The 144,179-nt window shown below is 42.7% G+C and overlaps 3 protein-coding genes and 1 long non-coding RNA gene across 7 annotated transcripts in view; 3 read left to right on the top strand and 1 right to left on the bottom strand.

Moving 5' to 3' along the window:
- The window catches only part of grm6a (glutamate receptor, metabotropic 6a), a 56,274-nt gene extending 17,370 nt beyond the window's left edge, over positions 1-38,904 (top strand). Inside the window, exons 2-11 of the mRNA XM_034171446.1 lie at positions 1,170-1,299; positions 1,995-2,134; positions 2,699-2,821; positions 4,415-4,679; positions 25,673-25,908; positions 26,002-26,163; positions 26,332-26,481; positions 30,886-31,026; positions 32,523-32,630; positions 38,833-38,904. Coding sequence (XP_034027337.1) covers positions 1,170-1,299; positions 1,995-2,134; positions 2,699-2,821; positions 4,415-4,679; positions 25,673-25,908; positions 26,002-26,163; positions 26,332-26,481; positions 30,886-31,026; positions 32,523-32,615 — 1,440 coding nt within the window. The 3' untranslated portion in view covers positions 32,616-32,630; positions 38,833-38,904. The remainder of the gene's footprint in view (positions 1-1,169; positions 1,300-1,994; positions 2,135-2,698; positions 2,822-4,414; positions 4,680-25,672; positions 25,909-26,001; positions 26,164-26,331; positions 26,482-30,885; positions 31,027-32,522; positions 32,631-38,832) is intronic.
- LOC117511895 lies at positions 14,323-23,710 on the bottom strand. Its single transcript, XR_004561122.1, has 3 exons — positions 23,568-23,710; positions 17,600-17,601; positions 14,323-14,333 (listed from the first exon to the last, which is right to left on the bottom strand). It is a non-coding gene; the product is annotated as an uncharacterized LOC117511895 (long non-coding RNA).
- Positions 38,905-61,443: 22,539 nt separating the features above from the next.
- abt1 (activator of basal transcription 1) lies at positions 61,444-72,166 on the top strand. Of its 2 annotated transcripts, none has more exons than XM_034171814.1 (5): positions 61,444-61,547; positions 64,355-64,635; positions 65,289-65,464; positions 70,736-70,921; positions 71,176-72,166. In XM_034171814.1, exons 2-5 carry the CDS (start codon positions 64,386-64,388, stop codon positions 71,362-71,364), a joined length of 801 nt encoding a protein of 266 aa, XP_034027705.1. In that variant the 5' UTR covers positions 61,444-61,547; positions 64,355-64,385; the 3' UTR covers positions 71,365-72,166. The 2 variants fall into 2 exon arrangements, with proteins under 2 accessions (XP_034027705.1, XP_034027706.1); XM_034171815.1 differs by lacking the exon at positions 61,444-61,547 and adding an exon at positions 63,603-63,665.
- Positions 72,167-74,531: 2,365 nt separating this feature from the next.
- On the top strand, positions 74,532-123,494 carry cdk16 (cyclin-dependent kinase 16). 3 transcript variants are annotated; one of them, XM_034171812.1, is made up of 17 exons: positions 74,532-74,634; positions 83,780-83,965; positions 84,574-84,783; positions 93,933-94,051; positions 95,469-95,597; positions 96,542-96,598; positions 97,295-97,409; positions 99,232-99,326; positions 99,408-99,470; positions 102,405-102,528; positions 106,238-106,358; positions 106,446-106,543; positions 111,562-111,667; positions 117,731-117,773; positions 118,145-118,235; positions 118,705-118,779; positions 123,167-123,494. In XM_034171812.1, exons 2-17 carry the CDS (start codon positions 83,842-83,844, stop codon positions 123,202-123,204), a joined length of 1,608 nt encoding a protein of 535 aa, XP_034027703.1. In that variant the 5' UTR covers positions 74,532-74,634; positions 83,780-83,841; the 3' UTR covers positions 123,205-123,494. The 3 variants fall into 3 exon arrangements, with proteins under 3 accessions (XP_034027703.1, XP_034027702.1, XP_034027704.1); XM_034171811.1 differs by having other exon boundaries at positions 111,562-111,673; XM_034171813.1 differs by lacking the exon at positions 84,574-84,783 and having other exon boundaries at positions 111,562-111,673.
- The last annotated feature ends 20,685 nt before the right edge of the window (positions 123,495-144,179 follow it).

Genomic DNA, 144,179 nt, shown 5'->3' with positions numbered 1-144,179 from the left:
TCCCCATCACCTCTGTTTGGTCCCCATCACCTCTGTTTGGTCCCCATCACCTTTCTTTGTCTCCCATGGCCTCTGTTTGGTCCCCATGGCCTCTGTTTGTTCCCCATCACCTCTGTTTGGTCCCCATGGCCTCTGTTTGGTCCCCATGGCCTCTGTTTGTTCCCCATCACCACTGTTTGTCTCCCATTGCCTCTGTTTGTTCCCCATCACCTCTGTTTGATCCCCATCACCTCTGTTTGGTCCCCATCACCTTTCTTTGTCTCCCATGGCCTCTGTTTGGTCCCCATGGCCTCTGTTTGTTCCCCATCACCTCTGTTTGTCTCCCATCGCCACTGTTTGTCTCCCATTGCCTCTGTTTGGTCCCCATCACCTTTCTTTGTCTCCCATGGCCTCTGTTTGGTCCCCATGGCCTCTGTTTGTTCCCCATCACCTCTGTTTGGTCCCCATGGCCTCTGTTTGTTCCCCATCACCTCTGTTTGGTCCCCATCACCTTTCTTTGTCTCCCATCACCTCTGTTTGGTCCCCATAGCCTCTGTTTGTCTCCCGTCACCTCTGTTTGTCTCCCATCACCACTGTTTGTCTCCCATCGCCTCTGTTTGTTCCCCATCACCTCTGTTTGGTCCCCATCACCTTTCTTTGTCTCCCATCGCCTCTGTTTGGTCCCCATGGCCTCTGTTTGCGCCCCATGGCCTCTGTTTGTCTCCCATCATCTCTGTTTGGTCCCCATCACCTCTGTTTTTCTCCTGTCACCTCTGTTTGGTCCCCATCGCCTCTGTTTTTCTCCTGTCACCTCTGTTTGGCTCCCATGGCCTCTGTTTGGCCCACATCACCTCTGTTTGTCTCCCATCGCCTCTGTTTGTCTCCCATTGCCTCTGTTTGTTTCCCCATCACCTCTGTTGATCCCCATCACATCTGTTTGGTCCCCATCACCTTTCTTTGTCTCCCATGGCCTCTGTTTGGTCCCCATGGCCTCTGTTTGTTCCCCATCACCTCTGTTTGGTCCCCATCACCTCTGTTTGTTCCCCATCACCTCTGTTTGGTCCCCATCACCTTTCTTTGTCTCCCATCGCCACTGTTTGTCTCCCATCACCTCTGTTTGTTCCCCATCACCTCTGTTTGGTCCCCATCACCTTTCTTTGTCTCCCATCACCTCTGTTTGGTCCCCATAGCCTCTGTTTGTCTCCCGTCACCTCTGTTTGGCTCCCATGGCCTCTGTTTGGTCCTCTTCACCTCTGTTTGTTCCCCATCACCTCTGTTTGGTCCCCATCACCTTTCTTTGTCTCCCATCGCCTCTGCTTGGTACCCATGGCCTCTGTTTGCGCCCCATGGCCTCTGTTTGTCTCCCATCATCTCTGTTTGGTCCCCATGGCCTCTGTTTGGTCCCCATGGCCTCTGTTTGTCTCCCGTCACCTCTGTTTGTCTCCCATGGCCTCTGTTTGTCTCCCATCACCTCTGTTTGTCTTCCATGGCCTCTGTTTGTCTTCCATGGCCTCTGTTTGTCTTCCATGGCCTCTGTTTGCTCCCCATCGCCTGTGTTTGCCCCCCATCGCCTCTATTTGGCTCCTATGGCCTCTGTTTGCTCCCATCATCTCTCTGTTAAACAGATTAATGTGTCGTGTTTTATTATTTTGACATTTTCTGGTTCTAGCGTAGAGCTTTAGCCAGATGTCAGATTGTTTGGCCCCACCTTTATGCTTCTCCACCTATAACTCCCTTGCACCTGTAGTTGGCTCTGCCTCTTCCAAAATGTCACTTTATTCACTTTCATGCCACAACAGTAAAGAATCCAAACAGCAGTATTGTCAACAAGTGAACAGACCACTGATCTGAAAGACTTTTGTTTAATTCCTGAGGAATGTTTCTTCTCTGAGCCTGGAAAAGTTTATGTTTCACGTTTGTCCAAACCAGGAGGGCGGAACCATTTCTGGCATGTGTTCTGGTTGCATGGACGCCATCTTTAAATGGCATCTCTGCTGTGTTTTTGTCTTGCTCAGGAAGTGCTGGCACCAACGTTTTGTTCAATGAGAACGGCGACGCTCCTGGTCGCTACGACATCTTCCAGTTCCAAATGACCAATCACAGCCATCCTGGCTACCACGTCATCGGCCAGTGGACCAATAACCTGCGACTGGATGTAAGGCGATGATTGCCTTCAGGTTTCTGTCTCCATATCCTTGTCTGTCTCACTTGTTTGTCCAATACTCTGTCCATCCCTCATTTGTCTTTCTGTCTGTCTCCACTCGTTTTTATCTTTACCTGTCAGTCTCTCTGACAAACCATCTCTCTTTTTGTCTGTTTGTGTACCTGTCTCTCTTTCTGCATGTCTAATTACTGAAGCTGTGCTGTTTCCAGCCCCCCCCCCCCCCGTTGTCTGTCCCTCATCATCTTCTTTTATGTCCAACAATGCTTTCTGTTTCCCATTCTGTTCTTTGTTCACCGTTTTTGTCCAACTTTTCTTTTGTCTGTCCAACCTTCAGCATGTGAATGTCTTTTGTCCATGCCTGCCTGTCACTTTCTGTCCAGTGATGTGTCTAAGTATCCAACCACATCTCTGTCTTCATACAATGTCTGTCTAACCATATGTCTCTCCTTTCTGTCTCCTTAACAGTATGTCTGTCTGTCTCTCTGTCTCAAAGATGGTCTGCCTCTGTCCATCCACTGATCTGTCTGTCTGTCTGTCTCCTTGCCTGTCTTCCAGCTGGAGGAGATGCAGTGGTCTGGAGGCCAGAAATCCATTCCGGACTCTGTCTGTAGTTTTTCCTGTAAACCAGGAGAGAGGAAGAAGATGGTGAAAGGCGTCCCCTGCTGCTGGCACTGTGAGGTGCGCCACCTACAGTACCACTCGAGTAATAACAATAAATTTTAACAACACGTTGGTCCCACCGCTGTCCATATTGACTTTTTTTTAGCTCAGCTGGACTGAAGGTCCATTGGGCTTATGCTGTCAGTCACTTGTCCATCTTTATCTTTATCTTTGTCATTGTCATCACCATCGTTGGCGTGTGTAAACATCTTCTTCTCCAAAATTACTGGACCAATGAAGCTGGAACTTGGTGTTCGTACTCCTACCCATGAAGACACAAAAGTTTGTTCGAGGCTTTTCCAATTTCAAATGTGGCTGCCATGGCAGCCACCTTGAAATTTGTCAGCCATTTATGCAGCAATTGAGCTAAAATTTGCTACATGAGTAGCAATCAGCGAGCCCAAAGACAAAAGCTGTTGGTTTTTGTGAATTTTTACCTCACCTGGACCAAAAGGTCCATTGAGCTTATGTAGTGGGTCGCCTGTCTGTTGGCATCAGTGTCTGTGGCGGTGGTGATGTGTGTAAACACCTTCTTCTCCAAAACTGCTGAGCCAGTGAAGCTGAAAGTTGACATAAATATTTCATCCTGTAAGGACACCAGAGTTTGTTCAAGGTATTCCAGTCCGATGTCAAACATGGCTGCCGTGGCAACCATATTGAAAATGCCACCCAGAGCCATTGCTCAGCAGTTTTTAAGGATATTCAGCTTAAATTTGGTAGAAAGGTATATAGTAGGTCGCTCCAAAACATATCCGACAAGTTTTTGGGATTTTTTAAAATTTGGCCTCGATATGACCTTTGGAGTTTGGCCGTGCCTACTTTTCTAGCTGAAACTGTGATGTCTTGTATCATCCAGGTGAGCTGTTTTTCTTTTGGGTGGGTGTGTGTGTGTGGGGTGGGGGGTCCTTGATTATTATGCACAGGTCTGCAGTCAACCACTGGAACTTTTGTTGGTGCTGGACATCAATGATATTCTGAATAATCATTCCATCACTCATCAGAGTGAGGCCATTCTCCCGTGACCAGTTCTTGGCCTCGATTTCAAAATTAAGAAAATCCGGCTAATTTAAAAAAAAAATCATAGCCAAAATTCATATGTAATCTCAGTTCTTACTGTTGCTGATGACGTTATACTTCTGATTACATATGATTGTCAGTGTTTATTGCAGATTACATCCTATTACGCACATTTCCAATTTAATATCCAATCCCTTCCTACGTTTTTCCCAACTTCCAAAAAGTTAAGCTTACTTGTTACTATCTTTAAAGATGTATTGTTTAAGGGTGTGACGTGTTTTCCACATTGTGCAAGAGGATCAGAAGGCTCAGTGCAGATTTCTGCAGATTATACCCGCTCGTCCACTTTTACACAAGATGACCCCCAATCTGCACCAATTCAACCCAGTTACTCACTTTTTTTAATCAAAGTTCATCTCGACATCACAAATTTTCAGTACATGTAAAACTTTCCTGATTCCTCACAGTGTTCTACAGCGTTACTTCTACCAAAGATTTCATACACGTCACGGTCTCCCTCTCTCTGTCTGTCTGTCTGTCTGTCTCTCTCTCTCTCTCTCTGTCTGTCTGTCTGTCTGTCTCCTCCCCCTCCAGCTCTGTGATGGTTATCAGTTCCAGTTGGACGAGTTTAACTGTGAGATGTGTCCATCAGACATGCGCCCCACGCTCAACCGAACGGCGTGCCGCCCCACACCCATCATCAAACTGGAGTGGAACTCGCCCTGGGCCTTGGTGCCCACCACCATCGCCATGCTTGGTATCCTAGCAACGAGCGCAGTGGTGATCACCTTCATCCGCTTTAATGACACGCCCATCGTTAGAGCGTCGGGCAGAGAGCTCAGCTACGTACTACTGACAGGTAAATGCTCTGTCCATCAGTAAATACTAGTACACACAAGTAAATACTCTGATCATCAGTAAATACTATTACACAGAGGTAAATACTCTGATCATCAATAAATGCTAGTACACACAGGTAAATATTCTGATCATCAGTAAATGCTAGTACACACAGGTAAATACTCTGATCATCAGTAATTGCTAGTACACACAGGTAAATATTCTGATCATCAGTAAATGCTAATACACACAGGTAAATACTTGTATCATCAGTAAATACCGGTACACACAGGTAAATAAATACTCTGATCATCAGTAAATGCTCATACACACAGGTAAATACTGTGATCATCAGTAAATACTAGCACACACTGGTAAATACTGTTATCATCGGTAAATAATCTTACCACTGGTAAATAATCATATCAGTAAATACTGTCATCATCAGTAAATACTGTTCTCTGTAAGCACTTTAATTATTAGTAAATTCTAGTACACATTGGTAAATAATGTTATCATTGGTAAATAATCTTACCACTGGTAAATAATCATATCATCAGTAAATACTGTCATCATCAGTAAATACTGTTCTTTGTAAGCACTTTAATTATTAGTAAATTCTAGTACACATTGGTAAATACTGTTATCCGTAAATACTGTCATCATTAGTAAACACTAGTAAAAACAGCTGTCATCCATATCTACTGGTACACACAGGGAAATACTATTGTCGTTGGTTAAAATTGGTACAGATTAGTAAATACTGCTGTCCTCTGTAACTACTAGTACTCACTGAGAAACAGCATTGTCATTGGCAAATACTGGTAGACACTGGTAAATGCCGTTGTCATCTTTAAATACTGGTACACACAGTAAAATACCATTGTCACTGGTAAATACTGGTACACATTAGTAAATACAGCTGTCATCCATAACTACTGGTACACACTGGTAAATTGTTATGTGTCGACGCGGGTTGAGGAGCGGACCTGCGTCAGACGGAACCCAGCGCTAAAAATAACCAGAAAGCGGTTCCAATAACAAAAACAATTTATTTCACCCGCTGGTGCATAATAAAGTGTAAAACTGAAAAAGCGTCCTTCTGGTGGAGTGAAGGCTGGCACGCTCTCCAGCGCCCAAAAGGATCGAAGCCCGGCGCTCCTGGACCCACTATTACCGCCAACCACCCCCCAGGTGGACACGACAAACCGACTCTCTGCGAAGGATAGAAGAGGTGAGGTAAGTCAGCAGTTACAACTAATATCCTTCAAAAGACACACACTATCAGCAACACATTCAGGTCTGTATTTTAAGCTTTATGCAAATGAGCAGCTTCTCACAACAGGTGGAGGACAACTTGTCCGCATGCCACAGAAGTGAGAAGCCAGCTGCATAATTCCCATCACAATTCAAATATACTGCGTAACAAAATACCAAGTTACTATCAACAATTAGTCAAACACTTAATCACCTCTGATGTGTGCTGACAGCATGTGTCCCTCACCCTTCCTCCTTCACGGGCTCGATGTGTCAAACCCAGGCGCGGTCCTCAGCGTCTCACAAACGAACATCACAAGGTCGAGTTCCCGGCAGTTCTGCTTGAATCACACATGACTTAAATGCAGAACACCATCCAATTATCTGCTTCAGCTGAAAGTCTTTAAGGCTGCACGTGAGCACCACGTGCTGCACATGATGTTGATGAGGGTGAAGGACTCCTCCTGTTGATGAGGGTGAAGGACTCCTCAGCCAGCACCTTCTCCACAGACAAATCAGTTCTCATGCCACCTGGAGAGCAAAGAAAAGAAAAGAACACCAAAATGTCCAGCCACACCCCCCAACACACAACAGTACCCCCCCTTTAACGGGAAGCCTCCCGGCGACCGAACAAACCAGGCCCGAGAACAGCACCTCCCTCCGGGGTCCTCGTCAGGAAGCAGACAGCACAACGCTCCCAAGGTCCACCACAGACAGCAGGACAGGGCACCGCAGCTGGAAGGCCGACTGGCATCAACAAAAACCCCAAAACAGTCCCTAGTATAATCCAACACACAAGAAAAAACACAAAACCTACCCAAAACCTCCCCAGGGGACCATCCCATCCAACCCCGGGAAGAAAAGAAAAACACCCAAATGCAAAAACCCAACACAGCCCCACAAACACAATACAAACATAAATGCATAAAAGAAAAATAACAAACAACCCCCCCAGAACGACCTGCAGAGCCCAACCCCCCCCCAGAAGGCCTTTACCACCAGTTCCAGGAGGAACAGCCAGAACCAGAATCCCACAAAGGTCCCCAGGTGTACATGGCGCAAACGGCGCCCCCCAGAGGACCGTACCATCAACCCCAGGAGGTACCCTCCCCACAACCCCGGAACCCCAGACCCGGCCACACTTGGCTAGTCGGCCCCAAGCCAATTCCCCCCCCAAGAGGACCGTCCCATCAACCCTGGAGGTGGAACCCGGAAGGAAACAAAACAAAATCAAAATCCAACCCCCGGAGGACTACCAAAAACAACCCCGGGGGGATATAAAACGACCGTAAACCCTGTTACCTTCCCCGGCACCCCGAAAGACCCCAGGTCCCTCCCAGAGCCCCTCGGTGGCTCAATTTTGGCGAACGGCTCAAAACATTAAGCCGGGGAAGGGAACAGGAAAAACTAACCCAGCCCCAACCCCAAGGCGCAGCGGAAAACCGGAAATACGTCCGGTGCCCCAACTCGACCATACCCCAGCCTCTCGGGAGGGGTGGAACTACCGAAATGGCGAACGGCAACAGATCGGCCCACCCCTCCGACTGAGGTATGTTCCCGCTGCACCACACCCCGGCAACACCAATGACGAACGGTACAAAGGCTCACCGAGGCTGGAGTGGAACCGGGCCCTAACCAAACCAAGAAAAACGCCCCTAACACCCCCCCCCCCCCCTAGGTGCAGAGGTCTTCTGAGAACGCTCAGCGTGACCAACCTGCACCACCCCACAACCCACAAGACGAACGGTCTTGGGGCAAGTGAGGTTGGGGTTAGGGATGTAGGGAAATAAAAAACAACAAAATAAAACAACCCAACAACCCAAACAGAAAATACCTAAAAACACATAAAAATTAACAATTAAGTGAGCCCAGACGGGCTTCTAACCGCCTAACATTCACTCCACCAGACACGCCTCTGACTCCCCAAACAAATTATAACCCCTATTTAAAGAAAACAAAACATTAACCCATACAAGATTTTTTTTTTTTTTTTTGTGTGTGTGTGTGTGTTATTTTGCCTGTCCCAGAACACCTGGAGATACGTCACCAGAGAACATTGCATCAAAAATGAAGCACAGGCTTCACCGTCTCCCGCATAAGGCTCCGGACGACAAACAATCAGTTCGGACGCCGAATCTCTGGGAGACGGAGTTATCTGCACCAGTATCGATGGTGCCACAGCTGGAGCAGCAGGAAGCGGAACGGCTTGCGCTACAAGCTCCGCAACACGGGCGTCCGCTGGCCCAATTTGGCTTGTGAGATGCGGCAATTGTTCCCATATTTTCTCCAAGTGTTCTCGAACTTTTTCGGCGAAAGGAACCGCCTCTGTCGCTGGGTCTGTTATGTGTCGACGCGGGTTGAGGAGCGGACCTGCGTCAGATGGAACCCAGCGCTAAAAATAACCAGAAAGCGGTTCCAATAACAAAAACAATTTATTTCACCCGCTGGTGCATAATAAAGTGTAAGACTGAAAAAGCGTCCTTCTGGTGGAGTGAAGGCTGGCACGCTCTCCAGCGCCCAAAAGGATCGAAGCCCGGCGCTCCTGGACCCACTATTACCGCCAACCACCCCCCAGGTGGACACGACAAACCGACTCTCTGCGAAGGATAGAAGAGGTGAGGTAAGTCAGCAGTTACAACTAATATCCTTCAAAAGACACACACTATCAGCAACACATTCAGGTCTGTATTTTAAGCTTTATGCAAATGAGCATAAATACTGTTATCAGTAAATACTGTTATCAGAAAATACTGTCATCAGTAAACACTAGTACACATTAGCAAATACTGTTATCATCCGTAAATGGTGTTATCATCAGTAAATACTGTTAAGATCTGTAAACACTGGTACACACTGGTAACGACTTGTCATTGATAATAGTGGTACACACTGTTAAATACCATTGCCATCAGTAAATAGTGGTACACACTGGTAGATACCAGTTGTCATTGGTATATACTGGTACACACACTCATCTGCAACCGCTTAGTCCAATTAAGGGTCGCTGGGACCTGGAGCCTATCCCAACAGTCTTAGAGAGTGAGGTGGGTTACACCCTGGACAGGACGCCAGCCTGTTGCAGGGCCACATATAGACAAACAAACACATTCACACCCGCGCACACACCTATGGACAATTTAATGATTCCATTTCACCTAACTTGCATGTCTTTGGATGTGGGATCAAACCAGAGCACCCGGAGAGAACCCACGCAAACATGGGGAGAACACGGAAACCACACAAAAAAGCCGCAAGTGGGAAACAAACTCATGACCTTCTAGCTGTGAGGCAACAGTGCTAACCACTAATCAACCGTGCTACCCTATATACTGGTACACACTGGTAAATACAGTTGTCATCGCTAAATACTGGTACACATTCAGGGTTCTAGCTAGGCTAAGACCAAGCTTTACTAAATTATAAATAACTTTTGAATGATATGAGATAGAAACTTTTTTTTTTTTTGCTGAAAAGTTAACTCTGCAGACTTTCGAGCCAGCCATCAGCCATCTTTGTACTCCTCATAGAAGCTGTGTGATGACGTGCGCAATGTGAGTGTCCAGTCGGAATTGTTTCACCATCACATGGTTTTCCAAAATCCAATCGTAGGGCAGATTTACCTCACGTGAAAAGCCAAAGATCGTTTTCAGGAGTGATATGTTACTAGTTGGCCCATTTGAATAGCCCCCTGGGTGCTCCAATGAGTACATACTATTAATACATACTCAGTGTGCCCTGCGCCATTACGCACAGCGATCAGTGAAAGCAGGAGCACACAGAGAGCCTCTGATGACAATCTCACGTGCTCAAACAAAGAGTGTGTAACTATCAGGATTGCTCCACTAGTTTGCATGTGACTGTTACTGGATAACTCTGTTGCTTTCTCTGCGTAAAGCACTGTTGACCATATCAGTGGACAACAAAACGCATAGACCATTTTGTATATATTGTTCAAAATGTCCATTTGTGTTTATTGTTTGAACCTTTTTGTTGTGCAGTCTTTCACACAAGACCTCAAATTACCTTTATAAAGTGTCAAAACAGTTGTTTATTATAGTTTGCTGTGTGTTTTGAATAAATGTGTGTGGAAAATTATTTTTCGCTTTATTTCTAACTTGCCTATTTTTGATTGTAAACCTTTATTACACTCATAAAACACAACAAAAACATATTCTGAAAGCACAGGTTGTCCTGAAAAAAAGAGACATAAAACCTGATTGTGGGATGCAGGGAGAGCTGTTAACAGCAATAATAAACATTTATGCAAGGCGAGTGAACTGTCCAAAAAATGCCCTCTGACCCCAGAGGGTTAAATCAGAGCAGATTGTGATGCACCACGTCTCCGCTCTGATCTGTTTTAAGTGCCGAAAGTAGCTGACTGCAAAGCTCTGCTGTTTGTGGCAGAGATATGAAGAAAATGAGAATTATATTTATTTCTTTAATTATTTGGTTGAAGTTGCAAAGTAAAGCAAAAGTATGACACTATAAGCTTGAAATATGATAGAATTGGTACATTTTTCAGCAACATTTCAGTTCATTTTTTGATAAATCCATGATGGGCAGGAGAGGAAATTTGAACCCGAGAGCCGGGAGGACATTTGCAGTGCTGGGTGGTACCGCCCAGCACCGCTCATTGTAGCTAGAACCCTTCACACATTGGTAAACAGCATTGTCATTGGTAAATACTGGTACAGACTGGTGCATACCGTTGTCATCTGTGACTGCTGGTACCCATTGGTAAATACCTTTGTCATCTATAAGAGTGGTACACATTGGTACACTTTGGTAAATGCCATTGTCATCGTTAAATACTGGTACATATTGATAAATACTGTTGTCATCCATAACTACTGGCACATACATAAAAACAATTCTCATCCATAACTACTGGTACAGACCAGTAAACATTGTTGTCATTGGTAAATACAGTTATCAGTAAATACTGGTACACAATGGAAAATACGATTCAGCACAATGAATAGCGACCATGTGATCGTTGGTCACTATTCACACTCCCGTACAATAGATGGCAGGGTTCTATGCATTTTGACCTAAAATGCATAAAAATGCATAGTTTGGGAACTGAGGACACTTAATTGTTGAAGCTTTCTAGGTGGAATTCTTTCCCATTCTTGCTTGACGTACAACTTCAGTTGTTCAACAGTCCGGGGTCTCCGTTGTCATATTTTGTACTTTATAATGTGCCACACATTTTCAATGGGTGACAGGTCTGGACTGCAGGCAGGCCAGTCTAGTACCCGCACTCTTTTACTACGAAGCCACGCTGTTGTTACACGTGCAGAATGTGGCTTGGCATTGTCTTGCTGAAATAAGCAGGGACGTCCCTGAAAAGACCTTGCTTGGATGGCAGCATGTGTTCCAGAACCTGGATGTACCTTTCAGCATTGATGGTGCCATCACAGATGTGTAAGTTGCCCATGCCATGGGCACTAACACACCCCCATACCATCACAGATGCTGGCTTTTAAATTTTGCACTGGTAACAAGCTGTATGGTCTTTTTCTTCTTTTGTACGGAGGATACGACGTCCATGATTTCCAAAAACAATTTGAAATGTGGACTCATCAGACAATAGCACACTTTTCCACTGTGCGTCTGTCTATTTCAAATGAGCTCGGGCCCAGAGAAGGCGGCGGCGTTTCTGGATGTTGTTGATGTATGGCTTTCACTTTGCATGGTAGAGTTTTAACTTGCACTTGTAGATGTAGCAACGAACTGTGTTAACTGACAATGGTTTTCTGAAGCGTTCTTGAGCCCATACGGCAAGATCCTTTATACAATGATGTCGGTTTTTAATGCAGCGCCACCTGAGGGATCGTCACGGGCATTCACTGTTGGTTTCCGACCTTGCCACTTACTTTCCACAATCTCTGAATCTTCTGATATTATGGACTGTAGATGATGGAATCCCTAAATTTCCTGCAATTGAACATTGAGAAACATTGTTCTTAAACTGTTGGACTATTTTTTCACGCAGCTGTTCACAAAGTGGTGATCCTCACCCCATCTTTGCTTGTGAACGGCTGAGCCTTTTGGGGATGCTCCTTTTATACCCAATCATGACACTCACCCATTTCCAATTTGGTGTTCTTTGAACATTCATCAACTTTCCCCGTCTTTTGTTGCCCCTGTCCCAGCTTTTTTGAAATGTGTTGCAGGCATCCATTTCAAAATGAGCAAATATTTGCACAAGAACAAAAAAAGTCTATCAGTTTGAACATTAAATATCTTGTCTTTGTGGTGAATTCAATTAAATATAGGTTGAAGAGGATTTGCAAATCATTGTATTCTCTTTTAATTTACATTTCACACAATGTTCCAACTTCATTGGAATTGGTGTTGTACAAATACACATTTATTTGTAAAAGCCAACACATGGTGCAGTAACTTGTGTGTTGGCTTTTTACAAATAAATAAACCAACCAACCAGTGATGAGAGGAGGCTCATTTACCCATAATGCCTTTTGGCATATGTGTGTGTTAATGCTCAAACCTTCAGAATTAGAGTATTACTTTAAAACTAAAAGATATGTGCGATATTTTCACTTTGTAAAAATTACAGGATTGACGTTAATGTTGATAAACTGTCAAGGAATTAGTTTGGTTTATAAATCAAACCAGAAGTCAAAACTGCCATGCTTTTGATGTCTTCTGTTACACGTCTGTGCTGTTCCATGTTGAAAGTAAATGACACTTCTTTACTGCAGTGGGCAGGGTGCACAAAGACAGAAGCTCTGACTCGTTTGTGTTGGGATTGTGATCACTGTTGATTTTACTCAGAAGCATCGGTGGTGCTTAAACTCTGTCAATAGCTGACCGTGTACCGAAGTCAATATTAAAAGTTTGTGGTTTGCTGTAGCTTCCGCTAATTTTTTTTACCGGTTTATCGGTTTAGCGTTATAAAAGTTAATTTTTCAGTTAGCAGATTAGCGGTTATTGAAGCTAACTTTTTTGGTTAGCTGTGCCCACCACTGGTTGGAGGCTCAGTAAGTGTCTGACAGAGTGTGAAGTTGAAACTTGAAGGAATGAGGATGAATATCATCAGTGCGTATGGCCCACAGGTAGGTTGTGAGATGAAGGAGAAAGATGATTTCTGGAGTGAGTTACATGAGGTGGTGAAGAGTGAACCCAAGCATCAAAAATTGGTGATAGGAGCGGACTTCAATGGGCATGTTGGTGAAGGGAACTGAGGTGATGAGGAAGTTATGGGTAGATATGGTATCAAGGACAGGAATGTGGAAGGACAGATAGTAGTTGATTTTGCAAAAAGGATGGAAATGGCTGTGGTGAACACCTACTTTAGGAAAAAGGAAGAGCACAGGGTGACCTATAAGTGTCAGGTTTTGCCCCTGCTCAGTCCTCGCCTGTTATGTTTTACTGTCAGTCTCTTTATTGATTTCCTTTTGTCTGCTTTTTTGACCATCTGTTTAATTTACTTTTGTCACAGCTTGCTTTCTGTTCATTACTCTTCAGCCACATTTTGAGTTCCGTTCTGGTTTAGTTTAGTTTTGATGCACTGTTTTTGATTGTTTTTTGATTACTTGTGTCACTAAGTTTATTTGTCAGGTTTACCACATTTGTCTTCAGTTATTATTATTCATCTCAGTTCCATTCTAGTTTTAGCTTTTGATTTTCTAGTTGTCTAACCCGATTCTGTTCATGTTTAGTTTCAATGCAGTGTTGGATATTTTAGTATTGTTTGTCATGTCCATGTTGTCACTGCACTCCTTTGTCTCAGTTCTCATGCTTTCACATCCAGTTTCATTTGGATCACAGTCACGTCCTCATATCTCTCCACTCTCTTGCCCATCACCTTCTCAGCTCTGTTGGCCACGCCCAGTTTTGTTTGTCACCTCCTTGTCCACCTGTCACAGCATTCATTCTCTTGTCTCACATAGCCTGTCCTCTCTGTTAGTCCACACCCTCCTCCTGCCTGCACACCACACCTGCTCCATATCACATCCTAATTAACTCAGTGTATTTAAGTTCTGCAAGTTTTCTTTTCCACTGCTTGCTCGTTGATTTTGTTATCTTCATCCTGGCCCTCTCATCACAGTTTCTTGCTGTCACATTTTGCTCAACCTCGCTTGTGTTCTGGATCTGGATTTTTGTCTTTTCCCATGTTACGTTGTTTTGCTGTGGTATCAAACCCCACCTGTATTTTTTTACAACACCTCTGCTTATCACCTGCCTGTACCTCTACAATGCTGACTGCCTTCTGTGTACCAGACTCTGCCTAAATTTTCGATAAAGCCTTTTTCTTCTTCCACCACCTGCCTGTGTGTCTGCATTTTGCTCCCTACCACCTGCTTTGCCCTGCCTACCTGTGAATTATGACAATAAGAATGGAGGAAGGTGCAAGCAGGTGGACTATATTCTTTGTAAGAGATGCAAGCTGAAAGCAATTAAAGACTGTAAAGTGGTGGCAGGAGAGAGTGTAGCTAGACTTTCACTTTCAAGATGGCGCTGTTGATGCAGCAGCCTGTTACTTCAGCTCTGCCCCCTCTTTTCCTGCTTTCGCTATTTTTAATACTTTTTAATGGTGCTTATTTGTCTTTATTTGCAGTAGGTGGTACCCTGTGCAAGTATGCACATGGGAAACCCACTTTTGTTACTCGTGATTATTTTCATGCTGCTCTCGGCACTTTTCGAGGCAGCGCGGGGAAATCCCTTTGTTTCCAACTCCGGACGTCCCATTGTTTATATCCGGGATCAGCTGCTTGGATTAAGAGACTCAATGCAGAGTGGGCCAGGCCCCCGCTATGCTGAGCACCCGGACATACCTGCAGACATTCGTAAGAAACAGAGGGGTGCAGGGGCGGGCGGACAAAGCGGAGAAAGACTTATATTCCGTCTGTGGTCATGGGGAATGTAAGGTCACTCCGCAACAATACCGAGGAGCTAGCAGCGCTAACCCATTTCCATAGGCTGTATAAGGGCTGCAGTCTCATGTGCTTCATGGAGATGTGGTTGGATGAACATGTACTGGACTCTGTTATCAACATGGGCGGCTTCACACTCATCCGCGCGGACAGGACGTTGGCAGAGAGCGGAAAAAAGAGAGGAGGGGGGCTCGCCGTTTATGTGAATGAGAGATGGTGCAGCGCAGCTCATATTCACGTCAAAGACCAGATCTGCTCCTCGGAAGTGGAGCTACTCGCGGTGAGCATGAGGCCGTACTATCTCCCACGGGAGTTTGGAAGTGTGATTACGCTCTGCGCGTATATTCCTCCCTCTGCAGACGCCGCCGCTGCCTGTGAGCGGATTCACAGCACAGTCACGCGGCTGCAGACAACACCCCCACACGCTCTTCCTCATCACCGGGGACTTTAATCATGCCTCCCTCTCCGCCACCCTCCCCACGTTTATCCAGTACGTGTAAAACCAGGGACAATAGAATACTGGACCTTTTTTACACTAATGTGGAGGACGCTTACACCTCCAACCCCCTCCCCCCGCTGGGACGCTCTGATTACAATCTCGTCTATCTGCTCCCCCAATACACACCCAGGGTGAGAAGAGAGCCAGTGCAGTAAAGGTCAGTGAAACTCTGGACTGAAGTGGCCACTGAGAGGCTGAGGGACTGTTTCAGAACCACAGACTGGAGCATGTTTCAAAACTCTTATGGTGAAGACATCAACAGCCTGACTCAGTGTGTCACTGACTACATGAACTTTTGTGTGGAGAGCACTGTGCCTACCCAGAGGGTACGGTGCTTTCCCAACAACCACCCCTGGGTGACCCCCGAGCTGAAGGTCCTGATGAACCAGAAGAAGAGGGCTTTCAACTCTTGGAGACAGAGAGGAGCAGCGTAGAGTCCAACAGGAGCTCCAGTGGAAGATCTGTGCAGTCAAGAAGGTGTATGGAGGTAAGATGGAGGAGCAGCTGGCCCGGAACCACATCAGAGACGTGTGGAGATGCCTCAAGACCGCCTCCGGAGTTGGGTAGGGTCCCAGCAGGACTGCAGATAGGGATTCTCAGGTCGCAGAGGAGCTAAACAGCTAGTTTAACCGTTTTGGCTCCTCCACGCCTGCCCCCCTGCCTGCTCCCGGCTCTCCACATGTCCAGAGTAGCCAGCCCTCCAGTCCCTCTGACCCCCCACCTTCTACCCCCTGGTCACCTCCACTGCACCCCGGACCTCGTCCCTCCTCCCCCATGACTGTATTCAGCACCAGCCTACCTCAGCTCACACCCCAGCCCCCCCCCATTGTAACTCCACCCGAGGTGAGAAGCCAGCTCTTGCGGCTGAAGCAGAGGAAAGCAGTAGGACCTGATGGGATCACCCCGAGGCTGCAGAGGACCTGTGCAGATGAGCTCTGTGAGGTCCTCAGCCACATCTTCAACATGAACCTCAGCCTGGGGGTGGTCCCCACCCTGTGGAAGACCTCCTGTGTGGTCCTGGTTCCCAAAACACCGCAAGCCAAGGAACCGGCCCACTACAGACCAGTTGCCCTGACCTCCCACCTCATGAAGACCATGGAACGGCTCGTCCTGTCTCACCTCCGCACCATGGTGAGCGACACCCTGGACCCACTGCAGTTCACCTACAGACCCAACATCGGGGTAGATGACGCTGTCATCTACCTACTGCAGCGAGTGCTCACCCACCTGGAGACTGACGGGAGCACTGAGAGTCATGTTCTTTGATTTCTCCAGTGCTTTCAACACCATCAGGCCGGCGCTGCTGCGGGAGAAGCTGGAGGACGCAGGTGTGGATGAACACCTCGCCGCCTGGACCATTGACTACCTCACTGACCGCTCGCAGTACGTGCAAATGCACAGCTGTCAGTCTGAGGTGGTAATGTGCAGCACCGGGGCCCCCCAGGGCACCGTCCTCTCTCCTTTCCTCTTCACCCTCTACACTTCAGACTTCACCTACAACACAGACAGCTGCCACCTCCAGAAGTTCTCTGATGACTCCGCCATTGTGGGTCGCGTGTCTGAGGGGAACTAGCTGGAGTACTGGTCGGTCATCACAGACTTCGTGGACTGGTGTGAGCGCAACCACTTGTGTCTCAACACCAGTAAGACGAAGGAGATGGTGATCAACTTCAGGAGGAAACCACCACCTCACCTACCGGTGAACATCCAGGGGGAGGACATAAAGACTGTGGGCAGTTTCAAATACCTGGGTGTTCACCTCAACAGCAAACTGGACTGGACTCACAACACCGACGCCCTGTACAAAAAAGGTCAGAGTCGCCTCCACGTCCTGAGGAGACTGAGATCCTTTGGAGTGAGCAGCGCTCTAAGACCTTCTACAACTCTGTTGTAGCCTCTGCTCTCTCTATGCTGTCCACTGTTGGGCCCCGGGCATCACAGAGCAGGACAGGAAGAGACTGAACAAGCTGGTCAGGAAGTCCAGCTCTGTCCTGGGCTGTCCTCTGGAGTCTCTGGAGGTTCAAACCAAGTTCAAATCCATCATGAACAACTCTTCTCACCCTCTGCACCGGACTGTAGTGGAGCTGACCAGCTCGTTCAGTGACAGACTGAGGCACCCTCAGTGCAAGAAGGAACGATACCGCAGGTCGTTCCTCCCTGCTGCTGTCAGGCTGTACAATAACACTGTGAAATAACCACATGCAATAATATGTCTACAAATCACGTGCAATATTAATAACAACTCGTTTGCATATCCCTGCACTAATGTCACCTAACCACATCTAAACTCCATTTCACATATTGTAAAGAAGATGCTCCTATCTCCTTTTCAATCTCAATCATGTTTATATATATGCATATGTGTATGTGTATAGGTATGTGTGTGCATATGTGTATGCGTGCATGGGTGTATATGTATGTGTATGTATATGTGTGTGTATATATATATATATATATATATTCTTTTTCTACCTCATATCTTATGTCTTGTACTGTTACAAGTATTATTATTATTGCTTATCCTTGCACACACTGTTTGATGAACATTTTAAAAGCTGACATAACGTGAATTTCTCCTCTGTGAGATCAATAAAGTTTATCTTTAGACAGCATAGGATGGTAGTTTGTAGGATGACTTTAGAGGTAAAGAAGAATACAGTGAGTGCTCAACAAAGGATCAGATGGTGGAAGCTGAAGGAAGAAGACTTTTGTGTGAAATTCAGTGAGCAGGTGAGAGAGCCACTGGATGGAGGGGAAGCAGTTTTGGACAACTGGAAAAGTACTGCAGATGTGGTGAGGGAGACAGCTAGGAAGGTACTGGGTGAGACGTGGACAGTGGAAGGAAGACAAGAAGACTTGCTGGTGGAACAAAGATGTCCCAGAAAGCATAAGGAGAAAGAGGATGGCAAAAAAGAACTGGGATAGTTGTAGAGATGAAGAAAGTAAAAAGGAGTACAAAGAAAAGTAGCAAGCTAAGGAAAAGGCATTTAGCGACCTGTACAAGAAGATGAATAGTAAGTTAGGAGAAAAGGACTTGTACCAATTGGCCAGACAAAGGGACCGAGCTGGGAAGGATCTGCAGCAGGCTAAGGTGGTAAAAGATGCAGATGATGTGCAAGTGGGGAGACTGTGGTGAGAAGATGGAGGGGATAGTTTGAGGAGCAGGTGAATGAAAAAAATGAGAGAGAGAAAAGGCTGGATGATGTGGAGAGACTAAATCAGGAATTACAAGCAATAAATAAGGAAGAAGCGTGGGCAGCTATGAAGAGGATAAAGAGTGGAAAGGCAGATGGTCAAGATGATATTCCGGTGGAGGCGTGAAAATGTCTTGGAGAGATGGCAGTGGAGTTTGTAACCAGATTATTTAATAAAGTTTTAGAAAGTAAGAGGATGCCTGAGGAGTGGAGATGAAGTGTGGTGGTTCCTTGTTATGTGCAGACGCGAGTTGAGGAGCGCGACCAGCGTCTGACTGAACCCAGCGCTAAAATAACCAGAAAGCGGTTCCAAAAACAAAACAAATTTATTTCCCTTTTGTGCAATAATTGTGTACAACATAAATGTGCGTTTGTCTGGCGAGGTGAAGGACGGCGCGCTCTCCAGCGCCCAAATGGATCGAAGCCCGACGCTTCTGGACCCAAACTCACCGTCGAACACCCCCCAGGTGGACACGACAAACTGACTCTGTGAAGGATGGAAAAGGTGAGGTAAGTCAACAGCTACAACAAATATCCTTCAAAGGCACACACTATCAGCAACACATTCAGGTCTGAATTTAAGCCTTATGTAAATGAGCAGCTTCTCACAACAGGTGGAGGATCATCACTGCGTACGCCACGGCAGTGAGAAGCGAGCTGCACAGTTCTCATCAATGTTCAAATATACTGCGTAACAAAATATCAAATTACTGTTAACACTTATTCAGACAATCATCACCTCTGATGTGTGCTGACAGCATGTGTCCCTCACCCGTCCTCCTTCACAGGCACGATGTGTCAAACCCAGGCGCGGTCCTCAGCGTCTCACAAACGAACGTCACAAGGTCGAGTTCCCGGCAATTCTGCTCGAATCACTCATGGCTTAAATGCAGAACGCCATCTCATTATCTGCTTCAGCTGAAAGTCTTTAAGTTTACACGTGAGCATCATCCACAGGTGCAGCTAATAATGCTGATGAGGGTGAAGGACTCTTCTGCCAGCACCTTCTCCACAGACAAAAACCAGTTGGCATACCACCTGGAGAGCAAAGAAAAGAAAACACCAAAATGTCCAGCCAAACCCCCCAACACACAACAGTACCCCCCCATCAACGGGAAGCCTCCCGGCGACCGAACAGACCAGGCCCGAGAACAGCACCTCCCTCCGGGGTCCTCGTCAGGAAGCAGACGGCGTAACGCTCCCAAGGTCCACCGCAGACAGCAGGACAGGGCACCGCGGCTGGAAGGCTGGCTGGCATCAACAAAAAACCCCAAAAAGTCCCATATACAATCCAACATACAAGACAAAAATACAAAACCCACCCAAACCCTCCCCAGGGGACCGTCCCATCCAACCCCGGGAAGAAAAGAAAAACACCCAAATCCAAAAACCCAACATAGCCCCAACAACACAATACCAACATAAATTCACAAAGAAAAATAACAAACAACCCCCCCCCCAGAATGACTTGCAGAGCCCAACACCCTCCAGAAGACCTTTACCACCAGTTCCAGGAGTAACAGCCAAAGCCGGAATCCCACAGAGGTCCCCAGGTATTCATGGAGCAACAGCGCCCCCCAGAGGACCGTGCCATCTAACCCCAGGAGGCACCCTCCCCACAACCCAGGAACCCCAGACCCGGCCACACTTGGCTAGTCGGCCCCACAAGCCAATTCCCTCCCAGAGGACCGTCCCATCAACCCTGGAGGTGGATCCTGGAAGGAAACATAAAAACACAAAAAGCCAACCCCCGGCGGACTTCAGAAAACCACCCCGGGGGCAAATAAAACAACCGGCAAACCCTGTTACCCCCCCAGCACACCGAAAGACCCCAGATCACTCCCAGAGCCTATCGTCAGCTCAATTTTGGCGAACGGCACAAAACTACCAAGCTGAGGAAGGAAACAGGAAAAACTAACCCAGTCCCATCCCCTAAGCGCAGCGGAAAACCGGAAATACGTCCGGTGCCCCAAACCGACCATATCACCAGCCCATCGGGAGGGGTGGAACTACCGAAATGGCGAACGGCACAGATCGGCCCACCACTCCGACTGAGGTACGTTCCTGCTGCACCACACCCCGGTAACACCAATGACGAACGGTCAAAGGCCCACCGGGGCTGGAGTGGAACCGGGCATCAACCAAATCCAAAAAAACGCCCCTGACAACCCCCCCCCCAGGTGCAGAGGTTTTCTGAGATATGCTCAGCGTAACCAACCTGCACCACCCCACAACCCACAAGACAATCGGTCTTAGAGCATGTGAGGTTGGGGTTAGGGAAGCAGGGAAATAAAAAAAACAACAAAACAAAATGACCCAATCCTCAAACAAAAATGACCTAAGTTCAAATAATGATTACCTGAGTCCAGCCGAGCTCCGAACCGCCAGTCGTTCACTCCACCAGAACTGCCTCTAAATCCCCAAACAATTTATAACCCCTTACATGAAAACAAAAACAGCCCAAATAACTAAACAACCAAAGATCTGCTCCTTTTTTTTTTTTTTTGTCCATTATTATGCCTGTCTAAGAACACCTGGAGATACGTCATTGTTCTTTCTTGACGCTTATATGACCGGGGCAATATGGCGGCTTCAGCTCGTCCGAGCTGCATGGGCTCATCCACAAGAGGAGCCAGAGGTCCCGTCGGAGGAGTCTCAGTGGAGCGAAGAAGAGGCAGCCCTGATCTGTGTTGGGGAAAGCCCCGAGACGAAAAGACCCGCTCTGATGTCCGCCCTCTCTCGTGTCCACGCTCCTTTATCCGATCATCTAGATGAATAGCCAAAGATATTAGCTCATCTAAATCTTTTGATTCGTCATGGACTGCTAGCTCGTCTTTTAATGAATCGTTCAAACCATCCACAAACACTCCTCTCAAAGCTGCGGCATTCCAACCGGACTGAGCAGAAAAAATTCAGAAATCCACGGTATAATCCGCCGCACTCCGCCTCCCCTTGGGTGACAGAGTTATCTGCACCGGTATCGATAGTGCCACAGCTGGAGCAGCAGGAAGCAGAACGGCTTGCGCTGCAAGCTCCGTAATGCGAGCATCTGTTTGTTTAATTTGATTTGCGAGAGGCCGTAATTGCTCCCATATCTTCTCCAAGTATTCTTGAACTTTTTCAGCAAAAGGAACCACTTCTGCCGCTGGGTCCATTTTGGAATGGCCGGGAACTACTGTTATGTGCAGACGCGAGTTGAGGAGCGTGACCAGCGTCTGACTGAACCCAGCGCTAAAATAACCAGAAAGCGGTTCCAAAAACAAAACAAATTTATTTCCCTTTTGTGCAATAATTGTGTACAACATAAATGTGCGTTTGTCTGGCGAGATGAAGGACGGCGCGCTCTCCAGCGCCCAAATGGATCGAAGCTCGACGCTTCTGGACCCAGACTCACCGCCGAACACCCCCCAGGTGGACACGACAAACTGACTCTGTGAAGGATGGAAAAGGTGAGGTAAGTCAACAGCTACAACAAATATCCTTCAAAGGCACACACTATCAGCAACACATTCAGGTCTGAATTTAAGCCTTATGTAAATGAGCAGCTTCTCACAACAGGTGGAGGATCATCAGTCCGTACGCCACGGCAGTGAGAAGCGAGCTGCACAATTCTCATCAATGTTCAAATATACTGCGTAACAAAATATCAAATTACTGTTAACACTTTTTCAGACAATCATCACCTCTGATGTGTGCTGACAGCATGTGTCCCTCACCCGTCCTCCTTCACAGGCACGATGTGTCAAACCCAGGCGCGGTCCTCAGCGTCTCACAAACGAACGTCACAAGGTCGAGTTCCTGGCAATTCTGCTCAAATCACTCATGGCTTAAATGCAGAACGCCATCTCATTATCTGCTTCAGCTGAAAGTCTTTAAGTTTACACGTGAGCATCATCCACAGATGCAGCTAATAATGCTGATGAGGGTGAAGGACTCTTCTGCCAGTACCTTCTCCACAGACAAAAACCAGTTTGCATACCACCTGGAGAGCAAAGAAAAGAAAACAACACCAAAATGTCCAGCCAAACCCCCCAACACACAACAGTTCCTGTTTTTAAGAAGAAGGGTGATGTGCAGAGCTGCAGTAGCATTAAGCCAATCAGCCACAGCATGCAGTTATGGAAAAGGGCAGTCAGAGCTAGTCTTTGAAAACAGGTGTGCAGCAGTATGGGTTCATGCCGAGAAAGAACACTACAGATGCAATGTTTGTTCTGAGAATACTGATGGAATAGTATAGAGAAGGCCAGAAGGAATTACATTGTGTGTTTGTGGATTTAGAGAAAACTTATGACAGGGTGCCAAGAGAAGAGTTTTGGTATTGCATGAGGACACCTGGAGTGGCAGAGAAGTATATAACGGTAGTGCAGGACATGTACAAGGATAGTGTGACAGTGGTGAGATGAGCAGTAGGAATGACAGACTAATTCAAGGTAGACATGGGATTACACCAAAGATCAGCTCTAAGTCCTTTCTTGTTTGCAATGGTGATGGACAGGTTGACCAATGAGATTAGACAGGAGGCTCCATGGACTATGATGTTTGCAAATAACACTGTGATCTGTTATGAGAGTAAAGAGCAGGTTGAGTCTAGTCTGGAAAGGTGGAGATATGCTCTGGAGAGAAAGAGAATGAAAGTCAGCAAGACTGAGTACATGTGTGTGAATGAGAGGGAGCCCAGTGGAATAGTGCGGTTACAAGGAGTAGAAGCGGCTAAAGTAGATGAGTTTAAAGACTTGGGGTCAACTGTCGAAAGTAATGGAGAGTGTGGTAGAGAGGTGAAGAAGAGAGTGCAGGCAGGATGGAGTGGGTGGAGAAAGGTGGCAGGAGTAAGACCGAAGAATATCAGCAAGAGGGAAGTGGAAAGTCTACAAGACTATGACCAGCTATGCTGAACAGCTTAGAGATGGTGGCACTAACAAAAACACAAGAGGCAGAGCTGAAGATGTTGCAATTCTCTTTGGGATTGACAAGGATGGACAGGATTAGGAATGAACATGTCAGAGGGACGGCTCAGGTGGGACGGTTTGAAGACAAAGTCAGAGAGGAGGTGGAACTGAGATGTTTGGACATGTGAAGAGGAGGAACCCAGGGTATATAGGGAGAAGGATGCTGAGGATGGAGCCACCAGGCAGGAGGAGAAGAGGGAGGCCAAAAAGGAGGTTTATGGATGTGCTGAGGGAGGACATGCAGGTAGCTGGTGAGACACAGGAAGATACAGAGGACAGAATGAGATGAAAACAATTGATCTGCTGTAGTGCCCCTAACGGGAGCAGCCGAAAAGGGAAAGAGAAAACTAGTAAATATCTTTGTCATCGGTAAATACTGGTACACACTGCAAAATACCTTTATCATCTATAAATACTGGTAGACACTGGAAAATACTGGAATCATCGGAAAATACTGGTACATGCTGGTAAATACTGTTGTCATCGGTAAATACTAGCACACACTGGAAAATACCATCATTGGTAAAAACAACTGTCACCTGTAAATACTGGTACATATGGGTAAATACCATTGTCATCCTTATCTACTGGTACACCCTGGTAAATACAGTTGTCATTGGTACTGGTACACATGGGTAATTACCTTTGTCATCTGTAACTGCTGGTACACTCTTGAAAATATCGTTGTCATCCATACTGGCACCACTGCAAAATACTGTTGTCATCTGCAAATTCTGGTACACACTGATAAATACAGTTGTCATCTTTAAATGCTGATACACACTGGAAAATGCTATTGTTATGCGTAAGTACTGGTACACACTGGTAAATACCATTATTATCTTTAAATAATGGTAAACACTGGTAAATACTGTTGTCATTGGTAAATACTGGTACACACTGGTACCGTTATCATCAGGAAATGCTAGTACACACAGGTAAATACCACTGTCATCTGTAAATCCTGGTACACACTGGTAAGTACTGTTGTCAGTGGTAAATACTGGTACACACTGGTACCGTTATCATCAGGAAATGCTAGTACACACAGGTAAATACCACTGTCATCTGTAAATCCTGGTACACACTGGTAAGTACTGTTGTCAGTGGTAAATCCTGGTACACACTGGTACCGTTATCATCAGGAAATGCTAGTACACACAGGTAAATACCACTGTCATCTGTAAATCCTGGTACACACTGGTAAGTACTGTTGTCAGTGGTAAATACTGGTACACACTGGTACCGTTATCATCAGGAAATGCTAGTACACACAGGTAAATACCACTGTCATCTGTAAATCCTGGTACACACTGGTAAGTACTGTTGTCAGTGGTAAATACTGGTACACACTGGTACCGTTATCATCAGGAAATGCTAGTACACACAGGTAAATACCACTGTCATCTGTAAATCCTGGTACACACTGGTAAGTACTGTTGTCAGTGGTAAATCCTGGTACACACTGGTAAGTACTGTTGTCAGTGGTAAATACTGGTACACACCGCTACCGTTATCATCAGGAAATACTGGTATACACTCGAAAATGCTGTTATCAGTTTCTTGTTATGTATGGACTACCACTTAATGTGACAAGAAGCAAAATCAATTTAATCTGCATGTTAATGAGCAGAAACTAAATGCAAGTACGTAAATGGCTTCTTTTGGCCACTAAACAGATGATCACAGCTGAGGTTAAGGTGCAGTGTAATTCATCTATTTAAAACTCACTGCATTGTTTATTTAAATGTAAAAAAAAAAAAAAAGATAATAGACTTTTCTAATATTTTAGCTTAACTAAGTTGCATTACTGTTATTGTTATCTCTCCCAGTACAAACAAGTGTCGTTTCAAGTAGTGTAAAAGTTATATTCCCTCTTTTTATTCCAGAATGTGATCCTTCATTCTGAGAATGATTTCTTAAATTTAGTCATTCTCCTCGACAGTTTTCTCATTCAGAGCTGATTCTTCTTCTCATCATCCTCCTCTTTCTTTTCATCCTTCAAAGTGTAACTCAGTACCTCATTTAGTATACAGTGCAGGAGCAGCTTGTCACATGTGTTAAGGTCCCATCTTGTGGCCATAGATGATAATGCAGTATTTTTCATATGCTACTACTACTACATAGCTGATTTGAAGACATGCTGATGAATATGCTGATGTACGTGGAGTGGGCTGATGGTCTCAGGTGACCACGTTGTCCGTCTGCATCAGGAATCTTTTTGATCTACCTGATCACCTTCCTGATGATGGCTGAGCCTGGTGTGGTGATCTGTGCATTCCGGCGCCTCCTGCTGGGACTCGGCATGGCCATTACCTACTCCGCCATGCTCACCAAAACCAACCGTATCTACCGCATCTTTGAGCAGGGGAAGAGGTCTGTGACTCCGCCCAAATTCATCAGTCCCACCTCCCAGCTGGCCATCACCTTCATCCTGATCTCTGTCCAGGTGAGGACAGACTGGCAGTCTGGCATTGAGATTTGACAGACTCCTGATTGAGATTTCTGTCTCTGCGTGTGTGTGTCTGTCTGTGTGTGTCAGGTCCTCGGCGTCTTTGTGTGGTTCGCCGTCGTGCCGCCTCACACCATCATTGACTACGATGAGCTCCGCCCTCCAAACCCTGACCTCGCTCGAGGAATCTTGAAATGCGACATGTCTGACCTGTCGCTCATCTGCTGCCTCAGCTACAGCATCGTCCTGATGGTAACCAATTCCTCTGAAAGATCTGATCGGTTATCGATTGTTACCTTATTAATCGCTGAATAAACTGCTTTTGAGTTTGACATACTTCATGTCATGGATTTGTAAAAGTTTGCAGTTTGGATGAATTTCCTCTGGGTAAGATCTCATCTGTGTTGATTGTGTTGCCAGGTAACCTGCACGGTGTACGCAGTGAAGAGTCGTGGTGTCCCAGAGACGTTTAACGAAGCCAAGCCGATTGGGTTCACCATGTACACGACCTGCATCATCTGGCTCGCTTTTGTACCAATCTTCTTTGGTACTGCGCAGTCAACTGAAAAGGTTAGAGTTGGGTCAAACCAAGTGGATATCAGGTCAGATTAATGTTCACACCAAATGAGGGAAGACCCGCAAAATTGGTACAAACCCTGATACAGGTGGACTCAAGGATTTTGGAGCCAGAGGCAAACCCAGTTCCATGGTTTTTCTCACTTGCTTATACTAGATTATGTGACACTGTCTAATGTGTATATGTCACGGCCATGAACAAGCAAAGCTCTTCAGCATCTCACCATGTCATTTAGGTCCTTCAGACTTTTTGAGTAAATGCATGATATGGCTAAAACCTTTCAGCTTCAGACCCCCTATCTTTTTAAGCATTTTCCTTATTTTGCCTTTCAGCTTCTGGAGGCCTCTGCCCCCCATACCCCCTACCTTTTAAACATTTTTTTTTTTCGCCTTTCAGCTGACCCCCCTAATTACAGCCCTCTTAACTCCCTGCCGCTTTAACCATTTTTGTAATGTACATGCAAATTAATATTCAAAGTTTTTAGCTAGTTGACAGTAGGACTGTACAATATGGCCACATTATCATATCTCAATATTGTCATATCAATATGATATATGATATGACTATGATTTCACACAAAGTGCAGTAACAGTGAAAATTAAACATTCTTAAATAAAACAGTAATAATACCACACTCATTTTGCAGTCATCATAAGGTTAGGATACTGTGGCCTCCAAAAGTATTGGAACACTTGAAATTTCACACATTATAATTTGTTTATGCCATTTAAATACAAGAAATACCAAAAAATAAAGAATAAAAATTTCTAAAATTATCTATCCAAACTATACCTTTTTGGAATCTTTATAATCAGACAAGTAACGCAATGTAGTTTTCAGGTTGATTGGTGTATTTTTAAATTTTGACCCCTGTGTAATTCTTCAATTGACCCCTACCTGGTCACGTATTGAAAATTCAAGTGGCCAGTCGTTTTTTTAAGTGTAGTGTAAGAGTATTTGTGCTGATTTTGATGATTGTATCACCATTTGAAGGATTGTTTCAGTTATCTGCTGCACTAATAAGCCAACAGAGCATGAAACAGCTGCTGTTGGTTATCTTAAACATGTGTATATAAGGAAACCCAAATTTAAGGAGAAATGCTGCTTTTAACAACCTGGACCTCATTTCTGGCATAAAATACAGTCGTTTACTCACCAATATAAGTTTGGTGTGATTAGAAGTCCATAGATCAAAGGACGTATTTAGTTCAGATCTGAAGCAAACATTTTTTCTTCTTCTACTAAGGTGGATTAGACCTTTTGTGGTACACAGCACCAACTACTGGACAGGAGGAACCTAGCAGTCAATGTGACTAATTTCAAAATGCAGCTCTTTTCATCCAGATGTGTGGTGCCGTGACATGTCAATCATCTGTGTCAAGTCAGATTTCAGGGGAGTCCAGTGAAACCATGGCCTCCGCTTTAGCCCCACCCATGCCAGGAAGTGTTCAACATTTGACATTTCTTGTTTCACTGTGACTGAAAATTTGGCACTTCCTGTTTGAGTGTGAGCTTGCCACTGAGTTCCCGTGAGATTCCATGGGAACTCGTCTGTCAATGCAGGAAGTGTCAATCCAGGAAGTGTTTGACATTTGACATTTCCTGTTTCACTGTGGATTAAAAATTTGGCACTTCCTGTTTGAGCCACAGTGTACCATGAGCAAGCTTCCTGTCGCTGCGTGTCGCTTCGCTTATATTGTTTCTGTGAAGGCTCTCAGTTTTCTAGGTGGTTTCCATAGTAGAGAAGCTTGAATCTTCGCCTGGACTGGGCTGCTTGACGCGAGGACGTTTTGCTTCTAATCGCAGAAGCTTCCTCAGCTAAAATTCTTGCTCTGGTAGTGTGACTTCTGTCAGTTCAGTCCAGTCGAAGATTCAAGCTTCTCTACTTCGCTCATATTATTTGAATTCCTAACATTACTAAGACAGGGACCTTTGACCCTTAAATGCCTTTACTACCAACAGTGTCTGTCCTCAGTGGAGGTCAGACTGACACTGTTACTGGAAAAAAACAGAAGTACCTTAAAATACACAAAATCTTCACTGAATTAAACAGTCTGTGAGGAAACCTGTTTCTATAACGAAGTACTTTGACCTTTAACCTTGCACTTGATACTTGACCTGTGAGGTTGACTGTCACCTCAGTGATCTACTTTTCCTTCAACATTACCCAAACATAAAAAACCCTGAACATTGCACATGACCTTTGAGTTATGGCCTTGAACTTCTGTCTCAGTGTGCGGTCTTTACTTGGGTGCATATCAAAACTCAAGGTCAGAGGTCAGTTAATTCAAACATTGCAGTCCAGACGCTGCTGTTTGCCTGAACGTTCTGCTAGTGATGTCAATAAACATGTTTTACGCTAATGTTCCCATCATTTACCCAATTGATGAAGAGGTGCTCATGCTAGCTTCAAGTATTCAACACGTCAAGGTTAGAAAACGGATGTTGAAGACATTACAGGCATTGCAAACATTACAGGCGCTTCTGTCTTTGGAGGGGTTTCAGGCATTGCTTTGCAGGTGTTGCAGACAATGAAGATGTTTCAGACATTAGAGGCGCTGCAGATGTTTTGGACATTATAGATGTTTCAGATGTTACACACATCGCTCGTTGCTTTTAGTTGTTTTCCTTGATAAGTTGGAAAGCCTTTCCCACAATCTACTTGGAGGTTTTAAGAAAAATCAAGAGAAAGTTTTATACAACACAACATTTTATGTGTTTTTACGGTCTTTCCTATTAGCAAAAATATTGTTGTGCTTGTATCTGTAGGCTCATTTTGCAGCAGCTGGCTGTGTTTTTGCTGCTCCGACTGACTTCTGCAGCTGTTTGGATGAAGACCTGATAGAGAGCAAGAAAATGGAATTAGAAATTAAGTGGCTTTGTTTCCGGGCAGAGTGCCATGTGCTCATCAACAGATTATAAAAGAACAAAGGACACAATTACAGAATTATTCATTTATTCCTGCAGCTGTTTTCTTTCATCAATAAAGTGAAAATATTGAATAGCAACAAAGTTACACTAAAAAAACACCACCGGGACCTGAGTCTCACTTCTGTCACATGGTCTATGACATTCTACATGTTTCTCAACATTCTGGATCAAGCAGACGCTCTGAAGGTGTTTTTCCGCTGCGGGGAGTCAGTCCAACTTCCTGCTTCTCAGGAGTTAGTCCCACCTCCAGGATTATGTGACCGCAGTTACACAAATGATGTCGTACGAATCCACTGTGATGTCATTTTCATGTCCACCACAGGACTATGTGACGAGTGAACCTTCGACTGCTCTGTTTTCTGACACACTCCTGCCTGAGCCAATCACTGCCATTCATATCTCCAAGCTCCGCCCCTGGAGTCCCTGTTCCTGGTGCTGAAACCAGAAACCCACATAGTCCTTCAAAGGTCATATAGTTCCCGGGAGTTGAACCCATGTTGGAGATGCCCTTAAGGGGTGGAGACAAGATATCAACTGCAAAAAAAAAAAAAAAATCATATCAGTTTGAAGTTATTGATAGAAAAACAAAGAAAAAGATGAAGAAGCACTTTCAGACACGCATACATGAAAAATAGACTCTGAGTGCATGTGTGCGCGCGTGCACGTTAATTTAGGAGACCAAAGGAGAGCTCCCGTGATTCTCACACAACAGGAGGCTCCAGCGTGCGTTAAATCCTCCAGTCACAAGTTCACAAAAACACTCTGAGTCTTAATCCACCAGCAGTGCTGCACTCTGTTCTTTTAAAAAGATGACAAAAAGAAAACAGTATTCCCTCACTCCTTTTATTTTTTCCTCTATCTTTTGCTTTGAGACATCAAAGGAGAGAGGAGGAGGTGCAGTGAATGTTATCAGCACACTACCAGGATGAGGAGGCAGCAGAGGAGACGAGGAAAGAAAAGGAGAGGAGAGGAGTTAGTGTGAAAGGAGAGCATTGTAAGAGGAGGACGAGAGGAGGTGCAGTGAATGTTATCAGTGCACTGTCAGGATGAGGAGGTGAAAGAGGAGAGGAAAGAAGAAGAGGAGCGGTATGACTGGCACAGAAAGAGAGAAGTAAGACAAACGACAAAAGGTAAGAGTAGGAGGAAAAAAGGAGAGGTCGAAAGGAAGATAAAAGTGGAGAAAAAGTAAAGGAGAGGAGGTGCATGGAATAATCAAGGGTGGAGGAGAGGAAACAAGGTGAGAAGATCAGATGAAGCAGAAGAAAGGAGAAAAAGGAGTGGAAGATGACATGGGGTAAAGAGAAGAGGTGTGGATGTTGTTTCTGGGGAAACTGTCGCCGTGGTGACAGGATGCAAGAATGTTTACATCCATCATTGTCATTCTAATACACAAATGACCTGTCTGTCCTCTTCCTGTCTGTCTTTACGTGGCTGTCACTCCTCTGTCCATCCGTCCGTCTGTGCAGATGTTCATCCAGACGACCACACTCACTGTGTCCATGTCTCTGAGCGCGTCCGTCTCTCTCGGGATGCTCTACATGCTGAAGGTCTACGTCATCATCTTCCATCCGGAGCAGAATGTCCAGAAGAGGAAGAGAAGCTTTAAGGTTAGGCCACGCCCACATCACCAGCATCATGGGCCCTATTTTCCACCTGGTGCACAGCGGTGCTCAGTGCCCGCCTCCTCTAGTTCACAGTCCCACTTACATGTGTGGGTGGGTTTGGTCTAAAAACGATGTGTGAACACACTAAGCTGGTGCTGTGACGTCGTCCATCACCAGGAAACATTTGGACATTAGGCCATCAAAAAGCAGGTCTGAAGTGCAGCGTTGTATATTTTTATCAGAGGCCAAAATGATCAGGTTTTGTGAAGGCTTTGCGTATCTGTATCCATCCATCCGTCTGTCTGTGCTCAGCATAAGTCCAGTCCTATTGCTGCCAGTTACTGTCTTCAAATTGACAGGGGACGTTCTTGGGACACAGACTTTGGACAAGATCAAATATGGCTAACCTTGACCTATTTTAAGAGATCAAAAGGTCACACTGTTTCCTATTGTTATGCTCATACGGCTGAGGGTTTAGCATTGCATTATATTATTTTGATTTGCAGAGAGCAAAACTCAGATGTGCCTTACATAAGCGTGTTCACAACAAACGTACACTGTGTTTGCCTGCACATATCACAGCTGTAACGGTGTGTTTGTATGATGCTGGATTATGAGCACTGTAGGAGACAAAATGGATCTTTGTTTCACTGTCTCCGTGTCTTTCTGTCTCACATTGTCAGTGTCTCCGTCTCGCATTCTCTACACTCTTTTTGCATATTCACGAGAATGTACAAAATGAAGAGATAGGCCAGAGTGGTAGGACAAAGTGAGGGTATTGGGATTAAGCCTCTGTCGCTCTGTCTCACTCTCTGTGTTTCACTCCCTCTGTCTCTCTTTGTCTGAGTCCCTCTGTCTCACTCTCTCTGTGTCTGTCCCCCTTTGTCTCTCCATCTCATGCTGTGTATTTGTCGCACTCCCTCTGTCCATCTCTCTCTCACTCACTCATTCACACACACACCTACCTTGTTGCTTCACCTCAGGTTGGCGCTAATCTGTTAACTCACCAGAAAATTTGCACTTGCTTTCTTGATGCCACCGTGCTGTCCACGTAACACACTCTGGTTACAAGAATGCACAGGTGTCACTGTGATTGGTTGGTATTACTGTATGTTTGGACTATAACACACACATGACATGACGGTGGGCCGACATCTTCACGTCAGGCTTTGCCTTTGTATTTTCCACTACCTAAATAACAGTGTGTGCTTGGACACGCCCCAACTGGATTTGTGCACTCTGTGCAACTTGTTTTTGCATCCACTGTAAAGATAGGGCCCCATGTCTGTCAAAGTTAATCATGTTAAACCGGACCTGAGTGGATCCACAGACTGAAATTTCTAATAAATTTGATGTTTGGAAATGCTGAGGTTAAACCGTGACTGCAGCTTCAAACTTGATCTTTCATCTGATTGGCTGCATGGATTGAGGTTCTGGATAAACCAAGAAGGACTTTATGTTCAGGACGTTATTGATGATGGTCTCTGTGTCCTCTGCAGGCTATGGTCCAGGGCACCACCAGAATGTCACAGAAATCCTTCAGTGAGAAGCAGAATGGAGAGATGAAGATCGAACCCGACAGATCGCAGTAATACTGCAAACTGCAGGTAGTGACCCCACAACGATACTACACAGTACAAACAGAGAACTATGGTAGATAGACAAACAGGTTTTGAGAGTGATGAGTCTGATACAGACCAGAAACATTAGTTTTTAAGGTGGATTCACAGAAGAGCTCTTTGTTCTGCCCAGTGATGTGGTCAGTCTGTGCTGGAAGACAGTCAGGTAGAGTCCTGTGAAGGGGCGGAGCCAGGATATTTTTATTTATAGGCCGTTTTTTTCTGCAAGTTTAAAAAAACCCACCACCAACAACAATAAATGACCATAAATAAGAACTCTGGAGTTGCCTGTAGCGGTGGGCGGTACACCGGTGTCATAGTCATCACTGGGGTGATGACAGAGCACCACAATATGGACTATGGGATACTGTCATGGGATGGGATACTTTTTTAACTCCAAGGAAAAATAACAACGGTGAAATTTTGATAAATAATGCCAGATATCTATTTTTAGCACATGCGCGCACCTGAGCACCAGTTATGTGCACAGTGGAAACGGTTAAACTGAGTCAGCAGACTTGTTGTGCTGCCGACTCTAAATCTTAACAGTCTGACTTTTGAAACATAATGTTAAAAATAAATGAATAATAACATTTAAAAAAATAGACACTTTCAGGTTAAAGGCTTGCTCATAAAAGAATAATCATTAAAGGGGTCATACAGTGCAAAACACATAGTACTGTGATGTAATACAGACACCATCTAGAAAAGAGAAAATAGCATGATAATAATTTTAGGTTGCATCACACACCCCTAGTCACCACTGGAACCTGTGCCTTCAGAGTACTGGCCACTAATCTGGATGATGTCGTAACTTTGTGTCAAGAAAGTCACCCGTCCAGCCGGCGGGAATCTGGTGTCAGTTTTGCCAAACTAAACATGCAGATCACAAATTGGATTCCAAAACTGCACAGTCAGACCACAGGTCAGGCTTATGGGTGTGGTGAAGGAGGACGTGCAGGTGGATCACGCACAGAGGACAGAGTGAGCTGGAGACAGGTGATCTGCTGTGGCGCCCCCTAATGGGTGCAGTCAAAAGAAGAAGAAGAAGTAGCAATGATCATAAGCTTAATACTGGGTGTCAAAATCCAACCCCTCCTCAGCTGTGACACCTGGGTAACCGATGAAGTAGGTGATAGCGTGTTTGGGTGAAATACACTGGAGACCTTCTGTAACCATGAAGGCCAAACAGGAACCCTGAAAACGAGACGGCCAAAGGGGTTCTGGTGAAACAAGAAGTCCTCAACGGTGGAACAGGTGGAGGAGGTGATGTCTTGTAACCAAACAGCTGTGAAGGCGGATGAAGGCTGCAGCAGGTCTTCAGATCCCGGCCGTCTGGGATCAGCGTCTGACAAGGACCGTGGTTTTGTTGGAATGCAACAACATTCTGGATCCACCATGGAATTCCATCATCCTGGCCAGGAACTGACCAAGAGACATTCTTCCTCATCACTGAGGCATTGCCACCATGAATACTAAACATCAATCTGCAATCGGTGCCGTTACATTTTGAAGTGACAAGAAATTTCACAAATAGATGCTGAGAAAGAGGAAGTCTGTAGAGCATATTTAGGAGGGTTGTGCATCGCATCGGAAGCCTGCCAGGATAAGCTCAGGATGTGTATGAATGAGCAAGGATCCAGGTCACAACCAGGATCAGAACAGACCAGGTTCCACTTCCTCCTGGAACGAGACCCGTGACCCTCAGCGGGTCTCCCGGCAGGACATGTTTTTTTACACGTGCGCGAACACACGACACAGAAGGTTATTTCTGGAAAAGCTTCTTAATATTTCATCCGAACACTTCGTCTCAAGCTGTTTAAATGTTATTCTCCGTAGATGAGCAAGGCGCTGACACTGCAGGCTGACAGGTTGATGGTTCTCTTCCCCCTCACTGAGCCGTTTTCCAGTTCTGGATTCATGGCTGAATAATCAGCGTGAGGTCACAAGCTCTTAATCTCTTAACAGATGATGTGGTTCTAAGTGACAGGAAGAGTTTTTCACAGTCTAACGATAAGATGCTAATGAGTGTCGAGAATGTGGCAGCGCTAAAGCAGCCACTCTGTGTGTGTCTGTGTGTGTGTGTGTGTTGGTCACAGCTGGAGTTCAGCATTTCAGTGAAGGCTCTTTCGGGTCTTTTTCGTGAGAGTGGTGCTGGCAGAGGTACGCGCTCTGGCTGCACAGACAGGAGGGGCACTGTCACAGGGTGTACCGTGTGTGTGTGTCCTTGTGGAGCAGTTTGTGGGCGTGTCCTTCACATGCTGCGAGTCTTTAATTAAAGCGTCCCTGCAGTGTGACTCTTATCAGAGTGAAAGCAGCTCCGTGTGACCGCGACGTGAAGGCGGCACGGGGACTCGAACCCTGCAGTGGCAACACAGACCATCACATAGTGCCAAACACGATCAATACCGTGATACTCCTGATACGTTATGGATCACTGACAGCAGGTGGAGCTGATTGGTTCCAGTATCGACCTCCTCACACGTCAGCATTCATGGAAAAATGTAGACGTTAAATATTTGTGGATTAACTTTTACACGGATCTGTTCTCAGACGACGTGACATAAAACATTCAATGTTATTAGTTTGTTGTGTTTTGGGTCTGATCTTTGGAGATTTTTTCCCCCACCTGAGGGGAATTTAAATGTCTTTTGGGCTTTTTCCATAAACTTTTCAAAATAAGACATTACGTTTTTATGCCATTCAGACAGAAATCTGAACTGCTGCAGGTATTTATTTAGAAACAATTATAAGATTGTTTTATACATTTTGTTGCAGGTTTCTGGGGGAAAAATACACTAATATTTAACAAAAGTCTGATAAATATGACAAATAAATCTGATAAATAACACAAGATTCCACATGATAACCAGCAGTCACTGTCAAAAACATGAAGGCTGTAACAGCAGCAGCAACAACAACAACATTAATGCAACAACAATGTTCATTTAAAAAGCACTTTCAAGTAGAAAAAAGTTTGCAATCCATTCTAAATTTTTGCATCTATAAGAACAAGTAAATTTGAACATCAAGTGTCAGTACAATGTACAAACCAGTTTATGTAAATAAATATGATAAAGCCATAAAAGCTATTAAAAATAACAGAACAAATAATGTTCAGTTGATTCAACGATTCAACCAATATGTACATTCTGATGTCAACAGGCAAACTGTTCCACAATGTGGGAGTGTGTTAGTAAAACTGGGAACACAGAGTGAACCCTCCATTCTGGGAACGCAGGGCAAGAGAAGGCACGTAAGGTTTAACACGGTCAGTAAGTTAGATGAATGCATTTAGAGCCTCATGTGTCAGCAGCAAAACTTTAAAGTCTGCTTGTACAGTGACACAAAGTGTCATGTGATCAGATCTCCTGGTTTTAGTCAAAACACAGATGGCCGTTGATTCAGTGGTAATTCAGAAAAATGTTTAGCAACTGTCAGTTCCAGAAAACATAAAAGCATCTTTTGTCATGACGTCAGTTTCTGCCTCCATCATAAAAAGGGGTCAAGTTAGAATGAAATTACTGAATCTTGAGTTTCAAATAGGAAATGTACCAGAATCCCTTAAATGTTCACATCACCCTCTAGATGGCGACAAAAGCTGCTCAAATGTGCAACAAGATCTTGACTGTTTATTCATTTGAGAAGTTAGCTTTTGGTGAAAACAGACAGACAAAAATCAACTTATAGTTGTGTCCTGAAGCTTATAGACAGCACAACAAAAGCATATTTGAGTGATAAATATGTGACTTATATACCAAAATGTTGAAAAGTTGAAATTTTACAACCTCAGCTCTGTTTTTAGGGTCAGCTTTTCTTTTGGGGAAAAAGTTAAATTCAAAACACAAAATTTCCACATAGTATTACATTCATTAGCTGTTAGCTAACATGTGACTGAATGTATTTATTCTTTTGTCCTGAGTGGAAAAACTGAAAATCAGTTGAACACCTACCTGTTAAATGTTTTGTAGTAAATGTGCAGTTCTACCCTCTGCAAAAAGAGGAGAGCTGCTTCTAGAAGAAACCGCTCTATCCTCTGCAGGCAAAGGAGAACTAGTCACAAAAAAAACCCCTAATTTCTTTTAACCCCATACTGATACAACGGCAATATCACCCAAGTCATCCAGAGGCATACATTTTTAACTTATGGTTCAAATTTTAACCGAACTAATTTCGGACAAGTTATTTAAATTAACGTCATGTCTGAAGTTTTATAAAGTGAAAATATCAGATATATGTTTTAGTTTTAAAGTAACATGCTAATTTTTAAGGTTTTAGTGTGGACACGCTGTGTCCAGGTACATTATGGGTGATAGGGTAATCTCAGTACGTTCACGACATGAAAAATGCATTTGAGACACTCTGATCAGGCTCCACGGATAACAGCATTAAACTCTAGTGCCTAAAACTCTCATGAATATATTCTCTGGGTTTATAGACATTATTGTGTTTGCGTTTATTAAATTCCATGCATCTTAAATGTAGCAGAGTAGCAGCAGACACAGGTTATCTGGGATTTTGTTTTGGCAAGTCTCTACTGCCATCTACTGGCCAGTAGTGTTTATGGCAGTATTGGCCCTGAAGCTGGGCTGATATTTTCAATCACTGTACTCGGTTCCAAGCTCAAACTGTACCACAAAACCGCCCGGTGTAAAAGTTCAGAGCGCCCAATTTATGTTCTCACACACATTGTACGTTCAAAAACCACACGTTGAACTCGTGTTTCCAGAAGCAAAACGTAAACAGAAGCTTTTTTTTCAAAGTTAATTTATAAAAACTCTCGATGGGAGACATAAAAGTTTTAAAAACCAAACCAAACAAACAAACCCAAGAGAGGTCTGCGATGTTTACACAGGCACAGTGCGAGAGGTGGTCGTGAGATGTTAAACGCAGCTCGTTACTCCATGTACGAGGTCTGTCAATAAAGTAATGGTCCTTTTTATTTTTTGTTTAAACTATATGGATTTCATTCATATGTTTTTACGTCAGACATGCTTGAACCCTCGTGCGCATGCGTGAGTTTTTCCACACCTGTCGGTGACATCATTCGCCTGTGAGCACGCCTTGGGAAGGAGTGGTCCCGCCCCCTTGTCGGAATTTCATTGTCTGGAAATGGCAGAATGAAAAGGACTTTTTTTCCATCAGATTTTTTTCAGAAGCTGTTAGAAACTGGCACTTGGAAACCATTCGAAAAATTTATCTGGCTTCGGTGAAAATTTTGCGGGCTTCACAGAGAATAAGGGATGTTACTGTCACTTTAAGGACCCCTTTAAGGACCCCTTTAAGGACGGTCGGCACACCGCGCTCCGAGCTGCAAGTGGAGTTATTCTATCAGTATTCATTTTATTTACACCAAACCATAACTCAGCATTGCTTTATTTTCCAAGACCTCAGCCTGACGGCAGCATTGTGATTGAGTAGAGAGTTGAGCTTTGTAGCTCCTCTCAGCTGTGTTTGTGCTGGAAGCCATGCAGCAAACTGGAGCTTCCAGCAGAAGGCAGGACACTCAAAGATAGAAGTGCTGACTCATTGTTTGGGTCTGTGATCACCTTTGATGCTTTCAGAAGTGATCGTGGTGTTAAACTTAAAATCAGCTTGTTAGTAGTTGCAAGTGTACCGCAGACAATACTGGAATTTATCAATATAAATAATTATTTTTTTATCGAAGTTAATTTTTTGGTTATCTGTGCCCACCACTGTCCAAATGTGAAACAGCTGAATATTTTGCCACCGTTACCCTGATATTATACGGTCTGAAATTTTAAACAGTTAACCAGTCAGATTCGTGGAAAAAATGTAATTGGATTAGAATAATGCTTTAAAGCTGTTGTTGCTTGAGGATTCTGGCAGTAAAACGGTACGAATCAGAACCAGCAACCAGCGCTTTATGATGGCGGTTTGAGGCTCAGAGGGAAGACATGGAGACTCTGTTGGACTTCTTCTCGACGTCTTGCTCCAGTTGTTACGTGTGAAGCTCAGGGTTTATCCGCTGTTCATCGCCACGTTCTGTGTGACAGAACTAAGCAGGCTTACATCACCACAGCTCATCCAATCAGCTCAGAAAAATATTTAGAGATTAGTGACACACACACAGCAGACATGAGTGCATTTATCCTGAAGTGCCCTGAAGCAAGACACCGAAACCTCACACAGGCATGTTAGTACTTTTTTTCTCTCCCTCTCTTCCCAGGTAGCTGTTTGACCAATCCTCATCCTGGAACACGATGACATCATCATGAAGACACACGTCAATTAACACCCCCCAGCCCCACCCCCGCCACACACACACACACACACACACACACACACACACACACACACACACACACGTGCACACACACACGTCAAAATAAAACAATCCATCATGCTTTTATTTTGAAACGTAGATTATCTTTAAGCTTCATTCTGCTGTGCTTCAGGCAGGAAATTGTCACTATGTCTGAAATATGAAGTGTTGACAAAGATTCTTTCACCTGAGGCTTTCAGGTTTGCTGAAAAGAAACGTACAAAAACCCTGTGCGGTGTGTTCAGGTGTTACTGTGAAACTCTGTGAAAACAGGTTTTCACACAATGAGGGCGAGAACCAAAAACTAAATGACAGTTATCTGGATATCAAGCAAAACCGTCTGTGGGCTCACCTGGACAGGTGTGTTCACTTAATGCTGCAACTACTCCAGATAAACAGTAGGGGGCAGTATATTAGGCGAAGTTCCAAGGAGGTGTCTGTTGTTTTTAGACTCTGCCGTGTGTTTATGAACTTTGGTCATGTGAGCAAAATCTAATCTGTTAAATGACAGTGTTTTATTGTCATGTTTGGTAAACTAGCTGAAACTGAGCCACCCAGCAACAGCCCAGTTCCAGGTCTTCAATGTCAATGCCAACATCCATAAGTTTGGATCTAGCTATATTTGCAATGTCTCCGAGCCAGAAGTACCCTTCCAGACGGCACCTCGTTGATGTTCTGTCTCATCATCTGGTTCTGTTAAAACGTCAAACAGCAAGCCTCACATAGGCCTTTTCCACCAACAGGAAACAGGTTCTTGGATGCGTAGTGTTCAGGATTATTTGAACTTTGGTGCGATCCGGTGAACCATGTATGTTTCCACGAGTTCCAAGCAGAACCAGCATCAATGTTCACACTGAAAATCCATCTTTTTTTAGGGTCCATCTGAGAACCAACTTTCCAGATTCAGATTGGATTTATCTTTGGTCAACGATCCAAACTCTGTTGGGTGAACCAGAACAGTGCCAGTTCCTCTGTTGGTGGAAAAGTCATAAAAGAGCGTGAGCATCTGCCAGAAAGAGCAACCAGAACTGGAATTTTTATCGTGCTTCACATGTGGCAACTAATAACCTTGATACCCTGATGGTGGACCTGATACCCATCTGCTCACCCACCAGCAAAAGTACCTCACTGGTTTTAGCTGAGGAGGTATTAAGCGGCGATGTTGGAGTGGGTCACCCTGCATGGTGCTGTGGACCAGGACATACGACTCCAAAAAGCTCCGGAAGGAATCAAGGACTTTAGCTGAGCAAAGATCCCGTTCATCCACCCAGTGATTTTCTAGATGTCTCTCAGCACAGATGTCATTCTCCAGTGTCGGCTGGCAGAGGAACCTGGGCAACCAGTAAGGACTGTTAAGTGCCACGATCCTCATACCACCAGCGGGGGACAGTAAATGTCCACATCCAGATTTACAGTTTGGTTCAGTGTGATTTTCTAGCAGCATGTCCACATTGCGACGAAAACTTTGTCCAGGAACAGAAGTCAAACCTGAGACCTTTAAAACACCCATGTTCAGAACTTTGGACTCATGAAGACTTATCGAACTAGAATCTGTTCACTTTGATGTGTTTATTAAAAAAACAAAAAAACAAAAAACAAAGTGGCAATGATTTCCCTTCAAAATTCAATCAATGCTGCCATCTAGTGGATGGACTTACATTTTTGCTATCTTTGGAAGGAAACCTCATAAATGTATGTCTGTTTTTATTTTACAGCTGTAGATGATGATTAGATTCTGGATGTGGATTTTGGATTCTCTCTTTGATTATTTTATATAAATGTTGACTTTATTGATGTACAGATGAAATGTTTTCAGACAGTGAAACTGGAGCATGAATAAGCTCAAGAGCAAAATAAGAGCAAGAACCAGTTCACTTTTGTTTTGATCTGGATTCTGGAACATTTATTTTACACAGTAGGATGCATTTATCATATGGGCCATTTCCAGTGGAGATATCCAAATAAAATCCACCCCCAAAATGACAAATGTGAAGCATATTTTCAGGAATAATTGCATCGTTAATGTTTATGATGTTGGACCTGCAGGGCCTCAAAATCTGGAAGTCCTTCAATTCAGTTTTCTGGAAAACATTAAAGTAGACTGAGGGCCCCCAAGGCCTCAAAATCTGTAAGTCTGTCCCTTCAGGATTCTGTAAACATTAAAGTAGACTGAGGGCCCCGGAACCTGCTGGGCCAAAGGATCTCTATGTTAAAGATCTGCATTGTATTTTTAATGTTCATTTGTTTGTTTATTTTTTAATGTATGAACTCTAAAATTTTGGTGGAATCTCCAGGAAACTGTGGATCCTCGGCGAGTTGTTAAACATTTCATGATTATATTCCAACTTTTTAATTTTGCATCTTTTGCTCGTCACCTGTTTGAAAATCCAACTATGAACCGGGAAAACTTTAAAATGTTGCCAAATATTTAGCATCTGAGTAAAAGCACATTTCTAAGAGAATGTAGATTAGATTGTATTATCCCTCTTCTGTTTGATTTTTATTTAATAAGATGTTAGAAATCTTCCACCGCGGCGTTCCAGTCAGGATTTGGATGGAAGCGGAGCTCGGCGTAAACACTCAGTTATTAAAAGTGGAAAAGAGGACAAACGTGGTGCACACGCTCCGCCGAGAGGATTAAACGTTTGAATAGTGAAACATTAAAATCATCCTCCTGAAGGGAAGAAATCCGCTCAGGACGGAACAAAGGAGACATTGGCGTGTCCTGGTTTGATGTTTGGAAGGCATCGTCACGTGTCCTCACAGAGACAGTAAAACGGGTCGCCGTCCACACGCTGAGCGTCTGTGTTCATTATCAGTGAGACAAAATGAGCTGCGTCCATGATTGCTGAGATACAAATGGTTTTACTGTAAGAACAAACATTTAATTTTGGGGTCAGATCCAGATCCAGTCCCAGAACCACTAACCGCCACATTACTTCCTGAAAAACCTGATCCAGTTTTCTCGACAATAGCCGCTTTTGGGGGATATGTTTGTTTTTCTGTAACCCCAAAACATTCTATAATTTTGCTTTGATTTAGAATTCTCAAACTGCGCCATTTACAGCATAAACAACATAAAACCCAAAAGAAAAGTTAAACAATAAGACACCTCGTGCCGTACCCGGTCCTCGTGCCATTTGTTTGACCCCATTTAGTTTAATGAGGGCTTTATGTTGTGACGTAAAGGAAGCGTTTGGTCCAGGAGCTGGTGAACTGGTTTTGGGTCCTGACCAGCGATGGACCAAACAGAACCACAGTCCATCCTGCAGCCACTAGGGGGCACATGGGTGTCACCCTGTCCAGACGCTAACCTTTTCAGGAAAATGTTCATTAAATTTAAAAGATAAAACAAACTGCAGCTCAAAAAATTCATCGGAAAAGTGGGTTCCTATCCCAGACAGTTATTCTGACGTGTATTTGACATTTTGTCCATCCTGGACATTTTGTCAGATGTCTGCAGGGATTTTGTTTATTTGCGTGTGCACATATGTCAACATGATTTCACAAGAAACAAAGCGTAACATCAAAATATTAACAACAACAAAAAAAAACCCCATTGATGATTCGCTGTGAAACACGGCACATGTGCAAAGCATCATGGGAATAGCTGAGTCTGGATGTCCATGTTGTCCCTTGTGTGGACGGACCAATCTTGCCTGTGAGGGTCACTTTGGGTCGTGTCTTTAAGCCGTCTGGAAACATTTGGACCAAACCATCAGGAACAATGAACCTGGATGAAGGGGCGGAGCAAGCTGAAGGGGCAGAGCATGCTGTTTTGCACGGTGGCAGACACGTGCATTTTGATGAGTTCTGGTGAGTTCTCAGTTCGTCTGTGTGGAGGACTCTGGCTCAGAGGCACACAGTGCTGCGGGAATCGAACCGTAACCTTGTTGTCTGTTGTTTTTTTTCTTCATTGTCATGTTGCATGATTTTATTTTGTGTTTTCTGTGTTTATTTATTTGTTGTTTCCTGCGCTGACAGTAACCATCCTGCAGGAGGTTTTGCTTTCTGTCTGTGTTGTTTCTCATCGGTCGGTGATTCCTGGACTTTGGTCCATTAGTATTTGGACCGTTTCTTTCTTTCTTTCTTTTTTTTTTTTTGTCGTTTCTGTTAAATCAAGACAATGGAGTTAAAATGAAACAATGAAAATGTTCTTCATGTGTTGAATTTTTGTTTTAATTGAAAGGGTTTAAATGAAATTAAGGTTGTTTGTGTACATAGCGCCTTCATCCGCAGAGCCCATAAATATTTGGACAAAGCACGTGTAAGGATTATTTAAAATGTAAAAAAAACAAACAAACATGTTTACTACCAGTTTTCTGTAAACAAGCCAGGAGATGAACAAATGCACAGTTTCTTGGATGTCATTAATACAAACGGTGTGGTGCCGTTTGGAAAATCTGTCTGAAGGAGGTGGTTCTCAAAAAACTGGGTGACTGTGCTGAGTGAGGGAAGCCACCAAGACCCCTGACTCTGACGGCTTTACAGTGCTTCCAAAACGTTTTCACAGTTTTATGTTACAGCCTTATTCCAAAATGGATGAAATTCATTTTTTCCTCAAAATGCTACACACAATACCCCATAATGATAATGTGAATAAAGTTTTTTTTTGGGGATTTTTGCAAATTTATTAAAAATTTCAAAAATAAGAAATCACGTGTACATAAGTATTCACAGCCTTTGCCATGAAGCTCAAAATTGAGCTCAGGTGCATCCTGTTTCCATCCTTCAGATGTTTCTACAGCTTAATTGGAGTCCACCTATTCAATTCAGTTGATTGGACATGATTTGGAAAGGCACACACTTATCTACATATAAGGTCCCACAGTTGATAGTGCATGTCAGAGCATAAACCAAGCATGAAGGCAAAGGAATTGTCTGTAGACCTCTGAGACAGGATTGTCTAGAGGCACAAATCTGAGGAAGGGTACAGAAACATTTCTGCTGCTTGAAGGTCCCAGTGACCACAGTGGCCTCCATCATCTGTAAATGGAAGCAGTTCAGATACAGCAGGACTCATTCTAGAGCTGGCCACCTGTCTAAACTGAGCGATCAGGGGAGAATGGCCTTAGTAAGGGAGGTGACCAAGAACCCAATGGTCACTCTGTGAGAGATCCAGCATTCCTCTGTGGAGAGAGGAGAACCTTACAGAAGAAGGATGTACATACATACATATCTGGAATGTGTGTGTGTGTGTGTGTATATATATATATATATATATATATATATATATATATATATATATATATATATATATATATATATATATATATATATATACACACAGTGAGGAAAATAAGTATTTGAACACCCTGTGGTTTTGCAAGTTCTCCCACTTAGAATTCATGGAGGGGTCTGAAATTTTCATCTTAGGTGCACGTCCACTGTGAGAGACATAATCTAAAAAAAAAAAAAAAAAATTTGGAAATCACAATATATGATTTTTTTAATAATTTATTTGTATGTTACTGCTGCAAATAAGTATTTGAACACCTACCAACCAGCAAGAATTCTGTCTCTCACAGACCTGTTCATTTTTCTTTAAGAAGCCCTCTTATTCTGCACTCTTTACCTGTATTAATTGCACCTGTTTGAACTTGTTACCTGTATAAAAGACACCTGTTCACACACTCAATCAATCACACTCCAACCTGTCCACCATAGCCAAGACCAAAGAGCTGTCTAAGGACACCAGGGACAAAACTGTAGACTTGCACAAGGCTGGGATGGACTACAGAACAACAGGCGAGCAGCTTGGTAGAAGACAACAACTGTTATGATTATTTATTAGAAAGTGGAAGAAACACAAGATGACTGTCAATCTTCCTCGAACTGGGATTCCATGCAAGATCTCACTTTGTGGGGTAAGGATGATTCTCAGAACTACACAGGAGGACCTGGTCAATGACCTGAAGAGAACTGGGACCACAGTCACAAAGATTACATTAGTAACACATGATGCTGTCATGGTTTAAAATCCTGCAGGGCAGCAAGGTCCCCCTGCTCAAGCCAGCACATGTCCAGGCCCGTTTGAAGTTCACCAGTGACCATCTGGATGATCCAGAGGCGGCATGGGAGAAGTTCATGTGGTCAGATGAGACCAGAATAGAGCTTTTTGGAATCAACTCCACTTACCATGTTTAGAGGATGAGAACAACCCCAAGAAAACCATCCCAACCGTGAAGCATGGGGGTAGAAACATCATACTCTGAGGGTGCTCTTCTGCAAAGGGGACAGGACGACTGCACTGTATTGAAGGGAGGATGGATGGGGTCATGTATTGCGAGATTTTGGCAAACAATCTCCTTCCCTCAGTACGAGCATTGAAGATGGGCCATGGCTGGGTCTTCCAGCATGACAATGACCCCAAACACAGCCAGGGCAACTAAGGAGGGGCTCCGTAAGAAGCATTTCAAGGTCCTGGAGTGGCCTGGCCAGTCTCCAGACCTGAAGTCAATAGAAAATCTTTGGAGGGAGCTGAAACTCCAAACCTGAAAGATCTGGAGATGATCTGTATGGAGGAGTGGACCAAAATCCCTGCTGCAGTGTGTGAAAACCTGGTGAAAAACTACAGGAAACGTTTGACCTCTGTAATTGCAAACAAAGGCTACTGTACCAAATATTATCATTGATTTCACAGGTGTTCAAATACTTATTTGCAGCAGTAACATACAAATAAATTATTTTAAAAATCACACATTGTGATTTCCGGATTTTTATTTTAGATTATGTCTCTCACAGTGAATGTGCACCTAAGATGAAAATTTCAGACCCCTCTGTGATTTCTAAGTGGTAGAACTTGCAAAATCGCAGGGTGTTCTAATACTTATTTTCCCTCACTGTATATGCAGCTCGTTTTGTCTTTCTTATCTCTCCTGTATCGTCAGAAACAACAAAAGATTGTTGTTTCAATTTGTATTTGATTTTTGAACAGGTACATTACTATTGCTGGTTTGCGCCAAAAAGCTCAACCATTGCAATTTTTACCCCATATGCGGCAGTGGTTAGAATAGTCGTATTGAAATAAAATATTTAACCAAATATTTTCTCATCAAGATGAACAATTTTTTCAGGAAGCATCTTAAGAAAGTCACATTTTTATTTTTGGCAAACTGTAGAGGACCACCCGAATATATATATATATATATGTATGTATATATATATGTATATATATATATATATATATATGTATGTATGTATGTATATATATATGTATATATATATATATATATGTATGTATGTATATATATATGTATATATATATATATATGTATGTATGTATATATATATGTATATATATATATATATATGTATGTATATATATATGTGTGTGTGTGTGTGTGTGTGTGTGTGTGTGTACACACACTGAACAAAAAAATAAACCCAACATTTTTGTTTTTGCTCCTGTTTTTCATGAGCTGAAGTCAAAGATCTAAAACATTTTCTACATAAACAAAAAACCTATATCTCTCAAATATTGTTCACAAATCTGTCTAAATCTGTGTTAGTGAGCACTTCTCCTTTGTTGAGATAATCCATCCCACCTCACAGGTGTGGCATATCAAGATGCTGATTAGGCAGCATGATTATTGCACAGGTGTGCCTTAAGCTGGCCACAATAAAAGGCCACTATGAAATGTGCAGTTTTATCACACGGCACAATGCCACATATGTTGCACGTTTTGAGGGCTATGTGAAACCTGACTTAAACCTACAGCTGTCCTCCCCTTAAATGAGGCCTGCCCACCAGCATATATATTTAGTCACGTCCCTCATAATGCAAAGCAAGGCAGGGGTGTTGCTCTTATTTATAAATCTAGGTTTAGCTGTTGGGGGTTACAAATATAACTCGTTTGAGCATCTGATTCTCCACTTTGCTCAGGATATTACACATTGCCAAAGTCAGAAGAATAAAAATCAGTCGTATTACTTTGTCACTGTATATAGGCCTCCTGGCCCATATTCTGAATTCTTAGATGAATTTGGTGCATTCATCTCTAACTTGTCAACTAGTGTAGATAACATTCTGATCATTGGTGACTTTAACATTCATATAAATAAGTCTTCTGATCCCTTCTGCAAATCATTTATGGAAATTGTGGCCGCATTAGGATTTCGGCAATGCATTCGGGATTCGACGCACATTAGTGGAAATACCCTGGATCTGGTTCTCGCACGTAGTATTGCTGTCACGAATATTGACATCATGCCTCTTACATCAGTGGTGTCTGATCACTCACTTATTAAGTTTACAGTTTCGCTGCCGTGTTTAGTGGAACAACAACCTTCATTACGGCGATGCATCAACTCCTCAACTAAGACTGAACTAGAAGCTAGACTGCCTGATGTCTTAGCTTCACATTTGACAAATATCCAGTCAGTAGACAGACTTGTGGATAGTTTAAACTCAGTGCTCAAAACTACACTCGACATGATTGCACCACCTGTGTTAAAACCGCGCTCCCCCAAATCACAGTCACCTTGGTTCAATGATTATCTGCGTGACCTCAAGCATAAAGCAAGAGGTCTAGAACGGAAATGGCATTGTTCAAAATTAGAAGTATTTCACCTTGTGTGGCGTGATGCTATCTTAGACTATGAGCATGCATTATTGGCTACAAAGCGGACCTACTACTCTGATTTGATCAACAAAAACAAGCATAACTCAAAGTTCTTGTTCGACACGGTGGCAACACTTATGCATGGACAACCACCTGTAGTTCGCTCTCCTTTTACAGCACAAGATTTCCTGGATTACTTTGGGAAGAAAATAGAAGACATCAGGTTAAACATATCCCGGCATGCCTTAACCCAGCCACTACAACCTGCTATTGAGGTGGGTGCCACTACTGAGGTATTACCTAGATTTACAGAATTCGATAGTATCTCATCCTGACAAAACTTGTAATGTCAACAAAAAGCACAACCTGTTTATTTGATCCTATACCAACAAAACTGTTGAAGGACCTGTGGCCCACTCTTGGGCCGACTGTGCTGGAAATTATTAATCTTTCTTTAACTTCTGGATCTGTTCCTAAATGTTTCAAATCTGCAGTGATTAAACCATTACTTAAGAAACCTAATCTTGACCCTAGTGTATTGAAAAACTATCGGCCGATATCAAATCTATCATTTTTCTCTAAAATTCTGGAAAAAGTGGTGTCACGGCAGCTTGTAGACTATCTTACTGAGAATAATCTCTTTGAGCCACTGCAGGCTGCTTTTAGAAAATATCATTCCACAGAGATGGCTCTCATTAAAGTGGTGAATGATCTTCTGCTTATAATGGATTTGGACACCAATACGGTTCTGTTGCTGTTAGATCTCAGTGCTGCATTTGATACAGTGGATCATCATATTCTACTTGATAGGCTGGAAAATCATTTTGCGATTACTGGGAGTGCCCTTGCATGGCTGACGTCATACTTGACCAGTCGTTCTCACTGTGTTTTGTACAGTAACACTACCTCTAACCTTAGTGACATGAAATTTGGGGTTCCACAGGGGTCTGTCTTAGGCTCCCTGCTTTTCTCCCTTTATATAGCACCCCTTGGGCACATATTGCGGCATTTTGGGATTACCTTTCACTGCTATGCAGATGATACTCAGTTATACATGCTGATAACTGCTGGTAATCTCGTTCACATAAAATCCTTAGATTGCCTTGCAGCAGTGAGAAGTTGGATGTCTGGAAACTTCCTACTTTTAAACTCTGTTAAGACTGAAATGTTGGTTCTTGGTCCAGTGAGACATCGGCATCAATTTGACCAGTTAATGCTCAGCCTTGGCTCGTGTGTCATACATCACACTGACAAAGTGAGGAACCTTGGGGTAATTTTTGATCCTTCATTGTCCTTTGGCCACATTAGAAATATTACTAGGACTGCTTTCTTCCACCTGCGAAATATAGCGAAGATTCATCCCATCCTGTCTATGGATGATGCTGAGATCCTGATCCATGCATTTATCTCTTCTAGACTGGACTACTGCAATGTTCTATTTTCTGGTTTACCGCAGTCTAGCATTAGGGGTCTCCAATTGGTTCAAAATGCTGCAGCCAGACTTTTGACATGAAGCAGAAAGTACAACCACATTACACCCATTTTGGCATCCCTTCACTGGCTTCCTGTCCCAGTGAGATCAGATTTTAAGGTTCTGCTACTAACCTATAAAATTATTCATGGAGTGGCACCTCCCTACCTACCTGACCTAATTAAACCTTACGTACCGGCCCAGGCTTTATGTTCTCAGGGTGCAGGACTACTTTGTGTCCCTAAGTGTTGTGTGGGCCGCCCGAAGAGGAGGTACTGCTGGCTCACCACCAGAGGGCGCCCTGCCTGTTGTTGGGTTTCAGGCACCAGAGGGTGCAGTTGCTGGAGGAGTCCACCAGGTGCTCAGAGCTGACAGCTGTCACACATCTTCCATCATCACAACCATCCATAAAAGCCTGGGAGAGACGTCAGAACTCTGCCGAGTTATCAGCTTACCCTACAGGTAAACTTACTCAGCCGCTTTGTGCCGTACGCACATTCATTGTTTTCTGAAGTCTTTGCAGCTGTGATTTATACTTGCAGCTTGTAGCCGAGTTTGTGGAAGTTGGAGGAGTTGGCGTTTCCACTCCTAACTTCTGACTTACTAAGTATAACAACTGACACTGCACGTCCTCCAGTTTTCCTCTGCACTCTGGGAGTATCTGGATTTATACCAACAAGAGGATTTCTGTGAGTTTGCTGACTGTATGCTGGGTATACACACACCCACCCTAACCTGTGTCTGTTCCTGCCAGCAGTACCGGATCTGACAGTTGGAAGCGGTGGCCACCTGGGGACTCAGGACTTGGCGGCTCCGGCGTATTGAAGGTCTCTGTTGGCGGTGGAACATCATGGGTCCCGGCTCTTCTCTGGATAGGCGTCTCCTACCCTCGGGCCTGCCCACGTGTCACTGTGTTTTGGGATTGACAGACTAAAAGCATATTTGGTTGTTTGTGCACATTTGCAGAATAAATTGTTATTTATTCGGACATCCTATTGGCCGTTCATTCACGCCCCCTGGCGTGGGTCCGTGTACTTCACTTTCCCAACACTAAGGTGAATAAGAAGTCTGTGGGTCACAGAGCTTTCTCTTATCGTGCCCCTGTTCTGTGGAATGATCTCCCTGCGTCCATAAAACAATCAGATTCTGTGGAGATTTTCAAGTCCAGACTTAAGACGCACTTATTTTCCCTTTCATATGGCTAGCATACTGGTACAGTTTTGTTTTACGCTTTTTACTCTTTTAATTCATTTATTAGTAATTGGAGCGGGCTGCGGCTTCAACTTTACCTAAATTCTGGGTCTTTTAGTGAAGTTTAGGGCTAGTGGCCGGCGATCACCTTAGTATTTCTGTTTTTCTTGTTGTTTAATGCCGGCAAATTTTACAGTATTTTTTGTCTTTCTGATGCCTGATTGTTTTTTTCTCTGTTTAAGGTGCAGCTCCATCCAGAGATGGGAGTTGTATTCATGTTGGCGATCCTCCTGTCCTGTGCGCCAATAGCATGTCTTGTATTTTCGTTCGTGAATTGTTCTGTGAATTGTTCTGAAGTTTATGTTTGTAGCATGGCCCAAGCAGAGGGTCACCCCTTTGAGTCTGGTCTGCTTGAGGTTTCTTCCTCAGAGGGAGTTTTTCCTTACCACTGTTGGTCTGGGGGTTGGTAAGGTTAGACCTTACCTGTATGAAGCGCTTTGAGCAGTGGCGGTCCTAGAGTCATTTACTTCCCGGGCGAAACCCTCTGCGTGCCCCCCCGCGCACACTAAGGTGGCCACCACCTCCGCCCCACCCACCCATGAAAACACTAACTTCGTCTAGAACACCCACAATCCCACAAATTAACTCACAACAGCTATTTTCAAGAACAAATTTCCAGTTTTAATGTCTACTGCAATAACACAAAGATAAACAATAATTACTTCAATAAAGTTTTTGAACATAAAAAAACAAGACTCAGTGACTTCACATTACAACTATGTACAGTACAGGTATTTAAGAAAGCACACCTGCACTACAGCACCACCCGATGGTCAAAATATTGCACGTCATTCAGTTTTACCAACAGAGTGCACTTTGCATTATCATAGAGTACCATTCACCATAATGAACAAGACTTAAACCTCCATTAAAGTTGCACCATATAAATAACAAAAGAAGTTAAACAATCTGTATATTACAGAATACCATGAAGTGACAAAAAAAATGTACAAAAAAAACCCCTATACATTAAAGTGGCAAAAATGGTAAAGCGCAATCATGTATCATAAATAAATGAACTAACGACAGAGGTAAATTCTATACCCATTACTGTACACATAAAAAGAAATAAACACTACTGTGTATCATAAGTAACAGGAAGCAACAAGTGAAGAAGTTGACACTCTTTAAAGGCAAAAATGGCAAACCACAATAATTTGTCATAAATAACAAGAAGTGCAAAAGAAGGAAGAGGAAAACAGTCTATATACAAAAGTTTGCAGGGGGGCATCATAATTGTTTGCCACAGTGCTCACTATCCGTGATGTGAAATTCCATTGAGTAGGAGCATTTCTGGACAACCTTGAGCAGCCTGCAGACTCAAGAAAAGACATCCTCTTTGTGGATTTTGAGAAAAATGTGGCAAACCCAGAGAGTGATGCAAAAAATATTCTGCACTCAGATAAGCATTTAGCCCCCTGAGACAGAACCAGATTCAGTCTGTGTGCATAGCAATACACAAACATTGCACTGGGGGCTATTGCTTTAACTTTGGCCTGCAAACCATTGAGAGCTGAAGCCATGACAGCAGCCATGGCTTCTTCATGGCTTGACCGGTCCACAACATTCAAATTGTCTGCCATTATGTGCAGCTTGCTACCTAGCTAGCTCGCTAGCTGGGACTGGCGCGAGGCTAGTGTGACGTGTGTCCGCCTGTGAGTGCTTTGTGACGGTGGAGGAGCTCAGCAGCACCCGCTGCTCGGTAGGGACAGAAACTGCGATAGAAGTCAGAAAGAGAGATAGAAGTCAGTCTCCAAACACAAGCAGCTACAAAAAAAAACTCACCAGAAATAGAAGCTCGATTTGTCGCTAGCCGTTTTTAACAAAGAAAATGCCACTAAGAGGATTAGGAAAGTCTCCGGTTCAAGTCAGAACAGAATGAAAATTAAAAAATGCTCCCACGGATGTTTACACCAAAAGATCGCTGATTTGCTCATTTCGCTGTCAATCAAAAAGGGATTCTGCCTCAGACAGATCATCCAATCATCATGCAGAAGCTGAGCGTCGGCCAGCCGAGGCCAGCCCACTGCCCCATAGACCCCCAGACACGCTGAGCGTCCGATGGGCGGGACAAAGCCCAGCATTTATCCAATGACTCGTCTCGTTTCGCTGCAGTTTTTGCTTCGCTATTGAACTGAGTTTAAAGCACTGTGAAGCTGCGGGAATACGTAAATCAATACATACCTTTTTCCTTTGCTCGTTTCTCCTTTTCTTCTTTCTTTTTCTTTTGAAATTGGGCACCTGATGGCTTTGATCGTTTCCTATCCATGATTATGTCTTACTCCGTTTCGACCACCTCCTCGTCCAAACATTGAATGATTCCCCCTCCCCCCTGCACAAACTCTGCACTGTGCAGCGTTGCTCACCTAACGCGAGAGGTGAGATGGGGGGGCGCTTTGCCGTAACGTAACCACGAACTCCCCCGTCAGGACAACTCCCCCCCCCCCGGTTTTATTTATTTATTTATTTTTTGGACTGTTTTTTTTTTTTTTTTTTTTTTTCGCACGCTCGTGCCCCCCGCGATGCCGCCCCCAGGACGCCCCTGGCTTTGAGGCAACTCTGTTGTGATTTGGTGCTATATAAATGAAAATAAATTTAAATTGAAAAATGAGGGAACTTGCAGTTGGCATGCTGACTGCAGAAATGTCCACTAGAGCTGTTGCCCGTGAATTGAATGTTCATTTCTCTGCCATAAGCCGTCCCCAAAGGCGTTTCAGAGAATTTGGCAGAACATCCAACCAGCCCCACAACCGCAGACCAGGTGTAACCACACCAGTCCAGGACCTCCACACCTAGCATATTCATCTTCAAGATCATCTGAGATCATCCACTTAGCTGCTGCAACAATTGGTTTGCAGAACCAAAGAATTTCTGCACAAACTCTCAGATACAGTCTCAGGGAAGCTCATCTGCATGCTCGTCGTCCTTAATGGGGGTCTGAACGAACTACAGTTCGTTGTCGTAAAACGACTTGTGCTCACATTCAATGGCGTCTGGCTGTTGATAAACTCTATGTGAAGATGTGTTGTACTGCGCGAAGCAAACGGTGGTCACACCAGATACTGACTGGTTTTCTGACCCCAATAGACCCCCCGCCCCATAAAGCAACACTGCACATTTCAGAGTGGCCTTTTATTGTGACAAGCCTAAGGCACACCTGTGCAATAATCATGCTGTTTCACCAACATCTTGATCTGCCACACCTGTGAGATGGGATGGATTGTCTCGGCTGGGGAGAAGGGCTCACAAACACAGATTTAGACATATTTTTCAGAAAAAGGTATTTTGTATATATGTAGAAAATGTTTTAGATCTTTGAGCTCATGAAAAATGGGAGCAAAAGCAAAAGTGTTGCATTTATATTTTTTCAGTGTGTACACACACACACTTATATATATATATATATATATATATATATAAACAGATGTCAAACAGGTGTCGACGAATAGAGCGTGAGGCAAGAACAGCGAGCTGAAAGGAATCAAACGGCAGTGACAAAACGTACAAATCAGAATCAAGTTCAAGTTTATTTGCCATTTGCAGTATTAAAACCACATTGGTAAAATGGTGCAAGGAGCTCAAAAGTGCACTAGCAAGACATACACAAACAATAAAAAGACATAAAAGAACATAAAAATGCCATAAAAATGACAAAGCCACAAAATCCATCCATCCATCCATCCATCCTTCCGCTTTATCCGGAGTCGGGTCGCGGGGGCAGCAGCTCAAGCAAAGCTGCCCAGACCTCCCGATCCACACACACCTCCCCCAGCTCCTCTGGGGGAACCCCAAGGCGTTCCCAAGCCAGCCGAGAGATTTAGTCCCTCCAGCATGTCCTGGGTCTTCCCCTGGGCCTCCTCCCAATGGGACGTGCCTGGCACTCGACCAGCGAGGCGTCCAGGGGGCATCCAGAAAAGATGCCCAAGCCACCTCAACTGACTCCTTTCGACATGGAGGAGCAGCGGCTCGACTCCGAGCTCCTCCCGAGTGACCGAGCTCCTCACCCTATCTCTAAGGGAGCGCCCAGCCACCCTGCAGAGGAAACTCATCTCAGCCGCTTGTACTCACGATCTCGTTCTTTCGGTCATGAGCCAAATCTCATGACCATAGGTGAGGATCGGAACGTAGATTGAACAGTAAATCGAGAGCTTTGCCCCCCTACTCAGCTCTTTCTTCACCACGACGGTCCGATACAGCGACCGCATCACTGCAGATGCTGCACCGATCCGTCTATCGATCTCACGCTCCATCCGTCCCTCACTCGTGAACAAGACCCCGAGATACTTAAACTCCTCCACTTGAGGCAAGGACACTCCACTGACCTGAAGAGGGCAAAGCACTGGAAACAGGTTTGACTTACTACCGGCAATGCGAACCAAGCTCCTGCTGCGGTCGTACAGGGACCGGATAGCCCTTAGCAAAGGACCCCGGACCCCGTACTCCCGGAGCACTCCCCACAGGGTGCCCCGAGGGACACGGTCGAACGCCTTCTCCAGATCCACAAAACACAAGATACATTTAAGATACATTTAAAACTAATCAAAGAGTGTTGATCATTGCTACGGCTTGTGGGAAGAAACTTTTTCTATAACATGATGTCCCACATTTAATAGACCGATAGCGCCTACCCGAAGGAAGAAGCTCAAACAGGTCCCTGGCAGGATGCAGGAGATCCTTAGTAATAGCCAAAGACCGGGACTTAAGCCTTTTTTTGTAAAGGTCCTCCAGGACAGACAGTTCCACACCAATAGTTCTACTGGCTGAACAAACCACTCTATTCAAAGCCTTCCTTTCTTTAGCAGTGGCATTTCCAAACCATGCAGTTATAGCGTTTGTAAGAACACTTTCAATGCAGCTGTGATAAAAATTTAAGAGAATATTCTTGTCACCTTTATTGTCATTGTAATTTGCATTACGAGATTTGAGTGCAGCTCCAAAAAGATGCTTTCTGTGGTGCGAGTAATTTTTAGCCAATATAAAAGATAGTGAAATTTAACAGTAAATTATTCAGAGTATATGTACAACTAATATAAACATAAGGTAAAATAAAATAAAATAAAATGTGGACCAACTAAAATGTAAAACAAGAATTACATACAACTGTGGAATCATATTACACGGGAATATTGCACATGGTTTACAGATATTGCACAAGAAACTTGAAAGGTGTGGATTAGAGTGATTTGTTATTGTTCAGTGCAGTGATTGCTCTGGGGAGAAAGCTGTCCCTGAGTCTGTTTGTCCTAGTTTTGACTGACCTATACCATCGGCCGGAGGGTAGTAGGTCAAACAGGTGGTTGCTGGGTTGGATGTGTCTCTGCTGATGCTGGCAGCTCTGCTGAGGTAGCGAGAGCTGGCAATGTCTTCCAGGCTGGGCAGAGAGCAACCAGTAATCCCCTGGGCCGTTTTGATCACCTTCTGCAGCGCTCTCCTGTCTGCTGCTGTGCACCCCCCGTACCACACTGTGATGCAGTGCGTCAGGATGCTCTCGATGGTGGCTCTGTAGAACAACACCAGCAGCTTCTCCTCCAGATTGTTTCTCCTGAGTACCCTCAGGAAGTGGAGTCGCTGCTGGGCTTTGTTCACCACCACTGTGGTGTTGGCAGTCCAGGAGAGGCTGTCAGAGAGCTGCACTCCCAGGAACCTGATGGAGCTGACCTTTTCCACACAGTCCCCTTGGATGTAGAGCGGGGCTGGGTCAGCCCTGTTCTTCCTGAAGTCCAGGATTATTTCTTTTGTTTATGTGGTGTTCAGCGGCAGGTTGTTAGCTGAACACCACGTTGTCAGTCGATTTACCTCGTCTCTGTAGTCAGTCTCATCCCCCCCTGAGATTAGACCAATCACGGTGGTGTCATCCGCAAACTTTATGATGGTATTTGTGGGATGGGTCGGAGAGCAGTCGTGCGTGTAAAGGGTGAACAGGAGTGGGCTCAGCACACAGCCTTGAGGGGAACCGGTGCTGAGTGGGATGGTGGAGGAAAGGTGGGGGCCAGGTTTCACGGACCGTGGGCAGTTTGTGAGGAAGTCCTTGATCCACTGGCAGATGGGGGTGGAGATGCCCACATGTGTCAGTTTCTGGACCAGGATCTCCGGGATGATGTGGTTGAAGGCTGAGCTGAAGTCCAGGAAGAGCATCCTCATATAGTTCCCCTGGTGCTCCAGGTGGCTCAGCGCGGTGTGGACAGCTGTGGTGGTAGCGTCCTCTGTGGAGCGGTTTGCCCTGTAGGCAAACTGGTGGGGGTCTAGAGTGGGAGGCAGACAAGCTCTGATGTGCTGAGAGACCAGTCTTTCAAAGCACTTCATGACCATAGGCATAAGTGCAACAGGCCTGTAGTCATTTATGTTCTCCACTGCTGACTTCTTTGGGACTGGAATGATGGTGGAGGATTTGATGCAGAGTGGAATGATGACCTGCGACAGGGACAGGTTGAAGATGCAGGTGAAAACTCCAGCCAGTTGGTCAGCACACGCTTTGAGTACCTTTCCAGGTACACCATCAGGGCCGGCCACCTTCCTGGAGTTCACCGCCTTCAGCACACATCTCACTTTGTGTTCCTGAAGTGTTAGTGTGCTAGTGCTGGAGGGTGGTGGATCTGGAGTTGCTGCTGGTCTGTCTGCTTTGAAGCGGGCAAAGAAGCGGTTCAGCTCCTCTGCCAGCGAGGCGGCAGACCTAGCATTTCCTGGGTTGCTGCTTCTGTAGGTGGTTATGTGATTTATTCCCTGCCACATCCTTCTGGGGTCATTAGCTGCGAAGTGGTCCTCTATCTTTTTCTTGTAGGCAGCCTTGGCCTCTCTGATGCCTCTTTTCAGATCTGACCTGGCCACGCTGTACAGGGCCCTGTCCCCCGATTTAAACGCGGTGTTGCAGCTTTTTAATAGGGACTGGACTGCACTGTTCATCCATGGCTTCTGGTTTGGAAAAACCCTGACCCTTTTGGTGACGGTGACAGTGTCAACACAGTTCTTAATGTAAGAGAGTACGGTGTCAGTGTACTCCTGCAGGTTGTGGTGCTGGAAAATAAATCCCATACAGTCTGTGAGAAGCAGTCCTGTAGCTGGGAGAGCGCTCCCTCAGGCCAGGTTTGGATTGTCTTTTGTTGTGGCTTTGTTCGCCTCGGCACGGGGGTGTAGGTGAGGGTGAGGGACAGGCAGAGATGGTCAGATCCAGCGAGATGGGGGAGAGGAGTGACTTTGTACGCATGTTTTATGTGTTTGTAGACATGGTCCAAAGTGTTTTCTCCTCTGGTGGCACATTTCACATACTGGACTTGCAGCTTAAATACAACTCAACTAATTAACAACAGGTGCAACACAAGTGAGAACAGAAACACCGGGACACGAGGAAGTAAACGAATATACAGAGACCCAAAACTAAATGGACAACCCAAGGTGGGTGGAAAATAAAACCAAATCATGAAATATCAAACCAGGTGCAACTGAAACTAACTTGGAGATAACTCATATGAACTCAGAACTGAATGAGACATCTGGAGCTTTAAATACAACACAAATACAAAACAACACAATAGCGGAAACCGATACCGGAACAGAAGTATAATGATAACATAGCATAATCAATAACCACAGAGCACAACGGGGAAACATAACAAGATCACGAGGAGTGGGACCCTCTGACACGGCCAAGCTGTCAGACGCCATGCACAGCTGACCGGGAAGAACGCTCATGCATGCACACACACACACGCACGCACACACACACACGCACACAACAAGAGAACAGATGCACCTGCACGCATACACCCTCATCAGACTTGGACATGCACACAGACATGTTTGTACATACAAATATGGAACCACCATGACAGACAAATACTGAAGGAACTAAACACACACGCAGACCTAAGGATGACAGGTGTACATACAGACAACCGAAGGAACACACACATGACATACCGATGATACAGTCTCAGATGGGGAGGGAATATGCCCACACACACCCTAGCACGCCCCCCACAACAGACACAGGAGACCAAACTTGCATGAAAGACACAGAGTCACCTTACAGAACCGAACCCCGTGTGTGTGTGTGTGTATATATATATATATATATACACACAGCTTGGGACATTGTGTAAAATGTAAATAAAAACATTTACATGTAAATAAATGTAAATAAAAACAGAATACAATGATTTGCAAATCCTCTTCAGCCTATATTAAATTGAATACACCACAAAGACAAGATATTTAATGTTCAAACTGATAAACTTTATTGTTTTTGTGCAAATATTTGCTCATTTTGAAATGGATGCCTGCAACACATTTCAAAAAAGCTGGGACAGTGGTATGTTTACCTCTGTGTTACATCACCTTTCCTTCTAACAACACTCAGTTTGGGAACTGAGGTCACTAATTGTTGAAGCTTTGTAGGTGAAATTCTTTCCCATTCTTGCTTGATGTACAACTTCAGTTGTTCAACTATCCGGGGTCTCCGTTGTCATATTTTGTGCTTCATAATGCGCCACACGTTTTCAATAGGCGACAGGTCTGGACTGCAGGCAGGCCAGTCTAGTACCTGTACTCTTTTACTACGAAGCCACGCTGTTGTAAAACGTGCAGAATGTGGCTTGACATTGTCTTGTTGAAATAAGCAGGGACGTCCCTGAAAAAACATTGCTTGGATGCAGTGGTGGGCACACTTCCGATAACAGATAATTATCGAAGATAAAATAATGTTATCTTTTTAGATAACTTTAAAAACCATCATCGGACTAATTATCTTCCGATGAATTGCCAACTGATAACTTTTAGACCGATAACATAGTAAACCAAGCTGAACAGTGAAAAACAGTTTTAAAACTTCAAAGCAGTTGAGACCTACCTGTTAAAAGTTTCCTAATCTATTGTTCTACCCTCTGCAAACAGAAAAAAGCTGTTTCAGAAAAAAACTACTCTATCCTCTGTAAGCAAAGGAGAACTTTAACTCCATACTATTATAACTGCAATATCACCCAAATCATCCAGAGGCATACATTTTTAATTTATGGTTCAAATTTAACCTACTCATTTTGGACAAGTTATTTAAAATTACTGTCATGTCTGAAGATTTATAAAGTGAAAATATCAGATGTATGTTTTCGTTTTAAAGTAATGTGCTAATTTTTAAGGTTTTGTGAGCACATGCTGTGCCCGGCAGCAATGCATTATGGGTAGCATAGGGTAATCTCAGACGTTCACGACAGGACAAATGCATTTCAGACACTCTGTTCAGGCTCCACCGACAACAGCATTAAACTCTAGTGCCTAAAACTCTCGTGAATATATTCTCTGGGTTTATAGACGTTATTGTATTTGCGTTTAAATTCCACGCATTTTAAATGTAGCAGACGGATTATCTGGAATTTTGTTTGGCAAGTTTTCAAGGCCGCTACTGCCATCTACTGGCCAGTAGTGTTCATGGCAGTATTCGCCCCAAGTACTAAGCGTCTGGGCACCAGTAGATGGCAGTGTTCTATTTATTTTGACCCGGTTATATCAGATGGTGGTCAAATCAACTTTTTGGCTTTGCAAATGGCTTTTTTTTTTTCTTTTTTCTTTTTTTTTTTACAAATTAAGTTTAAAAACAAAACAAAACAACAAAAAACATTACAAGACAGCTCTGCGGTTGGATGCTTTGTAGCTCTTCAGCAGCAGGAGGTGGTCGTGAGATGTTAAAGCTTGTTACTCCACTACACGATGCAGGACGCGCGAATAACTATGTGCGCGAATGTGTTTTTCCAAAACCTGGATGTACCTTTCACCATTGATGTGCCATCACAGATGTGTAAGTTGCCCATGCCATGGGCACTAACATACCCCCATACCATCACAGATGCTGGCTTTTGAACTTTTCGCTGGTAACAATCTGGATGATCTTTTTCCTCTTTTGTCCAGAGGACACGACGTCCACGATTTCCAAAATCAATTTGAAATGTGGACTCATCAGACCACAGCACACTTTTCCACTTTGTGTTTGTCTATTTCAAATGAGCTCGGGCCCAGAGAAGGCGGCGGCGTTTCTGGATGTTGTTGATGTATGGTTTTTGCTTTGCATGGTAGAGTTTTAACTTGCACTTGTAGATGTAGCGACAAACTGTGTTAACTGATAATGGTTTTCTGAAGTGTTCCTGAGCCTACGCGGTAAGATCCTTTACACAATGATGTCAGTTTTTAATGCAGTGCTGCCTGAGGGATCAAGGGTCACGGGCATTCAGTGTTGGTTTTCGGCCTTGTCGCTTACGTGTAGAAAGTTCTCCAGATTCTCTGAATCTTCTGATTATATTATGGACTGTAGATGATGGAATCTCTAAATTCCTTGCAATTGAACATTGAGAAACATTGTCTTTAAACTGTTGGACAATTTTTCACGCAGTTGTTCACAAAGTGGTGATTCTCCCCCATCTTTGTTTGTGAATGGCTGAGCCTTTTGGGGATGCTCGTTTTATCTCCAATCATGACACTCACCTGTTTCCAATTAACCTGTTCACCTGTGGAATGTTCCAAACAGGTGTTCTTTGAGCATTCATCAACTTTCCCAGTCTTTTGTTGTCTGTGTCCCAGCTTTTTTGAAATGTGTTGCAGGCATCTATTTCAAAATGAGCAAATATTTGCACAAAAACATCTATCAGTTTGAACATTAAATATCTTGTCTTTGTGGTGTGTTTTCACACAATGCCCCAACTTCATTGGAATTGGGGTTGTACAGTAAGGCATTAAGTATTTGAGACACTCAATGTTGCTAGTGCTCCCACGTACAAAGAATGGAGAGGTCTGTAATTTTTATTGTAGGTGCACTTCAACTGTGAGAGACAGAATCTAAAAATAAAATAAAATTTTAAAAATACGGTAAAACACATTGTATGTTTTTTAAATAATTATTTTGCATTTTATCATCAGTCAGTAAATTATTTTATTAGGTTTTAATTTCATGTACTTTTGTTTTATGTATTGTCTAATTATTATTGTTGTCTTTTGTTGTTATTATTATTATCATCATCATCATCATTTTTATCAGTATTATTAAGTTTATTTTATTTTCATGTTTACATGTTTTTGTGTATGATTCTATCCGGACCATTTTTACTTTCGTGTGTTATCCGTGTATTTTAATGTACATCAATCAACACAAACCGTTCGTGGCGGTAATGCACCGTGTCTGTATGCAAACCGCCAATTAACACGGAAGAAGAAGAAGATGACGACGACGACGATTTGTGACGTCATTGATATGGGACGCCGTTTTCGCGCGTGGAGCGTATCTTCAGCAGCTGTTTGTTGTTTTCGTTTTTAGACTTCACAGATGTGATCATTTCGTCGTTTTTGCTGAAGTGAAGGTAAGAATGCTTGACACGAATTCAGCCGCCTGTGGGATTTTAATAACTATTGTTTTTGTGACGTGATTTTGTTATAAAATCTAAAAATCCCTCCAACACTCAGATTGTAACGTTGTAAATAAAGTTAAAATAAGGTGGCTGAAAAATAAACTCAGGTTAAAGTTCAGAAATAAATTCTATAAAATTTGGAGATTAGTGTCCAAAATTTATTAGTGTCCAAAATTTGACAAGAAGCTGGAAAGAGCTGTTTAAAAATTAATAAACTATATGCACGCTTACTCCTTATGTCTTTATTTTTAAAATGTTTTGTCAATTATTTAAAACAAGTCTGTTTTCTTTGTATAATAATTAAAACTAGAAGCACTCAGAGAGTGCAAACCTCCGCCAAGGCCATGGGGTCACTGACGCCATAACATCTACACGCCATGGAATCATTGAACCTAAAAAAGTGTAACAATGATGTTTGCTCAATATTGATATTGCATATGCTTATAGACAAAAACAAATAAGAGAAAAAATTCAATTTATCATTCAACTAGACTGCAAATATATGAATTTTTTAACATTTATGAAACACTTCTTTAAACAAGGCCATAGGGTCACTGACCCTAAAGAGATTCCCTCCTTGGCACAGTGATCTATTTCTTTTTGTCTGTTTCTCTAAAATTGTATATAATAATCATTAGATTATTAATATATAAACAAAAATAAATTTAAGAAATATTACAATTTGAATACAAATGCACCCGAACATGATGACAGCTGCAACTGCTTAATGCTAACTTTTAACATTGAAAATGCCATAGACATGCTAACGCATTAGCATTGTGATCCGGATCACCAATAAAATTTAATCACTTGTTCCTCTTGTCATTTCCAACCTCCTTGGCAGAGGTAAAAATAAATTTAAGAAATATTACAATTTGAAAACAAATGCACCCGAACGTGATGACAGCTGCAACTGCTTAATGCTAACTTTTAACATTGAAAATGTCATAGGCATGCTAACGCGTTAGCATCGGGATCCAGATCACCACTAAAATGTAATCATTTGTTCCGCTTGTCATTTCCAACCACTCCAAAAAATTTCATCAAAATCCGTTCAAAACGTTTTGAGCTATTCTGCTGACAAACAGACAGACAAACCCGACCGAAAACATAACCTCCTTGGCGGAGGTAAAAATCCCCACGAACTGTTTCCACAGCATCAAAAGAAAAAGTAAAACAATAAGTTCTGTTGTCTGATATACTCACCAGAGTCAAAGAACACAAATAGGTGAATTTGATGAACTGGATCAAAAAAGAAAAAACGGCAGCAGTTTTGTTTTACTGATGTAACGTCTTGTAGACTCTTCTGCCACCTATTGGATGCCGTGTGTACCTCAGTGTCCGATGAGATGTGACCGTGGAGAAAAATCTGATCTTGCCTGCGTGGACAAATACAGGAGGAAATATTCAACATAAAGATGAGATAGAACGTGTGGCTGGGAACAGTGTCCAAAAAACCTTTTGTCAGACAGATGATCTGCTCTAGCGCCCCCTAACAGCAGCAGCCAAAACAAGAAACTCAAAACGTAGTTATTAGCGACGTTTTGAGTTTTTAATGAAAGAGTTCAGTGACGCGTCAACTGCTTCCAAAGACTGTTCTGCTGGTTGGCACCCTCTTATGTTCAGAGTGAGTGACTTTGTGAGAGAACTCGCTGAGGAAATGTTGAGTTTGATCAGAGAGAAAATAAAATGTAAAAAGGAAATATTTTATAAATTATTTTAATGATAGCGGGGGAACCAAACATTATTCTTAATTGTCAGAAAGAACGGCAGATATTTAAGTTCAATAATAATAATAATAAGAGCAATCTGAGATTTCTGACATCCACCAGTCCAGATCTGGATCGCCTCCACAATTCATTGGTGTCTTCCATGCCCTAATATCTATCTGTGGTGAAAATTTTGTCAATCTGTGCAGTCGTTTTGACGTAATCTTGCTAACAGACAGACAAATAAATAACTAAACACAGATGATTTTATTACTTCCTTGACAGATATAATTAATGCTGATGTGGAAATGTACTGCCACCTACTGGCTGTATGAAGACATCATCACTGCAGCTCTTACTGGTTGGTTGAAACATGTTAAACTGGCCTTTTTTCTTCTTTTTTGCGTGTTTTACTGTGAACGTCTCTGAAATCAAAGACGTTAGAACTGGATTATCTTTAATTTGTCCAGATTAAATTAAGTTTAACAGTTTACATTTGATTTGGAGGCCTTTAATCCAGAGCAGGGGTCCATTCCATAAAACAGGATTACCAAATAAGCCAGGGTTATCTTGTTTGTCTGTCTTCTTTTCTGTGCTGCTCGCTCTTTACATTTTGTCATTGTGAATCCAGTTGATCTGTGTTCGGCCTCATGGGCTGCCTATAAATGGTGCGCACACGCAGTGAGTCTGACTGGCCGAACCTGTCTTGACTTAGTTTGATTGCGTGAACGTGGCTCGGCCTTTATGGAACCTCTTTAGCTTCATCTCTATGTTTGGCTTATTCGAGTCAGGTGTTTGACATTAAGCACTGCTTTTCTGAGCTTGCTTTCTGGAACAGACCCCCGGTTTCATCAAAAAAAAGAGCAAATCTTCACGTTTAAAAAAAACTGGAAGATAACAAATTCTCATTTTTTGGATGGTGTATCAGTTATCAAAACAGGTGGCAATCAATCAATCAGTTGATCATTTCAGATCTAAACTCTTTATTAAATTTGTTCCAGTTAAAACTTCAGGATGTGACTTTTGACCTGTATTGATCTTTATCAATAGTTTTTATTCTGTCGAGTCATCTGATTGCGGGATGGACAGGCGCGAGGAGGAGGAGCCAGCTGAAGATAGCGGTGATGATTGTGAGGAAGTACAGGAAAACGATGCTGCAGCTGTGAAAAAGACGACTACCAAAAGGGGCGGAGTTACCTCTTGTGCAGAGAAGAGGTGTGTACCGGGGATCCTCTACCTGGGTCACATTCCTCCGAGGCTCCGCCCAAAGCATGTGAGGAACCTATTGTCACCGTACGGTGAGATTGGACGCATCTTCCTGCAGCCTGAAAGTAAGATGTTTATTTTTCTTACAGCGCCCCCATCAGATGAATTATTGTATTTCAAGTTCAAAACTCAAACTCCTTTTGCTCATTCTCTCCTCCTTTCACCTCCTTTTTGTGCCTCCTCTTCATTTTTTAGGGTTTTGTTCTTCTGTTTTCTGCTCCTCCGTTTTTATCTACTCTTTCCTTCTCTCGCTCCTTGAGTTGCTTCCTCCTTCTTCCAGTCATCTTCACTTTTTGTCCATTCCTTTGTCATCTCTTGCTTCCTCCTTGCTTCTTTCTTTCTTCTCATCTCCTTTTTTCATGTCCTGTCCTTCCATCCCTCTCTCTGGTCTTTAAACTGTTTTTGGCGTTTCTTTCTTCTCATCTTTCAACCTATTTCTCTTCATAGCTCCTCTTTCTTTCTCTCCTTCCTCTCCTCTCTTTCTTCCTCCCTTTCTCATCTTTTCTCCTCTTTACTTCCTTCCTCTTCTCTTATCATTCCTCTTTTCCTTTGTTCTTTCATTGACTTTTCTGATTTTTCTCCTTTATTTCATCCTCTTATGTTCTTTCTTGCCTGTTACTGTCTTTCTTCTTCTTTCCTTGTTTTATTTATTTTAAATCTCATGTTTTTTATTATGAAGGTGCCACAAAAGGTAAAAATTCCCCTCCTTCCTCTCCAGACAGGATGTCAGTGAAGAGGAAGAAAAAGCTGAGCTTGAGGAGGTGTAACTACACAGAAGGATGGGTGGAGTTCAGAGATAAACGAGTGGCGAAGCAGGTGGCGCTGTCGCTCAACAACACACCGATGGCAACCAGGAAGCGCCAGAGCTTCTCCTCCGATCTCTGGAGCATCAAGGTAGATTTCTGATCTCAAAGGTCGTGACCTCCCATTGCAGTTAAAACAAAATGACGTTTAGAAATAAACATCTGCAACATTCAGTAGAAAAGTTGGAACCGCGTTTTCTCACTTTTTCCTCTCGTTAAAGTGACCGTGTGTCTCCGGGGGAAAACGGCCTCCAACTTAATGTGAGACTCTTCAATTCAATTTGTTTTCATTTACATAGTACCAAATCACAACAAAGTTGCCTCAAGGCGCTTCACACAAATAAAGTCTAATCTTACCAACCCCCCAGAGCACGAACACAGGTGACAGTGGTAAAGAAAAACTTCCTCTGATGATTTGAGGAAGAAACCTCAAGCAGACTAGACTCAAAGGGGCGACCCTCTGCTTGGGCCATGTTATTGACACAATTCACAGAAAAATTCACAAAACAAAAATGCAGGAAATGTTGCCGGTGCACAGGACAGGAGGGTACAGCAACAGAAAACAGACACAACACCCATCTCTGGATGGAGCCGCACCTCAGAAAGAGAGGAAAAAAACAGAATCGAGCATCAGAAAGACAACAAATACAGTATAATTTGTCAGCGTTAAGCAACAAGAAAAACAAAGGAAATACTAAGGTGATCGCTGGCCACTAGCCCTAAGCTTCAATAAAAGACCAGACTTTAGATAAAGTTGAGGCCACGGCCCACTCTGTTTACTAATAAAATTAATTTAAAAGAATAAAAAGCATAGTAACATACTATGCCAGACTCTTTTCATTCTGTGTCCATGACGTCATCCAAAAATACCAAAACATCCCAAATCTCAGCTTCTAAAAGCAAACTGGACAGTTTAGTCAGAAATTTTAATTGTAATGTGAGATTCCATTTTGTTGAATTAATTTATATTTTCAACACTTTATAAGAAAACTTGTGCTGATGTTTGGATGACGCCGGTCTGCCTGTAATACGTACAAACGTCACAGAGGTGGCAAGATATGACTACAGCGCGGTCTTTGGTGACATAATCTGAAGGCTTTTTTTCAATAAATTTCATTTTTGTTGACATAAGGTGAAGTGAAGACGTGTCCAGACTAGACATGGGCCGATAACCAGTTTCATGATATACTGCGGTATGAAAAAGCCACGGTATCAAAACCACTAAAATTTTCCATTATACCGTCCCTACAGTGTGAGCGGGTTATGAAAATTCTTGACAGGCAGAGCGGAGGCAGCCGCTGCCGCCCTTCTCCCGGCGCGCACCTCTGTCTCCGTTTACAAACAGGCAGGTAACGTTAGCTAGCTCTGCATCATGACTGAAGGAGGTGAAGCCTGCACTGAACTTCTCCCTCCATCTAAAAGGACCAAGTCGGCTTTTTCGTTAAATTTTCTGCAGAATAGCCCTTCAAACCGAAAACGGTGGCAACAAAGCACCGTAGTTATGGACTCGGAGCAGTTCAACATACCCGCAAAGGATTACATGGAAAGAGTAAACGTTATCCCATCCTTGAAACCACTAAGAAATACAAGAGTCGTGCTTGTGGTTGACCAGGTTTCTCCCATAAACATGTCAAGAAGAACAAATACATCTTTTCCAAGCACTTTGTTGGTGAAGCTGGGCCAATATTGAGCATCCGGAGTTCCGGACCTTATTCCAGCCACGTTTCTCCCTATGCAAGTAAGTCATGTTTCCCACGGGGCAAATGCTACATGTCTAAAAGAGTGACTATTATTTTGGTATTTTCTCTAAAGTTATCAGTGGTATCGTGCTCGTAGCGGTAGACATCGCGTCAATTAGTGTGCCTGAATCACACAAGCTTCATATGCAAATAGCCATAATGTTGTTAAAGCACATTTTAAAGCTATCCATAATACAGTGAAACCACGCTATTTTTGCCCACGGTTATCATACTGTCCAAATCTCATACCGGCCCATGCCTAGTTCAGACAGATCCTTCCTGTCACTATAGTTTAATTTTTCACTGCACCTGCAAGTCCTGCACATCTGTGGAAAACGGCACAGTCACGGCAGGAAGCAGATAGAACAGGGGAAGAGATGGTCTAGTGGTTAAGCATTGGGCTTGAGACCAGCGGATCCTCTGTTCAAATCCCAGCCTGACCGGAAAATCACTAAGGGCCCTTGGGAAAGGTCCTTAATCCCCTAGTTGCTCCCGGTGTGTAGTGGGTGCCTTGTATGGCAGCAGCCTGATGTAGGGGTGAATGTGAGGGATTGATGTGTAAAGTGGTTTGAGCGTCTGATGCAGATTTAAAAGCACTATATAAATGCAGTCCATTTAAGTCAAAAATGTATTTTCTGCTGAATAGAAGTTAAAATGTCATAAATCATAAAAGAACAAAGCGTGTAAATTAATTTATTTTACAAACAAATTTATAGCATCACTTTAGAAAATGTTATGTTACCAGTAAAAAAAAAAAAAAAAAAAAAAAGGGGTGGGGGTGGGGGGGAATCATCCACATACTTTCTTTTTCTGTTATATTTTTTTTCCCAGTCTGCAGTTCAGTCGAAAATGTATTTTTTTTGTGGTCACCGCTCGTCTGTGGGGCTGGTGGTCAAATGGTTTCAGTGCGGAAGGTTTCCGGTTAAAACTCACCTCTTTCGGTTTCCTAATGTAATATGGAGTTGCATCAGGAAGGGCATCCGATGTAAAACCTTTGCCAAATCAACACACTGAGCCACCTCAGATCCCCAAAAACACAAGACCTTGTTTTTGGCAAGGGTCTTACTTACTCATCACAAATGTCAATTAAATACGCTGCTTTGAGAGGTGTAGAAATTTTTATTTATTGATTTATTTTTAAAAATACATCGTCTGGATCACACAAAAGGTCTTTTTTTTTTTTTTTGTTAGCCAAAATGTAGAAGCAGCTGTGTACAACCCCTGGCAATAATTATGGAATCACCAGCCTCGGAGGATGTTCATTCAGTTGTTTAATTTTGTATAAAAAAAGCAGATCACAGACATGACACAAAACTAAAGTCATTTCAAATGGCAACTTTCTGGCTTTAAGAAACACTATAAGAAATCAAGAAAAAAAGATTGTGGCAGTCAGTAACGGTTACTTTTTTAGACCAAGCAGAGGAAAAAAATATGGACTCACTCAATTCTGAGGAATAAATTATGGAATCACCCTGTAAATTTTCATCCCCAAAACTAACACCTGCATCAAATCAGATCTGCTCGTTAGTCTGCATCTAAAAAGGAGTGATCACACCTTGGAGAGCTGTTGCACCAAGTGGACTCACATGAATCATGGCTCCAACACAAGAGATGTCAATTGAAACAAAGGAGAGGATTATCAAACTCTTAAAAGAGGGTAAATCATCACGCAATGTTGCAAAAGATGTTGGTTGTTCACAGTCAGCTGTCTAAACTCTGGACCAAATACAAACAACATGGGAAGGTTGTTAAAGGCAAACATACTGGTAGACCAAGGAAGACATCAAAGCATCAAGACAGAAAACTTAAAGCAATATGTCTCAAAAATCGAAAAATGCACAGCAAAACAAATGAGGAATGAATGGGAGGAAACTGGAGTCAACGTCTGTGACCGAACTGTAAGAAACCGCCTAAAGGAAATGGGATTTACATACAGAAAAGCTAAACGAAAAGCCATCATTAACACCTAAACAGAAAAAAACAAGGTTACAATGGGCTAAGGAAAAGCAATCGTGGACTGTGGATGACTGGATGAAAGTCATATTCAGTGATGAATCTCGAATCTGCATTGGACAAGGTGATGATGCTGGAACTTTTGTTTGGTGCCGTTCCAATGGGATTTATAAAGATGACTGCCTGAAGAGAACATGTAAATTTCCACAGTCATTGATGATATGGGGCTGCATGTCAGGTAAAGGCACTGGGGAGATGGCTGTCATTACATCATCAATAAATGCACAAGTTTACGTTGATATTTTGGACAATTGAAAGGATGTTTGGGGATGATGAAATCATTTTTCAAGATGATAATGCATCTTGCCATAGAGCAAAAACTGAAAACATTCCTTGCAAAAAGACACATAGGGTCAATGTCAACGAGCAGATCTGATTTGATGCAGGTGTTAGTTTTGGGGATGAAAATTTACAGAGTGATTCCATAATTTATTCCTCAGAATTGAGTGATTCCATATTTTTTTCCTCTGCTTGGTCTAAAAAAGTAACGGTTACTGACTGCCACAATCTTTTTTTCTTGATTTCTTATAGTGTTTCTTAAAGCCAGAAAGTTGCCATTTGAAATGACTTGAGTTTTGTGTCATGTCTGTGATCTGCTTTTTTTCTACAAAATTAAACAACTGAATGAACATCCTCCGAGGCCGGTGATTCCATAATTATTGCCAGGGGTTGTAGAATTTGGCCTCAAGTTGCTCCGTCATGTTTCAGCAAATGAAGATCTGATGGGTGCTGCGTCCATGTCATTACTCAGAGGCCAATGGTTCGAGTCTGAGTCAATCTGTGGAAGAGAAAACATTCACTCATGGACGAGAAGGTTCCTGATCTCTGACAAGGTTCCTGACCCTCCCCACCAAACCACAACTCACATACTTTGTTTCTGTGGGATAAAACCAGGTCGGGCACTTTTTGGATGCACCTCATATTTCGTCTGCAGGGTTTATTTATTTATTTTTTGTAAACATGGATTTTAAACCTCCCGGTAGGTTTTGGGTTTTAAGGGTTGTGGGACTTTAGCAGCACATTGGGTTAGTGGTTAGCACTGTTGCCTCACAGCAAGAAGGTCATGGGTTCGATTCCCACCTGTGGCCTTTCTGTGTGGAGTTTGCATGTTCTTCCCGTGTTTGTGTGCGTTTCCTCCGGGTGCTCTGGTTTCTTCCCACATTTAAAGACATGCAGGTTAGGTGAACTGGAAACTTTATAATTGTCCAGGTCTCCCTTGAAAAGAGGTCTTGATCACAATGGAACTAACCTGGTTAAATAATAATAATGAAAAAGGATTAAGCCCGGATTTTTGTTTGCTGGAAATACTCAATTTAACAGGTTTTGTCGTTGAGGATCACGATCCCAGTAAGGACCCAGGATGGCTTTCTGTTGTTACTGTAACAGTGAGTCAGGGCTCTTTTTTAAATTTTACTTTTTATTTTTTAATTTAAATTTCAGGAAGTTTCTAAAAAAAAAAAAAAAAAGCAAATTACCGGGTTACAATGACAGCTGTCAATTATGCTTTATCTTACGATAGATGATTTTGCCGATCTGGGTACTCTCTCTGTCTGTGTGTGTGTGTGTGTGTGTGTGTGTGTGCATGCACACGTACACGTATGTACGTGCAGTACCTGCACAGGTTCCAGTGGACTCAGCTGAATGAGCGTCTGGCCTACGAGCAGGCCGTCCTGCAGCAGAGACTGAGGACCGAAGTGTCTCAGGCCAAGAGGGAAACCAACTTCTACTTGAACAGTGTGGGCAAGAGCGCGCACATGGACAGAATGAGCAAGAAGAGACAGCGCGAGGGACAAGAGGTGATGCTTCTGCACATTTCTGCAAAACTAAAAATGAGACGGTCACTTGTTGGGGCGCAAAACCTGCGGAAAGTCTCAAATCACAAATTTTAAAAAGGACATTACGAAACTTCAGGATTGGCACCAAATGTAATGAGGTCATGATGAGGTCGTGTCCTCACTGCACTCTGTGGAAAATGTTTTTTCTTTTGGGGGGGGGGGGGTCAGAATCAAAATGTTGGCATTAATGTGGCATGAACTTGTGTTGTGTTCAGGTGGAGGAAAAAACGTGGGACTTCACGCAGCGTTGCACTGAGGAGGAGATCCAGATGAAAAAGAAGCTCAAGGAACAAAAAGGCGCCGTTTCCCGGAAGCGTCTGGATAAGATCCACCTCATCCAGCAGAAGAGCCAATCAAATGTCTCCTTGCTGGCCAAGATCTTCAATTCCAAACAATCAGAGTGACCAGCAGGGGGAGCTGTCTGATCAGATAGATGTTGGACAGGATGAGTTCTGTAGGACTGACAAAGGAACATGTTTCCATGGGGATGTGTAATAACATGACTGGACAGCAGGAGTCGTCCAGACACAGACGCATACAGACCAGCGTGTCAGTGGGCGGAGCTAAAGTAGGACGTGGTCCATCTGCTCAGAGTTGTTCACGTCGAGAGTCTTTATTTTTGTAACGACACTGATGCTAATGTTTTGGAAAGATGCAGTTAGCGCATTACAGCAAAATGTCATCAAAACCTAAAGCTTCCAGTTTATGGGGAAAAAAAGTTTAGTTTCTTGATTTCAGGCTGATTTGACTTTGAACATCTTCACCATATATGGTGCCAATGACTTTTTAGATTAATCCTAGCTCCGCCACTCACACTGAGACCCGCCCCCTAAATGAAATGACATCAGCTGTGATGAGTCCAAGATTTTTGCTTCTTTTCATGGTGGTTGTATTAAAACATTTATTATATTACAATAAATACAGATTTGATGGTTTAATTTCACCAGTTGCTGTGAGAAACTTTTTTTGACAATCTCGAAAGCAGCTCATAAATAAATCTTTCTGCATCTTTAATATCCTTATTTTTGACTTTTAAAAATATTAAATTTTTGCGTAATATGATAAAAAATGTTGCTGTTTTGCTTTTTGCTGTTACTCTTGGATGAAAGTCTAAATGACAGTAGTGCTGAGTTTTTATTAACAGTAAATACATAAAATATTATACATTTTGACAGTTTTGTGTCCCGTAATGAAGGTCATATAGAAGTCGAACAACTTGTCCACATTTATGTTTTTCTTATTTTGACCAGTGCTGTTTATAGAAATCATGATGAATGAAATTATTTCCCTGCTGTGCAACTGAAAATTCCAGGTTCAGCTAATTGGACAGCAACAATTGGGTGCAGTTGCTTGCTGCATATCTGAGTCAGGAATTGGTTTAAAAAATAAATTAAAAACTGCATGAACCATAAACATTGTCCACTGAACTGTAATTAAAACTCCAAAATATTGATAAAGAAAATTCAGCTTCAGTGTCTTTACAGTCCACTTCCTCCGGTTCTTGTACGATCCAGAGTTGGTGTGATGGATGATGTTCAGATGAAGTACTTCCTTCTTTGAACATTCCCTGGAAGCCTTCGGGCTTTGGTCACAGAAGGTCTCCCACATGGACTGAGACTGTCAGGTCTATGTTTGAAAACCCCTCAGAATCAGCCAGGTCTTGGTGTCATGGGACCCAATACTGCACATATTCACAGATCGGCTCAGTCAGCTGTTCATTAGCTGAACAAGCATTGAAGTAGGAAGGGTTTCCTCTCGAAGACTTGAAAGTTCAACTACAGTTTGCCAGAAGACATGGAAGAAAAGGCCTAATGTTCTGTCTGCTATGAAGCTGTGAGTGCCGATGGAACAGATAAAGGTTGCAGGAAAGAGATACTACATGAAAGACGGTGTATCTGGAAAGTATTCACGCAGCATTTCACTTTTTCCACATTTTATGTTACAGCTTTATTCCAAATGGAGTAAATTCAACTCAAACTTTGTCAATTCTGCAGTGTATAAGGTCTGTGTCTCGAGACAGTACTGTCTTGGAGGTCCTCAGACAATTCCTTTGACTTCATGCTTGGTTTGTGCTCCGACATGCTGTCAACTGTGGGACCTTATGTAGACAGGTGTGTCTTTCCAAATCATGTCCAATCAACTGAATTTACCACAGGTGGACTCCAATTAAGCTGTAGAAACTTCTCAAGGATGATCAGTGGAACCAGGAGGCACCGGAGCTCAATTTTGAGCTTCATGGCAAAAGATGTGTGGGTGAACTGGGAATGTCTGGAGGAGCCCACTGGCCGACAGATCTTCAACTCACACCTACGGTGGAGCTTTTCTAGCATCCCTGTGAAGGCTGAGGGCAGGGGTGGCCAAGTTCGGTCCGAGTGACAACCCTCGAACAGTGTGGTGGACACTGGTGGTCAGGGAAGCCGTCCGACTGAAGAAGTCCTTTATCTCTGAGGACTCGAGGCAGTTGCACGGTACCGACAGGCCCGAAGGGGCAGCAGTCTCTGTTGTGAGGGAGACAAAGCAACAGGTGTGGGAGGAGCTCGGGGTAACCATGGAGAAGGACCTCTGGTCGGCACCAAGGTGCTTCTGGAGGACCATGAGGCACCTCAGGAGGGGAAAATGGGGAACCGTCCAAGCTGTCCACAATAAGGATGGGACTCTGTTGACCTCAATTGAGGATGTAATACAGTGCTGGAAGAAACACTGAGGAACTCCTGCATCAGATCGGAGCGCCCTTTTTAGTTGAGGCAGAGCTGGAAGCTGATGGAGGATCATCAGAATTTTCCCTGGTGGAAGTCACTGAAGTAGTCAAACAACTCCACAGTGGCAAGGCCCCGGGGGTTGATGAGATCCCTCCAGAAATGTGAAGGCTCTGTGTGTGGAGGGACTGTCTTGGATGAGACGTCTTTGTGTCTGTCTGTGTCTCTGCTTGTCTCTACATCCCTGTGCCTGTGTGTGTCTGTCTTGTGTTTAACTTTCTCTGTCAGTTTCTGTATGTCTTTGTGTCTGTATTATTGTGCTTCTCTGTGTCCATCTGTTTTCTCTAAATTTTGAAACAGTGTTCTGAAAAGTGTAGTTCTCAAAACAGTGAATTAAATTTTTTAATCGAATATTAACATGTTTTATTATTTGTTGAAATACACACGTCATTAATGTTCCTTCACAGCAGCATTTTTGGTGGATAATTGTGCTAAAAAAAAATCTAAATCTCGAGTTAAGTTATAGTAAAATCACAAAGCTGTGTGTCCCCAAGTATGTGGCGTTTTTATTGCTTCAAAATAAAATGCTAGAAGTCAAAGTCATATCTTAGCCAGGACTACAAAAGAAGATTAAACAAAACAAAAAGCAGAAAATCTTCCTTCACAGAATGGGAAGGACCAGACGGAAAATAAGTAAATGACGTGTGCTAAAAGGCCCTCGATTATTCACGCTGTAAAACATCATTCATATGTATAAAATATTCATACATATATAAAATAAAATACAGCTTATTCAGGGGGGAGGGGGATGTCACGTGACGCCCACGTGGTGTGGCGGGTTTCTCGATGAGGACGCGCCGGAGGGGCGGGGCCACGCAGCAACATGGCTGCGGATTACTGGGAGCGCGAGCGAGCGGCGAAGAAGCTGTCAGACTGAAGCCAAAGCGAGCCAAAGATTACCCGGGACAAACCCTCCTGGTGGGTACACGTGGCGCCGAGCTTCACACTTCAGGCCAAAAAGTGTTTCTTTAAAGAAGCGGCGTTGTGTTGGTGGAAGAGCAGGTTAAGAGATGAACCCGCCTCCGGTTCTATTTATAAAACAGGATGACCGTGGCAGCAGAAAATAGACTGGTCCCGTTAGCAAAGATTAACGGAAAATAACACACAGCCTCAGCTCCACCACAGCAAACTGCGACTGAAACCGGCAGTAATTAACAAAATATGACAGACAATTAATCTGTTAGCTCACCACTGAAACAGGTGTTAGCATGCTAGCTGTCAGGCTAATCTGATGCTATTCCACATTAAGTGTTGGCATGTTAGCTCAAAGGTAGCTCACCACCTGACACGAGCGTTAGCATGCTAGCTGCCAAATTCTGATTCTTTTCCACATCAGGTGTTGGCATGTTAGCTCACAGGTAGCTCACCACCTGACACGAGCGTTAGCATGCTAGCTGCCAAATTCTGATTCTTTTCCACATCAGGTGTTGGCATGTTAGCTCACAGGTAGCTCACCATTGAAAAAAGTGTGAGGATGCTAGCTGTCAGGCTAATCTGATGCTACGCCACATCAGGTGTTGGCATGTTAGCTCACAGGTGGCTTACCTTTGAAACAGGTGTGAGGATGCTAGCTGTCAGGCTAATCTGATGCTACTCCACATCAGGTGTTAACATGTTAGCTCACAGGTAGCTCACCATTGAAACAGGTGTGAGGATGCTAGTTGTCAGGCTAATCTGATGCTACTCCACATCAGGTGTTGGCATGTTAGCTCACAGGTAGCTCACCTTTGAAACAGGTGTGAGAATGGTAGCTGTCAGGCTAATCTGATGCTACTCCACATCAGGTGTTAGCATGCTAACACACATGTAGCTCACCACCTGAAACAGGTGTTAGGTTAGCATGCTATCTGCCAAGTTAATCTGATGCTACTCCACATCAGGGGCCTCGTGCAAAGACTTGTGTGGATTTCCTACTGAAACATTTGTTACATTATCATTTCCCATAATCCTCTTGGTGGCTCCCTGCGCTTGCCAAAATGCACCGCAGTGCCATCAGAGTTATGGTGTCTCACAGTGCATGTAAACAATGGCTAGTGAGGATGTGGATGCTGTTGATCCAGCGAGTTCACCGGCGATTATGATAACGACACGTTCTGCCAAGTTGAGATGGTTATCTAGAGGAGGTGTAGCACCTGTGATGGACTTCTGCTGTGCCCCAATGTTGTCTTGTTGTCCATACTTTGAGTTGTGTTTATATTGTGCCCTGAACCAGAACTCTGCTGAAACCAACCTCTCGTGTGAGTCACGTAACGTGAGATAGTGCAAGATTCACAACTGCATAACAGTGACTGGTGTACTCCAAAACCCAGAAACTGGCGTGAGCACAAAAATATCCAGATGTATCAAAGTGTGTAAGCATGGATTCATGCACGTTTTGCTTCTACATCCCACTGAACATGGAACTGAGCACACATGCACAAAATTCTGCCCTGGCCATGCCCTTATTTAAATATGCAAATCCATATCAATAGGGCCTGGAATTGGGATTCCCCACACTGTCACATCAGACAACATAAACACAGACAATAATTTATACCGAATGTGAGCTACAGATGATTGGAAACTATGTGGAGACACACAAGGATAGTTTATTTGGGACCTTCTTAAAGACAGGGAGACATTCATGTTCGTGAGCTGCTCTGCTCAGCTGCGTAGCACACACATTCTGTTCCAAATTCACACTGTCAAAGTAAAATAAAAATAAAAAAGCTTGCCAGCTCCACTGACAGAAAACACAAAACGGGGGAAATTCTGAACATGGCAGACCCATCTAGTTGTAGATTGTTTTCCAAATGTAAACAGACGATCAAAGAAGCCTCCACACACACACGATCGCCGGCTGCAGCTCGTGCCGGCTGCAGCTCGTGCCGGCTGCAGCTCGTGCCGGCTGCAGCTCGTGCCGGCTGCAGCTCGTGCCGGCTGCAGCTCCACCTTTACTTCTCTCAGGATTGTGAATGTTAAATTAAGTCCATTAACTCCTGGAAATAATTTATTCTGACTTTTTCAAATGTAACAAATCCATCTCCATGTCCAGGCAGTCTGTTAAAACAGTGTCAGATGTCCTCACGTCCATGTGCACAGCTTCAGTAAACCAGCATCCACACAAACGGCGCCTCACCACACTTTGGGTTCCAAAATCCGATACACTGAAAAACTTAAGAGTTTTGGGGTGAAGTGTGTCGTCTCCTTGGACAGAGCACGTTCGTTTCCCTCTGTGTGTCAGTCATCGGGAAGTTTCTGCTCATTCTAACATGTATGCCACATTTATGCCGGATTTATCAGTGTGGCTTTTGTGGAGAAACTGGACAGTTTTTTACAGGCTGTGCTCACATTCACGTGCAGTCTGACGCGCTTACGGTCGGTTCGGTGTCAGGGGAGTGCTGAGCTCCTGACACTGGGAAAGCTCCAAAACTTGTAAAGACCTGAAAAATAAGTAATTACCCAGGAAACAGAAAGAGATACACTAAATTTAACAATCTGCATGATGGAGCAGTGACGTTGTGCCATTGCTTAGGAAGAGCCCTGGACTGTTGATGTTTAAAAAGGAAAAGTACTTTTTATCCGATTAATCGATTAATCAATTAAAAAAATTGCTTGAATACTTGATTTCAAAAATATTCTATAGCTGCAGCACTAAATTGAAGTCTGTTTTCTGTCAGTCTTTGAGTCTTCTGAGTTCACTCCCCTCATTAAACTACACATTAAATTGGGGAAAACCCCCTTCACTTACAATCATGAGCACTTTTATGTTGTCTTGCTAACTGGGAAGTTAAAAAATGTCATTTAATCATGAAACTGGAAAAATGTTCGTGGGAGCGTGTGTGAGGCCGTAAACGGTGTGATCGCAGAGGAAGCGCACACACTGAAGAAAAAACATGGGGTGCGTCGCCACCGAGAGTGTGTGACATTAACAATGTTGCACACGCGTTTATTGACAAATAACAGAGGGAGACAATCAATTGAGAAGTGCTGCTGCTCCAGTCCAACCATCAAGAAGAAGAAAATTGATCATTGATAATAACACATTGATAATAACAAAAAACATTTGAATGTGCACATGCTCAAATGTGCCCACGCTGGTTTTCATTTGGAACAATTACACGAGTAAACTACTTACACAGCAAGCAGCCATCACGCACCGTGTCAGCTCCAGCCTGTTCCCAACCTGACCCAATGCATTTGCACATCACATGTGAATTGAACATTGATGAAATGAAAATGTTTCTATTAACAAAAAGAAATTCATCATGTGATGGCGCCTTTGTAGCAATATGTGTGCAGTCAATAGCCCCGATCACATTTGGGAAACCGGGTCTCACTGCAAATTGAACTTTAATGTTGGAATGTGATGTACCTGGATGACATTCAGATGATTGCGTTCCACATAGCTGGCGGCTCAGCTCAAGGTTGACTGGCACACTCCTGACTGATCGATCAGCTCCCTCTGAAATGCCCATGTTGCCAGGAAGCCCAGTGTGGTCAGCACCTGTGTGGACACAGACAACCCCTGGGTCCTACTGTATTGCGCTCTGGGCCGATGCAGTTCTGCGCCAACTCCAGTAACAGTGGCCTTGGTATTCAAAATTGGTTTATGAGGCAATTATCATTTGCAAGTAAATCCTCGTGTTCCCTGAATACATGCTCACGTCGGATTGCACCATAACAACGCTAACATAGCCACTGTTGGTGCCATTTTACGCATCATGTTGCGCATGCTGTTATATCCACCCATATAATTGCAAACGTGGATGTGTTAAATGTTCATCACTGTCTCTGATGTGCACATCACTCTGATGACTTCTTGTTTTCACACTATTAGCAGTGTCCCAGCCTCACCTCTACGTGTCGCAAGAGGAACAATAGCTAACACACTGCATATTTCCACCGTCATTTCAATTTTGACACATCCGGATGTTACCATAGAGACAGACATGCCACGGTTTTGTGCGTACGCACGCTTTGTACATTGAGGCCCCTGGTGTTAGTATGTTAACACACAGGTAGCTCACCACTAAAACAGGTGTCAGCATGCTAGCTGCCAAGTTAATGTGATGCTACTCCATGTCAGGGGTTAGTATGTTAGCTCATAGGCAGCTCACCACCTGCTCTTCCTGTAGTAAAATGGGTATAATTCCTTTATATATATATATATATATATATATATATATATATATATATATATACACACACACACACGTGTGCTGTCATGTGACTAAAACTGAATTAATTACAAGTTAATCACATGTATAATTATGTATAATTATTTTTGAAGATATCACCTCTCAAATTGCAAAGTACATTAGTGTACTGATACAAGACTTTCAGAAACAAAACAATGAAAAAAATCACTCTTAAAACAATTACAGAAATATTTCTGGAAAAAAACAAAACTGTACAGTCGAACTTTGGAAAAATTGTGCGTCATGAACATACTGAGAATCATTTATTTCTGCACTACAAAATGCATTATCAAAATGTTTTATTACTTCAATTAAGGTGTGTGTGTGTGTGTGTGTGTGTGTGTGTGTGTGTGTGTGTGTGTGTGTGTGTGTGTGAGAGAGAGAGAGAGAGAGAGAGTGAGTGAGTGAGTGAGAGATGTAGCAATTTTCACTTTGTATATTTTGTAATCCTGGGCCACTGAGAAAGTGTGTGTGTGTGTATGTGTATGTTACATATGTCAGAGAGGTGTTAAACAAGCTTTGTCATGAATTTTGCTTAAATCAGGGGAACATCGGTAAAAAACATTCAGCTTGGCTGCCAGCTGCTGATTAAAAAAAAAAAGTCATTTTCTTTTCACACACAACAACACAGACAGTGGCAGAAGAGATCAAACGCAAGGTACTTTTCACAAATGGTCACAACATAACTTTTCAAACTAACTACACTACTTGAACTATCAAAACACAACAAATCTATAACACTAACAACACTGCTAAACTAACATGTACTACAATAATAATTTATGAAAAGGACCCAAATCCTGAACTGCCATAACGCATTGTAGCAGCTTTAAAGACAGCATGTGCATGCAAATCTTTACTTATTTTTAAGTGAAAAGACACTTATTTATGGAGTTATATTTGCCTAATTAATATGCATGGGTGATGATCTTCAAATAGTCCTTGATTTGCACGTGTTTTGTGATCCACAAACACAAATTTCCGATTTGTGATTTTGTACAAATATGTGTATTTGTAAATATGTAATTTTTTTCATTTGTTAAAAAAACAAAACAGGCATTTGCAAAACTAAAAATGCTTTGTGAAGTGTGATTCAGCATTTGTGGATCACCGATCACACGCATTCATTGCTTTGCTCACTTTGCTCGCAATATTGAGACATTAGGAGCGCAAAACTGCATTTGAGATTCACAAAATATGGTCGCTATTCACACTCCCATCCAGTAGATGGCAGTGTTCTGTGCATTTTGGCAGGGGGGAGTAATGAGACTCATTTTTCATGATGCCTTTTGGCGTGTCGCTTAACGCTCAAAGCTTCAGAATTAGCGCATTACTTTAAAAGATATGTGCAATGTTTTCAGTTTGTAAGTTGACGTTAATGTTGATAAACTGTCTGGAATTAGTTTTGTTGATAAATAAAACCATGGGTGAAAAATACCTTGCGTTTTATGTCTTCTGCTACCATCTGTGTTGTTCTGTGTGAAAATGGTAAATGGACTGTGTTTATATAGAGCTTTTCCATCTGCATCAGATGCTCAAAACGCTTTACAATAATGCCTCACATTCACTCTGTTGTCAGTCTGCTGCCATACAGGCACTCACTACATACCGGATGCAACTAGGGGATTAAGGACCTTGCCCAAGGGCCCTTAGTGATTTTCCGGTCAGGCTGGGATTTGAACCAAGGATCCTCTGGTCTCAAGCCCAACACTTAACCACTAGACCATCACCTCCCCTAGTAAATTACACTTCTCTGCAACAGCTGGCAGGTGCATGAAGACAGACGCTCTGGCTCGTTGTTTGTTTGTTTTGTGTTTGTGATCACCTTTGAATTTACCCAGAAGCCTCTGCGGTGCTTAAACTCAAAACTGATTTATCAGTAGCTGACAATGTACCGAGTCAATACTAAATGTTAGCGATTGGCTGGAACGTCCACAAAATTTTTTAGTGGTTTATTGGTTTAGTGTTATAAAAGTTAACTTTTCAGTTAGTGGATTAGGGGTTATCAAAGCTAACGTTTTGGTTAGCTGTGCCCACCACTGGTTAGATGTCACAAGGTCAGCCTGTCAGTGCTGATGTCTGCTGTCCCTCAGACTGGAGCTGTGTCGGCTGGATTTATTTATTTAATTGTTCATTTGTTCAACTTCATGTTATTTGTAGCTCCCTACACTTTTGTGTGAAAGTCATGTTGAAAGGTTCTGTGAATTAAACATATATTGCAAAACATTTAAAGAAGGATTTGTGTTAAGAGTGTGTTATACTAAATTTTGACACCTTTTTGACACATTTTACTGCAGGCAAATATTGGCCTGCGATATCATCATCAACCTCCAAACCTTGTCTAATCAATATCAGCCTTTAAAAATATATATTGGTTGACCCCTAGTACAGAGGGCTAAATTCAAAGACACCCCCCCCCCCCCCCCCAAATAAAATGATGCGGCAGGCTTGTCCATTTTGACAAAATTTTGTTGCAGCAACTCACATTGGTCCTCAGTAGTTAGTGTGGTTCACACGTGTTGGTATGTATTGTATGTCTGACAACGTCGTGGCTCCTAGATGGCTGGTGTCCTTGGGGATCTCCTCCCAGATCTGGTCCTGGACAGTCTGAGGTGCAACCTGATGGTGTCAGATGGACCAAACCATAATGTCTCAGAGGTTGTTGTGTGGGCCGCTGAAGAGGAGGTACTGCTGGCCCACCACCACCAGAGGGCGCCCTGCCTGGAGTGCGGGCTCCAGGCACTAGGGGGCGCTGCCGCCTTGCAGGAGCAGCCAGAGTGACAGCTGTCACCCCTCACCTGCGACAGCTGTCATCAATCATCGGATCTGCAGGGGTATATCAGCAGGACGGCATCTCCACCTCATTGCCGAGATATCGCTCTACCAAAGAGGTAACGTTCTCAGCCGATTCTATTGTCTTTCTGACAGTAATACTTTGTTGCTTGTGTGCAGACAGTGAGTAGTACAGCTGGAGACTGTATCGGACTTTTTGGATAAGTACTCACATTCTTACACTACAGTATTTTTCTGACGAGAGGTGGAGGTGGTGTTTCCACCCTACGTGTTGCTGGGTGCTGCCGCACCCACACCTGACTGTTTCTGTTCCTCGCCAGCAGTACCGGATCCGACGAGCGGAGGCAGTGGCCACCTGGGAGTTCGGGACTTGGCGGCTCCAGTATTCCCGGGGTTCGGTGGCGGAGGAAATCGAGTGGTTCCGGTTCGACTTGGACAGACGCCTCCTATCTTCGAGCCTGCCCACACGACACCGTTGACATTTGGCTTATTTCGACATTGTAATCAGTTGTGTGTGTTGTGCGTGTTTCACAACAGTAAAGCTTTGTTATTTGACTTCCTCCATTGCCCGTTCATTTGCGCCCCCTGTTGTGGGTCCGTGTTCCTACACTTTCCCAACAGAGGTGTTCTGTTAGATTGAGGTCACGCGAGCGTGGGGGCCAGTCAGTGGGATCAGTTCCTTCATCCTCCATGTACTGCCCGTATACTCTCACCACATGAGGTCGGGCATTATCGAGTACCAGGAGGAACCCAGGACCCACTGCCCCAGCGTAGGGTAAGACACAGGGTCCAAGGATTTCATCCCAATACCTAATAGCAGTCAGGGTGCCGTTGTCTACCTTGTAGAGGTCTGTGTGTCCTTCTACCTCCTCTGACCATCACTGACCAGCACCAAACCAGTGATGCTGAATGATGTTGCAGAGGCAGCATAACGTTCTCCACGGCGTCTGTAGACCGTTTCACGTCTGTCACGTGCTCAGGTTGAACCTGCTCTCATCTGTGGAAGCACAGGGCGTCAGTGGCCGACCTGCCAATTCTGGGGTTCTATGGCAAATGCCAGTCGAGCCCCACGATGCCGGCCAGTGAGCACAAGGCGCCCTACAGGACGTCAGGCACTCAGGTGGTGTTTGTGTTTGTTTGGTGAGAGACATTCACAGCAGTGGCCTGCTGGAGGTAATTTTGTAGGGTTCTGGCAGTGCTCATCCTGTTCCTGACATACCGGTCCTGCTGATGGGTTAAGGATCTTCTGTGTTCCTGTCCAGCTCTCCTAGAGTAACTTCTTGTCTCCTGGAATCTCCTCCATGCTCTTCAGACTGTGCTGCGAGACACAGCAAACCATTTGCCAGTTCTGCCACCCACTGATGTGCCATCCTGGAGGAGTCGGACTACCTGTGCAACCTGTGTAGGGTCCAGGTACTGCACCCTGCTGCCAGTAGGGACTCTAACCCTGGACAAATGCTGAACGAGTGAAAAATCAGTCAGAAAAGATGTCAGTGGTCCCCACCTGTTTTGGGGGTTGTCTCATTGTTGCCCTCTAGTGGACCTTTTATTAATTTCATTAACACCAAAGCAGCTGAAACTGATCAGTAACCCCCTTTAATGCTTAACTGACCAGATCAGTATCCCAGAAGCTGAATTGGCTTGATGCTATACTCTGATTAAAAAGTGTTCCTTTGATTTCTTTGAGCTGTGTGTGTGTGTGTGTGTGTGTGTGTGTGTGTGTGTGTGTGTGTGTGTGTGTGTGTGTGTGTGTGTGTGTGTGTGTGTGTGTGTAATGTGGTGTCTGTTATTGTGTACCTGGGGGGGAGCATGCTGTGGTTTGAACCGTACGTCACCTTGAAGCCGTGAGTGACTCAGAAGCGTGTGGGAGGTGTGTCTGAGTTCTGACACACTAAGATGAAATGTGTGGACACAATCAGGTGGTGTGTGTGATTATTTGTTCGTCATGGTTATATAAATACATGTCTTATGATTTGAACATTGATCTCTTTCAGCTGGTGCCTTTGGCTGTAAACCGACTGCTTCCCAAACACCTATTGCCTTTTGAAAAAAAAATTTTGAGTGACCTTTCAGCCCGTTTGCCTCCTCAGGTGGTCTGTCCAGGCTGGCTGCCCCACCCCCCTCGGCGTCACGGCCCCCTCTGCCCCCCCTCATGGAGAGGATGAGGAAAATCAAGCGGCAGCTGTCACTCACCCTTGGGAGGGGTGGGGCAGGAGGAGGGGACAGAACACTCAGCGAGACTATCGCTCAAGATGTGACGTCGCACAGTGACTCAGGTAACGCCCGCTGGCGTGCACGTGGCCTTGCTGTCAGGTGTTCGCATCCATCTGATTCAGTGGATCGCTTCTGGCATAGATGTGGGCAGAGCTTGAAGAGGCACAGAATGTGTTGAGGGTTTGATTCCTGATGGAACTGCAGATCAGTGCATGCAGCCAGACCCGCCCCCTGTCAAATATCTGATTGGTTGGTTGACTGTTATTTTTTAAATAAGTTATTTTACTTTTTCTCTCTCTGTGATTTTAGTCAGTTTGATCTGAGATTTTATTTGTCTTTTTTCTTTCTTAATGTGTTTTCTTTTTCTCTCTCTCTCTCTCTGCTTCTTTTCTTCTGAATCAACCAATCACTGTTATGGTGTTCTGAGACTCTTTCCTCCTCCCACTCCTCCACCTCTCTTTGATCCTTTCTCCCTCTCTTTTTCCTCCTCACCACTTTTTCCTCTCTCTTCATTCCATCACAATCTTCCTTTCTTCCTTTCTGTCCTTTTTTGCACTTACTGCTCCCTGCCTCCTTCCTCCTCCTCCCACCACTGTTGTCCTCTGCATCCTCCTTTGTGCTCCTTCATCATCTCCTCCCTCCTTTCTCCTCCTGCTCCTTCCGGTCTCAGAGGTGGGCTCTATGCGGGGGTCATCAGGAGGAGGTGTAAAAGTCAGAGGAGGTGCAGGAAAGACGGGAGCTGCCGCCGCCGCCTCCTCCTCCTCCTCCTCCTCCTCTAAGTCGGTTCAGGCTCTTCTGCATTCATACAGCAGCAACCTGAGGAGGCCTCGAGGTTTGGGGCGGAGCCTGAGCTCATACCTCAACCATGCCACCAGACTGGGTATAAATACTACAAATCTTCTTCAAAATACAAAAAAAAAAAAAGAAAAAAATACAGATTGTGTCCCGATAAGTTTGGCAGCTTGGGAGAATTGAATGAAATTAATTTTTTCTTTTTGAGATCAGTGGTTCTGCAGCAGCACAGTGATGCTTCTGTTTAGGTTGAACAAAATCTCAATTTTTACTTTTGTTATAAATGAACATGTTTGTGGTGAAAGTTGATCAGGTTACAGATGAAGTTAAGGTCATGAGTTGTGGTCAACTGATAACCTGTTTGTTTGTTTGTTTGTTTTTAAAATGGTGGCTCCAGATTTTTATAGAAAGGTTTAATTGGTGGTGATACATACGAGGTCTGTCCGAAAAGTAACGGACCTTTTTATTTTTTTCAAAAACTATATGGATTTGAATCATGTGCGCTTGCATCAGCCAAGCTTGAACCTTCGTGCACATGAGTGAGTTTTTACGCCTGTTGATTGCGTCATTCGCCTGTGCGCAGGCTTTGAATGAGCACTGGTCCAGCCCCCTCGTCAGATTTTCATTGTCAGGGAAATGGCTGAGCGACTGGCGCTTTGCTCCATGAAAATCTTTTCAGAAACTGTGAGACAGCCAGGTGGAAACCATTCGGAAAATTCAGATGGCTTTTGGTGAAGATTCTATTGGCGTCACACAGATTAAGGACCATTACAACCGGGTTAAAGACGGCCCACACCGGCGGAGGGTGCGCCGTGCTCCGAGCGGCCATCGACAGGCTGAAACGACCAGATCATTTCCAAAGTGAAGGCTGTGTTGATCCGGGACGTCGTGTGACTACCAGAGAAATCGCATGTGGACATCAGCACTTTTGCGGCACATTCCACTGTTACAGGAGATTCGCGCGTCGGGACGGAGCCACTCATGGCGCACAACAAACACCTCCGTGTTGGAAACCATTCGGAAGATTCAGACGGCTTTCGGTGGCTTTTCAGTCGAGTGAGTATCTGAGAAATTGTGTAACAGCTGGGCATGCTGCAACATGTCTTGTGAGACTTCCAGCACGGAGGTGTTTGTTGTGCGCCATGAGCGGCTCCGTCCTGACGCGCGAATTCCTCTGCACGTCTTTCATTACAAAATCTCCTGTAACAGTGGAATGGGCCGCAAAAGTGCTGATGTCCACAGTTTCTGTGATTTCTCTGGTAGTCACACGATGTCCCGGATCAACACAGCCTTCACTTTGGAAATGATCTGGTCGTTTCAGCCTGTCGATGGCCGCTCAGAGCGCGGCGCGCCCTCAGCCACTGTGGGCCGTCTTTAATCCGGTTGTAATGGTCCTTAATCTGTGTGACGCCGATAGAATCTTCACCGAAAGCCATCTGAATTTTCCGAATGGTTTCCACCTGGCTGAAAAGATTTTCATGGAGCAAAGCGGCAGTCGCTCAGCCATTTCCCTGACAATAAAAATCAGACGAGGGGGCTGGACCAGTGCTCACCCAAAGCCTGCCCACAGGCAAATGATGCAACCGACAGGTGTGAAAAAACTCACGCATGCGCACGAAGGTTCAAGCTTGGCTGATGCAAGCGCACATGATTCAAATCCATATAGTTTTTGAAAAAAATAAAAAGGTCCGTTACTTTTCGGACAGACCTCGTAGTGTTGATGTTTTTTTTTGTGCGGAGCTGCCACTGGTCTAGACGTTACTGCGGCGAGTCAGTCAGTCCTTCATGTGAGATTACATCTGTGTACTGGCCCGATTGTCATCAAACTTTGGCATATGCGTTATGTACAGTGACATCAAGAAGCCTGTTGGCTTTGGAGTGAAACTTGCTTTGTGAGTTAGGCACAGTGACCCCAAGGATCCTTTTGTTTTTTTTTTTGGGGGGGGGGGGGGGGTCAAAAGTTAAAATCAGTGAACTGTATTTTGCAAAAGCCACCTACAGAAAAGCGTGACTTGTCTGTTGGTAAACCCATCGATATTTGTCCAACGCATCGTGGGTCAGTGCAGTGTTTGGATGAAAGCATGGGGAACGCCCCAAACTTTGGCTCCTGAGTACTTAAAAATGAAAATTACAGTAGACACAAGTATAATTTCTCAAATGAAAGCTGTTCTGTAGATTTCAGAAATGTATACATTTTATAAATCAAAACAAATATTAAAATGCTTCTCTTTGTTAGCCAATAGTGCAGGAGGAATGGCATTTTCTGAGTCACACATGATGACTGAGCTGCTTCAGTGACCTGGAAATACCCATTATATACATGAAATACCAATTTCAAACATTCAGTAATGTAACAAAGTAAATCTTTTCTCAAGAAAACATTTAACATTTTTACTACTTTTAAAAGTAAAAAATCAAATTCTTAATATTAGCAAAAGTTTTTCTTTCTTTTAAACTAAACTAACTTGGTTTTATCAAAAAGCTATTTTTTGATGAATTGGATTGAGAGTATGCATGTATCATTGTGTCAAAGTTCTTTAAAAGTACTGTCATTTTTTTTTTTTTACATTTTGCCTTTCAAACCACATGGCATATAAAACAAAAAATAGAGATACTGTTACCAACTCTGCTTTTCTGGCCAATTAACATTCATAAGTATGATCCAAATGTCTTGTAAAATATGTGAGGAGTGCTATATTTTAAACAAAACAGATACTCGGTTAGAAGGCATTTTGCATTGTGTTGACATAATTGACTGACATATAATTTAGCCTCGCAGTCCTGTGTATTATTGACAAAATAACTGTAGTTTTCACTTTTTTCAACTGTATAATGGCATTTAGTAGAAGGAGAAAGTATTATAGTGCAGCAGCTAAGAATATTTAGAGCAAAATCATGCAAATGGTGATACAAGCACCAAAACTGGCACAAATACTCCTTAGATATTACTCTTTTGAACAAACCGACTGGCCAATTGAATATTCAATAGGCGGCCAGGTAGGGGTCAATTAAAGAATTACACAGGGGTCAAAATTATAAATGCTCAAATCATTTTGAAAACTACACCACATTATTTGTCTGATCATAAAGATTCCAAAAGGTATATTTTGTACTATAGATAGTACAAGGCTCCGGGTTGAAATCCCACCCCTGCCACATTTCTCCATGTAATGTGGAGTTGCGTCAGGAAGGGCATCCGGCGTAAAACCTGTGCCAATTCAACATGCAGATACAACTTGGATTTGCTGTGGCGACCCCGAGTGCAAACAAGGGAGCAGCCGAAGGGACTTACTTACTATGACTGAATGTTCTGGAGTTATGGGGTAAAAACAGCAAAAATGGTGACAAAGGTCACTTTCAGTTTGTACAGGGGTCAAAAGTTAAAGTTGCTCCAATTTTGGTAAAACATGATGCAAATTATTAGTTGAGTTAACAGGGTTTTAAAAAGGAATAGTTTGGACCATGTATCATGCTTAGTTATCATGTTACAGGGTAACATATGTCACATATCAAAGAATCCAATGGACATTGACCTTGTTTGACCTTTACTTTGGAGACCAAACATTCAACACAATCAAAACTATTATATTTATTAATCCTATTAGCTCAACCAATAATTTGCATAACTTTTTACCAAAATTAAAGAAACTTTAACTTTTGACCCCTGTACAAACTGAAACTGACCTTTGTCACCATTTTTGCTGTTTTTACCCATAACTCCTGATCATTCAGTCATAGATAGTACAAACTATACCTTTTTGGAATCTTTACGATCAGACAAATAATGTGGTGTAGCTTTCAAAAATGATTTGAGCATTTTTAATTTTGACCCCTGTGTAATTCTTCAATTGACCCCTACCTGGCCGCTTATTGAAAATTCAAGTGGCCAGTCGGTTTGTTCAAAAGAGTAATATCTAAAGAGTATTTGTACCAACTTTAGTGCTTGTATCACCATTTGCACGATTGTTTCAGTTATCTGCTGCACTATTAACTAAACTTCAGTTTTTTAAAATTTTCATAAATCCCATAAAATTGACAGACATTTGAACAGTTATCTTAGAACTGGCATTTTGGCAAATAATTTATAAATTGCTTTTTTCCTATTGATTTGATTAAACAAACGAGACCTTTACTTAAGTAGCAAAACAAGTTAAATTATCACATACACCCCCAATTCCAATGAAGCTGGGGCATTGTGTGAAATGTAAATAAAAACATCCATCCATTTTCTTCCGCTTTATCCGGAGTCGGGTCGCGGGGGCAGCAGCTCAAGCAAAGCCGCCCAGACCTCCCGATCCACACACAGCTCCTCCGGGAGAACCCCAAGGCATTCCCAAGCCAGCCGTGAGATGTAGTCCCTCCAGCATGTCCTGGGTCTTCCCCGGGGCCTCCTCCCAGTGGGACGTGCCCGGAACACCTCTCCAGCGAGGCGTCCAGGGGGCATCCGGAAAAGATGCCCGAGCCACCTCAACTGACTCCTTTCGACGTGGAGGAGCAGCAGCTCAACTTCGAGCTCCTCCCGAGTGAATTTGCAAATCCTCTTCAACCTATATTCAATTGAATACACCACAAAGACAAAATATTTAATGTTCAATATTTGCTCCTTTTGAAATGGATGCCTGCAACATATTTCAAAAAAGCTGGGACAGGGGCAACAAAAGACTGGGAAAGTTGATGAATGCTCAAAGAACACCTGTTTGGAACATTCAACAGGTGTCCAGGTTAATTGGAACAGGTGAGTGTCATGTTTGGGTATAAAAGGAGCATCCCCAAAAGGCTCAGCCGTTCACAAGCAAAGATGGGGTGAGGATCTCCACTTTGTGAACAACTGCATGAAAAAAATAGTCCAACAGTCTAAGAACAATGTTTCTCAGTGTTCAGTTGCAAGGGATTTAGGGATTCCATCATCTACAGTCCATAATATAATCAGAAGATTCACAGAATCTGGAGAACGTCCTACACGTAAGTGGCAACGCCGAAAACCAACATTGAATGCCTGTGACCTTTGATCCCTCTTTGGCATTGCATTAATAACCGACATTGTGTAAAGGATCTTACCGCATGGGCTCAGGAATACTTCAGGAAACCATTGTCAGTTCACACAGTTTGTCGCTAAATCTACAAGTGCAAGTCAAAATCTACTGTACAATGCGAAAGCCATACATCAATAACATCCGCCACCTTCTCTGGGCCCGAGCTCATTTGAAATGGACAGACGCAAAGTGGAAAAGTGTGCTATGGTCTGATGAGTCCACATTTCAAATTGTTTTGGGAAATCATGGACGTCGTGTCCTCTGGACAAAAGAGGAAAAAGATCATCCAGATTGTTACCAGTCCAAAGTTCCAAAACCAGCATCTGTGATGGTATGGGGGTGTGTAAGTTGCCCATGCCATGGGCAACTTACATATCTGTGATGGCACCATCATTGCTGAAAGGTGCATCCAGGTTTTGGAGCAACACATGCTGCCATCCAAGCAATGTCTTTTTCAGGGACATGGCTTCATAGTAAAAGAGTGCGGGTACTAGACTGGCCTGCCTGCAGTCCAGACCTGTCACCCATTGAAAATGTGTGGCACATACGACAACAGAGACCCCGAACTGTTGAACAACTGAAGTCGTACATCAAGCAAGAATGGGAAAGAATTCCACCTACAAAGCTTCAACAATTAGTGTCCTCAGTTCCCAAACGCTTATTGAGTGTTGCTAGAAGGAAAGGTAAACATACCACTGTCCCAGCTTTTTTGAAAGGTGTTGCAGGCATCCATTTCAAAATGAGCAAATATTTGCACAAAAACAATAAAGTTTATCAGTTTGAACATTAAATATCTTGTCTTTGTGGTGTATTCAATTGAATCGAGGTTGAAGAGGATTTGCAAATCGTATTCTGTTTTGATTTACATTTTACACAGTGTCCCAACTTCATTGGATTTGGGGTTGTAAATTATTATTTAGCAGGCCTTTGGACCAAGTGCTGTAGAACACAGGAAAAAGAGTAATAGCAGCGCACATGCTTCCAGCCAAAATAGCTGCTGCCACAGTGCATGCTGGGAGGTCAAGCAGTGGTCACTGCTGATGGCCGGGGGCACAGTAAATAACTGCTGCCATCTGTTGACTGCCAGCTGAATATTGTTCTGCGGTGACGTGCTGTGTGGTTGATGGCTGGTGAGGCACTGACTTCATCACAGTCAGGTTTGATTTCATCACAATCAGATTTACAAACATATGAACCCCACAGAGCAGCTTATTCACCGTTTGATTGGCAGCAGCTAATGGGTTATGTTTAAAATCTCATATCAGCAGAAGTGCGACGAAGTCACCATCACGTCACTTTCAAGTCATGAATCAGCAAGTCCCAAGTCAAGTCTCAAATCATAATGACCACCAGTTGTTTGCAAGCTGACTTGAAACTTGACTTGGGACTTGCTGATTCATGACTTGAGAATGACTTGACAGTGACTTCGTCCCACCTCTGCATATCAGCATTCTTTACACATGCAAACTGTAGGACACAAAAAAGCACATTTAATAAAATAAAAAAATATTATGGTCGTACCTTTACTTATAAATGAAGTCCATGTTCCACTCCTTCTGAACAAAAGCATCAATGACTTGTTTGTAGAAATCTTCCTTATTTTCCTTCAGTTTTAAAAATCTCTCTGTCTCAGTGGAGATCACTGCCAGGGAAGAAAGTCGTCCTTCGTCAGTCCTGGTCCGACTGTATGTTTTCAGCCTTTTCTGGCTTTGAGTGTGATTGGTCGACTACTAGTCTGTGATGAGGAAATTCTTCAGGTCACAATATCCCATCTGAGTCCAGACATTGTCACAAGTTGAAAAAAGAAGGCATGAGAAGTAGAAAAGGCAGTTCCTTACTGGACGTCCACACAGCCAGACTCCCACTCTGTTTGAAAAGAGCAGCTCTTCTGTTGTCTGAAGCAAATGTTTTAGCTCCGCTGTTGGTCTTCCTTTAATTATTACCCCTGCTTTGATTGAAAGTCCAGTTGAGAAAATTGTTTCAGTTTGGATATGTAATCCTCCATTCTGAAAGTAAAATAAATGGACTGTGGCTCTTGACTTACTAACTGTAAATTGTAGCTTGCTGTCACACATTCTGCAGCTGAGTAGTTGCTGCAAGATGAATCCAGGGATCACTAGTGCCCCTACCATGAGGCAGGAGAACTGCGTGCCTCACTTGGTGCCTTTTTTCAGCCGTTTTCTGATCGCTCAGCACACGAAACACGTTACACACACATGCAGCTGTTGACAAAAAACACTGTGCATTATGTACATCAGCTAAACTATGGAATATAAGTTCATATAGCTAAAGTGTTTGACCATTTTAATAGTGACATACAGAGAGACAGTGAGACAGTCTGACTGCACAGCATACCAGCAGTCAGCCCAGTGATTGTGCAATCCAAGGTGAGGCACGGCTGACTGCTGCCTCATTGCACGTTGCTTCTCACTATTTGAATGACAAATGTGAAAATTCAGCCATTTTTCAATAAAAAATAATCTAAAACTACAAAGTTAAAAGGAAAATAACTTTATACTTCAAATTACTGGATAAATATAACCATTTAATTTATTTTTTCATTTGAAATTTTTTTTTCTTTCCATGATGACAGCTGAGGCACAGCCTCACCTGCCTCCCCTGACTGCACATCACTTGTCGTTCTGATACGAGGCATCGCAATGACGTCGCATGCTGGAGTCATTCGTTGCGGGGGGCCATATTGGGAGGCAGAAAACTGTTATTCAGCCCCTGACTGTGTGTAATATGCTGTATTGCTCAGTAATTCTTCCATACTTCAGTTATTGCACTGACGTCTGGGGTAACACATGCAGCAGTACCGCTAAGGCCTTGTATCTTATACAAAAAGAGCCATTTGAATTACCAACAAAAAAAGGTTACAGAGAGCAGACCAATAACTTAAATGAAAATTTAAGGATCTTGTCTACTTACAAATTGCACTTATGTGGAAAAGTAAGCAAGGAATTTTGACAGATGATGTCCAGAATTTTAGTTTTGTCACACAGGCCATTTGCCATAGAAGAAAATATAATTTTCAGACTATGTTCACACGGACAACTATGAAAGACAAGTGTCCCTTTGTTTATGGAGTTAAACTCTGGAATGCATTGACTGAAGAAATTAAATGTACAAATGTTTATAAATTTAAAAAAATGTATGAAGACAAAATCATGAGAGAATATAGAAAAGTAGAACAGTTAATCTGCTGAAATGTCAGAAAAGCATGTCACTGTTAATGATGTTTACGTGATGCTTGATGACGTGACGAGACAGCGTTCAGGTTGGAGTTGAGGAAACAAATGGATTTTTTTCTTTTTAATTTTTAAGTGGTGTTATAAGGGGCAGAGAATACAAGACTTACAGTTCTATGCAAAAGTTTGGGCACCCCTGATGATTTCATGATTTTCCTTTAGAAATCATTGGTTGTCTGGATCAGAAATTTCAGTTAAATATATAGTAGACAAGCACACTGATATTTGAGAAGTGAAATGAAGTTTCTAGTATTTATAGAAAGTGTGCAATAATTATTTGAACAAAATTAGGCAGGTGCATAAATTTGGGCACCCTTGTCATTTTATTGATTTGAATACATTTAGCACTAATTATTGGAGCACAAAATTGGTCATTGACCCTTGACCTCCTTACACAGGTGAATCCAATCATGAGAAAGGGTATTTAAGGTGGCCATTTGCAAATTTCTCCTCTTTGCATCTCTTCTAATTAGTGGCAACATGGGAGCCTCTAAACAACTCTCAAATGACCTGAAAACAAAGATTGTTCAACTTCATGGTTTAGGGAAAGGATACAAAACGCTATCTCAGAGATTTCAGCTGTCAGTTTCCACTGTGAGGAACATAGTGAGGAAATGGAAGACCACAGGCACAGTACTAGTTAAGGCCCGAAGTGTCAGGCCAAGAAAAATCGAACGCAACACTTTGTTTTATGAAGCATTTTTATGTTGATGTATATTTAGTTTTTGCCTCTTGTAATTTATGTAAAGAAAACTGCACCTGTCCTGCTGATGTCACTGCACACCTGTCAGTGTGTTGTGGTAAATCATGAGAATGATAGTTTGCTGCTTTTCCCGCCGTTAAAACGAGAGCTTCAGTCTGATGTACATTACTGAGTTCGGCTTGTGAGAAATAAAAAGTATTTTCTTAACAGCTGAAATGGTTTAGTGACTCTTGTTAAACTGTGTGTGTAGAGATTGTCCACGAGGACGTGAAGATGAGCTCAGATGGAGAAAGTGATCCGCCTTCTTCCTCGGATGATGTTCAGAGTCCAGTCAGAGTCCGACTCAGGAATAAGAAAATCTCCACTGAGGTACATGAACGATTCAGTCTTTAACTGATGTTCCAGTGATGGACATTTGTTCTCATCTTGTAGTTGTTGTCATGGTTTCAGTCAGAGATTGTGAAGTCTGTGATTGTAGCTTCACTCACTCCAACTTTGATAGTCACCGATTCTTGATAGTAAAAAAGAAGAAAAAAAAAAGGCCTTATTAATTTTTTTTTTTTGCAATTCTTTAACCTGTTGAATGCCAGATCGTGTTCAATCAAGTATAAGTGAGAGTTTCACATTTGTTGTTGAAAATATAAAACCATTCAAATTGTTTATTAAAAAAAGTCAGTTTTAGTCCATTTAAAACCAGTTTTCCATTAGTTTCTCATAAGGTCCAGGCCCAGTGTCCACGTTACGGCTCTTTTTGTAACAGCAGTGCTTTCTCTGTCTTGATGTCACACAGATAAAATTCTTATTTTTCCATGATTAATCTCTAATCTGGTTTCCACATCCCAGTGTTCATTTGTCGTAAAGGGTAGGGAATTATCCTGGTGAAGTAGTCGCATTCCTATACTACTGATAACCTATTATTTAACCTATGGTGATGGATATTGTGATGTATTATAGGTTTGATGTTCCAGGTGTACGTATATTTGGTAACTGTTTGACACTTATATGACACTTATGTGTGGGTAGTGTCGTTAATTTCTTATCAATCAATCAATCCACATCCCAGTGGAGCGTGGGAAAGGGAGACATTTAATTTCTGTGGCGGTGGCAAAAAAAAAAAAAAACCTCCTTCCCTGCTTTTGGGAGGGGCAGCTCATTTGGTTGTGCTGGCCACATGAAATGAATTGAAGGAACAGATCCATGTAGTTTGTGAAGCCCATTCCTCACACTGTGCCAGCTGCAATTTCTCCACTCTTTGTGGGAGGCGTATACAAAACACTTCACTTCAACCTCAAAAATTGTATCCATGGAAACACTAGACAACTAATAAAAGTCACGACTGGTATTGCTGGACCTTATAAAAACACACCTGGTCACCATTTTGATGTATTCACCGTCAGAGTCCACAAAAACATAGCTTTGAAGCGGCAAAAAAAAAAAAAAATTCTGTTTTTCGCATTTGTTCTAATGAAAATGGCAAATGTGTCTCCAGGGGGCGGTCCCTAAACTGATGTCACCAAAGTCAACATTCCTCACAGGTTAACATTTCTTAGCGTTATCAGTGTCAGATGAAATCAAACAAATTTCCCCATGTTTATGACTTAATTTCTCAGAGCATATGGCATCAAAAATAAAACACTTTGCATCAATATTTTCATAATTCTTTATTTATTTGGAAGGGTTAGTTCATTTGACATTTCATTTCTCAAAGATATGCACTTTAATACAATGATTATCATTGCTACAGTGAGCTCTTTAAATTTTGACAATGGTGAATTTTGTCTTTCAGGACATAAACAAGCGTCTGTCTCTGCCGGCGGACATTCGTCTTCCTGACGGTTACCTGGAGAAGTTTAACGTGATGGGTCCAGCCCTCTTTGATCAGCCCATCACTCGCCGGCTCCGCCGAGTCTCTCTGGTACGTCCAGCTCTTTGGAATGTCACCGTTTGGTAGATGTAGAGCCTCACGCTATGGTCAGATTAGCTACAAGCAACAGCACAGTTTTTTCACCAAACCTGGTGGAACTATTTCTTGGTTGAGTGTCTCCAGATGTTTAACTTTTGAAGTGTATGGGTCAAAGGTCAGTGTTGCCAAAAACATGTTTTCAGGATGTTTCTGTAAACAAGAGAGCTCAAGAGACAATGCAACGTTTGCGTCAATCAGCTATCATTTGTAATCAAACAGTATGATTGATGTTTTAGTGTCACAAAGATATCAGGATATGATGTCATAATTGTCTAAAAACAACCTCACACATGTTCCAGGATGACTCCATGTGCACGGGTCCAAAGCTCATATTGATCTGCTTGTTGCTGGTCCTCATGTGGTTTAAGAAGCGTCATGGAACGACATCACTACAGTCCAAAAACTCTTTATGTGCACGTGTGTGCGTTATGTGTCACCCTAAGGAAACGCTGCTCTCGATCAGTGGTTCTCAGACTTTTTCAGACTGAGGACCACTTAACCAATAAAAAAAGAATCTCACAGGCTGCCACACTCACCAAATATTCAACAACAGTGATAATTTACTGAGGAGTTGGGTTAATAATGAAATAATACAAACCTGTTGCTCTGTGTTTGACTTTGGAGACTATTTAAAAATGGTCTGATCAACAAGCTTCAGTCAGGATTTGATATTAATTTAAAGTGTGATATTTTAAAAATACATTCATGGACCACCAGTGGCCCGCAGACCACTCTTTGAGAAAGGCTAATTGAGATGATAGTAACTCATCTTTTTTTTCTGTCTTACATTTGTTTTTGTTTCTCTCTTTGTCACTGTCTTTCTCTCCGTCTTTGTCTCTTTATCTCCATTTTCTGTCTCTGTCTTTTTGTCTGTCTTGATGTCTGTCTCTCTGCAGTCAGAGATTGGTTTTGGGAAACTGGAGACGTACATCAAACTGGACAAACTTGGAGAGGTGAGGATGCACTTTGACCTTTTGATTTGATGAAGTATTTTGTCCCTGAAGTCTGAAAACTCAGTGTGGTCTCTTTTATTGGATGTGAACTTAAAGTACAGACATTGAAATGAAACTTATTTGCGTGTTTTGAAATAAAGGTTGTTGTTTTAAAAATTTTTCCAAAATTAAATATATTTGAAAGCTGAATAAGCAGGAAACGAAAAGGAAGAAGTGAAACTGTTCCAGTTCTGCTTTGAGTCTTCTGATGGTGCTGTGAGTGTTTGTCATTGAGAACTTGAAGCAAAATGTCTTGAAATCCGACAGGAAGTCCATTTATATTTTAGATCACTGAAGGTATATAAGATCTGCACTGCAGGTGGCACTGTTGCCTTAGCTAGATTATGTTCCCAAATTAAAGCTTTTGTCTGAATAGTTTACTGCTTTGCCGACTAACAAGGTGCAACTTTGAAAAAAGTGTTTGTTTACTGCAGCTGTCCTCATGATGGACAGCGTGCAGGTTGACTGGATGTGAAGACTTCAGTTGACATCTTCTGGGGTCTACAGAATGTATCCAGACCCAGAACCCCCCCGGAGGGATTATTAGATCCCATCTGGTTCAGGAAGCCCTGAGTGTGTTCCAGTCTTTGATCCTGTCCTTTGTGTGCAGACTTCAGGCTGGAAACGTCCGTGTCAAACCTGTCTATGTCTCTGCAGGGAACCTACGCCACCGTGTACAAAGGCCGCAGTAAACTGACAGAAAACCTGGTGGCACTGAAGGAAATTCGACTGGAACACGAAGAAGGCGCTCCATGTACAGCAATAAGAGAAGGTGCTACAACAATACTACCATAGTACTTCGCGAGGATCAGCAGAATACTTCTGATGCAGAATAGATAGATTTTAACTATTTACACACCTTCATGCTTGTTAAGCTGAGTCGACCCACAGTTTTGGTTTGTTGAGCAGCAACGGTTTGATGAAACGCGAAGCTTCAATCTTCTGAAATGACGCTCTGCCCTCTTCACACTGTCATCAGCAACCAGAGGAGCCTCTTCAGCCACAGACTGCTCCTTCCCAAGTGCCAGACCAACAGATTGAAAAACTCCTTTGTCCCTCAGGCCATCAGATTGTACAATGCCTCACTCAGGGGGAGGAGGACTAACAGGAAGACAGAGGATGGGAAGGAGAGGAACAGTAGCCAGTAAACCAGTAGTGACCATTATTTCTGTTATTTGTATTTGTATATTTATATTTGCAAATTGTTCTTTACTTTCACTTTTGATACTCTGTGTGCTTCTTACCCTGTGTGCTGCTATGCAATGCTGCTGGAACCTCAATTTCCTTGAGGAAATCTGCCCAAGGGATCAGTAAAGTTGTATCTAATCTACAACCCCTGGCAAAAATTATGGAATCACCGGCCTCGGAGGATGTTCATTCAGTTGTTTAATTTTGTAGAAAAAAAGCAGATCACAGACATGACACAAAACTAAAGTCATTTCAAATGGCAACTTTCTGGCTTTAAGAAACACTATAAGAAATCAGGAAAAAAAATTGTGGCAGTCAGTAACGGTTACTTTTTTAGACCAAGCAGAGGGAAAAAAATATGGAATCACTCAATTCTGAGGAATAAATTATGGAATCACCCTGTAAATATTCATCCCCAAAACTAACACCTGCATCAAATCAGATCTGCTCGTTAGTCTGCATCTAAAAAGGAGTGATCACACCTTGGAGAGCTGTTGCACCAAGTGGACTGACATGAATCATGGCTCCAACACGAGAGATGTCAATTGAAACAAAGGGGAGAGGATTATCAAACTCTTAAAAGAGGGTAAATCATCACGCAATGTTGCAAAAGATGTTGGTTGTTCAGTCAGCTGTGTCTAAACTCTGGACCAAATACAAACAACATGGGAAGGTTGTTAAAGGCAAACATACTGGTAGACCAAGGAAGACATCAAAGCGTCAAGACAGAAAATTTAAAGCGTTCTTTTGTTTTTCATGATTCCATAATTTTTTCCTCAGAATTGAGTGATTCCATATTTTTTTCCCTCTGCTTGGTCTAAAAAAGTAACCGTTACTGACTGCCACAGTTTTTTTTCCTGATTTCTTATAGTGTTTCTTAAAGCCAGAAAGTTGCCATTTGAAATGACTTTAGTTTTGTGTCATGTCTGTGATCTGCTTTTTTTTCTACAAAATTAAACAACTGAATGAACATCCTCCGAGGCCGGTGATTACATCATTTTTGCCAGGGGTTGTAGTAGAAAAAAGTTACAGTTCCTTGATTGGCCACTGGAGGCAGGCTTCAAAAGCAAGCAGGTTTCCATTAATGTCCATGTTAAAATGTCCAACTTTAGAGCAAATATAGACATTTGCAGCCTGGTACAACAACCAGTTTTTGTGCCGACAGATGATCGCAGATGTCTGCTGCAGTTCTTGTGTTGAGTGAAGTCTTCGTCTCAATTCTTTTATGCTAACAGCATTAGCACCTTTAACAGCTACCAGAAGCTTGATCGGTAATGTCCAGGTAATCATAATTACTGAGGAAATAAAAGGGTCATAATTTTTAATGCCCACACTAAAGAAGCTGCTCGGAACCCCCCAACACACACGTTTGCACGGTGTGTAAATTGTTTGTTTTTCCGCTTTAGTGTCTCTGTTGAAGGACCTGAAACACGCCAACATCGTCACACTCCATGACATCATCCACACGCAGAAGTCGCTCACACTGGTGTTTGAGTACCTGGTGAGATGTGCACGAGTACACGGACACATGCTTCTCTTCTTGGGTTTTGGTCTGACTGCCTGTTGACTTTTTGTGTTTCAGGACAAAGATCTGAAGCAGTACCTGGATGACTGTGGAAACACCATTCATGTTCACAACGTCAAAGTGAGCCTTCATTATTACAGAACTGCTGATTTAAGAAATGAAAGGGAAAACCAAAATAAAATGGGTGTACGTTAATCCACCCAGATCTGGTCACTAGTCCAAGGTTGGATTTGGCCAAAGATCAAGTCAGGTGGTCTATAAATCTATAAATAATATCTATAAATCTATAAATAATAAATAATCAGTCTATAAATAATATAATTAACATCCGTTTAGTATCAGATCTTGTGCGCAACGCTTGTACTGCAAACTGACGTCATTGTCATGTGATGGCTACCAGCGCACACTGATGACATCATCACAGGTAGGAAATGGAAGCAATGAGAAAAACGTGAAAACTCATGATTTGCTTTTTAGGCCAAGTGGTCATTGTGCTTGGTTTCACTGCAGAAGGTTTCAGGTTCAAAACCCACCCCTGCCACATTCCTCCAGGTCATGTGTCAGGAAGGCCATCTGGCGTAAAACTTGTGCCAAATCAACATGCACATCCACCTCGGATTTGTTGTGGTGACCCCGAGTGAAAACAAGGGAGCAGCCAAAGGGACTTACTTTAGAAAATATATTTATTTTAGGGTGCGCTTTTAATCAACTTTAATTCAAATTTTCAAAGTTTAATTTAGGGTAAATGTTTAATTAAATTGAATTAAAAAAATTAATTTAGGGAGGGCATTTTATCCACTATAGTTTAAAAAAAAAAAAAGCTGTTTGATCAGCTTTCCTTAAAAAGGGGTTCAATGTCTCACAGAGCTCCAACAAGCCTAAAACAAGTTAAAAAATGTTTGATTCATGATGATTTTCATCCAGATTTTAATGTTCAATGGATAGATTTAAACATGAAATGATCTTGGAGCCAATAAGATAATTATTAAAGGGGCCATATTGTGCAAAATCACCATAACATAACATCACATAACATCTCCAAAGTCCCACAGTTCTATGAGTGTTTTCACAGATGTTCTCCTGATTTAAGATATAGAAATAACCCTGAGAATATTACACACACACAAATCTACACAGTAAAATCACCAGTGTTAAAGTAACACTGGCAGTGTACATATGGTCCCACTCTGACCAGAGTAGGACCATATGTACATTGACAGTGTTAGTTTTACACTGGTGATTTTACTATGTATACAGCGCTTTTCCATCTGAAAATCACTAAGGGTCCTTGGGAAAAGGTCCTGAATCCCCAGTTGCTCCCAGTGTGAATAAGTGGGTTAATTTATTGTGGAGCCACTTCATTTCGATTAATGTTTTGCTTTTGAACATTACTGGATGCAACTTTTTCACAGCTTTCCACCTGTAATTTATATGTAGCCAGAGGCAAAATCTTTCTGCCAACCTGTGGCAGGATTGCTGTAGTATGAGTTAATCAGCAAGCAGCATACTGATACGATTGTGTAGTACAGGTGAACCCTGTTAACTCACGCGAGTTGGAGTCCACAAAATCAGACCGTGAGTTAATTGAGTTGACCAGAAAAACTTAAAATCAGCGTATCTTGCCAAATTATAATAGTTTTGACCATTTGAAGTGTGATTCCTTCCTGGATGGTGGTAATTTCTTCATCTGGAGTCAGTTTGGGATCTTTCTATTGCTGGAGGAAATGAAGGCTTCATCAGTGCAGAAGATTGCTGACGATTCATAGTTTTTGTACGTATGAGACTCTTTAGATCCTTACTGCCGGTTCACATGTGTGGCAGGTGCATGTGTGGCAGACACATGTATAAATTCTGACCCAATCTGAACAGGCAGTAAGGATCTAAAAAGTTGCATCTAAAACTTCTAATTGTCAGGAATCTTCCACACAGAATTGTCTGCACTCATCGCTGACCTGGAGCAGCCGGATCGAGGAGGAAGAAGAAATCATTGATGATCCCTCCCAAAGTAGTCTAAGTTTTCATTGTCCACAACTTGAAAACGAGTAAAGCCGAATCGCGATTTACGCATCCGCGAGTTAACGGGGCTCACCTGTATTTAGTATATTTACTGAATGTGTTGCCTCCTGTCCCAGTGAGATCAGATTAAGGTTCTGCTACTAACCTATAAAACTATTCATGGACTGGCACCCTCCTACCTAGCTGACCTAATTAAACCTTACCTACCGGCCCGGGCTTTATGTTCTCAGGGTGCAGGACTACTTTGTGTCCCTAAGGTGAATAAGAAGTCTGCGGGTCACAGAGCTTTCTCTTATCGTGCCCCTGTTCTGTGGAATGATCTTCCTGCGTCAATAAAACAGGAGATTCTGTGGAGACTTTCAAGTCCAGACTTAAGACGCACTTATTTTCCCTTTCATATGGCTAGCATACTGGTACAGTTTTGTTTTATGCTTTTTACTCTTTTAATTCATTTTATTAGTAATTGGAGCGGGCCGTGGCCTCAACTTTACCTAAATTCTGGGTCTTTTAGTGAAGTTTAGGGCTAGTGGCTGGCGATCATCTTAGTATTTCTCTGTTTTTCTTCTTGTTTAATGCTGACAAATTATACAGTATTTCTTGTCTTTCTGATGCCTGATTCTGTTTTTTCTGTCTGTATAAGGTGCAGCTCCATCCAGAGATGGGAGTTGTGTTCGTGTTGGCGATCCTCCTGTCCTGTGCGCCAATAGCATTTCTTGTATATTTGTCCGTGAATTGTTCTGTAGTTTATGTTTTGTAGCATGGCCCAAGCAGAGGGTCACCCCTTTGAGTCTGGTCTGCTTGAGGTTTCTTCCTCAGAGGGAGTTTTTCCTTACCACTGTTGCTCTGGCGGTTGGTAAGGTTAGACCTTACCTGTGTGAAGCGCTTTGAGGCAACTGTGTTGTGATTTGGCGCTATATAAATGAAAATAAATTGAAATTGAAAATTGAGAAATTTTTCAGGAGCCACCCCTGGTGATGACACGTTGATAACAGATGTGTTTACTGGTTTTGTGTCTCATCTGAATTCTCGGGTCCTCAGCTCTTCCTGTTCCAGTTGTTACGCGGCCTGTCATACTGCCACCGCCGGAAGGTTCTGCATCGGGACCTGAAGCCTCAGAACCTGCTGATCAATGACCGAGGAGAGCTGAAACTAGCAGACTTTGGTGAGTCCGCTGCGCACACGTTTGATGAGAGTTTAATATGTACGTGCACGGAGTTTTGTGCAAAAGTTTTAGACCTTGAGTTTTCATACCAATCTACTTGCAGCCAGTGTGCCGGACGTCGCTTTGTGTGGTGTCAGTCAGTTAAATGACATTTCATTTGACCAGTAACACTTCAGTTCTACTGGTTGAAATGATCACCAAACCTGGTATATGCAGTACATACAGTGACCCCAAGAAGCCGGTTGGTTTTTGGGGTCAAACTCCCTGCGCTGTTCTTTGTAAAAGCCGACTGCAGAAAAGTTACAAATCCATGATCATAACTATAATCTCCAAAGTACTACAGTACAAAGTGCTATAATCAGTTGTTGATTAAAATCATTCTGAAGCTTGAAAGATGTGTATTTTTAAAGGGGAAATGTAGTCGAAGCTTTTACAAACTTATCTGTGCTGTTGCCACATTGATGAGGTGTACAAGGTCTGTGAGAAAAGTATCCGACCTTATTATTTTTTTCAAAAAACATATGGATTTGAATCACGTGTGATTGCATCAGCCAAGCTTGAACCTTCATGCGCATGCGTGAGTTTTTTCACGCCTGTCAGTTGCGTCATTCGCCTGTGAGCAGGCTTTGTGTGAGCACTGGTCCACCCCTCTCGTCGTTTTTTTATTGCGAATAAATGTCTGAACGACTTGGAGCTTTGCTGCATCAATTTTTTTCCAGAAACTGTGAGAGACCTCCAGGTGGACACCGTTCGGAAAAATTAATATGGCTTTCAGGGACGATTTTATGGGGATTAAACAGATTACGGAGTGTTACTGCCGCTTTAAGGATGGCCCACAACTGCTGAGAGCACGGCGCGCTCCCAGCGCCGATTGACATGCTCAGACCCCGCTGAAACAACCAGATCATTTCCAGCGTGAAGGCTTTGTTGATCCGGGAGGTCGTCTGACTTTCACAAAAAGGCAGGAGATGTGGACATCAGCACTTTTTCAGCACATTCCACTGTTACAGGAGTTTTTTTCATGGAAAGAAAAGTGGAGGTACGCACCACGGAGCCGTTCATTGGTCTCACAGGACGGCTTTGAGATGGCTTTCAGACGGTTGCTTTCCAGTCGTGTGATTATCCGATTGTGATTGTGCATGAGCTGGACATGCCGGAACATGTCCTGTGAGGCTTCATCACGGCGTTGCTTTGCGCCATACGGCTCCACTGCGACGCGCGGAACTCCTCCGCACGTCTGTCTTAATGTGCCGAAAAAGTGCTGATGTCCACGTCTTTTCACAATTCCTGTGCTAGTCAGATGACATACCACATCAAGACAGCGTCCAGTTTAGAAATGAACGGCACATTCCACTGTTACAGGAGTTTTTGTCATGGAAAGAGGAGCGGCTCCACCGTGCAGCGCAAAGCAACGCTGTGATGAAGCCTCACAGGACATGTTCCGGCATGTCCAGCTCATGCACAATCACAATCGGATAATCACACGACTGGAAAGCAAACAGAATCCGTCTGAAAGCCATCTCAAAGCTGTCCAAGTGAGACCAACATGGAGGTGGTTTTGTGCCGCGTAATGAACGGCTCCGTGGCGCATCCCTCCGCTTTTCTTTCCATGAAAAAAACTCCTGGAACAGTGGAATGTGCTGAAAAAGTGCTGATGTCCACGTCTCCTGCCTTTTTGTGAAAGTCAGACGACCTCCCGGATCAACAAAGCCTTCATGTTGGAAATGATCTGGTTGTTTCAGCGGGGTCAGAGCATGTCGATCGGCGCTGGGAGTGCGCCGCGCTCTCAGCAGTTGTGGGCCGTCCTTAAAGCAGCAGTAACACTCCGTAATCTGTTTAATCCCCATAAAATCGTCCCTGAAAGCCATATTAATTTTTCGAACGGTGTCCACCTGGAGGTCTCTCACAGTTTCTGGAAAAAATTGATGCAGCAAAGTTCCAAATCGTTCAGACATTTATTCGCAATAAAAAAAGACGACGAGAGGGGTGGACCAGTGCTCACACAAAGCCTGCTCACAGGCGAAAGACGCAACCGACAGGTGTGAAAAAACTCACGCATGCGCACGAAGGTTCAAGCTTGGCTGACGCAATCACACGTGATTCAAATCCATATAGTTTTTGAAAAAAATAATAAGGTCGGATACTTTTCTCACAGACCTCGTAGTGAGCCCCGCCCTCCACCTGTTGCTATGACTTTCTCCGTTGGCCCCACCTTTTTGTTAACCGATGTCTGGCTTCTTTTTACTTAATTTTCGATTTCACATCACTGGATTTATGGCACTTTATTGGTGTTTTTTCTAGAGCCCGACCGATATATCGGCTGGCTGATATTATCGGCCGATATAAGCCCTTTCCAAAGTACTCACTATCGGCCGAAATTTTGCCGATAGAACGCCGATAATTTCTCATAAACAGAACAGTTACTGAAATAATGTTTGTGTTGGCAATGTAAAATGTCCTTGCACCGTTTGTCCAGTAGATGGAGCTCTGACTCCATTCAACTGAGAGCTGCTTACACCCCTGCTTAAATGTGTTCATCACCGGCCCCCGTAGTTTACCGTCACACTGCACTAATCATCTGACAAAAGCATACAAGTAAGTTTATAAGGATGTTGTTTGTAATAACTTTGCGATTACATTCACCACACATTTCTCCCGTTTCAGTTCAACTCAGTTTGATTAACTCAGTTTATGTAGTAATGAGTCAAATGTGCTTTATTGCGTTGGTCATGCTTTTTATTAAGCCCACATTGTGTAGACCTTATTTCTAGCATGAAAAATGTTTGTTTACTGCTAAGGGGTTGAAACATTCAGATTCACTGGTCCTCACGTTATATCAGGGTCCATGTTTTCTTGTTAAAATGTTCTACCAGCACTAAAACCAACCTCTGCTTGCACTAAGGTTGTTTGAAAGTTTTTTGTTCTTGAAAGTAGCAGAATAGAAAAATAAAGGAGTGTTGTGAAAATGTTTTCTTATTGTTTGTGTTTCTTTCCTCTCACAATTACTTGTCTGCAACTGAAAAAGTTTTTCTACCTGTAATATAACCTATATCTAAGTTGCAGCAACAATAGGTACAAGATCAGATGTATTTCACAACTCTTTTTAAGGATATGTATTTGGTAATTTCACAAAGGTTTAATTCTTGATTGCATTTTTTGAACTTGAAAATTCTTCTGTTATAAAGGTAATCAATATGAGGACAAAGCTTCAGCTTTTAGCTCATACCTTTTTGTTAAGGTTCCAAAAAAGAACATTTTATTCATTTAAAAAAAAAAGAAGAATATCGGCTGATTTATCGGCTATCGGCAAATCAGCTGATTTATCGATTATCTGCATTTTTTCATCCAAATATCGTTATCGGCATCGGCCTCAAAAAATCCATATCGGTCAGGCTCTAGTTTTGTCCCTCTTTGAGCAGTTTGCTGCTGTTCATAAATCTAACACAGTTGGCAGTTGTTGTTCCCCCCCAATCCCAACAAATGTTTTGTGCTTGTTAAATATGCTTAAGTCTTTTGCACAGTATGGAGCTGTGTTATGAGTGTTAGTTTTCAGGGGCCGCGCCCCCTGACGTGCCCCACACAGACAATAGTTCTGCTTCCAGTTTGTTTGACTGTGGATAGTCTTTTAAGTTCCTAATTCGGGATTTGAACTGTCAGCCAATCAGAGTCCAGGGTGTTTGTTAGTGAGTCCTGCCCTCTTGTGTTCCAGGTTTGGCCCGGGCCAAGTCCATCCCTACGAAGACGTACTCTAACGAGGTGGTGACACTGTGGTACCGCCCCCCTGATATCCTCCTGGGCAGCACTGATTACTCCACACACATCGACATGTGGTTTGTTCACTCCACAGCCAGATATCTGCTTATAATCGGGCGTCTTTAATGTGGTCGTAAACTGCAGTTGTCTCTGTGTGCCTGCAGGGGGGTGGGGTGTATATTCTACGAGATGTCGACGGGTCGACCTCTGTTTCCTGGATCCACTGTGGAGGAGGAGCTTCACTTCATTTTTAAACTGCTGGGTGAGAATCGACCAGCTTTTCTTTCAGCACACACACGCAAAACCCCAAACCTGCTGTACTGAGGAACCATGCCAAAAAACAGATTTAAAAGGGGGGGGAGCCAGAACAGGGAGATTGTGCAGCGTCTGTTGTCATTTTGTTTCCCAGATTGAAAAATGACTACTTCTTCAGCAGTTATGGTTTGATTTGGATTAATGTTCCTCAGCTGGAACATGATTTCAGACATTAATCCAAATCAGCAGGTAAAGTTGTGCTTCAGGGCATGTTTACTGGCTGGTACGAACCAGTTAAAGGCTGAATTTTAAATTTTATAGTACGTTGTGGAGTCGGGTGTCTTCACGTCTGATCCTGATGTCGAGTTCTGTAACATGATTTCAGAGATGTGTTGAAATCCTGAACAGTAAAATCTTAAATAATAGCAAATCTCTGATATTGTGTGGTAAAATTAAATTTTTTTTCCCCCTCTGAATGTAAAGACCCGATGACACGGCACTTAATGAAGGGCAGCAAAGCCCAAACGAAACAAGAAATCTGGACTTTCGTTGGTATCATTTAACCTTTGCGCAACTTCGTTCTGCAGCTGGCGCTTTGTCAGGATATTTAAACTGTCAAAAAATTTGAATGAGTGTCACTGAAAACCTCAATTCATCCATATTTCATTTTGCTGTCGTTCTTGATGGTTTATCGTTGCTTAGTTTTTGTAATGTTAGTGTTTAGTTTGACTTCGTTCGACCAGCTGAATGTTTTCACACAGTACAGAAGCCAGTTTGTGAGCGCTGCTGCTGTGTTCATGTACTGTTGGAAATTAGAACCTCAGCCTGTTTGCTTGCATTTTTTTTTTTATCTGGGTGGGGGGTCAGCTTCACTGGGCTCAGGCACCTTATATAGGCCAGAATTAATCTTTTATGTGGCAACATTTAATTATTTTAACAAAAATAAAATGAAAACTGCGCTCCTGCTACAAGTAACTGCTGAATTTGAAAGTCGTGTAATTTCCAGCGGTAGTTGAACACAGTGGCAGCAGCAGTTCCTGCATGCTCTTATTTTTTTTTATAAATGTAATATGAGTGTAGGAATGACAATCCAGCCCTTCTGTACATGTGGCAACAGGTAGATGATTCAGATGATTATATAAGAGCTGTTCTGGAAGGCAGAATTCACATGGATCAGCTCCTCAGTGATCAGCTGGTGGAAATAACTGCACATGGGGAGTCGATGCGTGGCTTTCACACGGACTGATTACTGCTCTGATTATATATTCAGTCATCTTTACACTTATATTTATTCCCCCTTTTGGCAGTTTTCTGTTATAAATCAATATACAGTAGGGAAAATAAGTATTTGACCCCGTCAGTTTTGCAGGTTTTCCCACCTACAAAGAATGGAGAGTAGGGTGTCCCAAAAAATGCCAACTTTAAAAAATTTCGAGTCTCACCCACCAAAAAGTTTCCTTTTGGTGAGTCATTCTCACATGTAAAATTGTTTGCCAATCAGAAATTATTTAGAGGTGGCTCAAGGTCACCAAACATTGAAAATCTAACCGCGACAATCGGCATTGGTGCAATATTTGAAATGTCATATCTCTGCCACTGTTAGAACTATTAGATCACTTCTTTTCATTTATGTACAATTTCCTTTGGTAATTTAGAAATTAGCAGCAGATTTGGTGCCTGATGTTTACTGCAGTGAATATGCAATTCCAAACTTGGCTGGTTTACCAGTTTTTTGCAGATCTGAAACCTGGAAGACTGGGAAGTGAAAGAAAACTATAGCACTGTATGGACACTCACCAGTTTTGGTCTCTCTAAACACTAGAAACATTGATATATTCCATATGAAAGCATCACAGTAACATATTACATACCTTTAACCAGCAGCTGATTTTCAGTATTCATATAAGTATTTTCATTGCACTAATTATACAGAAATGATAAAAACAGCCCTAAGTGTTTTTTTTTCAACATTTATCATGAATCTGTAAGCACTTGCAGAATGCAGACAGTTATCAACAAAGTACCAAAAAATATTAAATACAGCCATAATGGCAAAATAAAAAGTAAGTAAACACAGTATTGTAAATATAACATGTAAATAAATTGTCTAACTGACCAATATCATAGGCTGACTATGAAGCCCAGCTTCTGCACAAATTGGGTTTGGAGCCAAGTTTGGACCTGTATAGTCACTGCAGTAAACAGCTTGCACCCAATCTGCTGCTATAATTTCTAAATGACCAAAATAGTAAATAGAAAAGTAGTGATCTAATAGTTCTAAAAGTGGCAAAGATATGACATTCCAATTATTGCACCAATGTCGATTGTCGCAGTTAGATTTTCAATGTTTGGTGACCTTGAGCCACCTCTAAATAATTTCTGATTGGTAAACAATTTTACATGTGAGAATGACTCACCAAAAGGAAACTTTCTGGTGGGTGAGACTCGAAATTTTTTTAAAGTTGGCATTTTTTGGGACACCCTAATGGAGAGGTCTGTAATTTTTATCGTAGGTACACTTCAACTGTGAGAGACAGAATCTAAAAAAAAAAAAAAATCCAATAAATCACATTGTATGATTTGTAAATGATTTGTTTGCATTTTATTGCATAAAATAAGTATTTGAACACCTACCAACCAGCAAGAATTTTGGCTCTCACAGACCTGTTAATTTTTCTTTAAGAAGCCCTCTTATTCTGCACTCTTGATCTGTATTAATTGCACCTGTTTGAACTTGTTAACTGTATAAAAGACACCTGTTCACACAATCAATCACACTCCAGCCTGTCCACCATAGCCAAGACCAAAGAGCTGTCTAAGGACACCAGAGACAAAACTGTAGACCTGCATAAGGCTGGGATGGACTACAGAACAACAGGCAAGCAGCTTGGTAGAAGACAGCAACTGTCATGATTATTTATTAGAAAGTGGAAGAAACACAAGATGACTGTCAATCTCCCTCGGTCTGGGATTCCATGCAAGATCTCTCTTTGTGGGGTAAGGATGATTCTGAGAAAGCTCAGAACTACACAGGAGGACCTGGTCAATGACCTGAAGAGAGCTGGGACCACAGTCACAAAAATTACATTAGTAACACATGATCATGTCATGGTTTAAAATCCTGCAGGGCAGCAAGGTCCCCCTGCTCAAGCCAGCACATGTCCAGGCCTGTTTGAAGTTCACCAGTGACCATGTGGATGATCCAGAGGAGGCATGAGAGAAGGTCATGTGGTCAGATGAGACCAAAATAGATCTTTTAGGAATCAACTCCACTTACCATGTTTAGAGGATGAGAACAACCCCAAGAAAACCATCCCAACCGTGAAGCATGGGGGTGGAAACATCATACTCTGGGGTGCTCTTCTGCAAAGGGGACATGACGACTGCACCGTACTGAAGGGAGGATGGATGGGGTCATGTATTGTGAGATTTTGGCAAACAACTTCCTTCCCTTAGTAAGAGCATTGAAGATGGGTCATGGCTGGGTCTTCCAGCATGACAATGACCTCAAACGCACAGCTAGGGCAACTAAGGAGGGGCTCCGTAAGAAGCATTTCAAGGTCCAAAATCCCCATTGCAGTGTGTGAAAACTTGGTCAAGAACTACAGGAAACGTCTGACCTCTAATGGCAGACACGTGTTTCTGTACCAATTGTTAAGCTCTGTTTTTCTAGGGGGTCAAATACTTATTTTATGCAATTAAATGCAAATTAATTATTTAAAAATCATACAATGTGATTTACTGGATTTTTTTTTTTAGATTCTGTCTCTCACAGCTGAAGTGTACCTACAATAAAAATTACAGACCTCTCCATTCTTTGTAGGTGGGAAATCCTGCAAAACTGAGGGGTCAAATACTTATTTTCCCCACTGTATATGGCTTAGAACATAATACAGTGATAGAGCAGACACCACGGCAAACCAGGGTTTTTTTTTTGTTTTGTTTTTTTAAACTGGAGCAAGAAGCAAGACAGAGCATGCAGCGTGTCATCAGTCTGAACCAGATAGTGAGGATTCTGATGATGGAGATGATCCCTCTTTTGTTCTAGAGGATCAACCAGAGCAGGTGGATCCACCAACGTGTGCACAGATCTCCACAGTGGGTTGGATTGCGCGCTTCTGTTTGCAGTTTCTCCAGGACTCAGGCGCCACAGAGCTCTGTCCCAGCACTGAGTCCTGGAACGCAGAGATGCACACACTGAAACACACTGCTCTAGCAGTGGCTCCAGGCGTGTTTTGTTTAAAGCATGGAGATCAATGTTCAGTTTCCTTTTGTTCCTCTTTCATTCCTTTTGCACTCTTGATTCGCAGGCTATTCGGTGATGGGATAAGTCAAAAGCTCATTCGTCCACCTTTTCTTGCCAATTTGTGACTTTTTTCCCTTTGTTCAGGAATCGTTGTATGCCGTGTGACCGGGCCATGACTTGTTAAATTTGTGAAAGTAGTTTAAAATAATCATTTGTGACAAATTGCATTTTTTTTCTCCTTTTTTACTTGGATAAATTTGGGTCCTGAGCTTTGCCTGTCAAACAAATTTTTTAGAATTGTATTTTTTATTTATTAATTTTTGAAAGGTTAATGGTAGCAGTATTTTATGTTTAGATCAATGTGATCTTTAACTGTTTTTGAGGAATCTTTACCTCAGATTTTGCTGAATTTGGGCTATAGGATTTTGTTGTTTAACAAAAAGGTTGTGGAGGACATTTGTTTTGATCATTATGTTAACTCTCATTCACGGTGTCTGGCATCGTCTGGACAGAGTTAACTGATTGGTGAAGTGTTGCACGATAATCTCTGCTGATGTCTCCATGGTATTGATTTGCACAAATGTGGATATTTAATTTTTTGCAAAAAGTAAAATCTGATGTGCGGATGGATCTATTAAGGCTTTTCTGTCATCTTGCAGACACAGTGGTCACTGAATGCTATGCTATAACACCTCATGAATTTTTTTTTGGATGATGAGGAGAATGATGGCAGCAGACGTTTCTGCTCACTTTGACTCAAATAATGATTTTGTGTGCAGGTACTCCGACAGAGAAGAGCTGGCCTGGGATCAGCTCCAACAAGGAGTTTGTCACGTACAACTATCCTCAGTACAGAGCGGAGCGACTGAGCCACCACACGCCAAGGTCCGTGTGAGTCAGCAGTCACCATTGGACCCTAACCAAAGAGAATGTAATACTAAGAGGCGAAGCTCAAAACGCAAAAGCAACCAATTCCCCCATCGCTTCCTTCTGCCGCCGCCATGTTCGACTGTTCTAAACCTGTCACACCCACATGGTCTGCGGTTGGACACGCGCAAGTGTGCCTTGATAGAGTGGCAACATGATGAGTTGAAAAAAATCGGTTACGTGACTCATGGTGCCATCTTGGGTTCAAAATAGCATTGGCTGTTAATGCATCTGCATGTAAATCAGCTATTTTATTTATTTATTCGCTGAAAATGCCGGGTTGTGCATTTAGAGGCACAAATAGACACAGCAAGGGCTTCAAGATGTATAGATTCTCTTCAGATCTGAGCAGAAGAAACATTTAGCCGACATCATCATCAAAGTTTTGCGAGGTAAATTTATTGTTCAGTCCCATGTACAGTAAAACTCACCTAAACCGTCATCGTATAAACCAGATATTCACAGTCACCGGACTAAAGTCCCAAAGTTTTTGTATTGTTTTCCGTGTAATAAACACCGTATATAATGGATTTTGTACAACAGATTTTACATTGGATAAAATGTCCTGTCCAATTGCATTGTATTTCCATTAAACCGCTCACATGTGGGACCGGAGTCATTTCTGTGATTAAAAGCCCGACCGTAGCCGCAGCCTGACGTGCACCTGTTAAATCAGACACACATTTTCTGCTTTCAATCCTTCGTCTTCGCCATCATATTGTAATAGTTTTTACAGTGTGCACGCTGATTAAAAATGTATCAGAAAAGTTGGAAATATACAGCACAAATTCGATAAAAGAGGACATTTTTCAGTTTGCCTTTGATTTGGAGGTGGTAACTGTAGAAAGAAAACTTTGTTGGGGTCAAATTAGTCCAGAATAAAGCATAATCCAGAGACAGAGAACTTTAAAACTGTCATGTTCGTTATTGCATGACACGGAGTTACAGAGCAGCAGCTGCATAAATCAGGCTTTAAATTAATTAAATAAAAAATCATAAATTGTAAATTTGATTGCTTAACACACACACCTTCAACTGCTTAGTCCAGTCAAGGGTCGCGGGGGGCTGGAGCCTATCCCAGCAGTCATAGAGGGCAAGGCGGGGTACACCCAGGACAGGATGCCAGTCTGTCGCAGGGACATAAACAGACAAACAAACACATTCACACCTACAGACAATTTACAGATTCCAATCCACCTAACCCGCATGTCATTGGATATGGGAGGAAACTGGAGCACCCAGAGGAAACCCACGCAAACAAGGTGAAAACACGCCAACTCCACACAGAAAGGCCACAGGTGGGAATTGAACCCATGACCTTCTCGCTGTGAGGCAACAGTGCTAACCACTAAGCCACCGTGCTTGATAGCTTAACTATTTTTATATTTATTTTCATAGCACCTGTACCTGGGTGTGTTGTATGTGGTTAAATGGTTTCAAAAATGTTGAAAACATTAAAGGTTAATTCAGTATTTCAGCGCAGTTGGAACCAAAATGGCGCCATGTTCTGAGGTGATGTCACTCTCTCTAATCAAGGCACTCTGTTGTGGCTGACAAAAGAAACAAGATCACTACAGCTGCTGCAGAAGTGAACTTTTGTTTTGTCTTTTCTTCATATTGTGATACTTTGAACAAGTACCATCACTTGACCCAGCTATCTTAGCTAATTATAGGCCAATCTCCAACCTTCCTTTTCTCTCAAAGATTCTTGAGAGGGTAGTTGTAAAACAGCTAACTGATCACCTGCAGAGGAATGGTCTATTTGAAGAGTTTCAGTCAGGTTTTAGAATTCATCATAGTACAGAAACAGCATTAGTGAAGGTTACAAATTATCTTCTTATGGCTTCGGACAGTGGACTTATCTCTGTGCTTGTTCTGTTGGACCTCAGTGCTGCTTTTGATACTGTTGACCATAAAATTTTATTACAGAGATTAGAGCATGTCATAGGTATTAAAGGCACTGTGCTGCGGTGGTTTGAATCATATTTGTCTAATAGATTACAGTTTGTTCATGTAAATGGGGAATCTTCTTCACAGACTAAAGTTAATTATGGAGTTCCACAAGGTTCTGTGCTAGGACCAATTTTATTCACTTTATACATGCTTCCCTTAGGCAGTATTATTAGACGGTATTGCTTAAATTTTCATTGTTACGCAGATGATACCCAGCTTTATCTATCCATGAAGCCGGAGGATACACACCAATTAGCTAAACTGCAGGATTGTCTTACAGACATAAAGACATGGATGACCTCTAATTTCCTGCTTTTAAACTCAGATAAAACTGAAGTTATTGTACTTGGCCCCACAAATCTTAGAAGCATGGTGTCTAACCAGATCGTTACTCTGGATGGCATTTCCCTGATCTCTAGTAATACTGTGAGAAATCTTGGAGTCATTTTTGATCAGGATATGTCATTCAAAGCGCATATTAAACAAATATGTAGGACTGCCTTTTTGCATTTACGCAATATCTCTAAAATCAGAAAGGTCTTGTCTCAGAGTGATGCTGAAAAACTAATTCATGCATTTATTTACCTCTAGGCTGGACTATTGTAATTCATTATTATCAGGTTGTCCTAAAAGTTCCCTAAAAAGCCTTCAGTTGGTTCAGAATGCTGCAGCTAGAGTACTGATGGGGACTAGCAGGAGAGAGCATATCTCACCTGTGTTGGCCTCTCTTCATTGGCTTCCTGTTAATTCTAGAATAGAATTTAAAATTCTTCTTCTTACTTATAAGGTTTTGAATAATCAGGTCCCATCTTATCTTAGGGACCTCGTAGTACCATATTACCCCATTAGAGCGCTTCGCTCTCAGACTGCGGGCTTACTTGTAGTTCCTAGGGTTTGTAAGAGTAGAATGGGAGGCAGAGCCTTCAGCTTTCAGGCTCCTCTCCTGTGGAACCAGCTCCCAATTCAGATCAGGGAGACAGATACCCTCTCTACTTTTAAGATTAGGCTTAAAACTTTCCTTTTCGCTAAGGCTTATAGTTAGGGCTGGATCGGGTGACCCTGGACCATCCCTTGGTTATGCTGCTTTAGACGTAGACTGCTGGGGGGTTCCCATGATGCACTGTTTCTTTCTCTTTTTGCTCCGTATGCATCACTCTGCATTTAATCATTAGTGATCGATCTCTGCCCCCCTTCACGGCATGTCTTTTTCCTGGTTTTTTCCCTCAGCCCCAACCAGTCTCAGCAGAAGACTGCCCCTCCCTGAGCCTGGTTCTGCTGGAGGTTTCTTCCTGTTAAAAGGGAGTTTTTCCTTCCCACTGTGGCCAAGTGCTTGCTCATAGGGGGTCGTTTTGACCGTTGGGGTTTTTCATAATTATTGTATGGCCTTGCCTTACAATATGGAGCGCCTTGGGGCAACTGTTTGTTGTGATTTGGCGCTATATAAAAAAAAAGTTGATTGATTGATTGATTGAAGTACGAGTTCATTAATACTCATAGCATGTAATAAGCCCCAACAGCACAGACAAGCTAGACTGTTCACATCCATAAAATGATGATCTGATGATTGACAGCACTGTGACTTTTCTGCAGAAATCAAAGCTGATCTTGGAATATTACACTTTGTAATGTGTGTGTGGTCGTTAGAGTGAGTTTTCTGAATGCAATGCTGTTAATTCCTGTGTTTCTATTCTAAACAAATCCCCATCCAGCAAACAGGAAGAACTGGTGTTAGATGCTGTGTTTTGTTTCTTTTTTTTTAATTAATAAAAACAAAGTTTGCATCATTTGAAACAGACGTGTTGGCAGCATGCAGAGTAAATGAAGTGTTTTTAATCTGACCTGTTGGAGTTCTTTCTCCCAGAGTCAAAATCACAGCCTGAAGAAAGCCGTTGTCCCGGAAGACAACGTTCGGAGAATTCCTGATTGTGGAAATTGCTTATGAATAACAGCGGTGTTTTTAAAGAAGCCCGTCGGTGTTTCTCAGCTGGAAACAAGAAGAAAAATCATTTATATTATTGAAGCTGAAACTCATTTCTGCAATTATTATATTAGTCACAACAGTCCCGGAATTCACCACAGCCGTCTGTCGTCTCTTCAGCATTCTGCTCACCAGGAAACAGATCTCATTAATGAGCCACCAAGACAATAAAAAAAAAAAAAAAAAACTAAGTGACCCTGTCTGGACAGCAGATGACAACATCAATAGTCCAAGATGATGGCGGCGCTGTGGCTGTTGTCTAAAATGCCTCGGAGCTTCGCCTCTCTGTACTACGTTCTCTTTGACCGTACTGGGGGAAAGAAAAAAAATCTCTATAGAAAATAAAATTTCTTTAAACATTTATTGTGAATCCAAACAGTTTGTAAACTACTTTGAATTCATTTTGAATCACTCAAATAGGCGCAGTGATGTATGTGTGTGCATTTCCCAGGATGCTTCTGTGTAGTTTGCTGTAAATTGTACAAATGGCTCCGAGCTGGTCAGTGTTGGTCATCGCAGTAATAACTAAAGTAATTGCAGACTCCTTTGACTTTAGAACTCAATAAAGCTTTCATTCCACCAGCACCAGCTTTATGTCACATGTGCTGCAGGTTTGTTCCATTGTGCTCTTTGTATTTATTATTAATAATGACAGTTATAATGAATATAAAGGAATTCCCAGGAATCAGTGCACTAAAGAATAGGGATGGGATGACTAGTCGTAATAGTTGACTATAACTAGCTAACATTCGACTAGTCAACTGTTTTTATGAGTGGATGAGTCGAAAGCCATTTTTTAAGTTCATTTAACCCTTAAAGAACAGACCTGCTGGAGCTGCCACCGCTCCCTTCACTCAGTGAAGTCAGTGTGACCCTCGGCAGGCAAGTTATTCGGCTCAGACGGGTCGTCTGTGACAAATAAATAAATGCAGCTGTTTTCATGCTAATGCTGTTTTTTGTATTTTTGATTTTGTGCTCGTATTTGCTAAAATAAATGTTACATTTGAGTTTCACCATGAAGATTCAAAATTGTCTTAATTCATTCAATGTCAAATTTAGTTGTCTTCTAGTCATTGACTAATGGTACCCCACTAGTCGACTGATTTTCATTAGTCCTCCCAAACCTACTAAATAAAATAAAGTACATAACAATAATTTACAAAAGTCCCAAATTAAAGAGCCAGTGATACAGAAAAAGGGTGCATCTCATACTGTGGTGCAACTTATGTACACGTTTTCCCTCTTCGAGGCACTTTTTAGCAGGTTTGTACTCCAATGTGACTTTTATGTGTTTATCCTCTTCGAGGTATTTTTTTTTTTTAACAGGCGCGACTTAAACTCTGGAATATGCAGTAATTCCTATAATTAACTCCTGTTGATGTTTCGTTTTATTCTGTATGGCTGTGTTTTGCTCTGTGCATGATGGCGTTCACGTCTGGCTCGGCATGAGCTTGCCACAAAAAAAAAAAAATTGGTGTTGAGCCTGAACCCTGAAACGGCAGGACTCAGGTCAGCATGTGAGGCTCAGCACGTTCTAGGAGATAAAGGTGTGCACGGCTGCTTTGTGTTTCCTTTTGTGGCTCCAAAATCCTTGAATGTGCCCTCGTGTGAACAGGGGGGTCAAAGTGCGACTAAACATCCAAACCGTCACAACAGTTTCTATTCCCCGGTGGCTGAAGGCTGTAAGGGGGGTTATGTCATGGCAATTTCTGTATGTGTTCTGAAATCAACTACCCACATATTTTTAGGAGGAATTTCATGAAAGTTGGTACAAGTCCTTGTTACAGATTGGTAATATGCATATTGTAATATTGTCCAAGAGTGACACATTTTGTCAGTTTCATGAGTTGGTGTCTGCATTCTGAAATCAACTGTCACAAACCTCGAGTTGTCATCAGAATATAGCAAGATCTTGTACCAAAGCAGCGTTTGCCAGCGGGGGATGTTGTGCTCTCAGAGCGCTCTTATTAAAGATGTAAATGTCTGTTTTGTTATGAGTTTTGTGTTGAGTTTTTTTGTTGTTGTTGTCAAACTGTGTGCAGAATAAATTCATTCATGTAGTTTTAACCTATGAATCTGTGTTTGTAAAGGCTGAACAGTGATGGAGTGGAGCTGTTGTCAAAGTTCCTGCAGGTCAGTAAATGCCTCACCATCTCATCACAGTGTAAATGGTGTTTTTCAGTTTGTAAGATGTGGAAATAATCCTGTGATTTATGATGAAATATGACAAACATTTCTTAATTAAGCATTTTAAACTCATCTCAATGTTACAAATTTCTTTTTTTTCCCCCATGTTTTTCATATGTGAGAAGATGGAACCAGTTAGTTGTTTTTATCTTATTTTAATTATGTATAATCCTTTTTTAAGGTGATAATCTTGTGGTTTTAGTTCTGAATTGTCATGAAAAAAATTATTAGATGCTGTAGTTAGATGATTAAAATTTATATTTTTCCACATTGTATTCACTTTGGATTACAGTTGTCGTGCGTGTGTGTGTGTGTAGTTTGAAGGGAAGAAGAGAATTTCAGCAGACGACTCGATGAAACATCATTACTTCAGCAGTCTGGGAACCAGAATTCTGATGTTACCCGATAGTAAGTTCAGCTGTGACCTTTTAAGAAGCCGCTGTTGTTCAAATCAATGTGACTGAGATTTAATTTAATATGATGTTCAATCAGGCTGGTTTTCTGAGAAATGCGTATGCGGGTATTTGTGCAAACGGAATTACCACTTTAATTTTTTTTCAGTCCCGTGCACACAACCGCTTAAGAAAAATTCTCTGTTCACATGAAAATTCAAACCTTATTGTTTGAATTGTCAAGCATTGACGAGCGTGCCACAGCAACAGGGAGCGATATAACCATAATGGTATAGCCCTGCTGACCAATCAGAAGCCCTGGAAAAAAAACAGGAAAGGTGTTTTCTTTGTGGACACAAAAACATCACATTTTAATGTCAAAACGCACAGAAAGACGTGTTTTCCAAAATACCCATGTAGATATAGGCCTGAATATCTTTCTCTCTCTCTCTCTCATGCTTAAATGTTTTAAACGTTTCTTTTAGCGACATCCATCTTCAGCCTGCCTGATATTCAGCTGGAGAAAGAAGCGATCAGACCGCCAGCGCCTTCTGAACCAGGTAAAATTTACAGCCTCAAAAACCCAAACTGTGAGTTTTTTTCGCAGACAGTTTTTGTTTTTCACTTGACTTATTATTGTGACGAGGAGCTCCTGTTTTCAGTTGTCTGTTGGTTTTTTGAAGAATCACTCAAAATGAATGAACCAGTTTTCACCAAACTTGCTGAGCTGTTTGTGTCCGACCTGGAATAAAAACCACAAACAGGCCAGAAAATTTAAAATCGGCCCTCTGAGTTTATCAAGTGAAGCTCAGTTATGATGTTTTGTCTCGACACCCTTACAGACTACAGCGTTTAATGAACCAACTGCTTCATAACAACTCACTGTTTCACACAATGTTTTACTGTGTTGAAACAGGAAATAAATCTGTTTTTGACATAGTAACTTACTGTTTTGAAACTTGAAACTAAATGAGCTTGGAGCAAAAACAATTAAAAATTTTTTTTAAACTGTGAAATAAACAATTCAGAAAACATTCACTGTTGCAAACAATCTAAAAAAATTCACAAAATGTCCTCGGCTTTACCACCCATGTCAAACTAAAAGTTTTTGGCCCCCATCCTCAGTACATGGAACGGGCCATCATAGGGAGGTGCTGCGGTCCCCTGTGTGCGTGATGACGAATAAAGACATATTCTGCTGACTGCAGGCGTGAGGGAGTGTAGGAGGGCGGAAGCCGTCCTGCAAAGTAGGCACACACTGTTGGTGGGTATTCAACCAGAGGGCCGGTGGTGTCAGGAATGAAATCTCCTAGAACGTTCAGTTGTTGGCTATACCAGCTCCACTGACGAGGACTGGAGGTCCTTCTTGGGGGCGGTTCGTAGGCCCAGCATGAGTCACAGGAGTCTGTCCACCCAGCTGCCGTCTGTTAGGCTGGCCCACAGAGAGGCCTTCATAGGGTGATGAAGCACTCACACAGTCCATTAGCCTGGGGGTGCTATGCGGTGGAGCATCACACCCAGGCTGTCTACAGCAGTGTTCCAGAGCATGGATGTAAACTCGGAACCCCTGTCAGAAGAGAGGCCACGTGGAGTGACAAACCAGGTGACCCAGGTTCCGATGAATGCCCACACCATCTTGACAGTTTTTGTGGCTCTCAACGGAACAGCCGCAAGTAGTCCTACTCACCATGGTGAGAAGGTGTGTGAAACCCAGGGAGGAAAGTAGGGGGCCCACGAGGTCTATGGGGTAATGGGATCAAGTCTCTGCTCAGGCACAGGGAAGTGTGGCAGGGGAGTTTGGCGTGCCAGTGGAGTGCTGCCACTCTCCACAAGAGTCCGACCCAGTCTCTCACATCCTTCTTGAGCTTATGCCAGACAAACTTGGCTGCCACCAGCTTTTGGGACAGTTTTCTACTCAGGTGGGAAAGGCTGTGCACAGCGTAAAAAACAAACAAAAAAATGTCACTTCCATGCAGTGAGGACGACGGGCCGCAGCTGTCCAGTGGTGACGATGCAAAGCAGCGTGGTGCCACCCTCACCGACGTGATGTCTGTCAACTGCAGTCCAGTTGGCAGCAGACCTGAGTGACTGCACATTGGGGTCAGTGCCCTGATCAGCCGCCATATGCGTGTAGTCCAGTCTGAGCTGGACAGAAGTTGCAATGGCTCGAGAGAGTCAGTCCTTGATGAAGTTGATCTTATCTGCAACATGTTGTACGTCTATGGTGAGATGTAAGAGAGCTGTCGCTGTTGGTGGGCAGACCATGGCTCAGACACTTTAGTCATGGCGAAGGTTAGCGGTTTGATGAAAACCATAAACTGCTGGCCCTACAGCAGTGAACGGAAGTGTCGAACAGTAAGGTGAAGGGCAAGCAACTCCAGATCACTGTTATACTTGCACTCACTGGGGCGTAACTGTCAACTAAGGAAATCGAGTGGTTGCCAGGCACTGTTCACCCATGGTCCGCAGATGGTGTCCTGGATGAACAGCAGCCTGCCGGTGTGGCCGATGCTCATGGCCATGACTGAGTACTGGCCCTGGTGTTTAACTTTAGCATCCGTGAACATTGAGTCTCTCTTGGTGGACCAATCCACCAGGTGCTTGGATGCTTTTCCATTCAGGGGGCATTGTGCAGGGGTGCATGATCCTAGTGGCTTTGGGAATGAAGCGGTGGTAAAAGTTCACCATTCCCAAGAACTACCATTCCTGTGATCACATCCACTTTAGATGGGAGTGGCACAACCCCATCCTTGGTGAATTGGTGTCCCAGGAAGTCAGTGGCCAAACCAAACTGGTACTTAGCTGGATTGATGATTAGTCCATGCAGGCAGAGGTGCTTGAAAAGTATCCGCAGGTGGGACAGGTGCTCTTTTTGGGAGGTCATGGCCACGTGGATGTTGTCCAGGTATACAAACAGGAAAGGCAGGTCACATAGCACAAAGTCCATGAGGTGCTGGAATGACTGTGTGGCATTCTTAAGGCTAAATGGCATTCTCAGAAACTCAAATAGTCCAAAAGAGGTGTCACTGGTGTCTTGGGGACATCCAGCAGATGGACAGGCACTTGGTGGTATAAACGGACAAGGTCCACTTTAAAAAGGATGACTTTACCCGCCAAGTGTGCTGAAGAATCCTGGGTGTGGGGCATTGGGTAGGGGTCTGGCATCGTAGCATCATTAAGTCGGTGGTTATCGCCACAGGGGCACCACTCACGGCCGGGCTTGGGAACCACATAGAGGGGCGAGCAGCGGATAATACCAAGGTGTTCCATGTTGTTGAACTCACCTTTGGCAATGACAAGCTTGGCCACGACGCCTCGCCAATGAAAAGGTCAGTTGTGTGAGTGCAGGAAATTCCAAGCAGGGTGATGAAGCATGTCAGCTTGAGACAGCACGCTAAACATTCTGCTAGAGTCCACTGCAGGCGCATGAACAGAAATTGGTGGCATCGATCAAATGGTGGTGTTTTGACATCCACCAGTAGTCCTTAAGTGCACAGAAAATCTGTGCCCGGGAAGGGGGCAGTGACTTTGCCTGTGATGAAGTCCCAGCTAAACCTCTTGCCACCAAAACACAAGTCAAGTGTGTATGGGGCTGCTGTTGGCAGCTTTCAGGGGGAGCAAGCCTGTCTGCCAGTATGTCCAGTCTTGAAACAGGCAGAATGCTCTTCTGCTCACCGGTGTCAAAAAGGAAACAATCCTCAGAGCTGGTGTCCTGGATGAACAGCAGCCTGCTGGTGTGGCCAATGCTCATGGCCACGACTGAGCACCGGCCCTGGTGTTTAACTTCCCGCTGAAGCTGCAAGGTGATCGGCAATGCTTGGCTCTGGATTCAAATTTAGCATGGTAGAAATACAGGTCGGGCTGAGAATGCTGCTGTTTGAGTGAAACAGTTGCCATTGCCATGAGTGTTGCGTCACCTGGGAGCAGTGTAGCTGTGTGAAAGGAATGGCCTATAACTGTTGCGGCAGTGTGGGCAGGGGTAGGTGTGGCAGCAGTCATGCTGTGGTGTTGACTGGGCAGAAAAAAAAGCCTCCGTCAGCTTCCTCTGCTAGAGCGCAGCAATCAGTGATGGTGTTGGCCAAAGCCACATGCACCTGAGGAGGGAGCTGCTGCAACAGGTGGACAAAGAGGAAATTAGGCCTGTGCTCCCCCCGGAGATCAAACATCTTGTCCATAGGCTCAGAGGGTTTGCTGTCCCCCAAGCTGTTCAGAGAAAATAACCTGCTAGCCCTCACACCGTCAAAGTTCAAATGTTCTTTAACCGGTTCTTAACAGTAGCTTCATAGTTAACCACTGTGTGTGTGTGTGTGGGGGGGGGGGGGGGGTCTTGAGACTAACCACTCTTGTGGCCATAGAACTTTCAATGGCCGGCATGACATAATAGTATTTTGTGTAGTCCGTGGTTATCTCGCTCGGTGCAAACTACACTGCCGTCTGAGCAAACCAAGCTGAAGACTCCCAAAACTTAGGAAGCTTCAAAGACGAGGCGCTCACCGTCATGATCATGTCAGAATGTCAAAAGACAAATGTCGGAGTCACCAGTGTGGGAATTGTGATGGATGAAAAAGATGACAATTTCCCACGTTGATAATGCAGCGGCATGCTGTTAATTTTACAGTCAAGGTTCAAATTAAATACTGATTGGAACAAAACTTGGCACTGCCCTTAAAACGCAACAGTCGTGGCGCGAAAACATCAAAGGAACCATCTCCCTGTAACCCTGCATGAGACATTGATGTGTGCAGCACACAGCTCAGCACATCGTCAGACGTACAATACAGAACACTCTAACCACAAATGTTAACAGGGTATGGTGAATTACGTCCACAGTATCCTTTACATATTGATTTATGTCCACTGCAAACCTGAAAATATTTCAGAAAATTATGATTAGTGCTCGTATTTTTAAATGGCAACTTTTTAAAATTATTATTGTTTTCTATGCAGCAAACAGTCCATCCAGGAGGCGGAGCATGCTCTTCTGATCACAGTGTCGACTTGAGGATGATTGACAGCTGAAGCATCTCCTGAAGGTTGGACGAACAGTCAGGAAGTGATGATTATTTTACGTTTTCCTGGAGGAGCCATGAGAGTCATAAAACAGCGTATGTTCGAGAAAAAACCTTGACAATGGAATGATGGGATTCGATTATTATTGTGAAGAAAGAAGTCGGCCCTCGCTGACTGACAGCATCACAAAGACCCTCAGATGCAATAATGAATCAAAGCAGCCATCTGACCAACTGGAGAACAGCACATTGTTTCCAACAGCAACAAGCGGCTTGGTGTTCAGTGATCCTCCCCTCATTACATGAATGCATTATGAGTGAGTGAGTGAAGGAGTGAGTTTTAAGGTGGTGGGGAGGTGGACACTGTAGACATGATTTCTGTCTTCCACCTTCACTGCGGAGGTTTAACAACTGTTTTAAAGACCAGCTCCTGAAACGTGTCTTGGAAAGTGGCGAACTACAAACAGCTGGCCCGTCCACCATAACCCCGACAAACATTTACTGTCCGGAAAATCAGATGCTGCGTCCACGACATTTATTCCTGCTGTTAATGCACACAACTAATAACGATCAGAACGGATCAAAACCAGACAAATTCCCACCACAACAAATTAAAAGTTTGGTAACATCACGGGACTGGAGGAAATTTTTAGGTTGTTGAACTCTAGTATGACCTTTGTGTTTCAGGTCCGAGAACATTGTGATGATCTGGTTGGTTTGTCGTGATACAGATCCCGGGTTTAGGTCTTGGATTTGGGTTTGGGTCCTTGGTGTCACTGCCATAAAGGGAAAACCAAAAGAATGTGAATCCAACCTGAGAGTAATGCTGAGGTTCTGATTGGTTCAGGCAGCGACGGGTGGCCAATCATGTGCCATGCAGGTTTCACATTCTTCCAATCAGCTCAGCAGGTGATTTCACTGATGTTCAGGGTTTTTTTTTTTTCTCAGGGGAGAAGCTCATCGGCAAACCCACCTGCTGAGGTGATTGGCAGCTTGCGTCATGTCAGACATGTTGTTTAACAACCGACCCAAACATATGGAACGTGATGCTCAACATTGACACATCAAACAGGGTTTCCACAGGAAACCTGCTCTTTATTAATTTATTTGGTTATATTTGTGTAGTCTGACAGGTGACACTGTGACATCTGCTTTTCCAACAGGGGGTGCTGCAGCATCCCCACCTCCCATGGCCACTATTCAAACAGCTGCTCCACTCCACACTCTCATGAGCGCCACTAGCTTAGCTTATGACAAGCTAAAAGTGGATGCTGTCATTTTGGCCGAACAAGTTTCCACAGTTTCTGGGGATTCTGTGTTAATACGCGCCCGTGGCCGATGTGCTTGATGAATTCCTGCACAAAAAGTAGTTCCCAGATAATTGTGATATATTCCTGTGAGATGATGAGTATATCTCATCTAAAGCTATTCTAAAATTTACCAGTAATAAAATTATAAAGAGAACTGAAGTTTTACGAGTGGCCATAATAAATATTTAAGAAACTTACAAGTTTATGAGCAACTTCACCTGTTATTGCTCAAGCACATTGTAAACATTGACACGTTGGAGTTTGATGCGAAAGAGTTCAGAAAGATACGATTGGAATGTTTTATCATTTACAGTTGGTGATGAAAGATTGGGTGTTAACTTTGTATTGAAGTCAGAACAAGAAGCTGCACTGAAAGAGACATATTCTGTGTGTTGTCGCTCCGAGAGCAGCACGCTGAGCAGTTTTGCGAAAGTAGTCCAGCGAGCTCAATCTGTGGGCGAGCTATCCCACAATGCTAAAATAGCAGAGATGTCGGTCCAATGAGATCTGCACTCTGAGCAGGGTGGCTCCACTCCTGTGTTTGCATTTCCCGGTTGCAGACGATGGTGCTGTTCCTCCCCAATAATGTATTTTCTGGAGTATAAGGTGTTTGCTTATTTAATTCATTTAAATAATGCTGCATTTACACATAATGACGACAAGTCACGAATGCCACAAAGTAAACATTCTTGGCCGCTGATCACGAATGTGATTATTCGGGGCAGAGGCGTCAGGTGTCCTCAGGAACTGATGCAACCTGTTACCACACGTTACGAAAAATGACATTCGTAATGCATCTTGGTTATGTGTAAACGCATCTGCAGGTGTTCCACCTGCTGTTGTAACCGATGAGTGTGAGAACGAGTCTGAGCCAGAGGAGTGAGAGGAGACATACGTACAGCCAGACATCTCTGCACCTCCTCCAGTTCGGCAGAGGAAGAAGCGTGCGCACAATTAAACCCTGCTGCACCTCATTCAGTTTGATTGCTGACACCAAGTCGGCTAAAAGTCTAATTTCAGTGCTCCACCGCGGTCCTGCAGGTGTTCCACCTGCTACATGTGCCTGATGTTTGGTAAAACACGCGAGACGAGAGCCGCATGAAGCCACACATCTGGCTCTGTCCTCCTCCTCTCTGCGCCACTCCATGGCACAGAGCCCAACTGTGCATGCAGTCACAAAGTTCTTCTGAAAAACTGTAGCGATCTGAATTTGGTTGGATGAATATTGGTCTGTGTGTGGAGACAAGTCACCTCATTCACAACGTGACAGAACTTGACAATGCGCTGTTACGCACAATAGCGCGCAACAACGCGGAACACTATTCTTGACCGTGCGTAATGGTTCCTGATAATTCTCCAGCAACACGTGCCATTAATCGTAAAGTGTGGTAACAGGTTGCAGCAGTTCCTGAGGACACCTGACGCCTCTGCCCCGAATAATCCCATTTGTGATCAGCGAACAAGAATGTGTATCTCGTGGCATTCGTGACTTGTCGTCGTTATGTGTAAATGCAGCATTAAGTTTGGGAGGTCTTGCGACTTACTCTTACTTACATACAGGAAGGAAAAAAAAACAAATTGCACATTCATTATTAATAACTATTTATATTGAGGTTTGCCAGGAATCAAATCACAAAACAAAATAAAATAATAAATGACTATAATAAAAATACAGAACAAGAGGTTAGGGATGCACAATCCACATTTTATCACTTCCGATTCGATCCCGATACCTGAATTTGGATATCTTCCGGTACCGATACTATTCCGATACCAGAGCTCTGTTTGCATTAATATTATTACTATTGTCATTACTGTTGATTTTATGTGAGGGTATTTTTTTTCCTAGTTATACAGCTTCATAATGAAGTGTTTAAAGGAGGATTTTCTTACAACCCCGATTCCAGTGAAGTTGGGACGTTGTGTAAAATGTAAATAAAAACAGAAATTTGTAAGTCCTCTTCAACCTATATTCAATTGAATACACCACAAAGACAAGATATTTAATGTTCAAAATGATAAACTTTGTTTTTGTGCAAATATTTGCTAATTTTGAAACGGATGCCTGCAACACGTTTCAAAAAAAGTTGGGATGGGGCAACAAAAGACTGGGAAAGTTGATGAATGCTCAAAGAACACCTAATTGGAAATAGGTGAGTGTCATGATTGGGTATAAAAGGAGCATCCCCAAAAGTCTCAGCCATTCACAAGCAAAGATGGGGCGAGGATCACCACTTTGTGAATAACTGTATGAAAAAATAGTCCAACAGTTTAAGAATAATGTTTCTCAACATTCAGTTGCAAGGAATTTACAGATTCCATCATCTACTGTCCATAATACAACCCCTGGCAAAAATTATGGAATCACCGGTCTCGGAGGATGCTCTTTCAGTTTTTTTTGTAGAAAAAAGCAGATCACAGATATGACACAAAACTAAAGTCATTTCAGATGGCAGCTTTCTGGCTTTAAGAAACACTATAAGAAATCAGGAAAAAAAAATTGTGGCAGTCAGTAATGGTTACTTTTTTAGACCAAGCAGAGGGGAAAAAATATGGAATCACTCAATTCTGAGGAAAAAATTACGGAATCATGAAAAACAAAACAACGCTCCAACACATCACTAGTATTTTGTTGCACCACCTCTGGCTTTTATAACAGTTTGCAGTCTCTGAGGCATGGACTTAATGAGTGACAAACAGTACTCTTCATCAATCTGGCTCCAACTTTCTCTGATTGCTGTTGCCAGATCAGCTTTGCAGGTTGGAGCCTTGTCATGGACCATTTTCTTCAACTTCCACCAAAGATTTTCAATTGGATTAAGATCCGGACTATTTGCAGGCCATGACATTGACCCTATGTGTCTTTTTGCAAGGAATGTTTTCACAGTTTTTGCTCTATGGCAAGATGCATTATCATCTTGAAAAATGATTTCATCATTCCCAAACATCCTTTCAATTGATGGGATAAGAAAAGTGTCCAAAATATCAACGTAAGCTTGTGCATTTATTGATGATGTAATGACAGCCATCTCCCCAGTGCCTTTACCTGACATGCAGCCCCATATCATCAATGACTGTGGAAATTTACATGTTCTCTTCAGGCAGTCATCTTTATAAATCTCATTGGAACGGCACCAAGCAAAAGTTCCAGCATCATCACCTTGCCCAATGCAGATTCGAGATTCATCACTGAATATGACTTTCATCCAGTCATCCACAGTCCACGATTACTTTTCCTTAGCCCATTGTAACCTTGTTTTTTTCTGTTTAGGTGTTAATGATGGCTTTCGTTTAGCTTTTCTGTATGTAAATCCCATTTCCTTTAGGTGGTTTCTTACAGTTCGGTCACAGACGTTGACTCCAGTTTCCTCCCATTCATTCCTCATTTGTTTTGTTGTGCATTTTCAATTTTTGAGACATATTGCTTTAAGTTTTCTGTCTTGATGCTTTGATGTCTTCCTTGGTCTACCAGTATGTTTGCATTTAACAACCTTCCCATTGTGTTTGTATTTGGTCCAGAGTTTAGACACAGCTGACTGTGAACAACCAACATCTTTTGCAACATTGCATGATGATTTACCCTCTTTTAAGAGTTTGATAATCCTCTCCTTTGTTTCAATTGACATCTCTTGTGTTGGAGCCATGATTCATGTCAGTCCACTTGGTGCAACAGCTCTCCAAGGTGTGATCACTCCTTTTTAGATGCAGACTAACGAGCAGATCTGATTTGTGCAGGTGTTAGTTTTGGGGATGAAAATTTACAGGGTGATTCCATAATTTATTCCTCAGAATTGAGTAAGTCCATATTTTTTCCGTCTGCTTGGTCTAAAAAAGTAACCGTTACTGACTGCCACAATTTTTTTTTCCTGATTTCTTATAGTGTTTCTTAAAGCCAGAAAGTTGCCATTTGAAATGACTTTAGTTTTGTGTCATGCTTTTTTTTCTACAAAATTAAACAACTGAATGAACATCCTCTGAAGCCGGTGATTCCATAATTATTGCCAGGGGTTGTATACTCAGAAGAATAACAGAATCTGGAGAACTTTCTATACGTAAGTGGCGAGGCCAAAAACCAACATTGAATGCCTGTGACCTTCGATCCCCCAGGTGGCACTGCATTAAAAACCAACATCATTTTGTAAAGGATCTTATGGCGTGGGCTCTGGAACACTTCAGAAAACCATTGTCAGTTAACACAGTTCATTGCTACATCTACAAGTGCAAGTTAAAACTCTACCATGCAAAGTGAAATCCATACATCAACAACATCCAGAAATGCCACCGCCTTCTCTGAGGCTGAGCTCTTTTGAAATGGACAGACGCAAAGTGTAAAAGTGTGCTGTGGTCTGATGAGTCCACATTTCAGATTGTTTTTGTAAATCATGGATGTTGTGTCCTCCAGACAAGAGGAAAAAGACCATCCAGATTGTTACCAGCGGTAAAGTTAAAAAGCCAGCATCTGTGATGGTATGGGGGTGTGTTAGTGCCCATGGCATGGGCAACTTACACATCTGTGATGGCACCAACAATTCTGAAAGGTACATCCAGGTTTTGGAGCAACATGCTGCCATCCAAGCAACGTCTTTTTCAGGGACGTCCCTGCTTATTTCAGCAAGACAATGCCAAGCCACATTCTGCACGTGTTACAACAGCGTGGCTTCGTAGTAAAAGAGTGCGGGTATTAGACTGACCTGCCTGCAGTCCAGACCTGTCACCCATTGAAAATGTGTGGCGCGTTATGAAACACAAAATATGGCAATGGAGACCCCGGATAGTTGAACAACTGAAGTTGTACATCAAGCAAGAATGGGAAAGAATTTCACCTACTAAGCTTCAACAATTAGTGTCCTCAGTTCCAAAACGCTTATTGAGTGTTGTTAGAAAGAAAGGTGATGTAACACAGTGGTAAACATACCACTGTCCCAGCTTTTTTGAAATGTGTTGCAGGCACCCATTTCAAAATGAGCAAATATTTGCATAAAAACAAAGTTTATCAGTTTGAACATTAAATATCTTGTGTTTGTGGTGTATTCAATTAAATATAGGTTGAAGAGGATTTGCAAATCATTGTATTGTTTTTATTTACATTTTTCACAACGTCCCAACTTCATTGGAATTGGGGTTGTAAAAAGACGTGAAAATTCAGCTACTGAGAGTCGGGCGGAAATTTGCTGCTACCCGTGGCTTAAAACCCTTGACTGCGGTACAGAAGAAACAGCTCGCCTTCAGATCAGAAACCTTCCCCTCCCCTCTCGCCTCCTCTCGCTCAGCAGTATACAGAGCAGAGAGCATGCAGCAGTTGAGAGGTTTCTCAGATGTGGCTTCTCTTCGGTATCGGGAAAACGTTGCGAAATGGGCAGGGGTGGGGTTTGAACCAGGAACCTTCTGTACTGAAACCAAGCGCACTAACCACTTCACCACCGCCACCCTGCACAAAAAAAATCCTAAATCAAAGTACTGACTAAAATTAAGACATTTTTATTGTAGTGTTTCACATGCTGTGGTCTAGCAATCTGTATTTATCTAACAATTTTTGCTTGTTCAAACTGTGTTAAATGACATCCAACATGTGCATTACACATTTATTTGTCTCTTTTTAAGTTAACAGTCCTTATGTTACACACCATAAGATGAGGGCTTTCTGTGTAAATCCATTGTTCACTTCATGTTGCTGTGGACAAGCAATCTGTGTCCATCTGACTATTTCTTTTATCCACACTGCGTCAGATAACATCCAACACGTCCAACGTGCATTTGTTTGTCCATCTTTATTATTTTTGGAATTTAGAAGGATTATATTAAGTAAGATGGGTGGTGGCCAAGTGGATAAATGCGCTTGTTTCCAGTCTGGGAGGTTCCTGGTTCAAGGCCACACCTGCCTATTGTCCATGTAATGTAGTGTTGCATCCAAAATGACAATCGGTGTTAAACCTGTGCCAAATCAGAATACATGTTCACCTCAGATCTTCTGTGGTGACCCAGAGAGAAGCCAAGCGGATTTTTTATGTAAAGTAACAGCATAGGCTGTCGTGTGCACATGTGCTACAGAGTTCCTGCCAAGGGGATTTTTTATGTAAAGTAACAGCATAGGCTGTCGTGTGCACATGTGCTACCGAGTTCCTGTCTGTTGTTGTACTCATCCTCAGGGAAACATTGTTTAAAATTGAATTCCACTATATTCCAATTCCAGTATATGCTTAGACTTGTACTCCGAAGCAGCTTATACTCCAGAACTTTTGAGAAGCTACCTGCGCCACTGTGCTGTAGTTTTGGTGACGTCGGCTTGTCTTGCTCCACCTCTGAGTTCAGTCTTGTTTGGCTGAAGTTTCCAGCAGGTTTTTGTCTGCTGGTATCAAGTGCCGTTCTGTGACCCCGTGACATCATTGCACCGCTAAGATCCAACACATAAACAAGGACGTGTGGCAAGAATTGACCACAGGACCACATTGTTGGCAGTTTTGGGTGGTAAAGATTTCTGTTCAGCAGTTTTTTTTTTGTTTGTTTTTTTTTTTTTTTTTTATTTCTTAATATTTTTCCCTCTTTCATGTTCCTTCTGCATCGTTGCATGGATTTCCCATTTTTGCCTGATGGACTGACAGGAGGCGTGGCCAGCTGTTTGTGGTTCTAAACACTCTCCTTCACCTGCAGAGATTCAGTCAGTGTTTTGCTTTTGCCTCAAATCCGTGACAGTATTATTGACAGTTGTAGAGACTGAACAGTTCAGCACTCGGCTTCCTTCAGGTTCCGGCTCTTTAAAGTCCCATAGAAGAAGCCATGTTTGTCCACTTGGAGACACGGGCAGGAACCTGGAGGAACTGCCAACTCATTGGATTTGACCCTGAGCCAGTCTGAAGGAGGTTCCTGCTGATCTGCATGTTCGTGCTGTGCAGTAAAACTGTAAATATGCAGTAAACGGCTGTGACAGCTGTTTGTTGTCGAGAATGCAATTTTTATAGGTTTTATCAATTCTTTTAATGTTATTATCGGCTATTTTATTGAAGGACAAGAAGCTGTATGTTGGAAAATAGAATTATTAATTGTAAATATGTTTTTAGAGCAGGTTATTTTTTGTTTTCTCACTGAGGCGGTCAGACTGGGAGGAGAAACCAGGAGCAGTGTCGTGGTTTCACTGACTGACCTAATCAGTGCTTTAGCTGCTAAAACTGGTCTGAGGTCTGTTAATGCCATGAGGGAGTCTGAGTCAATGGACCTCCAACCTTGACCTTATCTTCTTTCAACAAAGTAACCAGCAGACCTTCTACGTTTCTTTATTCTTCTGGAAATACTGCTGCAAAGACCACAGCGGTCGCTATCTTTGACGTATCTTTAGTCTATGAGCCAGTAGACAATTTTGTCCTAATCAGTACCGCTTAAGGCGACTAAACGGAGCTTACAGTCCAGCCTCAGTGAACCATGACCTACACAAATGTATGGTGGTCATCCAGGTGGCAGCTGTAGTCAGATATGCATCAATGAAGGATTACACAGGAGTCGTAATTTACAAATGCTCCAATCTTGTTGAAAACTACACCACATTGTCTGATCATGAAGATTCCAAAAGGATATTTAACCTTTATTTAACCAGGTTAGTCCCATTGAGATTGAGATCTCTTTTGCAAGGTATAGTTTCGACTATGACTGAATTTTATGGGTTAAAAACAGCAAAAATGGTGACACAGGTCAAGTTCAGTTTGTACCAGGGTCAGAAGTTAAAGTTGCTCTGATTTTGGTCAAAATTCATTCATTCATTTTCTGTTACCCGCTTTACTCCAATTAAGGGTCATTGGTGGTGGGGGAGGTGGAGCCTATCCCAGGAGTCATAGTGCTTGAGGTGGGGTACACAGGATGCCAATCTGTTGTTGGGCCAAAAAAAAAAAAAAAAGACAAGGGTCAATTTGTACAGGGGTCAAAAAAAGTTGATCCAATTTTTGTAAAACGTGATGCAAGTTATTAATAATTTAGTTGGTGATTCAGGCTGCCACCTAGTAAACTTGTCGTAATTCATTGGGCAATGCTAACTAGCTTAGTTGTGGGCCGTGAGACAAGTAAACAATGTGTTTTATAAGATGATTATTTATCACCACTGGGGAGACACTTGTGTTATTGGAGAATCAAGGTGGATAGTGTATAAGCAGAGAGATACTTATTTTAAATGTGGCTGTGTGGTTGCCATCCAAGGCTCCAGTGCGGGTTCCCAGACTTGATGTATGTTACCTATCGTAAAATGTGTCACCTGTTTGTGTACCTCAGTTTTAATTCTTGAAGGATTAAGTTCTATCCACCTGGGGGCAGATTATCCATCGTTGAACAAACTCACAGTTCTCATCAAAATTTACTTCATATTTTATTCATTGTTGCCTCTGTTATACTGCCCCCTCAGGTGATAGTGGGATTAACATTCAGGCATATTGCGTTAATGTACGATCGTGTGTTCAACAGCAAGTATATATGTACCTTAAAACGTAGTATCCAGGTGACTTTGATGCAGTACTTCCTTCAGTACTGCAGAACCTTTTGTCCCCTTCTGCTCCTTTGATCTGTTGGACAGAAAAGTCTTCAGGTTGGTGTTCTGTCACTTTTCTGGTGGATTTGAAGAGTTTCAACAGAAGATTCAAAACTTTCAAAGCAAAAAAAAGTTATTTCACACAACAGACAAGATTTCAAAATTGTTCCTGTTTCTGGTATCAGTGTGGACGTCAAAGTTTTAGTTAGAAAATTTTAAAGGTGGATTTAAAAGTGGGTGTGTGTTATTCAAATAAGACTATGTTTGCAGTGTCATCCCAAGCCAGTTTCAGAAAGCTGTCTTCACGAGTACTGTAGTAACGAAGACCTACAGGATGCTATACTTTATATATTTTTTAACATGTTTTTATTTTTTAGGATTGTTTACGTTCTTTGAACATGTTTGTTGATGTGAATTTTTGTTTTAGCTGTGAAGAAATTCTAGCAATAGAGAAATAATGTTTGACAGGTGTTTTATTCGGATGAAGCTGAATCATGAATCTGCTGTAAAGGTGTCTTTTTATAAACACACGAGAAATGAACCATACCCATAAAACATCTCCATACCCTGTTAAAGTTGTTCATAAAAAACACACAAAGGTATCGCTGATCACCAGCGTCAAATTGCTAACGATGAGTCAGCATTTTCATTTTTGTTCCCGTGTTTCTAAAATCTGTAGAACTTGGTAGTTTTCCCTCGTAACCAAGAACGCCCTCCTGCCAGACAGCCTACGCTGATGACGGAAATGTGGTGAAGATAGAAAATTTTCTCTGCTTCGGGAAATGTGCTTTTGGGAAGTTTTGGGCCAATTTTTTTTGGGAAGCTGTTCAGATCCAGGTCTCCATAGGACTCATTGGTTCCATTTTTAATCTGACTGACCTGGAGAATTAAGAGATGGCTTTAAAATACTTTTACTCCATGTTAATTCAACAGGTTTCTGCTTGATTTTCTCACATTTCGATCTTGGACTCAAAAACAAACCTACGACTTGACTTCATACCGGTTTGGTCTGGTTTATCAGAAATGTGTGTAATTGGAATTAATTGACTTTATTATCCAAAATGGCGAAAGTATTCATCATGTTGACCTGCGATACTTCTGTTGGAATCATTATTCTAATAACTATCACTGTTGTAATAATTATTTCTGTAGGGTGCACAAATGCACAGCGAACACAACCACAATCATAATAAATGTTAAAAACGTAACTGAATCTTTCGGTAAACAAGAATTTCTACAAATTCAGAGTCTGATAATTATTACAATTATAGCTGCAGCTCAGGATTTTCACGATTGTTTAATCTCTTTCTTGAATAATTGATCAGAAAATGTTGAAAAATATTGATCAGTGTTTCTCAAAGTCTAGGGTGACGTCTTCAAATGTCCTGTTTTGTCCAGAACCAGTAGGTTGAGTTTCCTGTCAGAGGAGCAAATCAATCAGAAAATATCCATGTTTAAGGCGCTGAAATCATAATTTGGATATTGTTTTAAAACAGACTCCATTGATTGTCAAAGTAGTTGGTAATTAATTTAATAGCTGATTATTAATTGATTCTTGGTGTTCCAGTGATGATAACTTTTTCTGTGCAGTTTCACATTTCGTGATTATTATCGAATAATTTGTAGACAGACTCGTGGATTCATGGAAAGACTCGTTAGTTACATCACTATACCAGTAAGCGTTAGCTGTGCGAGTGCGCCCCCTGTTGTTAATTATATTATTTGCAACATGCCTTCAAACAGCGATCACTAATCAACTGGATAAAACAAAATAAGAGCAAAAAATGAACATTTGTATTTAATTGAGAAGAACCCATCATAGAACTTATCGATCTCAATGAAATAATTTGGTATGTTGTATTTGAGACTTGGTGCAAAAACTGAATTTGTCTTCATTCATTCTGAGAAAGTTTTGATGATCAATAAACTGATCAGAAGGCAGATTAATGATTAATGAAGATAGACAGCTCAAAAACAAACTCCAAAAGTTAAATTCCAAAGAAAACTCATGTTTTCAGCTGCTTCACTTTGGGGCTGAAACTTTGCAGACTGAAGCTTCATCTGATGCTTCACTGTGTCGGCATGTTTATGAATGCTGAGCGTCGTTTGTGGCGATGTAACGGCGTTTACAAAGTGGCTTCGACCGGTGACCATCACTGGTACTGATCAGATTATCTTTTACTTTTTAGTTTCAACAGCATCACAAAAACACATTTTGATCTAAAGCTTGATTTTCTGTCTCCTGTTTCAGGAAGCATGTTTATGGAATTATCTGGACCACTTTGAGACAAACCTGAAATGTGGACTTTAAAAATGATCCGGGTCGTGAACCTGCTGAATGCAGGAAATCTGCTGGTTTGTGAACCAGAATGATCCAAATGCTGTTTCCTGTTTCCTGCTTCGTCTTGGTGACACCAAAGTTATCTGCAATATAATCTGTGTACTGTTCGGCATGTTGGGATTCTTCTGAATCATCTAATCGCTTGTTTTTATGCTGTTTATATTTTATCTGCGCTGCAACGTATCTAATGCTATAAATGAGTCTGCAGACTTGAATCATCAGTCCAAGTATGGAAAAGTGTCCTGAAAGCAAATATAACCTGTTAATGTGGACAAAATATATTCTCAATATATTTACATGATGTAAATAAAAAAATAGATTAAATATAGTTTATTTCTCATGGATGTTTATTGTGATTTTTATTGCTCAGGTCTTATTTGGGATGAAGCTAAAAATATTTTTTATGATCATCCATCCATCCATCCATTTTCTTCCGCTTTATCCGGAGTCGGGTCGCGGGGGCAGCAGCTCAAGCAAAGCCGCCCAGACCTCCCGATCCACACACACCTCCCCCAGCTCCTCCGGGGGAACCCCAAGGCATTCCCAAGCCAGCCGAGAGATCTAATCCTTCCAGCGTGTCCTGGGTCTTCCCCGGGGCCTCCTCCCAATGGGACGTGCCCGGAACACCTCTTCAGCGAGGCGTCCAGGGGGCATCCGGAAAAGATGCCAGAGCCACCTCAACTGACTCCTTTCGACGTGGAGGAGCAGCGGCTCGACTCCGAGCTCTTCCCGAGTGACCGAGCTCCTCACCCTATCTCTAAGGGAGCACCCAGCCACCCTGCGGAAGAAACTCATCTCGGCCGCTTGTACCCGCGATCTCGTTCTTTCGGTCATGAGCCAAATCTCATGACCATAGATGAGGATTGGAATGTAGATCGATCGGTAAATCGAGAGCTTTGCCCCCCTACTCAGCTCTCTCTTCACCACGACGGTCCGATACAGCGACCGCATCACTACAGATGCTGCACCGATCCATCTATCAACCTCACGCTCCATCCAGCATCTTGATATGGCACACCTGTGAGGTGGGATGGATTATCTCAGCAAAGGAGAAGTGCTCACTATCACAGATTTAGACTGGTTTGTGAACAATATTTGAGGGAAATGGTGATATTGTGTATGTGGAAAAAGTTTTAGATTTTTGAGTTCATCTCATACAAAATGGGAGCAAAACCAAAAGTGTTGCGTTTATATTTTTGTTGAGTGTACAAATGAGGGCGATATAACAAGAACCATAAAACCGCATTTTTTTCTGCATAACCGTGCTTTCACAGTCCATGGTCCAGTTCGTTCATCGGGTCTGTGATGCTTTGGGGGATGCACACGACATCCAGACCAGTGCATTCAAGACACCACTGGTTTATGTCATGTGCCATATGGGGCCAATAGCATTTGACTTGAGCACTTTGCGATGTTGTTTGTGCACTGAAATGGCCAGAGAGTGAATGGCCATGTAACGTTTGAAAAACTTCTCTCTGCAAGCTACTGGGGACTACAGTCTGCAAAACAGTGTCACCTGGTGGGGGTCTGATACTGCGACACAGGAGACCATCAACAAAAGTGAGTTTAGGAAACTCCCTCCGGTACTGTCTCGTGAGCCTGCCTTAATGTGTGAAAAGGGTGGTCTTCGCCCTTTCTGGAATGAGCTGAAGACCTCTGCTCTAGACTTGTACTTGAGGCCACATACAGTAGTGTTCAGAATAATAGTAGTGCTATGTGACTAAAAAGATTAATCCAGGTTTTGAGTATATTTCTTATTGTTACATGGGAAACAAGGTACCAGTACATTCAGTAGATTCTCACAAATCCAACAAGACCAAGCATTCATGATATGCACACTCTTAAGGCTATGAAATTGGGCTATTAGTAAAAAAAAAAAAAGTAGAAAAGGGGGTGTTCACAATAATAGTAACATCTGCTGTTGACGCTACAAACTCAAAATTATTATGTTCAAACTGCTTTTTTAGCAATCCTGTGAATCACTAAACTAGTATTTAGTTGTATAACCACAGTTTTTCATGATTTCTTCACATCTGCGAGGCATTTTGTTGGTTTGGAACCAAGATTGTGCTCGTTTACTAGTGTGCTTGGGGTGATTGTCTTGTTGAAACACCCATTTCAAGGGCATGTCCTCTTCAGCATAAGGCAACATGACCTCTTCAAGTATTTTGACATATCCAAACTGATCCATGATACCTGGTATGCGATATATAGGCCCAACACCATAGTAGGAGAAACATACCCATATCATGATGCTTGCACCACCATGCTTCATTGTCTTCACTGTGAACTGTGGCTTGAATTCAGAGTTTGGGGGTCATCTTACAAAACTGTCTGCGGCCCTTGGACCCAAAAAGATCAATTTTACTCTCATCAGTCCAGAAAATATTCCTCAATTTCTCTTTAGGCCAGTTGTGTTCTTTGGCAAATTGTAACCTCTTCTGCACGTCTTTTATTGAACAGAGGGACTTTGCGGGGGATTCTTGCAAATAAATTAGCTTCACACAGGCGTCTTCTAACTGTCACAGCACTTACAGGTAACTCCAGACTGTCTTTGATCATCCTGGAGCTGATCAATGGGTGAGCCTTTGCCATTCTGGTTATTCTTCTATCTAGACTGTAAACTTAATAAGTGAGTGATCTGAGACCACTGATGCAAGAGGCACGTCAGTACTTGTGACAACATTACCACAAAGGAAGACCAAATCCTGAGTATTTCCATTAAAGTGTGTCGAACCCTGAAAGCATTGCTGAACTCCTAATACATCTATAATGTCCAAGAATGATTTGCAGAGGGGGTCAGAAAGCTTGTTTACATGAATATTGAAGTCACCAACAATCAGAATGTTAAATGCACGGGTTGCCAAATTAGAGATAAACTCACCAAATTCATTTAAGAAGTCAGAATATGGTCTTGGGGGCCTATACACAGTGATAAAATCAGTGGTGGGCACAGTTCCGATAATTATCGAAGATAATGTTTTCATTATCGAATATCTTTTTAGATTACTTTAAAAACCACTATCGGACTAATTATCTTGCGATAAATTTTTGTCCGCTAATTTTTAGACTGATAACGTGGTAAATAAAGCTGAACAGCTACAAATATTTATAAAACTTAAAATCAGTTGAAATCAGTTTTACCTGTTAAATGTTTCATAGCTGATGTGTTATTCTACCCTCTGCAAAACAGAGAATAGCGTAGTTCTACTCTCTGCAAAACAGAGAAGAGCTGCTTTAAGAAGAAACCGCTCTGTCCTCTGCAGGCAAAAGCCATCTTCTTTAGCCGGTGGAGTTAAGCTAGTACTAGTGGACTCGCTAGCTAGCCTGACATTAGGCTCGTCTGGAGTGCCTGTTTTGTCGAATTCCACTGAACTCAGAAGCTGCTCTAACTTATGGACATGGCTCTCTGAGAAGGCCACCCTGTCTTTCAACATCACGCAAGATTATTATAAAGTGTAATGTAGTGTAAGATGTACACCAGAGTATCCAGATGTGTAACAAAAACCAGCACAAGGTAACTGCTAAAAAAAAGCTAACCACTCCTAGGATTCACATAGAAGTAAAATAGTGAGCTGCTATTCATAGCTGTTGCACTTAAAAATGAACAGACGTGTTACAGAGGTAGCAGAAATAAAAGAAATGATTACAACCTTGTATTAATTAGAAGAGTGCCGTCCAGTCCGGTCACTGAGGAGGCAGTCTGTCCGGGAAAATGTTGCCAGTACCCAGTTCTCATGGTCTGAGAGTCCTCCAGGTGCCTTTTGTCAAACTCCAGGTGAGCTGCCATGTGCCTTTTACTAAGGAGTGGCTTCCATCTGGCCACTCGACCATACAGGCCTGATTGGTGGATTGCTGTAGAGGTGGTTGTCCTTCTGGAAGGTTCTCCTCTCTCCACAGAGGAATACTGGAGCTCTGACAGAGTGACCATCAGGTTCTTGGTCACCTCCCTGACTAAGGCCCTTCTTCCCCAATTGCTCAGTTTAGACAGCGGCCAGCTCTACGAAGAGTCCTGGTGGATCTGAATGTCTTCCATTTATGTATGATGGAGGTCACTGTGCTCACTGGGACCTTCAAAGCAGCTTAAATGTTTCTGTACCCTTTCCCAGAATTGTGCCTCGAGACAATCCTGTCTTGGAGGTCTACAGACAATTCCTTTGATTTCATGCTTGGTTTGTGCTCTGACATGCACTGTCAACTGTCTGATCTTTATATGTAGACAGGTGTGTGCCTTTTCAAATCATGTTTTGAGGAGGAAACAAAAAAAATCATTTTATCCATTTTGGAATAAGGTTGTTACAATAAAAAAGTGGAAAAAGTGAAGTGCTGTGAATACTTTCTGGATGCAGAGTATAAACGTTTTGCTGCTTCTTGTGACTTGGTGTATGTTAATCTGTGTTATAACTGATGAATCATCTGCAAACAACTAATTTGTACTGAATTTGATGCACAATCACGAGTGAGCAGAGGGGAAAACAAAAGGGTTCTCCCAATGGTGGAAATGCAAACCAAGCCAGACTTGACTCTTCCGACCCGTACCATTCTGTGCAGTACTGACCCGAACCGCTCTTTGGAAACAGGGCTGTCAGCATATGCTGGATAAACTGTCATGGTGTGACATTGTCCTAAGTTTGATCCACATGTGATCCATATTGCAGATTTAGCGGATATTTGGTTCTTTTTAACATTGAAAAGGCTTTTTGATCTATATTTTGTTATATTTTTGCTTATTAAAAGCCACTTCTAACAGGACCTAGACCTTGACCCCTGTACAAACTGAAAGTGACCTTTGGCGCCATGCTTGCTGTTTTTACCCCATAACTCCAGAACATTCAGTCACAGATAGTCCATACTATACCTTTTTGGAATCTTTGTGATCAGACACATAATGTGGTATAGCTTTCAATATGATTGGAACATTTTTTTTTTTTACCCCTATGCAGTTCTTCAATTGACCCCTACTTGGCTCCCTATCGAAAATTCAAATGGCTAATGTTATTTTTCTAAAATATGTACCAAAAGGTATACACAGTCAAACTTCGGTGCTTATAACTGGATGTGAAGGATTCCTCTGCAAATATTCTGTTATTTGCTGCACAAATAATGATGTCACTTTGTCATTTTAATGACAAGAAAAGGAGAATTGATTGCACAACTTTGAATTTATTTTGGATCTTCTCTTTATTTATTTTGGATCTTCACAGTCAAAATGATACATACAGCCATCCTGTGACCAAGACAAATATGCTTCAGCATGGACAGGACAAAAAGAAACAACAACAACAAAAAAAACATGGATATGAATCAATCAGGTCCACAAACTGATGGTGTTCACAAACCGTCTGCCACTGTGTCATTCTCCGTCTCTGCAACGACGTCTGAAAGAGAAACAAAACCATTAACAGGTTGAGTTTTTATCTTTTTTTTAATGAAAGCTGTTTGAGTTTTTTGTGGATTCACCTTTGGGTTTAGTTTTTCTCTTTATATGGAAGATCAGAGCAGCCAGAACCAACAGGCCTGTGAAGACGACCCACGCCACACACACAATACAGCAACGCACCTGCTGAGGTCAAGACGATTTCCATCACAATACAGAATCACAGAAAAATCGCCTGTACGTGGTGGTTAATGTGGTTACTGACCACATGGACTCTCAGGGTGGGTTCACGCTTGCATCCTGGACAATGAAACTGTAAGAACCACCACACAGTCCCCCAAAATATTATTTAAAACGAGCGAAGTGCCGTACAAGCGGTGCGAGTGTGCTCATTGTAGGAGTCCCCAACAGGAAGTGCCAAATTTTGAGTCCACAGTGAAACAGGAAATGTCAAATGTTGAACACTTCCTGGATCTACAGCAGAGGATATTAACCTGTTTTTCATTATGTTGTTTTGCACTGGTATGTTTAACCTTTGTAAGGTTTCTGTGTAACTTTTTGTTTCAATTAAAAAAAAAAGGAAATTGAAAAAAGAGAAAAAGGAGATCCATTCATGTCAACTTATACGGACTGTCCGTAAATTATACGTTTTTTTCTGAGTTTCAGTGTCATACGAACGTACAAATAAAGTCTTACGGATATTCAGGATTTGGTCTGCAGTGCGACTCCACTTGCGTGGTTCACATGCGTGAACCAAATGAAGCAATGCTTCAATCCACTAGCTCATTGGTTCTTTGATTTGCTGCTCTTCAGAAACGGCAAGTCTGCTTCTTAACCCCTCTCAAAGCTATTAAAATATCGTGAGTCACTTTTGTGTGGATTAAAGTCACTAACTGGGACTCTTGTCTTGTTGTAATCAAGAAGCGAGAATCGTCCTCCATTCCGTGGTTTGCTGAGACAGAGTTCGGTCGGAATTAATAACTTCAAAATTAATTGCCGCTTTAAATAAAATGACACCTCTTTAAAACGTATTACAGGCACGAAACTACAATCGACAAATGTTTTTTTCTTCCCAAAATGAGACGTCCTGCATTCTTTATGAATTAAACTGATGCTGACGTGAAGCACAGCGAGCTCAGACGTATGGAAAGACATTCATGCCAATAATGTCTGAAAGGAAATGCTTTTGACAAAAACTACAGATTTTGTTTATTCCTATTTATGTCCAGAGATCAAGGATCCACCATGAAGAGTTTATTATGTCCAAAGTTTAAGGATCCAGTGACCAATTTCATATTTATTTACTTTTTCAATTTATTTTTCATGATTTTATGAATGTATTTCCATTACTGACAGACAGTTCTTGTTTCTGTAAAAAATAACTAAATTTGACACATTCAGTTCAATAAAATTCAGCTTGATGCATGAATACTAGATCGCTATTGTTTGAAATTCAACTGTGGAGGAAAAACTAATGATCCTGACTTTAATGTCATTGCGGCAACTCATAATTTGTGGACAAAAAACCCAGTTATGTGACACCGCTATGCGGTTGTGTGTACTGTAATAAAACTGATTTTGGTGCGATTTGGAGGATATAAGGATTTTGTGTTGATTTTATGGATTTTCTCACTTGGTTATACAGGTGGACCCTCAAAGGGGTTGACATGTATGGAGATCTCACGTGAATAGAGGAGCTCTCGTGGGAATTCAGTGCACAGCTGACACTGAAACAGGAAATGCTAAATGTTAAGTCGGCATTGAATCCGGGAATGCCAAAGTGTGAGGCAGCGCGCACCTTGACGGCACATGAATAGACCATTTAGTGTGTAAATCGCATGAATGTTTTTAGCCATGCTAATGCACACATTAGCATTTCCTAAAAATAAAGTGTGAAGGACCTAAATGACATAGTGAGGACTTTCCAGACAAAAAGAAAAATGCTTAAAATTGCGGTGGATCTAGGGGTGAAGCCCCCGGAAGCTGAAGGGTTGGAGCAGAGGCGATTGCTCTAAGACTGCAAGGGAAGCTCAGCTTCCCCTAAAATGTCAAAAAATAAGTGATCAAATATATACTGTTGTGTGTACATGTCATTGACTAAATATGCGCTACAACGCGCTCAACTTTTGTTCAGAATCAGCTTCTTATCACTGGTAACGACGCAGCTTTTCTCTCACTCAAACCCGCAGCTTCACAGTGCTTTAAACAGTGTGGACACTGAGCAGGCTGCTCAAGGTTGCCCAGAAATGCTCCTACTCAAAGGAATTTCACATCACGGATAGTGAGCACTGTGGCAAACAATTATGATGCCCTCCTGCAAACTTTTGAGATGATCATTGCAGATAAGTCCATGGATGATGACACATTAGACTGTGCCCATAGGCCTTCTGATGAAAATGGAGGATTTTGAGTTTGTGTTCATGTTGTACACATATGAACAAATCTTCTCTGAGACTGATGTGGTGTTTGACATTGTCCAGCAGAGAGCTATGGATGTTCTGTACTGCAAGAAAAGAAGTGAGTCTCTTCTTGCTTTTGTCAAAGAGAAGAGGTCAGAGGGGGCTTTCCAAGCTGTTTATGCCAAAGCAGCAGATCTCACATCAGACCCACAAACTGAGCCCATGAGAAAACGCCGTCTGTCACAACTACAGGATCCCAAGGAGCGCTACAGAAATCTGTACATGGCCATCCTAGACAATCTCACAGAGCAGCTACCTCGGCGTTTTGCAAATTTGGAAAGTCTGCGCTTCTTGGAATTGGTCAATCCAGGGAAATTTGATGAGACAAGTGTTTCCAGAGGAGGCATTTCAGAGTGTCCTAAAAAGTTTTGGCCAGTTCTTTGATTCAGGGAGACTGAAGTCTGAACTTCAAGTCCTATATTCAAACCAGGACTTGCAGGGCAACAGGGGAAAGCTATGTGATTTCTTGCTGTTTCTGAAAGACATGGAGTTGGACAGTGCAATGCCTCAGGTGTACAAACTATTGTCATTAGTGGCAACGATTGGAGCTACATCTGCATCTGTAGAGAGGAGCTTCTCCTGTTTAAAGCGGCTCAAGTCTTACACCCGCAACACCATGGGCCAAATCCGTTTAAGCAGCCTAGCTCTGCTGGCCATTGAGAGGACACTAGTCAAGTCCCTGGAAAAGACGCCTTGTTGGTACGACAGGGTCACAGATCATTTTCTTGAAAAGGAATGGAGGGTAGAATTTACGTATAAATAAACCGACACATTTTATGATGTAGGTCGAACTTGAGCTTCCCCTCCTTGAAAGACCAGCATCTGCCACTGGGTTGGAGCCATGCTAATGCTCCCCAGAAGCATTTACTAAAAAAAAAAAAAAATGTCTGAAGAGCCTAAATGAGATGGTGAGATGTCGAAGAGCTTCGCTCATTCATGTCCGTGACATATACATATTGAA

The sequence above is a fragment of the Thalassophryne amazonica genome, chromosome 6, assembly GCF_902500255.1.
Source record: "Thalassophryne amazonica chromosome 6, fThaAma1.1, whole genome shotgun sequence".
Classification (NCBI taxonomy): domain Eukaryota; kingdom Metazoa; phylum Chordata; class Actinopteri; order Batrachoidiformes; family Batrachoididae; genus Thalassophryne; species Thalassophryne amazonica.
This window is presented reverse-complemented; position numbering and strand designations above follow the sequence as displayed.

Excerpts from the sequence above, each read along its gene's own strand:
- abt1 (XM_034171814.1), top strand. The coding sequence starts at position 64,386 with ATGGACAGGCGCGAGGAGGAGGAGCCAGCTGAAGATAGCGGTGATGAT. Across the intron at positions 65,465-70,735 it reads CCGATCTCTGGAGCATCAAG|TACCTGCACAGGTTCCAGTG; the intron begins GTAGATTTCTGA and ends ATGTACGTGCAG. Across the intron at positions 70,922-71,175 it reads GACAGCGCGAGGGACAAGAG|GTGGAGGAAAAAACGTGGGA; the intron begins GTGATGCTTCTG and ends TGTTGTGTTCAG.
- cdk16 (XM_034171811.1), top strand. The coding sequence starts at position 83,842 with ATGGAGAGGATGAGGAAAATCAAGCGGCAGCTGTCACTCACCCTTGGG. Across the intron at positions 102,529-106,237 it reads GCTGAAACTAGCAGACTTTG|GTTTGGCCCGGGCCAAGTCC; the intron begins GTGAGTCCGCTG and ends CTTGTGTTCCAG. Across the intron at positions 118,780-123,166 it reads GCCAGCGCCTTCTGAACCAG|CAAACAGTCCATCCAGGAGG; the intron begins GTAAAATTTACA and ends TTTTCTATGCAG.